The sequence below is a fragment of the Anoplopoma fimbria genome, chromosome 20 (genome assembly GCF_027596085.1).
Source record: "Anoplopoma fimbria isolate UVic2021 breed Golden Eagle Sablefish chromosome 20, Afim_UVic_2022, whole genome shotgun sequence".
NCBI lineage: Eukaryota > Metazoa > Chordata > Actinopteri > Perciformes > Anoplopomatidae > Anoplopoma > Anoplopoma fimbria.
Genome location: NC_072468.1, coordinates 14,290,946 through 14,435,124, shown reverse-complemented (window position 1 = coordinate 14,435,124; position 144,179 = coordinate 14,290,946). Strand labels below are relative to the sequence as shown.

General features: G+C 43.2%; 2 protein-coding genes and 1 long non-coding RNA gene across 3 annotated transcripts; all 3 read right to left on the bottom strand.

The window, feature by feature from the left end:
• Positions 1–19,797: 19,797 nt before the first annotated feature.
• LOC129110266 (uncharacterized) lies at positions 19,798–20,877 on the bottom strand. The gene is made up of 3 exons (XR_008532162.1): positions 20,684–20,877; positions 20,431–20,568; positions 19,798–19,908 (listed from the first exon to the last, which is right to left on the bottom strand). It is a non-coding gene; the product is annotated as an uncharacterized LOC129110266 (long non-coding RNA).
• Positions 20,878–64,083: 43,206 nt separating this feature from the next.
• Positions 64,084–129,420, bottom strand: tgfb2 (transforming growth factor, beta 2). Its single transcript, XM_054622457.1, has 7 exons — positions 129,063–129,420; positions 92,265–92,428; positions 68,866–68,998; positions 68,655–68,765; positions 66,594–66,804; positions 65,532–65,685; positions 64,084–65,454 (listed from the first exon to the last, which is right to left on the bottom strand). The coding sequence occupies exons 1-7, from the start codon at positions 129,406–129,408 to the stop codon at positions 65,296–65,298; spliced, it is 1,278 nt and encodes a 425-aa protein (XP_054478432.1). The 5' UTR covers positions 129,409–129,420; the 3' UTR covers positions 64,084–65,295.
• A 3,498-nt stretch (positions 129,421–132,918) lies between these two features.
• rrp15 (ribosomal RNA processing 15 homolog) lies at positions 132,919–138,055 on the bottom strand. The gene is made up of 5 exons (XM_054622458.1): positions 137,968–138,055; positions 134,415–134,707; positions 133,973–134,070; positions 133,698–133,887; positions 132,919–133,320 (listed from the first exon to the last, which is right to left on the bottom strand). Exons 1-5 carry the CDS (start codon positions 138,002–138,004, stop codon positions 133,195–133,197), a joined length of 744 nt encoding a protein of 247 aa, XP_054478433.1. The 5' UTR covers positions 138,005–138,055; the 3' UTR covers positions 132,919–133,194.
• Positions 138,056–144,179: the final 6,124 nt, after the last annotated feature.

Here is a 144,179-nt window from a genome sequence, read left to right as displayed (position 1 = left end):
TTTTTAAGGGCGCTATCGAGTTGACTTTTCACTCTGATGCATTAAAATCATATCAGGTAACGACATTTTGGACTTTTAATGTGTGTGCCAAGTGTGGTTGTGTTTCAAGCATTTTTAGACCTTTAAAAACACCTTGGTTTTCATGGCGAAGAATGCGTCGCCATGGTAACAGTGTTCCACGAAACAACAAACTTTTGGTAAATTTTAATCACTAAGGTCTTTAGATTGGACTGACCAAATTTGAAGTGGATCAAGTAAATTCCCTAGGAGGAGGAGTTAAAGTTTAGCGCCTGGAAATGGCAAAAAATACAAAATAAATTCATACAAAATTCGAAATGGCCGGGTTTAGAGCATGGTTCCAAGAGACTTTATTTTAAGTCTACATGTGATACATGTGCCTACCAAATTTTATACATCTTGGTGAAACATACTGCGGGGGCTGCTTCGTCGAAATTTTGTAGGGGGCGCTATCGAGCCGACCTGCCACTTTGATGCATTAAAACCATATCAGGTAACTAATTTATGGACTCTAAACGTGTGTGCCAAGTTTGGTTGTGTTTCGAGCATTTCTATTCCTCAAAAACATCTTCGATTTTCATGGCGAAGAATGCGTCGCCACGCCAACAGCGTTTCACGAAAAGTCAAATGCGTTGTGGGCTGACATTATGAACGTCTTACATTTGTGTGGAACAAATTTTAGGTGGATCTGGTTTACTTACTAATTGTGGCAAGACAAAGTATAGCAACATTAACTTTCTGTTACCAGGTGGTGCTATGAGTAACATTTTTACTGTAGATGTCTTCAGGCCCGGAGTCTCATCAAACATGTCAAAAATGGAAAAGATCTGACCTTGTGGAGTTGAGTTACATCAGTTATTTGTTCACGGCGAAGGATCGAAATTCGCCGAGCCGCCACGTCGCCGCCGTTTAACAAATTCTTAGAATCTTCACGATGAAGCATTATCAAGGTCTTAAGGCTTTTCTGACAACATTTCAGAGGGATCTGATTAATCTGTGAGGAGGAGGATGTAAGAGTACACAACATGTAACTTCCTGTTGCCACTAGGTGGCACTATTACTATGATTCTAAATTGTTATAAAGATGTCTTCAGGGTCAGGATGGCATGACATATTAGACATTTTTAGCATATTAGACAATGTACGGCCGAGTTATGACAACTTCCTGTTTCATGGTGAATGGTGTTTTTTTGACGCCACGAATACATAGTTCGATAACTTTTTGATCATTTGATAACTTTTGACTGCAAAGGTCTCAAGATCATACTGACCGAATTTGAAGTCAATCGGGTTAAATCTCTAGGAGGAGTTCGTTAAAGTATGTCACCTTGAAATGGTGTCCTAAAATTAAAAATGGCCGACATCCTGTTGGGGTTAGGGCATACATCTAAGTGGATTTTTTGTATGCCCCATCATGTTACATATACCTACCAAATTTCACGCAGCTAGCAGAAACACAGCGTCAAAGGGGGCGCTATCGAGCCAAGTGGTCCGAATTCAGCCCGACACCCCAAACAGCTTGCAATTTTCGCCGAATCAGATTGATTTGACTCTACGTTTATCCCAAGCACCTCTTTTCCCTGTTGAAAGACACCAAATACATTTGAAGAACAATAGGTCCTCCGCTCTGACTACGTCAGTGCTCGGGCCCTAATAATAATAGACATTTGAATAACAATAGGTCCTACGCTCTGACTACGTCAGTGCTCGGGTCCTAATAAGAAACATTTGAAGAACAATAGGTCCTACACTCTGACTACCTCAGTGCTCGGGCCCTAATAAGAAACATTTGAAGAACAATAGGTCCTACGCTCTGACTACGTCAGTGCTCGGGCCCTAATAATAACAATAAGAAACATTTGAAGAACAATAGGTCCTACGCTCTGACTGGGCCCTAATAAACATTAGAAGAACAATAGGTCCTACGCTCTGACTTCGTCAGTGCTCGGACTTCGTCAGTGCTCGGACTTCGTCAGTGCTCGGACTCTAATAAGAGGGGCATAAACATTTAACTACTACACCTAAAAAATATAAATATACATACAAAAGTATATAATTGAGCATAAAACACAATAACAATGAAATAGAGGTAATAGTGCAGATTGGAGGTAATACTGCAAAATAGAGGTAATATTGCAGTATGGCTGATTAAGTGTTCATCAGTATGAGGGCCTGTGAAAAGAAGCTGTTCTGGTGTCTGGTTGTTTTGACGTACAATTCTCTGTAGTGCCTACCGAAGGGGAGGAGTTAGAACTGGTTGTGTCCAGGGTGTGATGGGTCTGCAGTGATGTTTCCTACCCGTTTCCTGACTCTGGAGATGTGCAAGTTGTCGCGAGACTGGATGGACCTTGGTTGATCTAACACTGCAGAATTTTGATCTGACCCCCCCCCCCCCCCACTTCTCCAAACCTCATCTCTACAGAGGAGGTTTCAATACACTTTCGCAGAGACACTCCCAAACCCCCCCACTCCATAAAGGCACTCTACAGCCCTGAGAGGAACATTTCAAGGCAAGATACGAAGGAAATCTGAACCTATGCATAACCTTTTTTCCCCTCTCTGTTATCTGGCAACTGGCCATCTGGCTTTCACAGGTCACGCCATAAATTACAGGGTCAAGAGAACAGGAACCAACTGAGTATCTTACAATTATTCGCTCTGTATAACCCTGTATAAGTCTTTAGTGTATTCAATAACCCCTCTCAAGTTATTTCACATTTGATTTCAGGAAAATACATCTTTCTCCCGTATCTATGACATGGCAAACAGAGTTAAAACCATTTCATGATTTTCAAACCAGACTGATCATGTGACCATACTGCCATCCAGTGGTCAATTGGTGATAACGCATGTCAAAGTGACGGGATGTTGTGTCAGTGAAGGTGACAGTACATATTAACAATAGTTATAAAATGTTTACACGCTAGTAAGTCACGTGACCAACGCACATTTCTGATCCACATTATCTTTGTTAAAACCTGTGTATTAAGTGTATGTAACTGAAATTCCATTTCTGTAAACATACAAGTTGATGAGTGTATAAAGTTTATTAATCTCATATTGAAGAAAAGTATGTGGTCTATTTGTTTAAAATTAAATTAAGTTACTAAACAAGAGCACACCGACACTAGGAGACAAAGGAATCCGAAATCGTGGCAAAAGAACGTCGTAAATCAGGCCCCACCTTACGACTTGACACCTCTCTTGCTGGGATAAAAACTGGAAACTTTTCTTTGTCCTCTCTCTTATCGTTTTTCGTTCGTGTTGGGTATGTGTCTTATTAAGTGTCACGGAGCTACTTCTTTTGAGCATCTTATAATTATTCGTTTTAAGGAAGCCTTATTTTGTTTTAGTGTACGTCTGTTGACCTCGTGAGATATCAACTTTAATTATTATCGTTTAGGCCAAACGAGATTAGTTAAGTATATCAACGAGTAGCTTCAATTATAAAATTACTCAGAGCAATATCCCGCGCCGAACACCGCACCGGATCCCACACCTGCCTTGAAGCAAGACACAGAGAAAGCCCGGACACCGAGACCCACTTTCCAATTCACTTTGCCACCACAGTGGATAAAATTCAGAGACTCTTTGCCAGCTCACTGGGTGATTTTCCACAGACCGCTGAGAAACCAACACTCCTGCGAGCCCTTAAACCGGCATCCTCCGCTTCATCGACGGGGACAACTTCCGTTTGAAGGGACGTGAGCCGACTCAGAGGACCGCAGAAACAGCTGGTTGAACCCCTGCAAAGGCATCTGGACACCGCTGCTAAAAGTAGGAACTGACCTCTTCTTTATATGATCCAGGGTTGGTGTTGGATAAATTGCTCTGACTAATAATAATTTAGATTGACAGGGTAGAGTAGGGATAGGAGTCAGAGGAGCCCGCAACTTATCTTCACTATCTGATATGATATTGCCTGTTTTATTGGAAATTAATTCATTCGTGATTTGTATTTTTGTTTAATTATTAGTCTTGTCATAAGAGTCTTGGGGGGCTCCTCCTGAAGTCCAGTGTCATAGCCACAGTTTTGCTTGTTGTACCACACCAGAGGGCCGGCTGATCAACCTACGGCTGTAAGCAGACTCATCACTGTCCCTGATGAGGCCAATGACCGTTGTGTCGTCTGCAAACTTCAGGAGTTTAACAGTAGGGTCTCCTGAGGTGCAGTCGTTGGTGTAGATGGCGAAGAGCAGTGGGGAAAGCACACATCCCTGTGGGGCGCTGGTGCTGAAAGTCCGGATGCTGGTGATTTTTCCCAGCCTGGATTTGGCATATTACCGGGATAATGGTGTTGAACGTCGAACTGAAGTCCACAAACAGAAACTTGCATATCTGGGGAGTCAAGGTGTTGCAGCATGTGTTGCAGTCTATTGTTTACTGCGTCAACCACCGACCTGTTTGCCCGGAAGGCAAACGACAGGGGGTCCAGCAGGGGGCCTGTGATGTCCTTCCAATGGGTCTACACCAGTTTCTCAAACGATTTCATAACCAATCAATGGCAAATGGCTAATATTTTTTATTATTGGTATATTAGAAATTCCTGATCAAACACAATTGGATAATATTGGAGGACTTTACTCAACAGCCTGAAGGTCATGGCTAAATCCAAATGTCCAGACCTGAAATTGCAGACTCATTGACTTTATGGACAAGGGGACCTTCCCATTGATCTGACGGCCCATTATTCCAAAACCCAAGTAGTCCAAAACAAGTCAGAAAGTTTCCTGCTCTGAAAACTATAATCCCTGCAATAAAAATAAGCACATAGGTAAATATTATGCAGAAAGACTTCCTAGGACGTTCCCGATTTCTTTTTCTACTGGCATGACCCAGCACTTTGCCACCATTACTTGTTTCCTCAGTTGGTTGGGTTGGTTAGGTAAAGGCAGGAATGAGATTAGTTATGTTTAGGGTGAGAATATCAAGGTGAACAGACAAGTCACATAGTGTGTTTCCGTTGGCATGCTGGGGAAAAAATATTGCGACTGGAAAGGTCCAAAGTCATCATTTAGCATAATTGATTTTGATTTGATTTAAGCATATAGAAGACAAAATCTGCAATCTTCAATTCAATTCAATTAGATTTATTTTGTATAGCCCTTTACAATCTGTACACATCCTCTATCCCAGAACCCTCACATCAGCACAGGAAAAACTAATAAAGCCAAATCCTCTGGATCAAGAGTGGGTTTCTTAAGAAGAGGTTTAATTACAGCTAGTTTGAAGGCCTGTGGTACATGGCCCGTTAGTAAAGACAGATTGATAATTTCTAATAAAGAATTGCTAATTAAAGGTAAAACTTCCTTAAGCAGCCTAGTCGAAATCGGGTCTAAGAGACAGGTGGAAGGTTTAGACTTAGAAATAGTTAAAGTCAATTGTTGAAGGTCGATGGGTGAAAAGCCATCTAAATATATTTCAGGATGTACAGCTGTTCCTAAGGTTCCTGTATTTGAGGATCGATCGGTACTGGTTGAGGGCAGGAGATTAATTTTGTCTGTAATACTTAGAATCTTATCATTAAAGAAGTTCATGAAGTCACTACTACTGAGGTTTATAGGAATACACGGCTCAACAGAGCTGTGACTCTCTGACAGCCTGGCTACAGTGCTGAAGAGAACCCTGGGGTTGTTCTTATTTTTCTCTATTAATGCTGAATAATAGGCTGCTCTAGCATTACGGAGTGCCTTCTTATATATTTTAAGACTGTCTCGCCAGACTAACCGCGCTTCTTCCACATTGGTGGAACGCCATATCCTTTCAAGTTTTCGCGATGTTTGCTTTAATTCGCAGGTTTGAGGGTTATACCATGGAGCAAACCTCCTTTCTTTTATTAGCTTCTTTTTTAGAGGAGCTATAAAGTCTAGTGTCATTCGCAGTGAGCCTGCATCACTATCGACAAGATGGTCAAAATGAATCTCCTGCCCTCAACCAGTACCGATCGATCTTCAAATACAGTAACCTTAGAAACAGCTGTAGAACCTGAAATATATTTAGATGGCTTTTCTCCCATCGACATTCAACAATTGCATTGCAGTTATTACATTTTGTTTTTCCATGATAGACAAAATGTGATAATGATTATTGCTGCTGTTCATGTAAGAAGGTGTATGGACATCTCCTTGATAAGATACTGGACGAGCTGTGGTTATTGGCACTGTGCTCTGTCTTTTGAGATCTGGTGCCCCTGGTGGATATATATGGCATTAATTGGTTCCTTATGTCTTGTCCTTGAGGCTCCAAAATGTGAATCAGCATTTCCTATTGCTGGTTCTCCTTTTCAATTCCTTTCCATTGCTTGTGGTGCAAAAGTATCTGCATCAGTGTTGAGCGCTTCAATAGTTTTGAACCTGTTCTCAAAATATGATTCCATGCCGTTTGATCGCCGGGAAGCAGCTCTCCACACACCAGATCCAGAGGCTCTTAAAACGTTGACTTTGGCCATAGATGCAGCAATGTCTGCTTCAAGATGAAGTTGTTCTTTATGTTTTCTTATTTGTTTTTCCTGTTCCTCAAGAGCATGCTTTTCCTTAAGGAACCTTTGACGGGCAAGCAAAGCAGCCATTTCAGCTGCTTTGCTTTTCTTGTTCATCAGATGGTTTTAAAGGCATCAGAGATGTGTAAGGCAGTTGCAGTTTCAGATGACTGCATCAAAACATCAAATTGTGATTTCACGTGTCATGAGCTCCTTGAGAGATAGTATCTGGCCTTTTATTCTGTTCACTTACCTTTTACCTTTCTTCTGTATTGTCTCAATTTTGCTTGCCAGAGCCTTTTCAGCCAGAGTGCTTGTCCTTTTCTTTAAAATGTGCCAACCGTTGAACCAGTCCTTGATTCACTAATTTCAAACATACAAAGAAATGACCGTCACAGGAGAATGACTTTAAAGCCAGCAACCTCAGCAGTCATAGCATTCAAATGAAGGCACCATACTAACACCCAACACGCCCAGTCCACATCACAGAACAGTCGGGGCTCCTGGGCTCCAAACACAACACACGTTAACCCAAGCAGCGGCCAAACCACGCCGAACCGACAACAATATACAACTACGACACGTGGCAGTAACTGATTAAACTGCGTTCCAAACAACATTACATTACAGTCATTTAGCAGACGCTTTTATCCAAAGCGACTTACAATAAGTGTATTCAACATAGGTATTCAAGAGAACTACTAGCCACCAGAAGTCATAAGTACATCTCCTTTCTTAAACATGCATCTAAAAGCATAAACCACAGCAAAAGTATAGTGCAGAAGCAAATTACTACGAAAACAATAAGTGCAGCAAACTAATACAAATACAATAAGTGCAACAAACTGATACGAATGCAATAAGTGCTACGAGGAAGGCTCAGGGTAGTACTTCTTGAAGAGGTGAGTTTTCAGCCTGCGCCGAAAGATGGGCAGCGACTCTGCTGTTCTGACGTCAGTGGGGAGTTCATTCCACTTCTTCCATTCTTATTACTAGTCACATTACTATTACTATTACCTGTACCATTAAGCATTTTAGCTTTACTTCCACCCTGAAGCCCTTTTGCTTTCTCGTTCTGCAGGTTTCCATGAATCGTTGTGGTACCTGGACCGTAGTCGTGCCTCCTGCTGTGAGCCGACTGACACCCACTGCTACTTCGATTATTATTATTAGTCACATTACTATCCCTATTTTCATGGCTATAATTCTACTGTAATAATTGCTGCTGTTATTATAAGTAGTCTTATTATATGAATCATTTATGTCATATACATTGAATGTGTTGTATGTCTGTTATGCTGCTCATTCTGTACACATGACATCTATTGCATTCTGTCCATCCTGGGAGAAGGATCCCTCCTCTGTCGTTCTCCCATAGGTTTCTTCCTTTTTTCTCCCTGTTAAAGGGTTTTTTAGGGGAGTTTTTCCTGTGCCGATGTGAGGGAAGGACAGAGGATGTCGCATGTGCACAGATTGTAAAGCCCTCTGAGGCAAATTTGTAATTTGTGATTCTGGGCTATACAAAATAAACTGAATTGAATTGAATTGAATTCCACCACTGTGGGGCCAGGACAGAAAAAAAGCTGTGGGAAGCGTGAGGGCTCAACACGGCGATCACAATCCTCCGCGTCCAGCTCATCAACCACCAGAAGGACGTGGCTCCGTTGGTTACGTTGCACTGAGATGTTTTTTGCTGAGAAATGTAGGTGACTATCTGCAAGTAGGGGAGAATAACCTGCAGACGCGCTGGCTTTCAATGATTCAAAGATCCGGTAGCTGCATTTGGTAGTTTTATTCGCAGGAACAAACAAACAAGTGTGCTCCATAACACACATTCAAAAACGTTCAATATTTCCGTAACTGTGTACGAAGGCGATCAACAGCGATAAACAGTGTCAAAAGTGTCAAAACAACAGTAAATAGTGACAATTAGCGTCAATTAGCGGTCAGCAAAAAATAAGACTCCTCTCTCACCCCCTCTCCTTCCATTCACCAAACTAAACTAGTGAACAGCTGATATCCCCATTGCAATCCCCAACACCACGTGACTCATTACCGTAAGTGACCAAAAAAGGTGTACAAAATTGATATTCCTGGTTCCTGCACTCAGTATATGAGCCTCTGTCTGGAACTCTCCTTTTCACCCTGATGGCATCAAAGATCACGTTAGATACAATAAACAGCATTTCCGCAATAAGTGGTGACCTTAAGTTGCTCAAATTGTTTGATTTATAATCCATAGTTTTCTGAATCCTCAAGTGATACCTTGTTTAATGTTTCGATTTAAGTATTATATAATCCTCACTTTCTTATTTGATGACTACTGTTAGTGTGACTTATGAGTCACAAAGGGGGCAAATGTGGAGCTTTATTCAATCATGATAGACTAACACTATCCATTATATCTAAATGTTTAAGTATACCTAAATGTTTGAAACTTACATATATGACACCTGCATACTGAAATGAGTGTGAACATAGAGAGGTTTGAATGGTTTAACATATAATCTGTTTGATTTAGTAAATGACCAAAGGTTGGGTTTTTTTAAACGCACAGCTGTGCACCAAAGAGAATGCAGGCAGGAGAAGAAGAAAGCAGTCAGAAGCACAGCTGTTAGCATGCTGAGTCAGGGACTTTCCAACTTCCATTAGGAGAGATAGAGATGTTATGCCAGGAAGAGAGACACATGAAAAGGTTGTCATTCCCCAATCAGAGAAGGCAGAGAGATATTATGCGAGGACTGTAGGCATTAAAAAAGAAAGAGGGATGTTATTTAAGGAAAGGTGGTTGTGAAAAGGAAAAGCTTGGCACACCTGCAGATCAAAGGATACATGGGAGAGCTTCAACATCAAAAGGCAGTGACACTATATAAGACCATGTCCTGGACGGTACAAATCAGTTCACTCTCCGGAAAATCAACTTGGGCTCAATTCTTTGCTTGAAGAATAAACTCTATTGCATGGAACTCCATTGCTTTCTTTAAACATCATGAGGACTCAATAGGTATTTAGTATAGAATAAATAAAGAGATGGAGCAGTAATTCAGGCTTCATCAACTGACTCTCTTTTCATTATTTGTGGGAGAGTTGTCCACCTTTGACAGGAAATGGAAACTGCAGAAGCGTAGCAGAGCAGCCGCGGTCATCAGATTTTAGAGGAAAGTTCTGCTGCACTTATCTCACATGGCTGCATTTCAAACCATTTTGGGAAAGTTATTCAACTTAGTTAACAAACCTGGAAAGTATGGTATCTGAGGACAGGCCTTTCATGTTCCATTGGATTTCATGATCTTCAACATGTTAAATCCATCACTGCTATATTGAAAAGAAAGAATGAGAGAATAGAGTCACTTTTTCCATTCTCTCATTATGTTGACCTCAGCTTTGGTGAACTAGGCGTCCATACTGTAATGTAGAACAAATGAAGTGGAGCTGCTGGGTCTTAGGAGGGGAGGATGCAAATGTTTATATTTGAATTCAGAATTGGTTTATATATATATACATATAAATAAAAAGACTGAACCACTGATTGTCCAATTAGTAGACCACCCACTCTTCCTCTCAGGCACACTTTTAAAACACTGGAGATAATGTTGTATAATTCATATTGACATCTGTCCACACTGTTATCTAGTTTGACTGTAAAATGAATAAATGTGTCATGTTGCACCCAGTCAGTATTTATTAACTGTAGTAAAGGATTTCATTTTCATACTCAGGATGTTAAATGGACCAGGTTACTTTACGCTTCTGCATGCCTGAAATCAAATACGTTTTTCATTTCACCTGTTTAAAGAATTACATTACATTACATTACATTACAGTCATTTGGCAGACGCTTTTATCCAAAGCGACTTACAATAAGTGTATTCAACATAGGTATTCAAGAGAACTACTAGTCACCAGAAGTCATAAGTGCATCTCCTTTCTAAAACAAGCATCTAAAAGCATAAACCAGAGCAAAAGTATAGTGCAGAAGCAAATTACTACGAAGACAATAAGTGCAACAAACTAATACGAATACAATAAGTGCAAAGAACTGATACGAATGCAATAAGTGCAACAAACTAATACGAATACAATAAGTGCTACGAGGAAGGCTCAGGGTAGTACTTCTTCAAGAGGTGAGTTTTCAGCCTGCGCCGAAAGATGGGCAGCGACTCTGCTGTTCTGACGTCAGTGGGGAGTTCATTCCACCACTGTGGGGCCAGGACAGAAAAAGCTGTGACTGGGTCGATCGGCCGCAGGGACCTCTGAGCGACGGGGCAACCAATTGCCCCGAGGCAGCAGAGCGAAGTGGTCGGGCGGGGGTGTAGGGCTTGACCATGGCCTGGAGATAGGAAGGAGCTGTTCCTTTCACTGCCCTGTAGGCTAGCACCAGAGTCTTAAACTGGATGCGAGCTCTTACAGGGAGCCAGTGTAGAGAACGGATTAAATTTCATAATTTTTTCTGAAAGACAATATGTATATTTCTCTAACACCATAGGAGCCTTCTTACTCAATTTTCAAATTAGCATAACCGTCTTCAAAAATAAAGCTCTTTATCCATAGACTGACTTGAAATATAAATTGGGTACGTTGTGCAAAAAGTAGCGAAGCCACAAGATTCTGCAACCACTCATTAATAATAATTGCTTAATTTTGGGACAATTATTTGTCATTTGCAATTGTCACTAAAATGTAATTTAAAAGCTTACTTGTACCCAGCAGTTTTCATAATTTTAACTGCAAAACATTTATTCACAAATATGAATGGTGAGTTCAGAGAGAAGAGAAGACATTCTGCCATAAATCAAACAGCCAGTCAGAGCCGCAGCATTCGAGTGATCCAGAGATTTCTGTGAGAGCCTGGATTAAATCAGGACATTGTCTCTCCTCTTCTTTGATACCAGGATGGCAACTGAACAAATATGAGCTAAGGTCTGTGTGTGTCGGGTTTTAGGGGATAAAGACACATCTTGACTGATGCTCCACCAATGAACACACAGGAACCTGCGAAGGAGGGCTACAAATCTGTCATAAATTCTAAGACTACATAAACAGTATTTTCCAATGATCTGGTGGTATTTAGTTGTTAACCATGTATGGATCTGGATATGAGAGATGATCCAGATAAAGAAGTATAAATAGTGGGAGACAACAAAGTACCTGTGCTTTGGGGGCTTTTTGGCTTTTACATTTCAACTGAAGTCCAGTCTTGCTCATCCTAGTCTGTGTAATCTACTTAAAGTAAGTGACCTATCAGATAGGCTGTCAGTAGTAATGTATTTGGTATGAATTTGAATAACAAACCTTCTACTTGCTAAGGTTTAATTAATGGTATTCATTTGAATGTGATTTACTAATATTTGCTCAGATTGTTTGATTCTCTGCTCGTGTATTTGTGCTGAAATAACCACAACACTGGTGCCTCATTAGACAAGACCCACGGACACCCCAGGGGGTCCATGTGACACGGCCATGACGTCACCAAGGGCTTTACCAAGTAGAATAACTTCTAAGCCCCTCCCTCTTCCCATTCAAATCGACTTTTGCTTTCTTCTCCGCTGCCAAACGAGGACGTTATGGTCCCCTGTCATTGGTTGGATAAAGCTTGGCCGAGAAAGAAGAACACAACAATCGATATGTGAGGCAATCTCAAGTAAGAGTCTATTGTCTGTGCAGAGATAGGTAATTGTATGATATTTTTGTGGTCCATTTTTGAGGACCATCTTTGCCTTTGTTGAGTTGTATCCCCTCTTTCTTAACCAACTCACACACCTGTATAAACACACACCCATACGCTGTTATGCTCATTCATACACATGTGGTGTGTTAAGCGCGGCCTCCATTGTGTATCTCATTCCTCTTTAAATAATCACAGCCAGGTTGCCATTGTAGAGCCTGGCATGGCGTAACCACTAACATGACTAAGTCCGCCATTTTGCTATTTATCTTTTTCTCTCTCCTCTGCCATTGAGATTTCTTGCGTGGAGTAACCGCTCATGTGACTATGTCCGCCATCTTGCTCTCTCTTTCTCTCTCTTACCCCTCCTTCACCCACACCAACACTCCCCTTGCCACGTGCTTGTTTGTTGCTTAAAGGTTTAGTGTGCTTGTAATTAGGTTATAGACGTTTGTTGATTAACCATATTATCAATTTTTGATTGGTATGGTTAAGATAAATAAACCCTGTTATAGTTTTAAGCAGCAGTTTCTGAGATTATTTTGTGCATATGTGTTGTGATGATAACTGGTTGTTATAGTCAGTGCTCTATTTCAACCCTTCATTGTTCACTCTGCATGTGGAATAGAACTTTAACTATTGACATTTTGAGTGAACATCACTTTTGAGAATTTATCCACAGTTCGGTTATTGGTCCCTGATCCCAGGGTGTTGCCCCCTTATTATTAATCTATATTATTAATCCTATTGATATTAATAATTTCATTTTCATCAATAATTCATTTTTATAATTGCTTTTAACCAAAGTCGCTCCTGCCATAAATCAACACATGTGAACGGCACCTTTTTTTAAAATGTGCTAGCAGCAGCTATTATTTACAAACAAATTAACAGAGCACTGTGCAGTGGGCTGATGTTGACAAATGTTGGTCTGAAGTCACTACATTAGAGAACCGTATAACACAGTTTATGATGCTTCAAAACTGCTACTACTCCTGCTGTCTGTCCTCGTGTAAATATTCAAACGGTGTGGATTTAACAAGTCCTGCTTTGTGTAGCCTGATAAAGAGACTCAGAAAAGTGGAGACCAAATTATGCACACTAAAAAATGACATTGCTTTTATTTCAGATGGACACAACTGATATAATGTTTCAACCACAGATGGTATTCCTCAGGCCAAAGGAAAGAAGTGACCAAACCTGTATTTAATAGGTCATTATTGATGAAACATCACAACAATATCTCCTAATTAGCCTGAATGGGTCCTCTGATATGAGACATTTTCAGAGAGACAAGGGAATGATATGTCCACTTCTCTCATCGTATTGTCGTCAAGTCACTGGAGACACCGGATGTGATCTGTGTCTGTATGTGATGGGAACTGGGACTTAGGGGATCTATACTGGAATGATCAAAGTTTAAAGGACACTGCAACATCTTGACACTCTTTATGTTTACTTTTTGGAATAACAGACACTGACTATTATCATAATATGATTTCAAAGACAACAAGCAAATAAAGTGATTTACTTATTTTACAAACTCGTTTACATCTGGAAATGGTATTGTTTCACTTGACGGCTCTGAGGGGCAGATTGGAGGTAAAGCTGCATGGAATGGCGGCTGTTCCTCTGAAGGCCTCTGCATCTGGTTGGATGATTGTAGTTGGTTGAATCACACTCTTCCATCTCTCGCTCAGTGGCAGTTGATTCGGCTTTCTCTGATGTCTTCGTAACCTGGTCATCTTCTTCGGCGAGGTTCGGCTTGAACCATTCTTCCTCATCTTCATCTCTTTCAGCACGAGTATGAGTCGTCTCTTCACCCCCCTTTGCAGCAGCAGGGGCCGTTAGGGCATCTTTGCCAGTTTAAGAGTGTGTTGCTCTCAATAGTTGCTGGAATTAATCTTCAGCATGTTGGTGCATCGCAGGAGGGGCCATAGTTAGACCAGAGCCTCGAGGGAGAGATCTGGCGTGCAGGATTCAAAGTCAATCAATCATATTTGTAGTATTTCAGAAACCAGGAGGAGGAAGGCACTTCTTCTGGTTCTTGCATCTCATATCGGCCGGAGGTCCTCTCAGCCTGTGGAGAGGTCTCTGCTCATAGGGCCTTCGAGCCTGCAGAAGGGACAGAGCTGCGCTCAACATCATGTTTATTTGGTAGGGACAAAAACATATACATAGATAATTGAAAAACAATTATCCAATGCAGTGTATCATGTTAAGCCCTTCTAAGGCCTCTTTAGGGATGAACTACTGCTGATTAGCAGTAGCTCGGGCCTAGAAGGGCCTTTAAATTTTTTTATTAAAATCTGTTGGTGTGTGGACCCAAGAGCAGTACGACGAGGAGACAGATAAAGTTCTGGAGCTTTATTTGAAGCTGTGAACACAGCAGACAGACAGGCAGGATATGACTCACAGTGGGAAACAGGCAAGGGATCAGGCAGACGGAAACCAGAGGAAGCGGAGGCTAATCTCGTGGTCTGGGACAGAAGGCTGAGACGTTGACCGGGGCACAGGCAAGGCAGGGAAGTCCAGACAGGCAGGGTCGGCAACGGGAAATCAGTCCACAGGAAATTGCTGGAAAGTGCTCCGAGGCCGCAGAGTCAGAATCCTTGAAGGCTGAGGCAAGGCGGAGAGGCAGAACCCCTCTGGAGGGGGCGAACAGGAGGACAACCAAGGCGGAGAGGCAGAACCCCTCTGGAGGGGGCGAACAGGAGGACAACCAAGGCGGACAGGCAGAACCCCTCTGGAGGGGGCGAACAGGAGGACAACCAAGGCGAAGAGGCAGAACCCCTCTGGGGGGGGCGAACTGGAGGACGACCAGGCCTCTCTGGGGTTGGCCACGAAGACGACCAGGCCGACGGAGCCTCCCTGGGGGTCGGCCATGGGGACGACCAGGCCTCTCTGGAGGTCGGGCGAGGGTCTGTCGAGGCGGGCGGATCCCCTCTGGAGGTCGGGTGAGGGTCTCTCGAGGTGGGCGGATCCTCTCTGGAGGTCGGGCGAGGGTCTCTCGAGGCGGGCGGATCCTCTCTGGAGGTCGGGCGAGGGTCTCTCGAGGCGGGCGGATCCTCTCTGGAGGTCGGGCGAGAGGCTCTGGAGACTGGGACTCTGGAGACTGGGGCTCTGGAGACTGGGGCTCTGGAGACTGGGGCTCTCGAGATTGGGGCTCTCGAGATTGGGGCTCTGGCGGCAAGGTCTCTTGGACCTGGGGCTCTGGCGGCAAGGTGGGAACAGGAGCAGGGGGACACTGCAACCCAGCAGGAACAGGAGCAGGGGACGCTGCAACCCAGCGGGAACAGGAGCAGGGGGACGCTGCGACCCAGCGGGAACAGGAGCAGGGGGACGCTGCGACCCAGCGGAACCCGGGAAGGCTGCGGCCCAGCCGGGGGACCTGGGGAAGGCTGCGGCCCAGTCGGGACGGGACCCGGGGAAGGCTGCGGCCCAGCCGGGACAGCGCGGGTCAGGAGGTGCAGGAGTCGGCCGGAGCGCCGACAAGTCAAGAGGTGCAGGAGTCGGCCGGAGCGCCGACGAGTCAAGAGTCGGCAGGAACGCCGACAGAACAGGAATCGGCAGGGGCGCCGATGCGTCAGGGGTCAGCCTGGACAGGAGTCGGCTGGAACGCCGAAGGGTCAGAGGTCGGCCTGAACGCCGACTGGACAGGCGTCAGCTGGAAAGCCGGCGGGACAGGAGGTGCAGGCAGTCTGGAAAGCCGGCGAGACAGGCGCAGTCTGGAAAGCCGGCGAGACAGGCGCAGTCTGGAAAGCCGGCGAGACAGGCGCAGTCTGGAAAGCCGGCGAGACAGGCACAGTCAGGAAAAGGACAGGCGCAGTCTGGATATCCAGCGAGACAGGCACAGTCAGGAAAGCCGGCAAGACAAGCTTAGGGACAGGCTGAGCGAAGGTCTGCGAAATGGCTGTCGTGAGCTGCTGAACCTGGTTAAACAGGGCAGTCCAGGCCTGGTTGCTGCTCGCCAGGGCGTGACAAACATCAGCGGTGTTGGTGACAACCTTGGTCTCGCGTCTCTGGAGCGCCTCTTCAATGAACCCGAACCGGGCCTGTGACGAGGTGTCGAACGCTGGGTCCATGTCGTGGCCAGATCGTACTGTCACGGTTGGTGTGTGGACCCAAGAGCAGTACGACGAGGAGACAGATAAAGTTCTGGAGCTTTATTTGAAGCTGAGAACACAGCAGACAGACAGGCAGGATATGACTCACAGTGGGAAACAGGCAAGGGATCAGGCAATCGTGTCTGTACCTAGACTGGGGTCGTGCCTCCTGCTGTGGCCCTGCTGACACCCACTGCTACTACCATTATTATTATTATTAGTCACATTACTATTACTATTCCGTAATGTACCATTACGCATTTTGGCTTTGCTTCCAACCTGGAACCCTTTTTTGCTTTCTTTCCTCGCAAGTTTCCACGAATCGTTGTGGGACCTTGACCGTGCGCGTGCCTCCTGCTGTGACCCGGCTGACACCCACTGCTACTTCGATTGTTATTATTATTATTATTAGTCACATTACTAATACTATTCCCTATATCATTATTGAAATTCTACTATAGTCATTGCTGCGTTATTATAAGTAGTCTTAATTTTTTCCTTCGTTACTCTGCTTACTACTCTGATTATATGAATCATTTATGTCAATAACATTGAATGTGTTGTAACTCTGTTATGTTGTTCATTCTGTACACATGACATCTATTGCATTCTGTCCATCCTGGGAGAAGGATCCCTCCTCTGTCGCTCTCCCATAGGTTTCTTCCTTTTTCTCCCTGGTAAGGGTTTTTTTAGGGGAGTTTTTCCTGTGCCGATGTGAGGGTTCCGGGACAGAGGATGTCGCATGTGTACAGATTGTAAAGCCCTCTGAGGCAAATTTGTAATTTGTGATTTTGGGCTATACAAAATAGTCTGAATTGAATTGAATCATCATCACCACCACCACCAGTGTCTGGACTCCAAGGGGGGTTGTGCTTCGCTGATCTCAGCGTTGGGCCCCTCTAATATACGGCTTGGCCATGGAGTCCAATAGCCAAATACTTTGTATTATTCATTCTTATGCATGTGTAATACATTATTGTATACTTTATTGAAGTCTCTCCTGATTGAAATATATTATCAATTTTAACGGTTGATCTAACATGATATGATCAAAACGGACCTCTTTTCTCATTTCCTGGTTGAACACAATCTAGTCTAACTGGACCATATTCTCATTGCCTGGTATAATGTGTTTTATCCTGTCTCAGGTGACTCCTGCAATCTTTTCCCTGGTCGAACCCGACCCCAACTATCTGTGCTGTGGTCTAACATGACCACCATCTATCCTTTCCTGCAGTCTGTCGAGACCCCCGCCATTTATTCTGTGATCTGTTGCAATCCCACCATATTTTACTGTGGTCTATCCAGACCTGCTGTATCCTGTTGTGCAGTTATCCAGACCCCCATTTCCTGTTCTGTGGTCTATCCTCAAACTCAAGGAACTCAAGGACAATTATATCCGGCCCGCGAGAAAATATGTCTATCATAACTGGCCCGCCGGTAAATAGGAATATATCCATCCATTCATCCATTTTCCGTAACCTGCTTATCCAGTTAAGGGTCGCAGGGGTGCTGGAGCCTATCTCAGCTGTCAATGGGCGAAGGCAGGGTACACCCTGGATAGGTCGCCAGTCTGTCGCAGGGCTGACATATAGAGACAAACAACCACGGGCAATTTAGAGTCTTCAATGAACCTACGCTGCATGTCTTTGGACTGTGGGAGGAAGCCGGAGAACCCGGAGAGAACCCACGCTGACACGGGGAGAACCACAGAAGGTTGTCCAGCCCGGGAATTGAACCCCGGCCCCTCTTGCTGTGAGGCGACAGTGCTAACCACTACACCACCGTGCAGCCTGAATAGGAATATAGTTACATTTAAATAAGCCTCACAAATATATGGCTCAACAAAAAGTAGACTCTTAAAACAGGGGCTTTCACAGTTGATGGAAAAGGGAAAATACTTCATTACATATTGTGGATGAGCGCTGACATGACTGATACTGTACAGCTGTCAATCTTCATACGTGGAATGGACTCGAGTTAATGCGTTACAGAGGAACTTTTTGGAATTAAATCAATGCATGGCACAACCACGGGAAAATACATATTTGAGCAAGAATCTAAATGCGTGAGTGAAATGAAACTGCCATGAAATCAGAGGATCGGCGGTTCGATCCCTGGCTCCGGCAGTCCATGTCGATGTGTCCTTGGGCAAGACACTTAACCCCAAATTGCTCCCGCAGGCTGTTCCTGCGGTGTATGTATGTATGTGTATGAATGTTAGTTAGGGTCCTGATGTTCAGGTGGCACCTTGCATGGTAGCTCCTGTCATCAGTGTATGAATGGGTGTGAATGGGTGAATGATTAGTAATGTAAAAGCGCTTTGAGTGGTCGGAAGACTAGAAAAGCACTATACAAGTACAGTCCATTTACCATTTACCATTTACATGTTTGCATGCATTAATGCTCAAAACCCGCCTTGTTTTTTCTCATCCTGGCTGTCTTGCAGTGCCTCTTCGCACCCTCTCTGTGAAACGATCTGTTAGAGCGCTTGCTCCTCCCCCCAGACAGCCAAATCTGCCCTGATTGGTCAGCTAGCCCACTCTGTTGCGATTGGTCAACCGCGCAGCGCATATGCGGAAATGTCTTGCCCCTTACCACCAACAGAATTCAGCTCCCTGAGCCCCAAAACAGTGTTGTAGCTTTGATTATCGATATTAGCGGCATCTGTGCTGCCCTACCAGTATGAACGTGAGTCAGTTATTAATGTCAGGAGGAAGAAGCCGACCAAAACAACCGTCACAACCAGGGCTAGAGCAGGATGTTTCACAGTGGTGAGTTGTTAACAGTTTAATTACTGCACTATATAGCTAACGCTAGTATTAGGCTTTAGGCCTATGCTGTGCTGTAAAACACGAGTCCTTCTCTTTATCTAAGAAGCTAAGAATTACACTCACGTTGCCTCTAAATTTGCTACTAACACATGTTCCCTGTAAAATACCAATGTGTTTTATTAGTGACTTTGGTTATATTACTTAGAGCACAGCAGATTTAGAGATTACAGATTTGTGTTGTATACATTAAAAAACTAGTACTAGATAGTAACAACAGTACTATAAAATGTAGCTGCATTTAACAATCCCCTCCTGGCTGTTATTATGTTTGTAAACTGTAATATGATTTTTGCTTCCTGGATTAATATTTGTCCGATGCAGTGATGTTGCTTCCTGAGTCATTATTTGCTTTATTAGAGCTGACTATGGACGTTTGAGGCGTAGTATAGAAGAGGAGTAAGTTGTTTTTACATATAATGAAATCTGTGTAATCTACATCTGAACACAATTGTTTCATTATAACACAAGATCATAAGAACTAATGAAGAAATGAGAATTGTTTATTTTCCTCCAAATTACTATTTCTTATTAAATATAAAAAAATGCAAATAAAAAAGAAACATTTGTTGATACTGTATGGATAGTTTTTAGTTGCAATGGTATTGATGTGTGATCCTCTCCATACAGGCGATACCGGCCTCTCAACTACCGTGGCTTTGTCAGCTGGTGAGGCTCGCCATCCCGTCATGTGTTGTATTTCAGAAACACAGGGAATTTCCTGATCTGGCTGGTCGGAATGTTGGCTTCAGGCTGCTCCTTGACAGAAAAGGAGGCAGGCAACACTTTCTCCTTTGAGGGTCTCTCACACTGGGACGACAAACACGAGCCTCATCAGTTCATCCATGTACTCTGTAAAAACATAGCCTTTAAACAGTAATTTTATTGTTTTAAACTAAGTATGCTTCCTTATTTATATTTTAAAGGTATTTCACATTTTGTGTTCATTGTATTATGTTTGTTATAAAAAATAACATTATTTTACAATAATGTTATTGTATGTAGGGTCTGTTTTAACTGGATTTGCTATGCATTCACCCTTTGACTATGGGAACAAGACCTTATAGACAGCTGTTCCTGCAGATGTTGTTGCTTGCTCACGTTCCTCAATTTCATAATAATAAATGTAAAGGCACAACCTACAATAAAATAATGCAAAGTCAAAGGTTTACAAGAATGTATGCCCGAAATATGAAATTCTGGAGTTTTCATGAAACTGTAGTGCTCTGTATTCCCCATAGTCCACATAAGAGTATTTCACAAGTCTACAATGTTAGCAAGTGCTATATCTAAAAATGAAACACAAAAGCACATTAAATGTATAACATATACCTTAGCTTCTCAGGTGAGTATCCCTCAGAGTACCCGGACAGCTGAGTACCAACAGATACCATCCTTTGAGAAGTCTGTGTGCCCTCTGAGACTGTTTGTGGATGGTCTGTTGTCGGTACCGGGTCCTTCTGTGATGTACTCAAAAAGACAGAGACACATTTATTCATTAAAACTAATTTGCATCAGATGAAACGGTCAACATGTCAGGCACCTTGGAAGGACTCAGAAGCGGACATAGAAAATGAGGATTTACTTGATGGGGATCAGGCAGAGGCAAAACAGGATCAGGCAGAGGGAAAACAGTGGGAGGCCACAGTCCAAAAGTGGCAAAGGTCAGAGGTACAGGCAAGGGCTAAGGCAGAGGCTAAGGCAGAGAGCAGTCTGATGTCGAAATCCAAAAGGTCAGGTAGGGAGGCAGAGGTACAGGCAAGGGCTTGGCAAAAATCAGCGTTGTCTAGGGAAAAGAGCAAAAGTCACTGACAGGTCAACAAGGCTTGGAAAAATGGTGGGCTTTGGAACAATGCTGGAGAGCTTGGTGAGAACACAAGACAATCTGGCAGAGGCTTAAATAGGGATCCTGATTGGCTTGATAATGGAGGTGATTGTTTGCAGGTGATGACACAGGCAGGTCAGCTCTAGGAGGACACACCCCCATAAACCACCAGAGGGCAGGAGTACTGAGGTCAGGCTGTGACAGTACCCCTCCCCCTACGGACGCCTCCTGGCGTCCTATCCAAAGCACTGGGATTGTCATGGTGAAAATCCCTGATTAGGGAACGGTCCAGGATAAACCTGGCTGGAATCCAGCTCCTCACCTCTGGTCCGAAACCCTCCCAGTCAGCAAGGTACTGGAGACCCCTACCCCTGCGGCGGACCTTCAACAACTTCTTTACAGTGAAGGCCTCTCCACCAATGATGAATCTGGGAGGAGGAGGGGGCTTAGAGGGTGGGGAGAGAGAACTGTGCACAACAGGCTTGACTTGTGAAACATGAAAAGCAGGGTAGATGCGTCGCATGGTTAGGGGCAGGGAAAGTCTAACTGTGGAGGTATTGATGAGCTTCGATATTGGGAAAAGGCCCAACAAACCTGGGTGCCAGATTACGGGATAGGACCTTCAGGGGCAGATTCCTGGTGGAAAGCCAGACCTTCTGTCCCATACGGTGGCGGGGAGCTGCAGATCAATGTTTGTCAGCCCGTTTCTTGAAGTAGGCCACAGACTGCAACAGGCAGGCCCGAGCCCGCTTCTAAGTTCGCCGACACTGCCGAACAAACGCCTGGGCGGAGGGAACTGCCACTTCCTCCTCCTGAGCGGGGAACAGTGGGGGCTGGTAGCCTAGACAACACTGGAAAGGGGAAAGACCAGTAGACGTAGTGGGTAGAGAATTATGAGCATATTCAATCCAGGGAAGCATCTTACTCCAGGATGTGGCGCAGGAGGAGGTCATGCACCGGAGGGCCACTTCCAGCTCCTGGTTTGCCCTCTCCGTCTGGCCGTTCATCTGGGGGTGAAAACCAGAAGTCAGGCTGGCTGAAGCGCTAATGAGTTTGCAAATTGCCCTCCAGAACTGGGCGGAGAACTGTGGACCTCTGTCAGAGACGATGTCTTGGGGTAGACCATGAAGCTTAAAAACATGAGTGATGACTAATTCTGCTGTTTCCCTTGCTGTGGGCAACTTCTTTAATGGGACAAAGTGTACTGCTTTGGCGAATCTGTCGACAATGGTAAGGATGCAGGTGTTACCTTCAGACGCGGGCAGTCCAGTCACAAAGTCAAGGGCAATGTGGGACCAGGGGCGATGGGGAACAGGAAGAGGTCTTAGGAGGCCAGCCGGGGTCTGTTGCTGTTCTTGTTCCGAGCACACGTGTCACAGGCAGCCACAAAATGCTCCACCTCCTCCTTCATGGAAGGCCACCAGAAGGCCACATGCCAACTTGGAGCCATGTCCCCAGGTCAACACCTCTGGGCAAACAAACAAGCAGTTAGGTGGTCCATTACCAGGGACTGCCCTTGATTCTGGGCCTCCAGCACTTGAGATTCAATGTCCAAGAGCGCAGCCCCGACTAGGCTCTTGGTGGGCAGAATGGTCTCAGGGGATGATGGCTTCTCTTCTGTGGCACAGGGCTGTGCCTGTTTCTTGAAGTAGGCCACAGACTGCAACAGGCAGGCCCGAGCCCGCTTCTAAGTTCGCCGACACTGGCGAACAAACGCCTGGGCGGAGGGAACTGCCACTTCCTCCTCCTGAGCGGGGAACAGTGGGGGCTGGTAGCCTAGACAACACTGGAAAGGGGAAAGACCAGTAGACGTAGTGGGTAGAGAATTATGAGCATATTCAATCCAGGGAAGCATCTTACTCCAGGATGTGGCGCAGGAGGAGGTCATGCACCGGAGGGCCACTTCCAGCTCCTGGTTTGCCCTCTCCGTCTGGCCGTTCATCTGGGGGTGAAAACCAGAAGTCAGGCTGGCTGAAGCGCTAATGAGTTTGCAAATTGCCCTCCAGAACTGGGCGGAGAACTGTGGACCTCTGTCAGAGACGATGTCTTGGGGTAGACCATGAAGCTTAAAAACATGGCGAAACGTGGCGAAGACTCTGGAGAGGGCATCTGGCTTGATGTTCCTGGAACCTGGGCGGTAAGACAGAGAAATTGAAGCGTGAGAAGAACAGAGACCATTGAGCTTGCCGGGCATTAAGGCGTTTAGCTGTCTTAACGTATTCAAGGTTTCTGTGATCAGTCCAAACAATGAAGGGTAGAAACTTGACCCAGCTGTTCCCGGTCTCCTATGCTGTATAGGGCCACTTTAAATGCAATATATATATCCTACATCATGGAGGATTGCATTATGTGAGGACCATCTATAGCGCTACGCAACATATGTTGACATATATGAAAAATCTGCTTAGTTAGGGCAGGCACTGTATGACAGGTTACGATAACAACCAAGGAGAGACGTGTATATTGTGGCATCCCGCCCCTTAAACCTCGGCCCGGACGGGCCCGAGGGTTCGTGTTGGATGGCACATACCACCGCCATCCACCAGCCGGCGACAAAGAGCCGCCCCGAGGGCGGACTAATGAACGAGAGTGGAAACAGCCGGGGGGGAGAGGACAGGAACCGGAAGCCCCGATATAAGGAGCCGGCAGACAGCAACCATGGAGGAAGAGAGGAGAAGAAGAAGACGACAGCGAGAGAAGGACGACGAAGACGACAGCGAGAGACAACGACGAAGACGAGAGAAGAGCGAGAGAGAAGAGGAGAGGAAGAACCGGAGAAGAAGCAGAGGAGGAGAGACCGCGACCGGGAGAGGACCGCCGACCCGGCGCGCCAGTTAGAGGCTCACGGAGACCCTAACAGTAGTGTGGCTCGGTTATTGTGTTTGTGTAAAAACATTAAAGTACCGAGCAAGGCTGCACCTGACACGTGACTCCGGGATTTATTCCAGGATCCCGAACCATAGGGGAACGGGATCCCACATATGGTGGAGAACGCGGGCAACGGACGAAACCACTACGAACCCCGGTAAGAAAATACCCGACCGGAAATGCAGAAACCGGATGGAGCCGCGGCAGCGGCTGCGGCTGCGGCTACACAGCGGGAGACGGCGGAGAGCCTTGCCCTGCTCCGCGAAGCTGTGGTACGGCTCGCACAACACGCAGTACGGGACGCCCGACCGCCGCCCCGACCAGCCGACTCACCAAACTCGGACCCGACGATGATGTGGAGGCGTACCTCGAGACATTCGAGCGGACCGCCCAGAGGGAGAACTGGCCAGTGGAACAGTGGGCCCACATCGTGGCTCCCTTTCTCACCGGTCCGGCCCAGCAGGCGAGCCAAGACCTATCAGCGGAGGACGCCAGGCGGTACCCAGCCCTCAAACAGGCAATCTTGGCGTACTACGGCCATAACCTCGCGGCCCGCGCGCAACGGATCCATGACTGGCGTTTCGACGCCCGGGCGCGGTGCGGACCCAGATTGCACAACTCGGCCGGTTAGTGAAGAGATGGCTAACCTCCGGTGAAGGACCCAGCCCTATAGACAGGGTAATTATAGACCACTCCCTACGCCAGCTACCGCCGGATGCCTGCCGGGTACTGGCCCACCACCACCCCAACACCATAGATGACCTGGTCAGACAGCTGGAGAATTGGCAGGTGGCCCAGCGGCTGAGCAACCGGACCTACACCACCCCACGACCCGCCGAGACCCGCCGAGACCGACGGGGACCCACGACCGGGGCTCCCGCAGCTGCACCAGTCCCACCGCTCGTAATCCCGGAGAATCGCGAACGGAGACGCTGTTACGAGTGTGATCAGCCTGGCCATATAGCGCGCTACTGCCCGGGAAAGCAGGACGTGCCCATGCCGTCGGCCTACGCGGACTGGAGGGGGGACCGGCCCTGCATGCTGGCCACCTGCTGGACCCAGACGGCGCCCCAGAGCCCGACCATACCGGCAAGGGTGATGAACATAGACACACAGGCCATATTGGACACCGGCAGCGTGGTCACCCTCCTCCGCCCCGACCTGGCGGGAGGGAGGGAGGGGGAGCCCATGGACGTGGCCTGCGTGCATGGGGACACACGGACCTACCAGACATGCCATGTGGTAGTACGTACCCCACAAGGGGTGTTTACAGCACGGGCGGGGATTGTACCCCACCTCCCGGTCCCGCTCTTAATTGGGAGGGACTGCCCAATATTTAACCGGCTGTGGGACCCAACGCGAGAACTCCGGAACAAGAGGGAACCTCCCCGTCGGGGGGCGAGGAGAGCTCGGCAGGCGTACGGGGCCACACGGCGCCCGTCGTCCCTCAGGGAGTCAACGGCAGAGGACCAGGAGTCCGAGGGAGACGGACCCTCCCAACCCGGATCACCGGGACCCCAACCCGGCACCCCGGACACCCTCACAGCGTCCGAGCAACCCAACCCCCCGGAAGACCCGGAGAGCTCCCCCCTCACCGAGTTTTCTGATTTCCTTCCGGAGAAGGAGGTAGGCTCGGCCCGACCGGGACAGTTCGCCAGCGCCCAGCTCCAAGACGAGGCCCTGAAACACGCCTGGAGCCATGTGGTGGCCCACGACGGTCAGGCCCGGGACTCGGTGAGTCACACATTGCACCCACACTTTAGCACGAGGAGGGGGCTGCTATATAGAGTAGTGGAAGGAGAGGAGGGAGTAAGGGAACAATTGGTGGTTCCCCGGGCGTACGTGAGCAAGGTACTGTTTATGGCCCACACCCACCTCCTAGGAGCCCATTTGGGCATGGACAAAACCCGAGAGCGGGTCCTCGCGAGGTTTTATTGGCCAGGGGTAAAAAGGGACGTGGAGAGCCATTGTCAGGGGTGCCCCGAGTGTCAGAGGACAGCGCCTAGGGCCACAGTCAGAAGCCCCCTTATTCCCATGCCCATAATAGAGACCCCTTTCGAGCGGATAGCTATGGACATTGTGGGGCCCCTCCCCAAGACCAGCCGGGGTCATCGGTATATCCTGGTCCTGGTGGACTACGCCACCCGGTACCCCGAGGCCCTACCCCTGCGCGCAGCCACCGCGAAGGCGGTCGCCCGGGAGCTGATGCTCCTCTTTAGCCGGGTGGGGATAGCCAAGGAGGTGCTAACCGATCAAGGCTCATGCTTCATGTCCCGAGTCATGAAGGAATTACTCAGTTTCCTGCAAGTGAAGCAGCTCCGGACCTCCGTATACCACCCCCAGACCGATGGCTTGGTGGAACGCTTCAACAGGACATTAAAACAGATGCTGAAGAAAGCCATGGCGATAGATGGGAAGAACTGGGACCAGCTATTACCCCATGTGCTGTTCGCAGTCCGAGAGGTACCCCAGGCCTCCACCGGATTCTCACCGTTCGAGCTACTGTACGGACGGAGACCCCGCGGCATCTTGGACATCGCCAAGGAAGCATGGGAGAGCCAGCCGTCACCCCATCGCACCACCCTGGACCACGTAGAGCAGGTGAAGGACCGCATGGCCCGAGTGTGGCCCATCGTCCGAGAACACCTCCGGCAAGCCCAGCAGGTCCAAGCGAGGGTCTACAACCGGGGAGCCCAGCTGCGAACCCTCCATCCCGGGGAGCTGGTCCTGGTCCTGGTCCCCACGGCTGAGTGCAAATTCCTGGCCAAATGGCAGGGACCTTATGAGGTAGTGGAACGGGTGGGAGAGGTGAACTACCGGGTTAGACAACCGGGGAGGCGGAAGCCCACCCAGATATATCACATAAATATATTGAAACAGTGGCGAGGGGGAAGGGAACCCCCGGACCCTGGCCCCCTGGCGCTGGCGGCCCGACAGGAGATCCCGGAGGTTCCGGTGGGCGAGGACCTCAGCCCAGCCCAAAAACGAGACTTGGAGGACCTCGTCATGCAGCACCGGGACGTGTTGTCCGAACTTCCGGGGAGGACCACAGTCGCCCATCACGACATCCGGACGGCGCCGGGAGTGAAGGTGAGAGTTCCACCCTACAGGATCCCGGAGGCCCGGAGAGAGGCCATCCAGGCAGAAGTCCGCCGGATGCTACAGCTCGGGGTCATCGAGGAGTCGCGCAGTGCCTGGTCCAGCCCGGTGGTCCTCGTACCAAAGCCGGACGGATCGTACCGGTTCTGCAATGACTTCCGGAGGCTGAATGAGGTGTCCGAGTTTGACGCCTACCCCATGCCCCGGGTAGACGAACTGATAGAACGCCTGGGTCCAGCCCGGTATCTTTCGACCTTGGACCTAACCAAGGGATACTGGCAGGTACCGCTGACCAGGGCGGCCCGGGAGAAAACGGCGTTCTCAACTCCAGGGGGACTCTACCAGTACACCGTCCTCCCCTTTGGAGTACATGGAGCGCCGGCCACCTTCCAACGCATGATGGACCAGATCCTAAGGCCACACCAGGACTACGCGGCGGCCTATATAGACGACATCATAATCTATAGCCACAGCTGGGATGTCCACCTCCGCCAGCTGAGGGCGGTGCTAGGGGAGCTGCGGAAGGCAGGCCTCACGGCCAACCCGGCCAAGTGCAGGCTCGGACAGGAGGAGACGGCGTACCTGGGGTACCAGGTGGGACGGGGAATCATCCGACCCCAAGAGAGTAAGGTGGCCGCCATCAGGGACTGGCCCGAACCCCGCACCAAGAAACAGGTGAAGTCGTTTCTAGGGCTGGTGGGATACTACCAGCGATTTATACCCGGGTTCGCCACACTGACCAGCCCCTGAACGACCTGACCCGGAAGGCCCTGCCGGATCGGATCACCTGGTCCGAGGCGGCTGACCAGGCCTTCGGGACGCTCCGCGAAGCCTTATGCGCAGAACCGCTACTCATAACCCCTGATTTTGCTTCCCCTCTGTTAGTGCACACGGACGCCTCGGAGGTCGGGCTGGGGGGAGTCCTGTCCCAGGTCCGGGCAGGAGAGGAGCACCCCATCATGTACATCAGCCGGAGACTTCTGCCAAATGAGAGGAACTACTCGACGGTAGAAAAAGAGGCCCTCGCCATCAAATGGAGCCTCGACAAACTGAGATACTACCTCCTAGGGCGGGAGTTCACTCTGGTCACCGACCACGCGCCACTAAAATGGATGGCAGGCGCCAAAAATACGAACGCCCGAGTGACACGATGGTTCCTGGCCCTACAGGACTTCAGGTTTAAGGTGGACCACCGACCGGGCCGAGAGCACGCCAACGCCGACGCCCTGTCACGACGGGACGCTTGCCTGGGGGGCTTCCCCGGCTACCGGAGGCCTGAGCAAACGATGGGGGAGTGTGGCATCCCGCCCCTTAAACCTCGGCCCGGACGGGCCCGAGGGTTCGTGTTGGATGGCACATACCACCGCCATCCACCAGCCGGCGACAAAGAGCCGCCCCGAGGGCGGACTAATGAACGAGAGTGGAAACAGCCGGCGGGGGAGAGGACAGGAACCGGAAGCCCCGATATAAGGAGCCGGCAGACAGCAACCATGGAGGAAGAGAGGAGAAGAAGAAGACGACAGCGAGAGAGGACGACGAAGACGACAGCGAGAGACGACAGCGAGAAGACGAGAGAGAGCGAGAGAGAAGAGGAGAGGAAGAACCGGAGAAGAAGCAGAGGAGGAGAGACCGCGACCGGGAGAGGACCGCCGACCCGGCGCGCCAGTTAGAGGCTCACGGAGACCCTAACAGTAGTGTGACTCGGTTATTGTGTTTGTGTGAAACATTAAAATACCGAGCAAGGCTGCACCTGACACGTGACTCCGGGATTTATTCCAGGATCCCGAACCATAGGGGAACGGGATCCCACAATATGTCAAATGGGCATGTGTCATTAAAGTTCTTTCACTTTCAATTGAGTCCCAGTTTGAGCAGAACTGATGCCCCACTGTGTGTTTATTCCTCCATAATCATCTTCAGTCTAGTAGAGCATGCACATTAGAAGCACTGAACAAACCAACTCTGCTGACAACATAACCAGGGTTCAATACCCAGGATGTGCCAATTTGGGGAGTACATTTGATTAAAAGCGATGACTATTTGAATATTTGACAGGATTTGTGTTTTCAGTAGGGCCAGTAGGGTTGGGATTGAGTACTACAAACAATTCAGGAAGTCCAAAACTATTTCAATCAGGAGAGATCATTCAAATTAGGAAAAGATAATCGTTTATTATTGACAGATGATATGTGATGATAAAGTCTTGACAAATGCCGTTTCTCAATACCAAGTATGGTCAAGTATGGACTTGCAAACTTGCAAGTTCATACTTGGATAGTTCGACTCGGGAGTACAAACTCCCGAGGATGGGAAAGGACGCAGTACGGTCATTTTGCAATTGGAACAGCAGCGAACTTGATGACGTCACCAACGTCACGACGTCACCAACTCAGCTCGTCGGTCCCGCCTACTCCGGTTATCTTCAGTCATATATATTGACAATAAAACGAAATATGATATAAAACACAACCCTGCCTTTTTTCATTTTCATTTAGAAAATATTAAAATATTAATATGTATATGTTTTGTGTTACATCTGCAACCACAACCACAGAGACACCGGAGCCAGCGGCACATCTGGAGGAGCCTTGCCGAGATCAGGCTGCTGTCAGCGGGCTGCATGAGCACCACCGCCCGGTCTCCTCTCTGGTCCTCTCATATCTCCGACAAACGTCGGCGCTTTTTCAAACAGGCTCTATCTTGATAAATTGACCGCATATTTTAAGTCTTAACAACTACATTCTCGCTTAAAAAAATGTTAAAACTAAATTCCGTTACACAACAACAGCAGTATTTAGACAGTTATAACTGACAGTTGTGAGCCGTCTCCGCTACTGTCATCTCTTGTTTGCTGGTGAAATGCATTCTGGGATACTTGGCTGTCCAAAGTCCACACAAGTCTACTCCGATGCATCCTCGATATAATGGGCGGAGCGAGGACACATCCGGGTATCTGGACCGTACTTGGCTGAATGCGAACTTGTGTATTGGAACAGTACTTGGGCCGCGCTAGATGACGTTTCACAAGTTCACGAGGACACAAGTACAGAGAAGTTCACATATTGAGAAACGGCCAGAGTCTTTGGCGCTTGGACTCTAAGGGGAGATTTGTTATCAGGGGGTGTCGGCCCTGAGCAGCAGCAAGATAAATCCCCCCATGGAGTCCAGACACTGGTGGTGGCTGATGAGGCTGATAGAATGATGAGTTGATGAAGCTGATCAATTTGCGAAGATTGGCCGGAGATGGGGAGGTGGAGGGGCGCGTAGCAGCAGCATGAACATACTGAAGGTAGAGAGACAGTCATATTTAAAAGAGACAGCAGCAAGATGATAGGCTAACGATGTAATGATGTTGCTGTATTATTGGATAGAGACCGGCTGATCTAAACAGCTGATATCATGACTGACACCCCGATCAATGACAGCGAGGATATTATGAGTGAGCATGCGTGAGGAGAGAGTGACAGATGTATGAGAAATAAACCATGAGACTAAGCATACAGGAGTGTTGTCTTCCTGTCTGAACTTGCGCTAGAGCTTCATTTAGAAACACATTGCTGCTTTGGATCATTTAATAGGATTCCTAAACAAGAAAAATATTGTTCCCTGTTCTTGTTCCCTTTAAACATGTGCCTGAATATTTCCAAATATGCCCATGCTACATTGTTATTGTGTGTTTTTTGTGTATTGTGTATATAGAACATGTTTGGCTCTGGTATACACTTACTTGCTTCATAGAATTGTCCAACTGCTTTACTATTACTACTCCATCTTCTTTTTTATATTTTAAAGTCTGGAAATAATGAAAATTACCAGTGGCATTATGTTGATTTATTTACTGCTGTGATGAATCACATGGATCATTAGATCCTAATCTAACTCTGCTACCTTGCACCATATAAAGTGTGTGTCTACAGTACCTTAACTGTCACCCCTCTCTATGCTTGCCACACTTCAGGACCCTCTGCCCAGTCCCTAACTAAGCCAGCCCTGTGCCCCCCTCCTCCAGGTCGCTGGGTTTATCCCAGGGTTGGCTCGTGATACTGATGTACAGGGACAGTTGGGTTTCCTGGCTTTAAATCAAGGCCAGCACTCAGCCTGAGAGACAACGCTCCATTCAAAAGGAGTGTCCATTTCACAGGGGCGAGCTAGTAGTTATTCAATCCACTGCTGCCTCTCTCTCATGGCCCTGCCCGAACAACACACACACAAACACACTCAGGAAGCATTTTCATAAAAAAGGCACACAGCTCGAGATCAAGTAAAATAGAAGTTGGCTGAGCTACAAAGATATCATATGTAGCTTTTCATCTGTCACATTAAGATGACTATTAGTGTCCTCGAACAATAAACAGCATCTCCGTCGGCATCACTTAATACAGTGCAATACTCATCCCTGCAGTTCGACAAATATTCCATCCGCTCTGGCAGCGCACATTTATCTGCGTAATGATGCAGTCACCTCATTCAAGGCAAATTTTAATGCAAAAATACTTTCGGATTAACTGTCATTTGGCTTATGCCAGTGCTCTGCAATAATCAAGTCAACAATCAATCCAACTTGCTTCTGCTTAGATGGTCTAAAATGTGAGTCTCCGCTTGCACCTGTTTCCTTTTTATTCATGTATTACATCTGTTAATACATCAGTGACATTACAGTCAATTAAATTGAAAATCACATGTTAAATTCCACCATTCTTTTGGTTATTTGTTATTGGACCAATGTGCCTGATTGTCACTGGTTTTCAGATGGGGAATGAATGAAATAGAATTCTCAATTAAGTTCCTGAATTCAGTTCTTCTGGTTCCATGGTTCCAGGAGGTGTACTCCAGAAGGGCTGATGGATTCTCCAAGTGTGTGGAACTCTACTCAAGGGATGAACAGCACTCTCAAGGTTTTCCCTCATTTGGTGTTTTGATGATGGTGATGGAGAGTGCTTACTAACTGAGTGTGTGTGTCTGGTTGTGGGGGTATTTACATTCTGTAATGGACTCCTATTTAATAACCGTGCCCGCTGCTACTCCGTCAAGCTGAATATATATTATCTAGCCTTTGGAAAAACAAAAAAGCAATTATAGAGAGACGCAGACAGAAGGTCTACAATATGCATTTGAAGAATATATCTAGGATGTCAAACTGATTCAGCACTGAAAACGGGTTAAAAAAGATAAAGACAGAAGCTAAAGCCTATAGATTACAGTGTCAAAGTGAAGCCCCACATCACCTGGTAATCAAGACAGAAGAAAATGTTAGAAACAACACTGTTCCTGTAAAGCCGGGAAGGCTTTCAGAGTGATATTGCGGCATAAAAGGAGGGGATGCACTTGATAACTGTAGATGCAAGTGGCTAAATCAAGATGACAAGATTTTACTATGTACCCTCTTTGACCACTATGTGGTTTATAATAATAATGTGGCGCAGTCCGTATTTCTGCTGGTTGACACCACAGGAAATGAAGTAACTGCAGAAGTAGACTTACAGTAATTTGCCCAACAAAATATGAGATATTAAGTTCTTGTTATGTTTATAGAGACCTAAATAAACTTTTTTTAACAAAACTTTTCTTTGTTCAAGCTGATATTCATCTCTTGGCTTTTAGTTAGTTGTTTCTAAAATTTATTCTGCTGTTTCTCTGCTGTGCAACGGTAAAAACAGTAAGCAGAGACAAAGTGTCACATTCACTAATACATAGAAGTGGTCTTGCACACACAAAATTGTTCTTACCACAATAAATATATTAGGAATCAGAATCATTATAATTCGACAGGTGCGTGTCCGCTATTCACAATCAGCATACTACCATGCCCCTCTTTCTCTATGTAAGGAAATACGTTTGCCTAGAGAAAGCGGGGAAGTTGTTGTAAAAGAGAGAAAATTGGCCTCTAAATAATAAAAAAAAACAGCTACTGCAGAAATTGAGACAATAGTGTGTTTCACTAAACTTTCAATGTCAGTCGGATATGTTCAAAAAATTAGGGTGAAGTTAAGATATCCAGCAAAGACTTTCGCCCAGAGGTTCTGTTTTCATATGTGTATTAGTGCTTTGCAAAATAGTAAGGAGCTTCATTTATAAAGTTGAAATTTTAATTATAAATTGCCACCTTCAAATGTTGCGCTTCTTTTTTGCATGTCTAATAATTCTGTTAAGTCTCTATTTAGATAAAGATTAGGCTACACTTATATTAGAATTAGAATTATACTATTTGTAGTATAATATTACAGTGGTGGATGCCTTAACTCCAGAGTGTTGTTAATTCCAAAAGACAACATTTATTGATAAAAAATACATTTGATCATTTGTAAAATTAAATGCTGTCCTGCTTTCTGGCATGCTCGTGTTTTAACATTTCTAGCAGCAATCTAACAGCATCGTTAACTACATTTATATAACCACAGTAACATAATATCATATTTTTCTTTTTTGAAGGTCTTATGGCATCACAATAAAAAATAGATAGATATATATATATATATTCTAATAATGTGTCACAGTTCTGCTTCCATACAAAGGAGCTCAGTTGCCCTCAAAGACCCCCATCCAGGGGACTGCAATTCACAAGAGCATCCTTGAACAACTCATTGATATCCTTTCACATCCACCTAAACTGGCATACCCTGACTTTGAACTGCCCTTTGTTCACCACACGGATGCCTATCAACAGGGACTCGGTGCAGTCTTATACCAGCGACAGAGTGGAAAGATGAGTCATTGCATATGGCTCAAGAACCCTGACCCCTGCAGAAAAGAACTACAACCTCCACTCTGGGAAACTGGATTTCCTGGCTTTGAAGTGGGCAGTATGTGAAAGGTTCAGGGACTATTTGTTTTATGCACCACATTTCACAGTGTATACAGACAATAAGCCACAGACATATGTGATGAGCATGGCAAAACTGAACACAGCAAGCTACAGATGGGTTGGAGAGCTTGCCGACTTAAGATTCAATATTAAGTACAGACCAGGAAAAGTTCATGTGGATGCTGACACGCTCTCCCGCCTCCCACTGGACATTGACAGTTATGTTGAGAAGTGTATTAAAGAGCTCACCAGAGATGCCATCTGTGTTACTTGGGAGAGAAGTGAGGCCGCTAAGCAACGCAACATGGCTTATGTTGCCTCTCTTAACCTAGCACAAAGTTCAGAGTCACAGTGCCCCTGTATCAAGCAAAAGAAACCTGTAGTCCATGTCAGGGCACCAATGGGAAGCATCACGACCAGCGCCTTTGGAGTTGGTGTCTATAGACTACATGCATTTGGAGCAGAGTAGCAGAATATATTTTAGTAGTTGTAGACCACTTCACGAAATAAGTCAGGTAGAACAGCTACAGAGAAAATATTCAGTGACTTAATCCCTCGCTTTGGGTTCCCAGCCAGACTGCACCACAACCAAGGCCGTGAATTTGAAAATGCTCTGTTTAAGACCCTGCAGCAGCTGGCCAGGGTGTGTCACTCCAGGACAACCCCGTACCATCCACAGGGAAATCCCTGACCCGGACACTACTGAGAGGAGGGCCAGGAAAGCTTAGGTCCTACTGGGAACAAACAGTGTATATCATTAAAGAACAAATAAATGAGAACCCTATTTACAAAGTGTGTCCAGAGACAGGTGTCGGTAAGGTCCGTACTCTTCACAGGAATCTTCTCCACCTTGTAAATGACTTGCCTGTGAGTATGGCTAAACATTCAAAGGACAAACCACCAACTAAAGAAAGACAAAAGAATAAGAGCCTAGTTGAAAGGCATGGCACAAGAGAATCACCCCAAAGCAGTTTTCATTCATCAATTGTCACTTTTCCTGTGATCCATCCGACTCCAATGAGGATGTCCCCAGAACATAGTACTGGTTCAGAGTACCAAGGGCAGCTGAGTCACAAAGGCTAAATGTGACTCGGACCTATATGCCTCAGAGAGACCCAGTGATTTCTCCATCCGTAAATGAGCAGGCGGGGCCGGCTACACCAGCAAGAGAATCCAGACTAAATCCCAGGTTTGCAGCAGAGGAGCATGCAATGATGGAGCAAGAACAATCCAGTGAACAGGAATATGAGCAAATGAGGGAATGTGAAAACAAACAGGTTGCAGAGTATTACAATGAACAGAATGTGGAACATGGACAAGAACCAGCCAGATATGACGCCCACAATGACCGGCCTGCATCCCCTCAGTATGAATCAGTCAGAAGAACAGCACAAAATAAGAGACCGCCCCAGACATTGACATACAAGTCTCTTGGCCAGCCTTCCTTCCAGCCACAGGGCTCAGTCAACACTGTTGGACTGAGTCTTGTTGGACCCTATTCCCCAAAGATTGGCAGTTATGACTACGGGATACATTGATCTTGGAAGAAGGGGTAAGGGATAGGGATGAGAATTCAGGTGGCCTTCGACTGAGAACCACTTGCTGCCCCAGAAGCCGCCAAAGCCAATGGAGGGGGCTGTGTCTGTGAATAGCTGTCTGTCTTCTAGCTTGGTGATATGGTTGTCATAAAAGAAGGATATGCCATTCCAAGAGAAGAGGAACTGGTGTCACTGTTTTAGCTCCGTTTGCATGCCTTGTCGAGTGTGACGTTGTCGTGGATATTTGGAATGGAGGCCTGAACTGAAAGGAGGTGTGACAAGAAGGATCGACCTTACTGGATAATGCGGATGGCCTAGTTCAGGTGGCCTAGCAGCGAAAGGGTTTGAAGTTTGCTGCATTTTGAGCGTATTTGAGATGATTAATGTGATCCGATGGATTTTCTCGGTAGGTAGGGATACTTGGAGTGAAACGAAGATGCTGAGGATTTCCAAGGGAGTGCTAGGTGCCAAGGAAGTGCTTTGTTTTTTGTATTTATATTTGTTTAATTTTATTATTTTATATATATTTTTTCTGATGGTTTCCCTGAGATTTTTTCCAGCATTTTGAACAACAAATCAACATTAGTCAAAAATATGTCAACAAGGCACACTAACTAATATATTTGTGAATTTAACTTAACAAAAAAGAAAGAAACATTGCCCTCATTTAGCTTAACAGCTAGCGATGGCTTCCCTCTCTCCTTCTCTCTTTTGCTCATTGTGTCTCATGTTTAGCCATTCCTCTGCCTCCCTTACTGATAAAGGTACTTGTAATAAGTGTAGTTTATTTGCTAGGTTGGAGGCGAGGCTCAGTGAGTTAGAAGCACGGTTCCGCACCATTGAAGCTCAGTCGTTAGCTACTGTAGTTAGCCAGCCCACCCCCGTAGCCGGTGCGGGCCAACCAGACATAGCTTCTGCTAGCCGTCCCCCAGCAACCTCCGAGCAGCCAGGAGGCTGGGTGACTGTCCGAAGGAAGCATAACTCTATGTCGAAGCACACGGGTCACCACCAACCACTTCTGGTTTCTAACCAGTTCTCCCCACTCAGCGACACACCCGCTGACAAACCAACTCGGTTATCGGCAGCTCCATTCTGAGAAACGTGAAGTTAGCAAAGACAGGGACCACAGTTACTTGCATCCCCAGGGCCAGAGCGGGCGACATTGAGTCCCACTTAAAACTGCTGGCTTGGGGTAAACGTAAATACAGTAAGATTGATATTTACGTCGGCGGTAATGACACCCGATTACGTCGCTCAGCGGTCACTAAAGTTAATGTGGTATGTGACAGATGAACAACAGAAGGAGGTAAAACAAATGTTGGAGGAGTCAGGGGCTTTCGCTTATGATGACGGCGACATTGGCAACATCCCAAGTCTCCGCAAAGACAATGTCGGACTCCATAGTTTTCTCTGGCCCTCTCCCTAACCTGGTCAATGATGAAATGTATAGCCGCATGTCATCATTCCGCCGCTGGCTGTCGAGGTGGTGTCCAGCAAACAATGTGGACTTCGTAGACAATTGGGGAAAACCTGGTCTGATTAGGAGAGACGGTATTCATCCCACTTTGGATGGAGCGGATCTCATATCTAGAAATCTGACCCAGTTTATTAGTCGACCAAATCGATGACAACCCAGAGTTCAGACCAGGAAGCAGAGTTGTAGTCTTTCACACTTCTCTGCGTTTCCATTAGAGCAGTTACCCACCCAGTTACCCACCCAAAACCCTATAGAGACTGTGTCTGCCCCACAGCCACTCCAATTATTTAAATCAAAAGTCAACAGAAGAGGAGTTATACAAAATAACCTAATAAAAGTTAAGGCTACCAACGCAACAGTGCAACAAAACTGGATAATTAAATGTGGACTCTTAGATGACAGAGATTTTATATTTAAGTCTGTACTTGTAAATGTTTAATATCAGATAATCATATAGATTTATTTTGTCTTACTGAAACCTGGCTGTGTCATGAAGAATATGTTAGCCTAAATGAATCAACTCCTCCAAGTCATATTAATACTCATATTCCTCGAGGCACAGGCCGAGGAGGTGGAGTAGCAGCCATCTTTGACTCAAGCCTAATAATAAACCCTAAACATAAATTAAATCATCTGAAAGCGATGTTCTTAGTCTTTCAAACCCGACCTGGAAAGCATTACAGCCAACTCTATTTGTTATAGTGTACCGCCAGCAGGTCCGTATTCTGAATTCCTATCTGAATTTTCAGAGTTCTTATCAAGTTTAGGCCACAGAACAGATAAAGTTATTATTGTAGGGGATTTTAATATTCATGTGGATGTCAATAATGATAGCCTTAGTACTGCGTTTATTTAATTATTAGATTCGATTGGCTTCTGTCAGTGTGTAATGTGATGTCATGAGAGGGAGTGTCATCAATGGGAGATACATCCCCTCCCAGTGGTTGCAGCAGAGACTACAACCCATCATGGCATCTGGTTAACTGACTACAATTCCCAGTCAGCAGGGCAGCCGGGGCCAAGGCTGCTGCCCAGCTGAAAGGGAGCCGGCTGATTGCCCTGGAGAGGCTAGTGTGAGGGAAAAGGAGAAAATGTTTGAAAGGAGAACAAAGGAGAGGAGCGGACGAAAAGAAAGAGTTTTATGTTACGTTAAAGACAATGAACCAGAAGTTAATCTGAAGATACTTATGTTTGTTTTGTGTAGCGGCTTTCTGCTGGAATTAAGTTTACCTTTTGCTAAAGAATCTAAATACACTATTTTGAGTTAGAAACCACTGCTTGTCGTCTTGATTTGTGCACCCACGCCTCACAAGCCGATCCCGACCTCTCAAGACATCATAGTGGTGGAGAATGCCAAATACGGAGGGGTGGGTGAGAGCGAATGTCCATCAGTGATTTGACCATTCGCTTTGCACAATTGAGAACCAGTGAGAACGCAATGGAGGAAATGCTTAAGCTGCTGGCGCAAAGCACCCAGCTCCAGATGGAGGCTAACCGGGCTCTGGTGGAGGAGCAAAGAAAAGCCAACATGTTGAAGGAGGAGGAACTCAGGCTACAGAGGAGTCAGCTTCAAACAGCAGGGGTACCGAACCCCAACCCTGTACGCTGGGCCAGTGATTTTATCCCTAAAATGGGACCCACCGATGATCCAGAAGCCTATCTTCATGCGTTTGAAAATACGGCAACCAGAGAAAAATGGCCGAAGGACCAGTGGGTTGGTATCTCTGGTACCAACCCACTCTGGTGCTAGCCTACAGGGCAGTGAAAGGAACAGCTCCTTCCTATCTCCAGGCCTTGGTCAAGCCCTACACCCCCGCCCGACCACTTCGCTCTGCTGCCTCGGGGCAATTGGTTGCCCCGTCGCTCAGAGGTCCCTGCGGCCGATCCTCCCGGTCACAGCTTTTTTCTGTCCTGGCCCCTCAGTGGTGGAATGAACTCCCCACTGACGTCAGGACAGCAGAGTCGCTGCCCATCTTTCGGCGCAGGCTGAAAACTCACCTCTTCAAGAAGCACTACCCTGAGCCTTCCTCGTAGCACTTATTGCATTCGTATTAGTTGTTGCACTCACTGTATTCGTATCAGTTCGCTGCACTTATTGAATTCATATTCGTTTACTGCACTTATCCTATTCGTAGTAGTTTGTAGCATTTATTATATTCGTATTAGTCTGTTGCAATTATTGTTTTCGTAGTAATTTGCCTCTGCACTATACTTTTGCTCTGGTTTATGCTTTAAGATGCTTGTTTAAGAAAGGAGATGCACTTATGACTTCTGGTGACTAGTAGTTCTCTTGAATACCTATGTTGAATACACTTCCTGTAAGTCGCTTTGGATAAAAGCATCTGCTAAATGACTGTAATGTAATGTAATGTATCCTTGCCCTGTTCCTGTCTGATGAGTCACAGAAAGCTTTTCAAGACCTGGATAGCACAATAGCCAATGACTATGATGTCCTGAAAGAGGAAATGTTAAGTAGAATAGGACTTACTAAGTTTGGAATGGCCCAACGGTTCCACAATTGGGGCTTTAGGACCAACCCCCGGGCACCAAGCAGAAATGGCTTGAATGCAGTGGAAGCCATTGTTGTAGATCGACACTTACGGACACTGCCCTATGAGGCAAAGAGGGTTATTAGCCACAGTGCTCCAGTTATAGCCGTTGCCCTGGTCGAGGCCGTTGAACAGTACCAGGCCACTAATGAAATGCTCCGCATGGGGAAAATGGAGCAACCCAGGTCTCAAGGACGCCCAGCAAATCTACGTCCCCAGCCCCAAAGACCCACTCAAAGTAACACAACCCGGCAGATTAATATACAGGGACTTTATCAGACTGCGCAAGAGCAAAGAAAACGAATTCCGGAAAGGGATACTCGGAGATGCTACAGATGTGGGGAGCTGGGACATATCTCATGGCAATGCGATAAAGGGGACGAACTAATGCCGACAGCAGAGTCCGCTGGCAGCCAGCCTACACACCTCTATGCCTACTTGATGGAGGGTACAGAGCACCAAGCTTTTACGTGCCCTGTGAAGCTTAATAATCAGGATGTGGAAGCTTTGCTGACACGACCAGTTTCTTGTGTCCATGGTGATACACGCCAGTATCCTACTTGTACGGTGAAGCTAATCACAACGCAAGGCATGTGTGAAGTCAAGGCGGGGGTGCTAGATTCCCTGCCAGTCTCCCTTTTAATTGGAAGAGATTGTCCCCTGTTCCTCAGGCTCTGGAGAGAGATACAAGAGAGACGGTCTAGGTAGTCAGGACAGCCCAGAGGTAAGATTAAACTGAAATACAGACCAAAGAATGTGTCCAGGACTGGTTTAACACAAACCTCTTCTCCAGCGAATGCTTTTCTCGGCGCTGCAGAATCAGCCAGCGAGGTGGGCCCGGCCACGGAAGGTGAAGAGGAGGAGCCCCAAGGAAGCCACCAGCCATCATCAAGCGAGGATAGCAGACAGACACCTGCGGACGGACCGGCCCCACTTTCAGGCCAGTATGGTACTGCTCAACTCAATGACCCTACATTGATAAATGCTTTGCGAAATGTGAGAGTAATAGAAGGGGTGTACCAAGACCAGAGAAGCGTTTTAATTTACCCTCATTTTGCGGTGAAGAATGGTCTACTCTACCGAATGATACAAGTGCAAGAGGAGGTAACAGAGCAGTTGTTAGTGCCTAAATCCTTTCGCCCTACGGTGTTACAACTGGCCCATTCACACCTGCTTGGAGCACATCTAGGAGTGGAAAAGACTAAAGACAGGATTTTACAGCAGTTCTTTTGGCCAGGCATTCACAAGGAAGTCGAAAATTATTGCAGAAGTTGTCCAGAATGTCAGCTCATGGCCCCTCAGTCCTCATTTAGAAATCCCCTGATCCCCCTCCCCATTATTGAGGTCCCCTTTGAAAGGATTGGGTTGGATATTGTGGGGCCCCTACCCAAAAGTGCTCGGGGGCATTCTGGTCCTAGTGGACTATGCTACCCGGTATCCCGAGGCTATACCCCTCAGAAAGGCTACAGCCCAGCAGATCTCCAAAGAACTGTTCCTCCTATGCAGTAGAGTAGGACTTCCAAATGAGATATTGACAGATCAGGGGACCCCTTTTATGTCTCGTGTCACCAAAGGCCTGTGCTCCCTCCTAAAGATCAAGCACCTCAGAATGTCAGTATACCACCAACTGACGGACAAGTAGAGAGGTTCAACAAAACTCTCAAAATGATGCTAAGAAAGTAAATTGAAAGAGATGGGCGCAACTGGGACCAGCTCCTCCCCTACCTGCTGTTTGCAGTTAGGGAGGTTCCCCAAGCTTCTACAGGTTTCTCACCCTTTGAGCTCCTGTACTCTTACAAACCCAGGGGGATCCTGGACCTGGCAAAAGAATCCTGAGAAAAACAGCCTTGTCCTCACCGCACGGTTATTGAGCATGTGGAGGCCATGAAAGACAGAGTGAAGACATTTATCCTATCGTCAGAGAGCACATGGAAAAAGCTCAGAAAGAACAGCAAGCCTCCTACAACCGCCCTGCACAGCCCAGAGAGTTCAGGCCAGGAGACCGGGTCCTGGTACTGGTACCCACTGCTGAATGTAAGTTTTTAGCAACTTGGCAGGGGCCCTATGAAATTATTGAAAGAGTGGGAGAAGTGAACTACAGAGTAAAGCAACCAGGAAGGAAAAAAACCAGAACAGCTGTACCACGTGAACCTGTTGAAGAAATGGCACTCCGCAGAGGTCCTATTAAGCTGTTTACCCCCAAAAGACACAGGAGCACCACCAAGAGAGGTCATAAAGGTGGGCCCTGATCTGTCCCCCAGCAACGACAGGAGTGCATGGAGCTGGTGGACCATAACCAAGATGTGTTCTCAGCTAAGCCCGGCACCACGCACCTCGCTGTACATGAAATCCGCACCAAGCAGGGTAAAGTAGTGAATCAGCGTCCCTATAGAGTGCCAGAGGCCCATATCAGTCATTCCTCCTATCCTCTGTACTCCTTGCTGCTTTGTTTCAGCCAGCAGAGAAGTTTACAAGAACAGACTACATAAAGACAGCTTTTGTTTTAGCTTGTTTGTATAAAAAAAGCTTTTGGCCTATAGGTCATGCTTTGTGTGTTTGCGTGTGTGTCTATGTGTGAGTGTAGTTGGAGGAGCTCAGCCAAACAAAAAGAGCAGAGGAGATATGCTCTGCAGCGTAATAATAAATTACATAAACACATTGAAATATACTAATAACAAACACCAGTCACATCGGGGCTTCTTAACACTCTGGTCTGTAATAATTTAGCATTAGGGCACGTTTAATACTGAGTTTCCGTAGCCATCCCTACCTTAAGGTAATGCAAAATCAAGAACAGCTCTCTAGTGCGAGTGTTCAGCAAACACTCCCTATACACTCCCAATAATGCACGTTTGTATGTATATAATAAGTATTATTACAGAGCAGTGTTAGATTTACAGTAGCCTATAACTACAAACTGAATTTTTCAAAACAAAGGCAAATGACTAGAGTAAATGATGGACATGATAAGGTGATGTCATTCAAACAAGGCAAGACACAAGGCACATTTTTTTCTTAATAACCATAAACAAATACCCATAAATACAATCAACAGACCATGTTAAAAAAGTTTGTTACCTTGGTTCTTGGTTTATACCACCTCTGGCCAGTCTCTCGGCAGCTGTGTGCTGAGGGAACACAGGTGATCTTCAGTTGGGAATAATGAGTAGTCTGGTACTAAAGTGCTTTAGCAGCCTCACTGGTACACTGGCAGCTTTGCAGCAGCACAAGTATCCCTGCCTATACCACAATCTGGGAAAATACATAAATATGTTACTGTAGGAGCGCAGGGTTAAACAAAGTCAGCAAGCGTTTGTCTTTTGGCTGCACATCTCTGTGGCCGTTTAATCCACACTCTACAAACATATTACTCTGACCTCACATCACCTTTAACCCCACAATGACGCTGCGTCACCATGGTTAGCCTACTTCTCTTAAAGGGAACATGTCACACTTACCATGAGCAGCATCAGCGTTATCTCCCGGTGATTCCCATAACCAAACAGTTCACATTGACTTTACACCTGGTGAATAATGTCCTTGAGTCCATGACAAGTCCACTACATGCATACTGTAGTTGCTGCAAGTGCAGTCAAACACTAAAACTTATTTTAAACATACATTTTTGAACTTTTGTTATGGAGGAGATAACATAGGTATATTACAGTCAGTCAAGACAAATACAGTATTAACCAAAAAACTCCAGTCCATATAACGATTTCACTTTGTGATGTTTAAAGCTTAAATTGTAGCCAAATCATTGTTAATCTCAATTTACTTGTTAGCTGCCTGTTGGTGTAACGAACGCGGAGGAAGTGAATGGGCTGGCTGACTCAATGTGTGGAAGTGAGGAGCATGTATAATTTATGTGGTTGGAGTTGGTATTTGGTATTTGCTTGAGAGATCATTTTGTAAAAAAATAAAAATCTCTCAAACTTCAAAACCCAACATGTGTTTAAATCCTCCTCAGGTCATTAAAACCCCCCACATTCCCAGAAACAATATCAAGATCATGAAGTTATTGTCCTTTACAGTAGCTATAGCCCTGGTCACCACTAATGCCATTTACTTTAGGCTCCTTGTTTTACTTGTTGAGAAGCTAACAAACCAATCTTTACAATCAAGGCAAGCACACACACTCCAATATGTGCCCAGACCCCCCCCCCCCAAAAAAAGTACATAAACTCTGGGAAATTCCCAGCCATGTAATGGGACTATGTAGAACATAATACTTTGTGCAGGAATCTGACTGAGTCCTGAGCTACTACAGCCCAGATGTTTGAGCAGGCATCCAGGAACCCTGGCGAAGTAATTTGCTTTGGAAAGAGGGAAGTGTGTGTGTGTGTGTGTGTGTGTGTGTGTGTGTGTGTGTGTGTGTGTGTGTGTGTGTGTGTGTGTGTGTGTGTGTGTGTGTGTGTGTGTGTGTGTGTGTGTTGTGTGTGTAACTAAGAGAGAGAGAGAGTGAAGGGTTTCAACTGATATTATTTCCAAATGGCCGATACCCACGCCAATACTTGACAAATTTCAGATATTTGGACCAGTATCCAGCGTTTTCACAGCCAGCCTTTTCAAAAAGCATTCAACAACGTCATGAATTCAGAAACGCCCACAGAATTTTCTTTCTTGGTGGAGTGTAAATTAGAGGGGATATCGGCTCACACTCATATCAGTCTAGAAGAAGACCCAGCTGAGCAGAATGTAGCAGAGCAGTGCTGCAGTGTGTGTTGGTGAAGTAGAAGCATGTGAGCAGGAGAGACGGAAGCTTTGTGGAGTTTCCATTCAGTCATGTCGTATTCCCCAACACACTGTCTTTCCACAGCTCCTGTCACAAACATTGACTGCTGCTTCACACACTACACTCTCTGTCCTCTGCTAAGAACTACACTCCTACTGGAACTTCATCTCTGCGTCATTTGCTTCATATATCCCTCAAAGCTAGGGTTGGGTATCTTTAGAAACATTTTAGTTTTATTTGTTGAGATTGTTTTTTTTAAATAAATTGTTTTTTTTAAATAAACTGTATTTTTTGCAGGACTGTTATTATAGAGTCCGATCATTTCATTTGGCCTGAATTGCAAAGAGGAGTTATTTTAGGTTTTATAAAAAATAAAAAATAAATTAATTTCTACATTGAAAATGTTAAATGACAAGTGGAGCACTGCCAAGTATGGAAACTCTCCAAGTGTTATCATCAATACAGAAATGAATGAAATCGAATCTAATTTTGTTAAGAAGTGAACGGAACTCGGCTGTGTTTCATTGCTTATTAAAACAACTTTTCATGTGTAGGAGGAATATTGTCTTCTTTCTCCTTTCTAAAGTAACAGTCTTGCTCAGACAATGACCTTTGACTTCGTCCCAGTGGTTGCTGTGACCACACTTGCTTTAAAGTTTACAGACAGTTGATGTTTCAGGGTCCAGTATTCATTCCACAACTTTGGTCAAATGATAAAACCTAAGCCAGCCCCATTGGCTGAATGAAGAAGATGATAAGATATGGTTAAGAACTTACGAAAGCTAGCAAGTAGATCTCTGAGCTTAGATAATGTTGTTACATGCAAGTTGTTGGTATGTGTTGTAGAGTTGTATTTAATGAGCATGTACAACCTGCATGTTGCCATTCTATAAATGCTCACAGATTTATGTGCCTCATTCTCAGAAGTTACATTCTCAGTGTGGAATCAACTGTTATCCTGCTGTGGAGGAGTGTGTGTGTGTGTGTGTGTGTGTGTGTGTGTGTGTGTGTGTGTGTGTGCTCCACGTGCAGACACCCTGGCTGGCTCAGTTGAGTGTTGTTCAGTGCAGATCGGTGCAAACTAAGAGTTAAAAGCACACAGTGGTTGGCTGAGGATGTGCTGGCTGGCTCCCCATAATGACAATACCAGATCGCTATTATCAGAGGTAATAGTATGAGTGCCATAACATTATATTCATCCCTCCCTGTACACCTCAGTTCACCAGTGGGAATCTACAGCTCTATTTCAGTCCAGATTTACTTTTAATTATTCTTTGTTATTATCCTAAGTGGGATTTTACACGCAAAGCTCTAATGTTGCAGGCTCACTGAACCAACATGGAATAGTGGTTACTCAATCTGCATGTTCTCATCCCTGACCTCACTCACAGACACACACTACACACAAACATACTGCAAATTATATTCAGCCTCCAGCTAAACCTTTTTGCCAAGCCCACACCACATTCACATGGGCCTCCATGTTACACAATGGCTCACCATGGGAGAAAGGAAATCTAAACTTTATAGCAGACCCCACTGTACACTCAACAACTGCGATTCAATTCTCACAATCATAACTCACTTCAACAATAAATGGCAGCAAACATTATTGACCGAGCAGCAGTCAGTGATCGACGTTGGTATGGTATGTGTGTGTTTGTGGGTGTAGCACAAATATTCCTTTACTCCTTTTTCATCTTGTCTGTGAGTTTGAGACTGTTCCAGCAAAAACAACAGAATCAGTTCTTTCAGCAAGTGCCCCAAAATAAGATCCCTTTACACTGAAGTGACAGCCCCCCCTAGTGCCTGTAGTGCTAACTGTAGTGGATAGCTGGGTCAACAAAACATCAGACCTTAACACAGGAGACATCTTTTCATCTCCCCGTTTATTCTAAACATGAACACAATCTTTCCCTAAACTTAACTAAGAGTTTATTATTGTAACCATGACGATGAAGGGCCCCTAACTTTAAAGGGCAAATTCACCACCTATTATGTGGATGTCCAATTAGTGCTGTTGGTAAATGTTGAATTCAATTCTTCAGTCAGTGCTATTTTGACTGAGAAAGCTGATCCCTCCTGCTGCAGAGCTATGCCAGCTGTGCCTAGATGTACTAGGTTGCAGATGTACCAGAGCAGCAAGTTTGATCCCTTAAACAGGCTGAATTTCCAAGTCAGCCCAAAAACTGTCAAATCTACACCATAAAATGTAACGTTACACTGTACAGAATCCTCATCTTCAACATCAAGGACACTTGGACATGTGGAGCTGGGGATTGACAGACCAACCTTGTGATTAAAGAACATCCCGCTCTATATCCTAAACCAGCGTTCCAAAACCACAGACCGGACTGCACAGAAAAATAAATAACTTTTATTTTGAAAAAATGGATTCTCCCAATTACATCCGCCTGTGCCTCTTGACACATGTCAAGACGCTTGTCTCGGTCACATGATACATTACCTCAAAAATTAAGCCCACAAGCTAGCGAAAATGATCGGTCGTATCATTTTATTTCGTCGTGTTTATCCGCCACACCTTGAAGGCCGGTCCATGAAAATATTGTCTTACATGAAATCGGTCCATGGCGCAAAAAAGGTTGGGGACTGCAGTCCTAAACCACAGCCACAACTTAGTGCCTATCTTTATATTGTAAGGCACATACAGATGATTTCTAGCTGACAGGAAACGTTGTAGCTGGCAGTTACAAACAGTAAAAGACAAAAGCAATTTGACATTTAATTTGGAGAACTTGGTGGTAGAAGCACCAGGATAAGCACACATTTTTTCAACAACGTTGAAACCATAGACAATTCATAAATAACAGTTAGTAATTGTGACATCACCTATTAGATTGTGGACTGCAGAGTCCACAAACTAATAGGCGGCTTATTGAAGATTACGTCTTGATGGGCATTTTTGATATTTTGCAACCAGAAATGACAGAAAAGAGGGTGGAGCTAAGTACAACCAAAAGGTGAATAAGATCATTTTGGGTGATTCAAAAAAGATACAATTAACTTTCATGAACTGAAAACAAAATGTGGAAGGTTTAAAGTTCTAAGACAAAAACATGACAATCTCCAAGACAGCACAAAGCTGCTGTAGCAACCTGTCAATCACAAGGTAGCCCCGCCCTAAAGCATACCTTGCTCTATGGTCTATTTGACTCTAAATGGACCATCATTTACTAAATGAACATCATGCTGTATTGAAGAAGACTTGAAACTAGAGATTGAGACCATACACTTATGTTTACTATGTTTACTGAGGGAATAAATCAAGAGAGAAGTAGGGTCATTTTCTCATAGACTTCTATACAATCAGACTTCTTTATCAACCAGAGGAGTCGCCCACTGCTGGCCAGCAGAGAGAATGCAAGTTTCAAGCCCTTCATTTTTAAAACCTGATTTCAGACCAGATATACCTTTTTCTCAGTTTGAACCACCTCAAGCAAAGTTGCTTCTAATTGTGCCCTCCTGCATCTTTCCATTGAATTAATATGCAAAACACGGTCTCTCGACCTGTCCGTATTTATTATTTAATTAGTCGTGTCAGTATTCAATTTTGAACAGCTGCTGTTCTTTAATGATTGTGTATGGGGAAAAGTCTTTCTAAGCCCGTGTGAATCATGGGAACCTGCAACATCAAACGTAAAATCACCTCACAGCACAATGCTGAACCTAGGGGCTTGGGTGAGAGTTTTCATTCAAATGAAAATTCTCAAATTACTTAAAATCTATGCTTACAACATCTCATATCACAAACAACAACAAACAAAAACACGGACTGGACGACTTGCGCTAACTCTGAGCCCCAGCCCCCTGAACAGTCCGGACCAACTCTGTGTGAACGCTGAAGAAAAGGCTGGCACTGCATTTCTCCTCTGGCTTATCACGACTTTTGTAGTTATGTAATTTAACCACCAATAGCTGCTTTACTATTGCTAATGTAACGTACTGGTACTGTTACTCACACCCTGAGACTCACTTCCTATAACAAACCTGCTAGACTACGTAACATACACAGGTTACCCACAAAGCCACCTTTCTTGAAGGGCAAGGCTTGGCTGGTAATGATCTAGTACAACTACAAAAGATGTCACTGAGCCTGCCCAGCAGTATAACTACCAACAGAGACTGTAAAACTTTCTCTAGTACCCAGAATTCAGCTCCTGAACGGTTGTAAGCGAGGTCTGATTGTTGTTATCATTCGTAAAACCAGGGTTTTGGCACAACCCAAGTGTTTTACTTCATTTCAAACCTGCATTTCAAACATAGTAATATGTTAATACATAGCTATTTACGTCAGGCAGCATTCAAAACTGAACGAGCTAGCGAAGACACTGTCATACCAAGGCTATTAAACCTCACAAAGGTGTGTGGGGTGGCCCAAGAGGCAGCAGCAAACACATTGTAACACATTGTAACTTGGCCTACGAAGTGGCTACACCCCTAGTGGAATGTGCTCTCAGGCCCGCTGGGGGTACCTGTGCTGTTATGGAGTAAACCCAGATGATAGCCTCCAATATCCCGTTTGACAAATGCTCTTTAGACAAGGCTTTGCCTGCTGTCTGTGATACATAACATACAAACAATTGATAAGGGCGACGTAACGCCCTGGTGTGCGCCACATACATGGTGAAGGCGCATACTAGACACAAGGAATGTCACTTCTCATCCTTCTTTGACTGAAAAGGAGAAGGGCAAAAAGCCAAAAGTTGACCTGAATCCGGCTTGAAAAACCTTTTGCTGAAATGGCTGCCAAATTTCCCACCCCATTTGCTGAAACGATTCAGCACTAATAAGGCCGTTTAAGTAAAACAAATTTTAGTCCTACATCTTGGAGAGGCTCAAATGGGGCCATTGTCATTGCATTCAGGACTATAATGAAGTCCAAAGAAGGAGTTAGAGAGCAGTTAGGAGTTTGTAACTGATGCACACCCTACACCGAGTGGCCAAAACATGGCTGCCTGGTGGCTTCCTATCTATCCCAACATGACAAGCTGAGATGGCAGCCAAGTACACCTCGAGTGTAGAAGGTGAAAGACCCATTACCTGAAGCTTGGTAGACTGCTATTGCAGGGAAATGGGTCATCACGAGTAATATACTATTTGTAAAATTAGATTTCAGTGGTGGCTGTGTTGTTTCTGACTTGTGTGATCCAAACATTTCCAATAACACCAGAGCTTTTAAAAAAAAAATTGAGTCCATAAGTCAATTTTTTTCGAAAGAAATAGATTTCTCATTTCTAAAATTGTTGGTTTTAAAAATTGTTGGTCTAATGATATTTGTCTTCTTTTACAGGTGATGACCAAATCAAATATGACCACAAACATTCTAAGCTTCATTCGTAAACCTCAAATAAGCTTCGAAGTATAAAATATATTTTTATTATGGCAATAATTGATTTGGATGAAAGAAAGACAATTTCAGTGTTATTTAATATATTTGGCCAATGCATTTGCACAGATTAAAATGTTTTTTTTAATGCGGTTTTAATATGAGGTGAATTTAGTTAAAAGGTGTGCGTTTACATAAAGAAAGCTGGCCATATTTTCTTAATTTGTGTGTATGCATGGTTCTGGTGAATACGCAATTATTCTGAGATGGCGGCATTGTCTGTATGTCAGTACCTAATGTCTAGTTTTTGCGTTTTTATGCTAGATATTTTGTTTAAATTGAACCTGGGTGGGACTTTCAAGAACAACATTCTTGCATTTGCCAAGGTTGCATTTTAGTCTAGACAGGCAGATACGGAGACCTCTGAAAACAATGACGCAGACACACACATTTGCTGCTTGATTGGTTCTTATCAGTCATGACCTTCCCCGATAAGTCAAGCCACTATCACATGATTCTTTCCTGAAAGAAAACAAATGAGCCTCATCTTCCAGTGGTTAATTTCAACATGGATAGCCATAATTTAACTGACCTTTTTTATGCTAGCAGCTATTACACTGTTCAATTCTACAATTTATAATGCTACCAATGCCTACATGTGCAGGAGGCAAGCTACTATTCAAGCACTTTGAGTCACTTCCCGTGTCCAGCAGTGTTACCTTAGTCAGGTGATATGTGTTTTTAGGAGGGTAGTATGGACAGAAAACGCTACTTAATTGCTTGTCTTTACGTAAATATCTTCTGGATTTAAAACACTGTTTTAAAACAAATATGTAGTAGTGTGGATGTAGCCTGTGTTTCTCTTTGTCTGCAAATCTGACCACCTCCACTGCTCCACTTCATCAACTGAAGATTTACTTCCCTCAAGGGGAAAATTAAGGAGACCCTGTATCCTCAGAATCTAATGCTATTAAATTACTATTTTATCGTTTCAGAGGACTCTCACAAATTGCAAACCCAATCTTGGGTTTACAACCTCTGTGCAATGTTTACCCAATCCCTCAGATTTTAAAAGATCTTGATTTTATACACTTAAATGTAAAAATCTTGCTCCTAAAATGGATATGATCAAAATATTGGCAAATATTACTTTTCTATTGATGATCTATAGAATAGATCTGGAAGGTATAGAGTGGAGTTGCCATTTAAGTGGAATCCAAGCTCCTTAGCTTTGTAACTTTGTCAATTACTAAAGCTGAACGGTTTTGCAATCAAATTTAGGGTATCAAAGGACTCACATATCACTGTGGTTGGTAGCTGTAGACTCGTAAAATGCTTTCAAATCGATTTCAGATATTTTACATAAGTAAAATGACTCATCCCTTTGGGGTGACCTAATTTGGGACTGGCTTTCAGTCTGAGGTGACGCCTTAAACGTTGTGCAATTCATTAATGCACCAACAAAATCCTAAAGTACAAAATAAATCTAGCTTGATTGATTGAATGGTATCTAATACATCTCACAAATACACATCAACTGGCATATTTTGCAATCATTTCAATGATTATTGTGCAATTGCCTGTATCAGTAGTACAAAAATCCCCAAAGCAATTCCCAAAATGTATTTTCAAAAGCTTTGAAGAGCAAGCTTTCCTGCATGATTTGTACCACAGTGATCTTACTAGAGTAACTTCCAGATGCTGAATCGGCGAGGGAATATTTTCACACAAGTTTCATGTCTATCTCGAATTAAAATTTTCCCATCAAGAAGTTTAGGATCATTGGAAGGGGCCGATCAGAGTTATTTTGTCTTAAAAATAAATCTTCAACCCAAATTAGACTCTGCTGATTGGATTATGTTTAGTTAAGTTTACGAAATTCCAAATCAGAGTTTTATTTAAAGTCAGTTACCTTAACAACCCCTTAAATCCTGTGAATTAATTAAATCCTTGTCATTTAGGTATTTTGCTTCAAGCCTCCCTGGACCCATTCTGAATGGCTGAGATTAAATAAAAAATAAAAATGCCATAGCTAGTCACTTTAACAAACACTTACACAGGTTATGGCTTGACTGTTAAAATGTAAATACATCTGTCCCATTTTCTGCCAACACTTCAAATGATCCACCAATAGGTTTAATTTTAAACCTATTGCCACTGCTTAAATTTGTAAAGCTCAGAAAAACATTAATCACAAAAAACCTGCAGAACCAGATAATCTGGTGTCCGTGTGTCTTAAAGTGGGTTGCAGATAATAATAATAATAATAATAATAATAATAATAATAATAATAATAATAATAATAATAATAATAATAATAATAATAATCAATCCTTTATTAGTCCCACAATGGGGAAATTACAATTCTCTGCATTTAACCCATCCCGAAGGAGCAGTGGGCTGCTAAGATGCGCCCGGGGAGCAACTTGGGGTTAGGTGTCTTGGCATGTTGACTGGAGAGGGGTTCGAACCACCAACCTTGTGGTTACAAGCGCTCCACCTTGTGTGCCACAGCCGCCCCAGATGTTACTGTGCCCATTACTCATCTTCATTTGAGTCTTCTGTCCAACTCAATCCCTATAATCCGGAATGCTGCCTATGTTCTCCCTTTATTTAAAGAAGGAGACCCCTCAGAGTTGAATCACTACTAATCACTACCAATCTTCAAACTCTCAGTCCAAGCTGAGATCCTTGAATCGCAGGTACATTTCTAATTAAAAGAGTCTCTGCTTGATAATAACAATCGAAGTGATTATGAATCTAGTTTAAGAACTACCCACAATACAACTACTGCTGCTATGGTTGTTTTATGGTTCGGCAAAGAGGCAACAGGGGATGGACCCTAATGCAGACACACAAAGAGCAGAGGGATAATTCCCCCCTAAATCCAAAAGAAAGAAAAGTAGGGGAGGCAGGGGATTCCAAAATAAAACAGGAAACACTAAATCAAAACCAAAATCGTGACATGTTGTGACTAATGATCTCATTGGTGCCCTGGACAAAATACAGATTTGCGCTACCTAATTTGTGATTCTATCAGAGGCATTTGATTCAGTCGACCACAAATTGCTGCTGAACAAAGGAAATCTGGGTTTGGTCTGAAGGCTGTTAAATGATTCACAAGCTATTTTGTTGAGCAGACTCAGTGTCTCTATGCAGAGGGACATTGAATTTTCTTGAGATAAGTAAAAGTGTCCCCAAGGGTTCCGTTTCTCAATTTTTATAAATGATTTTTGGTAAGGACATTCAAGCAAATATACAATTATTTCTGATAATAATGTCCTTTATACGCATGCTCCCTCAATAGTGCAGGTTGTGCAAGTCATTACAAACTGCCAGTTTTTGGTCTTCTCAAAAGCTTGCTTACAGTGACATCATTGACCACTCTCAAACAACGGCATTTTTATATTTTCAATACTAGATAAACTACCAGCTTACCTCTGTACCCTTCTTTGTCTTAGCCAAGGTAGTTACCAGCTATGCGCCTCCAAGTTGTTTCTTTTTGACCTTTGTTGTGACAGATCTTTGGAAAATGTCTGGAAAATGATGAACCTTGGGAGGAATAATTTACAAAAATATTTAATATTAGAAATATCCATATCCATTGATGAACTCAAGGGCATCATTTTTTCAGCTTGTCTTCTATTTTATCGCGAACATGTTGTGTATGTTGGACTTTATTGTGTTGTGATTTTGTATGGCTGCTTCCTTGGCCAGGTTTCTCTTGTAATATAGATTTTGATCTAAATGGGAATTCCTGGTAAAATAAAGATAACATGTAAAAAATGCTCTGAGGCAGCTCTAAATTTGTTCGCAGAGGAAGAACGAACTAAATTACACATTGATGAATCCTGGATTTCTGCATAAAATCTATGCACGGTTTGAATTAGGCCCAATGTGAGATGTTCTGACAAACAGAGATAACTCATGCTGTGTTGTATTCTAATAGTTGTTAATATTTTCAATTACCGTATTTTCCGCACTATAGGGCACACTGGATTATAAGGCGCACTGTCAATGAATGGTCTATTTTCGATCTTTTTTCATATATAAGGCGCACCGGACTATAAGGCGCATTAAGCGAAACAAAACAGTCAGTCAGTCAAACTTCCTCCACTTCCGTACCATTGATTCATTAATGTTGAATTCTGCTCTATTCCCATGTTCTACTGCGTGTCTGATAGCCTTGAGTTTGAAGTCCGCGTCGTAAGCGTGTCTCTTGACAGGAGCCATGTTGGGGTCCTTATACACACACACTGTAATATTATGGTGAAGCACAGTATGTATTACTCCGCGACGCTCCTGACTACGGTAGCCGTAATGCTGCAAGCGGTGCGGCTTTGTAGTTTACCAAAGTCGTACTAAAACATTTTGACAGAGCGCCGTGTACCACACAAAATCGCTTCGAGGTCAGTAAGCACAACCAGAATTAATCCATATATAAAGCGCTCCGGATTATAAGGCGCACTGTCGTTTTTGGAGAAAATTAAAGGCTTTTAAGTGCGCCTTATAGTGCGGAAAATACGGTATACTAACACATCTGCTACACACAACCAACAGCACTGTCCAGAAAGAAGCTGAAGCTGCTGTCTGGCCATTTGTCTGATTTATTTGATGGTTGTGGTTTTTGCTATAGATAAATAAAGCTTAAACAGAGGGGAAAAAACAAAACTGATGCCGCAGTAGATTCTTACATGAATGTTTTTTTTTGTGAGTACTCGAATATTGAAATGACTAAATATCCCCATCCCTGCTATTACTCTTTCTTTCTTTATTAGGATTCCCATTAGCTCGAGCATAAGTATTGGCTCCTGCTCTGTGTTGCTGGCCCCCAACCCAAGCCCAGCTTCAACAGAAAGTTCAGGACTACCTTCTGCGCTAGCGCCCTGTCAGAATCTGCACCAACCTCTGTCACACGTTTCATAAATCAAGTTCATCTTATCTTCATAAGATTTATAAGAATGTCTTCTAGTTTGAACTAAATAACTTTTAACTAGTTTCTAACAAACCTTCCTCAAACCGAGGGAAATGCATTTTGATAGTGTATATGTTGGTGAAGGAGCCTGTTACCCATTAGAATTTTTCAATAGTTTGTGGACAACAATGGAGCTCGATCCTTATGGAATTAAATATTTATTCTATCTGCTTCTGTTAAAGTCCCTCTACAACTGTACATTTAAAATGCATTTTTCCATGAAAACATTGGCTGACAATAGATTCAATTCCACTTATTGTTCTTTGTAGAAGATTTAAACGTGCTGTGTGGAGTTTTCTTGTAAACAAATTTGTGTTCATGTTTAGTGATTCTCACCAAAACATACCTACTTGAGGCCTGACAGTGAAAAAATGTAGCCCACTGCTCCTCCGGGATGGGTTAAATGCAGAGAAATAATTTCCCCATTGTGGGACTAATAAAGGATTGATTATTATTATTATTATTATTATACCTACTTGAGGCCTGACAGTGAAAAAATGTATGCATTTATTTCCTCATACAACCTTTGTAAAGATGATTGTTTTGCAAATGGCATGCAATGCATTCTAAATCATTATAATGATTATTATTTAATTTTTATTTTTTACCTCGTCTGGCGGTCGTTTCACAGCCCGTCTCTGTTGGTTTTTGACAATAAATAAATGGCTGGTAACTGTCGATCTTGAATCCAACAGTTGTATAAATGGATGGAGTACTCTGTCAATTAGAAATATGTTTTGGGACATCACATCTAGGTTTCCACCCTTTAGACCATATTAGGATTTTCTGGCTACAGTACCTACCAATGCATGCTGACAAGTGTTTAACCCATAGTTTCCTTTTTTCTTCTCTTTTCCCTGAACCTTCCAGAGCACTTTATCTCCGAGTGTGTTGTGTTTAAGGCTCAATATTATAAAGTGAACTTAACTTAAACATCAGACAGACAGGCAGGCAGACTGGAGGGATTGAATGTCCCTGGCTCCAGGGCTGCCTTTCTGTCTCTTTTTCTAGTGATATCTCCAAGACGCCTGTCAAACTGTAGAGGAAGGCAGCAGAAACGAAAGAAAGAAGGGGAAAAACTCACTTTGTTCTGAGCTTGTGACCACACACACACACACCACACACACACACACACACACACACACACACACACACACACACACACACACACACACACACACACACACACACACACACACACACACACACACACACACACACACACCCCTCCCCCTTTTTAAGTGAAACACAAAGAGAGTTGCTAATCCAGAGCTCAAAAAGAGCTGGCCTTCCCATGTAATTACAGCCGAAATACAACACTCTGTCTTCTGGGCTATTACTGCCACCACATGACACAGAGGGGAGTTAGAAGTGGGGCGGGCAGGCACAGGGAACCAGAGTGAGATGGTATCAAGTTCAGTTAAATTGCTGTCAATGGAATGCCTTGGCTGCGAGCATCCAAACACACGAACACACATACTCTACGCGGTTAGACTGCAGAATGTCCTTTCTGTCAGTAGCCTAGCCCTTGCTGATGGGAGCCAGTGCATTGCTAGCTGCTGATGTCACAGTTTGAGTACCTCTCTCTGATTTTGTGTTATTGTGTGCCGCCAGCTGCAGCTGAGTAACCAAAATCTCCAAATCGCTTTTTTCCCCAGGGCCAGCACACCTTTTCACCCTGAAAATCTGTGCCGTCTTCTGCTGCAGATTTGCACTGCTTAGTGCCTGGCTGAGGACAGGAGCCATTCACAGGCTGTGTGCAACATTCAGCAGAACTTTACCTCCATCTCAATCCACAGTGTGGTGGTTATATGTGCAAGACAGATACTAAAGAAATGTTCCACCAGCCTCAGGAATCTGATTTGATTCAAGATTCAAGCCAAAGACAACCGGTTAGGCTCTATGATCAGTTCCAGTCCTTTTAACAACGCTCCAAAATGCAACTTTTTCCTAAGCTCAATTTGAAGGTTTTTCAGCCCTCCTGAGATTCATTAGGAATTTGTTTTTTTTGGAGGGCAAAAGGTGGGTGCAATAACAAACTCATGGAGGGTATCTTTACCCAGTGTTAGACACCTAACAACAAACCTACACTTTTGTGGAACAGCTACGCTACAAGCTGCTCAGAAAAAGCAGATTAGGACACCTTCAGTTATCAAGCTCCTCTTCAGGTTCCAGTTCAGTCTGGGGGGCAGACACACTCACCACTTTTAAGAGTAGGCTTAAGACTTTACTTTTTGATAGTGCTTATAGTTAGGGCTTGCTCAGGTTCGCCTTGGTCCATCCCCTAGATATGCTGCTATAGGCCTAGACTGCCGGGGGACTACCTAGGATACACTGAGCTCCTCTCTCCGCTTATCTCCCTCCATCTTTATGTATTCATGTCCTATTTATGCACATTACTGACTTTGCTTCTTCCCCATAGTCCTTGTGATTTCTCGCCTCGCAGGTTTCCATGAATTGTTGTGGTACCTGGACCATTGTCGTGCCTCCTGCTGTGACCCGGCTGACACCCACTGCTACTACCATTATTATTATTAGTCACATTATTATTACTATTCCCTTTATCATTATTATAATTCTACTATAGTCATTGCTGCTGTTATTATAAGTAGTCTTATTATTTTTCTTCGTCACTCTGCTTACTACTCTTATTATATGAATAATTTATGTCATATAAATTGAATGTGTTATGTTGTTCATTCTGTACACATGACATCTATTGCATTTCTGTCCATCCTGGGAGAAGGATCCCTCCTCTGTCGCTCTCCCATAGGTTTCTTCCTATTTCTCCCTGTTAAAGGTTTTTTTTAGGGGAGTTTTTCCTGTGCCGATGTGAGGGTTCCAGGACAGAGGATGTTGCATGTGTACAGATTGTAAAGCCCTCTGAGGCAAATTTGTAGTTTGTGATTCTGGGCTATATAAAATAAATTGAATTGAATTGAATTGAAATCAGATCTATCTGGTTACTTCCACACTTCCCTGGTAAATTACTGGCACTGACTTCATTTTAAGAGCTTCACCACATGTAGTTACCTAGTCACATACACTGACTCCTTAGCCCTATTACCCATTAAGGAAACATATACAAAAACGAAAGATTCTAAAACACAATTTGGCTCTCCTGTATATGTGGATTTTATACTATTAATGTGTAAATGCACTTGTATTTGTAAAGTTATTTTCACTCAGTGACTCAAAGCGCTTTACCACTACTGGTCATCATTCACCCATTCATACCCATTCATACACTGATGGCAGTACTATTATGATATATAATTGGTCGAGGTCCAGGTTACGACTTGGAGCCAGTGGTAGGCTCTCCTCACAGCCTTTATTTATCACTGGTCCATCATGTAGACCTAATCCCTCTGACAGAGCCTCATTCCAGAGCTAAAACAAACCTCCCACACTCTGCTAATGCTGCTATCACTCCATTTCTCTTCACTCTACCCAGCCATCTTTCCATACTGTCGGCATCATGGACTAATGAGGACGATTTAACTTCCTTTGTACCTGAAACACGTGGTTAGGCTCAGGATAGTGTTCTTGTTACTGGTAGTTAAAGACAAAAGTCATTTGGGAAATGAACTCCGATCAGCTGTAAGAAAGTCAGACATGCTTCACGCCCACCAACCGCCTGGACCTCCACACCCTTACGTTACACCTACTTCTTGCAATGGCACTAAAGGTGGGCGTTGGACTTGCATCTTGAAGTGTAGACTCATACTAGCTGCACTTCAGTCTCAAGCCAGGAACATGCAAGTCCTTTCTGATAAGGACACAGCAGGACCTACAGCGGGTAAAATAAGTATTGAATACGTCACCATTTTTCTCAGTAAATATATTTATAAAGGTGTTATTGACATGAAATTTTCACCAGATGTCGGTAACGACCCAAGTAATCCATACATACAAAGAAAACCAAACAAATAAGTTCAGAAATTAAGTTGTGTAATAAAATGGAATGACACAGGGAAAAAGTATTGAACACATAAAGAAAGGGAGGTGCAAAAAGGCATGGAAAGCCAAGACACCAGCTGAAATCTATCAGTAATTAGAAAGCAATCATGCCCCTTGTCAGTGCAAATTAATGTCAGCTGGTTCAGTCCAAACTGATGGCCTATAAAAAGGTGTCTCATTACCACCCATCACCCCAAAAACACCATACCAACAGTGAAGTTTGGAGGTGGGGACATCATGGTGTGGGGCTGTTTTTCAGCATACGGCACTGGCAAACTTCATATAATTGAAGGAAGGATAAAAATCTGCTGCCATCTACCAGGATGATGAAGATGAAATGAGGGTGGACATTTCAGCAAGACAATGATCCCAAACACACAGCCAAGGAAACTCTCAATTGATTTCAGAGAAAGAAAATAAAGCTGCTAGAATGGCCCAGCCTTCAACCTAACTTGAATCCAATAGAAAATATATGTGGAAAGAACTAAAGATCAGAGTTCATAGAAGAGGCCCACGGAACCTTCAAGATTTGAAGACTGTTTGTGTGGAAGAATGGGCCAAAATCACACCTGAGCAATGCATGCGACTTGTTTCTCCATACAGGAGGCGTCTTGAAGCTGTCATTACCAACAAAGGCTTTTGTACGAAGTATTGAATAAATTTCAGTAAGCATGTTCAATAGTTTTTCCCTGTCATTCCATTTTATTACACATGACTACGGGGGTTCCACAAGGTTCAGTTCTGGGCCCCCTTCTCTTCTCGCTCTACACAACATCTCTGGGTTCTGTTATTCGCTCGCATGACGTCTCTTACCATTGTTATGCCGATGACACCCAGCTGGTCTTGTCATTTCCCCCCGGTGACATTTGCTGCGTGCTTGGCTGACATCTCGAAGTGGATGGTGACACACCACCTGAAGCTCAACCTGGACAAAACCGAGCTACTGAGCTGCAGCTCGTCTGGTGTTCAATCGCCCCAAGTTCTCCCACACAACTTCCCTTCTCCATTCTCTACACTGGCTCCCTGTAAGAGCTTGCATCCAGTTTAAGACTCTGGTGCTAGCCTACAGGGCAGTGAAAGGAACAGCTCCTTCCTATCTCCAGGCCATGGTCAAGCCCTACACCCCCGCCCGACCACTTCGCTCTGCTGCCTCGGGGCGATTGGTTGTCCCGTCGCTTAGAGGTCCCTGCGGCCGATTGACCCGGACACAGCTTTTTTCTGTCCTGGCCCCACAGTGGTGGAATGAACTCCCCACTGACGTCAGGACAGCAGAGTCGCTGCCCATCTTTAGGCGCAGGCTAAAAACTCACCTCTTCAAGAAGCACTACCCTGAGCCTTCCTCGTAGCACTTATTGCATACATATTAGTTTGTTGCACTTATTGTATTCGTATCAGTTCGTTGCACTTATTGTATTTGTATTAGTTTGTTGCACTTATTGTATTCGTATCAGTTCGTTGCACTATACTTTTGCTCTGGTTTATGCTTTTAAATGCTTGTTTAAGAAAGGAGATGCACTTATGACTTCTGGTGACTAGTAGTTCTCTTGAATACCTATGTTGAATACACTTATTGTAAGTCGCTTTGGATAAAAGCATCTGCAAAATGACTGTAATGTAATGTAATGTAACTTAATTTCTGAACGTATTTATTTGGTTTTCTTTGTATGTATGGATTACTGGGGTTGTTACCGACATCTGGTAAACATGTCATGTCAATAGCACCTTCAGAAATATATTTACTGAGAAAAATGGTGACGTGTTCAATAGTTATTTTACCCACTGTATGTATGTCCTTTTGTTTATGCTGATCATTGTTCACTAGTGGTGTAACGGACCACTGTTGATCCTTGATCCGTACGGATCCCCCTCACGTTTCTTCACGCATGTGAACCACGGATAAATTACACAGTTTAAGGCTAACCACCACATTGTGAAATAAAGTTTTACTGACGATTGTGATCAGGACATAATTTATGCTTTTCTAGTCTCTGATCTCTGATAATGTTACACTGTAAACAACTTATTCGTGTTTAAATAAACAGGAGGAGGGCTAATAACATTAGCAGCAACGCTAACTGTTAACAAATGAATGTTCTGTTGAGTTACATTATGATGCGTTCAAGCTCTGTTCAGTGAATATCAGTATTTGGCAAAGGTATACTATATAATCTCGTAAAATGTAGTTTGAGTGAGAAACTCCAGTCGTTTGAAGGAGAATTAATATAAAATAGATATTATAGATGAATTCTGACCTGTTTACACTACCTAACACTAGCTCTAAGCAGATTATAAAACATCATTAAAACTGAAAAGATTTGTTTTTATTCATAAAAACACAATCTTTTACATCTATATCATTTGAATTGTGTGTTTTTATGAAGAAAAAAACCTATAAATTACTTTAAAAAGTAAGAGGGTAAGATTTTGACTTTTCAATCTCTAAAAGGATCTTTAAAAGTTATATTTGCTCCCTTTTTTCTTTTGTGCTGATCCAATCCGTGATTCTGATCCGAGATCCGATCCGAACCGTGAGTTTTTTGATCCGTTGCACCATTATTGTTCACATTATGTGTACCCACTGGAGGCCATACCGACATTATAAGTAACAGTTTTGCTGCATAATCCTTTTTGTTTTGTCTCTCAAAATAGTATCACCATTCATCCTTTGATAAAATATCATGTTATGAGCTAAATTGCATCACATAATGATGGAAACGAGCGTCTTCTTTGTCTTAGCAAGTGAAGAAGGGAATCAAATTCCCAGAGGGGACAGGAGGACACGCTGCAGCAGTCAGATTCAATATCAGAAAGAAACACACATAACACTGAATTCCCCTTGAAATTTAAATAATTTATTTACCACCACAACAACAATGTTAGCATAGTGGGTGACAATAACATCATCATTAAAACAACATCACATACACGTAAAAAATAACAGCTCTATTGTGACAAAGTTGATGCTTAGCTCTCTTTTTTGCTGCTAGTCAACAAGTCCACTGGCACTAAACAGCTGAAGGGGCTGTGGTCACCTGACCTACATCAACACTCCTCATTGGATAACAGGGGGAGTTCTGACGAACAACAAAACTAGGTACTTTAAAATAGTACAATTAAAACAGTGCAGTTTATTTTGATTTAAGAATAATGAATGACGGACAGTTGTCATTCAAGTGTGAGATAAGGTTTGTGTGTTGGTAGGAAGATGACACACTGATGACACATCAAAACGCTACTACAGTGGTGGCTGTTGATGGTTGGATACATTTTGTAATAATTCTGTGTCTATAAGTCATATTTACTCTTCATTAATACCTTCTATAATCTCCAACTAACCTCCAAACATACAGCGCCATCATCACTTAGCAGAAGTCTGTGGCAGACCGATTTGTGTCTGTGCTGAGTATCACATGTGACTTTTCTCTGTGTGGAAAGGCTCTTATTGTTCAACCGAAGTCACAGCTAAATTCAGCCAGTAAACATATATGAAGGACACCTCTGTTTATGGATTTAATGTAAACTATTCTAAATTGGACAGCAATAATCTGTGTGTTCATAAGATTAAAGGGATAATTCTGGTTTATTACAGTATGGGTCTAAAATTTGTAGTTCTTTTGGTTCCAACCTGGCGTTAAGTTTGCATGTTCTCCCTGCCTAGCCTTGTGTTTTTTCCCAAACTCAAAAGACATGCACGTCAGGTTAATTGGTGAAGAAATTGCCACAGGTTTGAATGAATGCATGAAAGGATGTCTGTTATATCTGTCAACTTGACCAAAAGTTTGAATGTGGGAAAATGTTCCAATATTCCATCTGTAATCACAGTTTCTGCATGCAACTGGTTGTACTGACTAATCTGTGCGTGAGCAGACTGGAGTGGATGGGCCAATCAAATACAGGACTGACCCAGGAGACAGGTGATCCTGCCCTGTGTCTAACCTAAGTCTTGCTGACTAATCTGGCAGGTTTTACAGAACACTCAACGGCCAACACACTGTGGGATCAGGGGGCTTGCTTTGAACTTGTTGGTTCTAACTCATATATTTCTTTCTAGCACTGGGAACACAGTGACATAACTACAACAAAGTGTGACGAGTCAAGGGGCAAACCAACACTTTATCCAAGTTATTCAAACCACTCTTTTTGGAGGTCAAACAAAGTGCGCACACCTGAAACATCACTTATTGCCTCACTGCACAGTAAAACTGTGTGCACACTACTACAGTAAGTACAGCAGGTCAAAGCTGAACTGTGTAAACTTCATACAATGTAATAGTACCTGTAATCAACAAAATAAACTAATGATGTCACTTCCTATAGCTGCTGGTTCACAAGCTTCTGCACCAAACTATATCCAAACATAAATGACTATCTGCTAATAGGAACCTTGCTATCACAATTCTAACCCTTCATGATTTTAGCAAAGCTAAACAATGATTTATCTGTCAACGTACAAAAACTAGAGTTCCCGAGAAAGACATTGAACTAGCATGGCTTTGTAACTGTTGGTGACTTTCTTATCCATTATATTCACCCACACTCTCTTCTAATGCCATCTTTATCTTTATCCAAGCGCAGGTCTAAGGACAGACAGTGTGTTTTGCTGCACACACTTTAAAGCCCCTTGAGACGAATTTGTGATATGGGACTTCAACTATAAAGCAAGAATTGTCTGTCTGTCTGTATGTATGTCCTTCGTAACTTGGTGGGTTGTCGAATTTGGGGCAAATTGGACACCGGACACGTTCAGTATTGATAAACTTTGAATAAACAAGCAAAATCAAACCAGAATGTATTTCACCGGTGTGACAGTGAGTAGGCTTCGATTTGGGTGTGTTTTCCTCGTGAGTAAGACTGTATTTCACCGGTGTAAGAGCTGATACTAAGTTATAACACCTATAACGTTATCGCTGAAAAATACCTCCACTAATTAAATATATGCTCTACTTTGTAACTGCAGTGGTTCTGTCACAACAAGCGACTAATATAGCCTATTTGGAAAAGACCTCCAACAAGTGTATTTCACCAATGTTTCTGACTGTGAGTAACAGCGACCTGGTTGAGTTTTTCAGGGGGGGAGTTAGTGATTTGGAGGCCCAAGGCAAACGCTGTCCCGCTTTACTTACCCTTTTTTTAACAGGGAATGTTGGTATTGGCAGTAGTTGAAGAAGGCTACTCATAATCATGGGGGGGGTGGGTGGTTAGTAAATGGTGGATAGGTGTCAGGGGTGGGGCTGTGTTATTTTCAGGACTTATGCCGTGTATAGACAATGCTCTTATACTTCCAGTGTTTGCCTTACGTTTGTGTCTCGGTGTGACAGTCATGTGAGGTGGTGAATGTTGACAGGGCCTTTTAGAATGCAAAATGGGTCATATCTGTCACTGTACATGTATCAATGTATGTGTGTATATGTGTGTGTCTGTGTGTATGCATGTATGTATTTATGTGTGTGTGTGTGATCACAATAATCAAATTTGCATGACTTTGATACCACTGCTTAATATTATTTTTCTTTTTGAGTAGCAGAACACATTCAATTTGCAGAAGTGTGTACTGGAATAGACAGGCAGCTCAAACAATAACCAGGGGTGTCTCCAAAGCAACTGGCACTGAAATCTTAAAGAGTTTAGAACTTTAATTTAATATAAGTACTTAGCAAATACACACTATTTCGACATAACTGTTTCTTAATGACCGTAAACATATTTTTAACTATGGTGTTATGGACAAGTCCGTGATTACTAAGCTAGTACTGTTTCAATAAAGTCAGATTCTTAAACTATTATGTGTTATTTTCAGGACTTATGCCGTGTATAGACAATGCTCTTATACTTCCAGTGTTTGCCTTACGTTTGTGTCTCGGTGTGACAGTCATGTGAGGTGGTGAATGTTGACAGGGCCTTTTAGAATGCAAAATGGGTCATATCTGTCACTGTACATGTATCAATGTATGTGTGTATATGTGTGTGTCTGTGTGTATGCATGTATGTATTTATGTGTGTGTGTGTGTGATCACAATAATCAAATTTGCATGACTTTGATACCACTGCTTAATATTATTTTTCTTTTTGAGTAGCAGAACACATTCAATTTGCAGAAGTGTGTACTGGAATAGACAGGCAGCTCAAACAATAACCAGGGGTGTCTCCAAAGCAACTGGCACTGAAATCTTAAAGAGTTTAGAACTTTAATTTAATATAAGTACTTAGCAAATACACACTATTTCGACATAACTGTTTCTTAATGACCGTAAACATATTTTTAACTATGGTGTTATGGACAAGTCCGTGATTACTAAGCTAGTACTGTTTCAATAAAGTCAGATTCTTAAACTATTATCTAGTGTCCAATAGTGCTACAGCGTGTTAAGGCACTTCACAGGATTCATCACACGGTGGCTGCTCGGCATCAACCAGTTTCTCATGAACAAGATCCCCTTCCATTTAATCTGGTTTATCAACTGTTTCCAGCAGCCGAACATGAAACTTTTCCACTTAGAGACAGTAGTGAACACCTTAAACCCTCTACTGCATAATTTCATGGTTTTCAGCTGCACTGTGTGGAAGTTTTGCTGCCTTTAGTTTGGTTTGCATGGCCACATTAGAACAATATGAAGTAATTAACACAGGGCAGGCCCTCCTCCAGAAGAAGGTTTAATGGTTATAAAAAGCTGCATGTTGACATTAGAAAGCTCCTGATGCTTGGCAATCCAGACATTACACACATCTGCAATGCAACACTGTAAGTATCGTACTCAGCATTGGTATCAAAGTCAAGTTCCTGGTATGAAAACACTGTCCCTGTATGTTGTGTATGCATTGAATTGCTCTGTACATACACTGCTCTAAGTATACCAGTGCATGTAAGACAAAGTACAGTTGTGGTTTGACTGTATGTATGCGCAAATCCACTATGACTGTGTGTGTGTGTGTGTGTGTGTGTGTGTGTGTGTGTGTGTGTGTGTGTGTGTGTGTTTGAAGGAGTAAGAGAGGGAGAGTGTGTTTGTGCTGGCTTGTAAGGGAGTCTAGCTGCACTTGCAGGATTTGACCTTCATGTTGGAGAGCTGCTCTATTTTGGGGGTCTTGCCGATGTAGTAGAGGATGGTGAGGGGCTCCAAGTCCTGTGAGACGCAGCAGGGCGATGCCGATGCTTCAGGGTTGATAGTGTTGTACAGGCCTAACACCTAAAACACAGCATTACAGCCACTCCATGAATAAATTAGGACTTTAAGAAAATATGACCCTGTCGCTCATACAGTACCTTGGAATGCTGGGTGTCTGCGCTCCACAGATAGGGACAGGCTCCGGCACAGAAGTTAGCCTCATAGCCCTTTGGCTCGTGGATCCACCTCCAGCCCAGGTCCTTCTTAAAATCGATGTAGAGTGACCGTAAGCAGCAGTTGTCCTGAACGTTTCTAAAAAAATAAAGGGGAGAGGTGAATCCTAGTGCAGTACTAACCCAGTTTCATGGGTCTTGGGTCTTGTTAATATGATACGGAAAATTTGCAGAAGTAAAACTGTTGGCACAAGCTAAAGTAGCCCATTTGCTCAGGATGAGGGAAAGGCTAGAGGTCGTAGGGAGAAAGGACATCTTATTAAATTACTTTCACTATCCATTTCCCCTCCATTGTTGTTGTTGTTCAGCACTTGTGGCCTACATGTGTTGGTCTTTGTGGTATTTGTCAAAAAAAATGCCAAACAAGCACCACTCAGTGCAGAGAAGCTGCTCCGGTCTGAAGCTGTACGCTTGCCGCTTGTCAAGTTCAGGTCAGGTAGTAGAGGTCAAAGCTGAAGATAGAGTGCTGCCACCTATATTGTGTTTTGCTTTTTCTGCTCATGCTTCTTGACCTGTCTGACCTTCTTCTGTTCCAATGAACTTAATAAGTGATGTTCATCTCTAACATGATGGAGGATCATTTGATTCCTGCAGCCTATAAAAGTTGTAATAAAGCCTGCCTCACTGTGCCTTAAAGAGCTGCTAACGCACAGAGGAACTTTATTACTATGGCTTTCCATGGAAAGCCTTATGCCCATAGATACAGATTGCGTCATTTTGTTCTGTCCATTCAATTGAAGTCAATTCAATGCAAATAACACTATCAATAAAACTCAAACTGCTACCATGAAGTAAAACTCATAATTACTGTCGCGGGACTTTGCTGTCCAAAGAGCTTATATACAAATGATGTGACATGGAAGTATTTGGCTGCTTATCACAAAATAAAAACATCTACTGACAGCTGAGAAAATTTAGGATTAACATGAAGAACTCAAAGTGGAGAGAATCTCTCTTTATGTGAGAGTGTCAATTCCAGATTAATACCTGGAGCAGTAGGCGGCGTCCAGCGCTCTCTTGGATCGACGGCTCATGTGCTGTGACTGTGACTGTGACTGTGATTGTGACTGTGACTGGGACTGGGACTCAAGCCGGTATGAAGGAAGCAGCATGAGGAGAAGGTGTGGAGCCCGAGTGCTGTGCCGCCGCTTCTTAAACACCTTCAGGTCAACTCCATGGACAAAGCTATCATCAATACCTGGAATCATAAAATGGATCAATAAGCTGCATTTAGTGCATGCAAGTACTAAGTCAATATATCAAACTATTCCTGCAACCCTCTCCCTACACCACACCCACGAATTATGGCAGGTTCCTTGCCCCACCATCATGTTTGGAGGGGACAGGTAGATCGATCCAAAAATGTTGATAATAAAGATCCTAAAACCCAGAAATGATTTAGCATTTTTATACTTCACGGTTCCCTCGTCTGGAAGTCAATGTGTTTTTTGTAAGTGTTTTTGGTTAGATGTTTGAAATAAGGTTTGTGGTCCACAGAAAGCCCTGCGACAGACTGGCGACCTGTCCAGGGTGCACCCTGCCTTCGCCCATTGACAGCTGAGATCGGCTCCAGCACCCCTGCGACCCTTAACTGGATAAGCAGGTTACGGAAAATGGATGGATGGATGGTCCACAGAAGCTAAAGAGCTTTTAAAGTTTTGTTCTACAATATAAAATATGTCAGTAAATACCCGTTTAATTTTGGAGGCATTTAAGTGTATCAAAAAAGGCGGCTGCTAACAAGTGGCTTAATGAGACTACTAAACTTCATAAGGTTACAAGGTTACAAAGTTTTTATTTGTCATTGTACGACAGTGTTGCACAAAGAACATTTTGATTGTAGTCCCAATTTGCTACATGCATAAGCTTGGTTTTACTGCCGTTGAGCAGAAGGTTGTTCTCTGAGCACCACTCTGAAGGTTGTAGATTTCCTCTCTATATGAAGTCTTGTTTGTAATCTGGCCGATGACCGTAGTGTTGTAGTATATCAAAAGGTGGTAGTGATGCTGTGATTAGATCAGGAATATTCCCCCTGGAGTCTAGACACTAGTGGTGGTGGTTACTGATTATCTGCAGGTTGTCAAGATAGAAGATAGATATAAGAAGATAGTTTTGGTCATTTTATCTTCAATCATCTTTTCTGCCCATTTCCGAAGCGAGTTCCTCAGGGCTCTGTCTGGACCAGTCCTGTTTACAATTTATATACACATTACATTAAGCAATTTTAACTCCCATCTTAACGCAGATATAAGTTCTTTATTTCTTACAGATTCTGTTCAAACAGCCACTCGATATCTACAGCTATCATTTTAACCTCCTTCAAAAGCACCTCCATGATTTGAAACTGTTCCTAAACTGAGCCAAAAAGAAATAATAGTTGTTTAAAATAAAAAGAAATATTGAATATGTAAGTTATGAAATTCGTACTGCTAAAAAACACCATAACAGAGCAAGAAATTTGCCTTTCTTTAAAATAATAAAAATAATCTTGCTTCCAATGATTTTCTAGAAAAAGCTGTTTACTCACTGGGGAATGTTGCCTGTCAAACTCTCAAACCTTTAGATGCAGTATACCAATCAGCCATAAGATTCATCACTGGAGCTAGCTATGGGACACTCTACTGCCAGCGATAACAATATACCTGCCTACTCTTTCAGTGAGAAGGGATCAGCAATAATACCAAACATTTGTACAGAGTTAGGAAGATCTTCTTTTTATTACTGTGCTCTACTTGAACACTTGACACTTGAAATATGCCTTAAAATAAAGTTTTAATTTACCATGAAGACCATTTAACTGGTTATGAAACAGACAAGATAGTATACTGATGCCTCTATATGACCTACGTAAGTAAAAGAGACCGTCAGCGAGAAGATCAGCTATTTCTTTATAGTTATTCTCAATGCTGGTCATCCAGCAGTGATGAGCATTATTCAGAGATAAGCCATCACATTGTTGGTATTGTTCTTTTCAGGGGATTTGTTGAAATTATTACCATGGAGAATAACACCAGACTTATTCTTGAACAATTTTCTGAATCAAACAACCTGCAAACCGTGCCTCCAGCTCCTCACTCTTGTTGGGAATAATGTAGTTATTTGATGGTACAAACGTGCAGCACGGGCAATGCAGGCTGATCTTGAATCCGCTGTTTCTGTCTGTGGAGAAACAGAGGTCACAACAAGGTGATGCAACAATGTAACATGTGCAATAAATAATGAGAAACGTCCTGCAGGGATGGGAGGAATATGCACTCACCTCTGTGGTTTAACCATTCATTCACTGCTTCTGTCACGTCAAAGGACAGCCACTCTCCCTCTGTTTGTGTTCGTACCACCTTGCTGTCTATATATCGTTGTGTTGGGGATGTCAGGTCTTTGTGTCCTAAAATCTGTGTACAAACAGATGCTCGAAAGGTCAAGGTTGTGCAGCCATTTATTAGAAATGATAAAAAACAAACAAAAAAACAACATTATTGATTCGCTTGAATAGGTGTGCATGCTGCCACACAGTCAGGGGGTCAAGATGTTTGTAATAATCTCAGTTCAATGCACCACATTCCTTTCCAAAAGATTCTCTGACCCTGACAACAAAATGGATAATCTGTAATTGCCTTTTAAAATGACCCATGCAGAGTGCTTCCTGTGGTTAGGGTTTGATTAGGGTTAGGCAATTTAACTATTTTGTTGAGGTTTGTATTCGTGGTCAAAACACACATAGTCAGTGCAACAATTTGCACCAATTGATCTAGTAGATGTTAAGATAAGTGACTACCTGTTGTTGGCGCTAGATGTAGAGTCAGAAGGATCTTTCTCTCAATGTCTGTACCACGTTTCATTGTTATCTCATAGTTGTGGAGATATGTCAGTCTCTTTGAAGTGTTTGACCAACACTTCAAAGAGACTGACATATCTGTCAACTTATTGCTACTGCAATGAATCACATCCAAATATCGGCTGCTGAGTGAAGTCTGGATAATTTTCTATGGTTTAGCAAATGCATTCACAGCAGTCAAAAACATAATACAGAATACATAAACATAGAATACACACAAGCAGTCACAGTAGCTTTGGAGGACAGTTGGTGGAGGTCAAGCAGCCTGCTCTTTTTTCCCTGATTGATTGGCCAAGTCTAGGAGGAGCAGTGGGAGTGTAACCAGATGCTGGACAGACCTCTGTTATTCTGTCCTCCAGAACCATGTGTTTATGTTGGCTCATCTCTGCCTAATGTGTAAAACACAATCCCTGCTGCTTTCATTGAGATCTCCTGTTAGGACTGGTGTGGGAAACCTGACAGAGAAGACACTGAAGCTCAGACACACACGGTATATAGAGAAAAGTAACCCTCGTTGTCCTTCAAAGACCTTTGTGCTTCTGCACAACTGTATGTTGTGGATTCTCATTTATCATACTTTTTCTTTTTATACATATTCTTATTAGAATATTTTAACAGAAGTAAAAAAAATCCACATCACACTGTTAAACCAAAAAATGTGCTCCAACATTACCTCACTCAGTAAGTCTTGATGTCAATAATAATAATAATAATAATAAATGTTATTTCTATAGCGCTTTAAAAGGTACTTAAAGGCACTTAACACAGTAAAAACAGAAACAATAAAAACAATAATAATATAATAATATAAATGAAGCAGATAAATTAGATTATAACAGTATAAAAACAACAACAAAAGCAATAACAAGCATTACATAACCATGCATCACAAGTTAAAAGCAGATTTAAATAGGACAGTTTTGAGTGCAGTTTTAAAAGAAGCGAGTAATGGAGAATGTGGAAGGTGTTTGATGTGGTGTTTCAAGGAGAGGGTTTGAACAAAAATGACAGCAAGTTACAAATGTGTGAGGAAGTGGGAACATTGGTGCCATCGATGCAGAGAGAGAGGTTGTTGTAGGATTTGTTTAGTGATTTGGGGCCGATGATGATGATTTCAGATATTTAGGTGTTGAGTTTGAGAAATTTGGCTTGAATCAAGATCTTTATCTCTCAGGCAGTTGGTGATGATGGAGTGGGTGATGGATTTGGTGAAGATGTAGAGCTGGGTGTCGTCAGCATAGCAGTGGAAATGGAGACCATGATGTTACCAAGGGGGAGAATGTAGAGGATGAAGAGGAGGGGACCGAGTACCAAACCTTTGGGGTTACCTTGAAAGACTTGGGCTGTTGTCAGAGTTGAATTTATTGCTGGAAGTGGCCAGTTGGATATAGATGGTCTCAATGTTTGCTTTGTAAAATGACAAGGAGTTTTATTTCTCAACTGGGAAGGAGTGGGAGGGATTGTCCATAGGTTTGAGAGGTTTTTTTAATGTGGAGAAGAGGACCTAAGGGTTGGTGGAACTGGGTCAAATGTGTGCAGAGTAGTAGGTAGAGCGTGCAGTATTGAGAGCAAGTTTGTATTGCTGTGTGCATTCCTTGTAAGCAAGGGTGTGCACTGTGAGGCCGGTTTTGTTGGAGAGTCGCTCTAGTTGTTGTTTCCTGACTTCATGGGACAGAGTTGATGAGAGAGGGATGCCTCCCTCTCCAGCTGCTGCGAGCACCGACCAGGGACCAGGGATTCTTGATGGGAAGGAGTGGAGCTGACCAGTGGGCGACTATTGCTCAGTTGTCCATGTCGATTTGTCCTTGAGCAAGACATTTAACCCCAAGTTGCTGCTGCAGGCTGTGCCAGCGGTGTATGAATGGGCACACATGTTAAATAGAGTCCTGATGGGCAGGTGGTACCTTGTATAGTAGCCCCTGCCATCAGTGTATGAATGGGTGTGAATGGAAAAATCCATCATCAATAGAGCTCACATTCCTTGATCACCATGGCTACAGTTAAAGAAAAGGTAGGCCTCCATTTTAATCCAGTGGAAGTAGAGATATTATTAATGCATGTAAGCTGTATATGGACTTTGCACATTTATCTTTAAAATAGAGCCAGAGTCAGAGGGTAAATACAGCGGGTAAAATAAGTATTGAACACGTCACCATTTTTCTCAGTAAATATATTTCTAAAGGTGCTATTGACATGAAATGTTCACCATATGTCGGAAACAACCCAAGTAATCCATCCATACAAAGAAAACCAAACAAATAAGTTCAGAAATGAAGTTATGTGTAATAAAATGGAATCACACAGGGAAAAAGTATTGAACACGCTTACTGAAATTTATTTAATACTTCGTACAAAAGCCTTTGTTGGTAATGACAGCTTCAAGACGCCTCCTGTATGGAGAAACTAGCCGCATGCATTGCTCAGGTGTGATTTTAGCCCATTCTTCCACACAAACAGTCTTCAAATCTTGAAGGTTCCGTGGGCCTCTTCTATGAACTCTGATCTTTAGTTCTTTCCACATATATTTTCTATTGGATTCAAGTCAGGTGATTGGCTGGGCCATTCTAGCAGCTTTATTTTCTTTCTCTGAAACCAATTGAGAGTTTCCTTGGCTGTGTGTTTGGGATCATTGTCTTGCTGAAATGTCCACCCTCGTTTCATTTTCATCATCCTGGTAGATGGCAGCAGATTTTTTATCAAGAATGTCTCCTGTGTCCTGTGTCCTTCCTTCAATTATATGAAGTTTGCCAATGCCGTATGCTGAAAAACAGCCCCACACCATGATGTTCCCACCTACAAACTTCACTGTTGGTATGGTGTTTTGGGGTGATGTGCAGTGCCATTTGAACTCCAAACATGGTGTGTATTATGGCATCCAAAGAGTTCAATTTTGGTCTCATCTGACCAGACTATATTCTCCCAGTATTTCACAGGCTTGTCTAAATGTTGTGCAGCAAACTTTAAACGAGCTTCAACATGCTTATTCTTCAGCAATGGAGTCTTGCGTGGTGAGCGTGCATACAGGCCACGGCGGTTGAGTGCATTACTTATTGTTTTCTTTGAAACAATTGTACCTGCTAATTCCAGGTCTTTCTGAAGCTCTCCACAAGTGGTCCTTGGCTCTTGGACAACTCTTCTGATAATTATTTTCAATCCTCTGTCAGAAATCTTGCGAGGAGCACCTGGTCGTGGCCGGTTTATGGTGAAATGATGTTCTTTCCACTTCCGGATTATGGCCCTAACAGTGCTCACTGGAACATTCAGAAGTTTAGAAATCCTTCTGTAACCAATGCCATCAGTATGTTTTGCAACAATAAGGTTGCGAAGGTCTTGAGAGAGCTCTTTGCTTTTACCCATCATGAGATGTTTCTTGTGTGACACCTTGGTAATGAGACACCTTTTTGTAGGCCATCAGTTGGAACTGAACCAGCTGATATTAATTTGCACTGACAAGGGGCAGGAATGCTTTCTAATTACTGATAGATTTCAGCTAGTGTCTTGGCTTTCAATGCCTTTTTGCATCTCCCTTTCTTCTTGTGTTCAATACTTTTCCCTGTGTCATTCCATTTTATTACACATAACTTCATTTCTGAACTTATTTGTTTGGTTTTCTTTGTATGTATGGATTACTTGGGTTGTTACCGACATCTGGTGAAAAGTTCATGTCAATAGCACCTTTATAAATATATTTACTGAGAAAAATGGTGACGTGTTCAATACTTATTTTACCCGCTGTATGTTACAAGTTAACACAATAGAAGTTTTATTCAGCATTGTCTATTCATTTATCATTTACAAAACTAGGGAGTGGGTGAATCTGATGTAAGGCTGTGGCCTACATTACATTTTAAATGTCTTTGTTCAGCTTTAATCTGACAGGTACAAAACACAGGGGCCAACTGAAGATAAAAAATATAGATTTAAAAATACATTGATCAATAAAGATAAGAGACATGATTGAACGCTCACAATCTGATCCAGTAACAGTGTGTTTGGTCATGTAAAGGTTAAAATACAGTGGATTTGAAATGTTAGACATCTATTTGGGTCTTGGCTCAACAGCATTCAGTAGCTTTATTTTAGCTACTTCAACAAATGTAATGTTCTTTAACACCATCACTGAAATACTGTTTGAACATGTTCACTGTACTATTAAAAAAAACAACGTTCTAACTACATTCTTCAACCTTACCACGATCCTGCTCACTCAGAAATATTAACATGTTATCTCCAATATTATAGGAATTATGTGTAATCTGTGAGAGCTGACATCAACTGTGTGCACAGATTACCAAGGTTATATATTTAGATAAATAATAACTTCCACTTGCAAAAAGGAGATGCAGAGGTTTTATTTTAAACCAAGGGTGACTTGACTCTGTGTAATATTTGAACGTAAGGGCAAAAAAAAAAACCTGTTCAAAGAAATGACTGACAACACATGAAAGCAGTAGCTTTAGATGTTCCTGAGTAATAATCTAACATCCAACCAGGATTTACCCAATGACCTACAGTCAGTGATACTAACAGACAGTAAACCTCCGCTAATTAATACACGGTGAGACGTTCTTTGACAGGGACTGAATGAGAATGTGAAACAGAGTGTCTGGCTCTGAAACAGGGAGGAGACAGAGAGAAACTCAGGGTTTGTTAAACAAAACTTGTGTAAGGTTCAGAGTTACTTTGTTAAAAGACCAAAAGTTTAAGTTGAACTGAAAACCCAGAGTTTCCTTCATCTCAGGATTAACTAACTCACAGTGTCCACTAAGCCTGCTTTTCTGAAACAGGGCCCACGCAACCAGATTATTGTTTGAAGACCGACATGAAAAAGGATCCTTTAAAATATCCTCGACTGTGAACTGGAAAAGATAGATCTGCAGTAAGAACTTCCTACTGGAACAAAGTGCAACAAAAGTTTGAGACATTTATTCCTCCAAGGGATAGTAAAGTCATGCTTACTGATGTTTGTAAAATCAGAAGCTGGTGATAAAAGGCATGACATCTTTAGAGGGCACATTAGATAGAAAAGTGATTCCTCATAGTAAACTCTTCCTGGATTGTATGAGAAGGGTTGCTTTTAGGCGTTGGTGTATGGAAGGAAGAAAATTATATGCAGTTCACCATTGAGTCTCAGGAGTCATTTTAATGTACAATGCATAGAAGAATCTACGGGATATTTATCACAGCAGCCTAAAACACCACAGAGGAAGAAATGTTTTAAACAGTTCTAAGAGGTGTTGCTATGTATAGACGTGAAGAAGTGTGTGTGATGAATGTGCACGTTATCGGGTCTCCCTCTTTGTACCGGCCCGTCCCTTTCTCCCTCACAGATTTACAGGCAAACATCTCTTTGTTTGGAGCTGTGTTTAGCCCAGCTGTCATCTCCACTCTGGATGGAAGCATAGCATGGGAACATGCTGCTGCAGATCACTCTGTTGGAAACAGTAACCCATTGACCCTTGTGAACAGGTGAATTCTTTTTCTATGTATGTGTTCACCTCTGGTGCTCATAGCGGTCTTATTGATGCATAGCCCATTCTAGAATCTACTGCCTGTACAGCACTAGAGTCAGGGCTTTTCCTTGGATTTCCCATTAATGAAGTTTGAGTTTCTGTAGGTGTAGAGGCTGTCTGGTTGGCAACCAGAGGAGTTGCCCCCCAATGGCCAGTAGATAGAATGCAGGTTTGAAACACCTCCGCATTGGCTTCACTTTTCAGAACCTGAGGTTGCTGCCTGTATCCAACACTGGCTTTTCAGAACAGCTGTATGCACTACTTAGTTTCATACCATGGCCTTAAAAACACGAAAACAATGGAGTCTCCTAACAAAGCATCAATAATCCAGCTTGAAAATGATTTATGAATATATATGAATGTGGGTGTTTACTGGCAATGGGCTTAAATTAAAATAAAAAAGAAACAGAGAGAGAGAGAGAGAGAGAGAGAGAGAGAGAGAGAGAGACCAGTGGTCCTAAAAACGGGACAGGAAGAGGTGGAATTTTGGGATGTATGTTGTTGTGAATCATAACAACTAGCTAGCTACCAACTGTCTAAATAGCTGCTGGCTACAAGCTGCTAACTGCCACTGTTACTAGACTTACAGAAAGAGAGAGAGAGACTTACAGACTCTTACATAAATTACAAATGAAACAGTTTTAAACGGAGATAAACCTTTTCAATTTTGAAAAAGATCATAGAAGACAAGAAAAAATTAAAAGTATCAGAGAAGCTAACTTGACTTATGAGGCAGATGAAGAGCAGGGAAGATATGCTAAAAGCTACGCTAAGCTAAATAAAAAAAGTTATATATCAAAGGTTTAAAGACACTAAACTCTAGAAGTTTCTAATGAGAAGAACTCTGTTGTGAAGTTTGCAGATGACACTCCCATCATTGCCATGATTACAATGACAACGAGTGACAACAATGAGACTTCCTATGGGGAGGAAATCTACAACCTTGCAGTAGTGCTCAGAGAACAATTCAATTCAATTCAATTCAATTCAATTCAATTCAATTCAATTCAATTCAATTCAATTCAATTCAATTCAATTCAATTCAATTCAATTCAATTCAATTCAATTCAATTCAATCCATCATCCATCCATCCATCTTCCGTAACCGCTTATCCAGTTAAGGGTCGCGGGGGTGCTGGAGCCGATCCCAGCTGTCAATGGGCGAAGGCAGGGTACACCCTGGACATGTCGCCAGTCTGTCACAGGGCAGACATATATAGACAGACAACCACTCACGCTCACATTCACACCTACGGGCAATTTCAGAGTCATCAATTAACCTAACCTGCATGTCTTTGGACTGTGGGAGGAAGCCGGAGAACCCGGAGAGAACCCACGCTGACACAGGGAGAACATGCAAACTCCACACAGAAGGTTGTCTGGCCCGGGAATTGAACCCGGGCCCCTCTTGCTGTGAGGCGACAGTGCTTACCACTACACCACCGTGCAGCCCAATTCAATTCAATTCAATTCAATTCAATTCAATTCAGTTTATTTTGTATAGCCCAAAATCACAAATGACAAATTTGCCTCAGAGGGCTTTACAATCTGTACACATGCGACATCCACTGTCCCGGAACCCTCACATCGGCACAGGAAAAAATCCCCTAAAAAAACCTTTAACAGAGAGAAAAAAGGAAGAAACCTATGAGAGAGCGACAGAGGAGGGATCCTTCTCCCAGGATGGACAGAATGCAATAGATGTCATGTGAACAGAATGAACCACATAACAGAGTTACAACATTCAATGTATAGTACATTATATAACAATCTACTGCTTAACGTAATTAAAAATAAGAAGCTGGTTGTTGATGTTAGAAAAAGGAAGGTGAAGACACACACCCCTGTCTACTACATCAATGGAGGTCAGGTGGAGTAAGTTAACAGCTTTAAATTCTTAGGAGTCAGCATAACAAACAACCTGACATGGTCCTCACACATCTCCATCCTGGTGAAGAAAGCTCATAAACAGCTGTTTTTCATAAGGAAATTTAAAAGGCAAAATACACATGCCAAGTTCTTATTAACTTTTGCAGAGGAGCAGTAGAAAAGCATCCTGACTGGAAACTGGTATGGGATGTGTACGGCACAGGACAGGAGGGCTCTAAACGGGTGATTAAAACTGCCCAGAACATCATGAGTACCCATCTACTGAGCCTCAGTGATATTAATGAGAAGAGTAGCCTGCAAAGAACTAAAAGGATATTGAAGGACTAACCCACCCAGCGACAAACCGTCCACCCTGCTGCTCTCTTGAAAGAGATACAGAAGTATCAGCTGCCGTAACACCAACCTTCAGAGCAGTTTCTTTCCTCTGGCTGTGAGACTACTCAACTCATCCTCCACCCTCCATATATAATATCATTTTTTTGTTTTTCTTGTGTAACCAAAATTAGACAACAATCTGCATTTCGTTGTGCCACTATGTTTTGCAATAACAAATAATAACTTTGTATCCTTACAAAGTCTTCCTCTCACTCAAGGGAAGATGTAATCACATTACTATTACTATTCCTTTTATCATTATTGATCTATGCCTAAGGCCTCGTAAAACATCTGAAGCAGAAAAAATAACCAGTGGTGCTGACATTATTATTAGGGCCCGAGCACCGACGAAGTCGGAGCTTAGGACCTATCCTTCTTCTAATGTTTATTATTATTATTATTATTATTTGCCGTCTTCCAATGTTCCAGCCTCCACACAGCCAGCCAGCAGCTGTCACCACCCCAGAGACCCAGCCCACTCCTCTCCAGCAGTTACCACCCTTCACCACCTTGTCTACAATGCAGCCACCCCAGGACCAGAGCAGCACCAGCACGTCAGAGAACCACCCCTGCCATATTCACCAGCCCTCACCCTGCACCACATCCTGCTAGTCCGGCCAAACACCACGCCCAGCACACAGGGTAGAGAAGCTACGCTGATGCAGTGACACCAACCAGCGATGGCTGTAGACCTGGGAGAGATCAATCACCTGCTCACTCTGATACTATGTATCAGACTGATGAGCTAGGTGATACTTTTAAGTGTCATGAAAACTATTCTTATATACCAAATAAGTGCAAATTTGTTGATTAAATCAATAAATTGGGTATAAAAATAATTAAAGAAAGAATAAATGAATAGGCTATTAGTCCGCTTAAGTAGTGTATAAGAGAGGACACCCTACCTCTCATTCAATACTGTAGGTTTATCTCTTCTTTTAAACTGTTTATTGTATTAACCAATAGCAAGAATAAGGGATTTTACTGTTTTCATGTGGAACATTCAGGGTCTTTTTCACTGTTGAGATGTAAGAGTGAATCCCCTGAATTCAGAGAAAAAAACAAATACACTGACATTATGTTATACACTGACAACGTAATAATTAAGATGGTGTAGATCAGGCTCTCCACTCACTGTCCCCCTAACTACAAACAAGCCATTCTGTCATCAATCAAACGTTTGAAACTTAAGGGTACCTGAATACACGCACTGTCAACTAACATTCACTTGATCTACCTGCTGGAGTGCACCTGGCTCCTCCTGTCTGTACACCTGTCCACCACCCTGTCCTGATTGTTCCCTCTCACCTTCTCAGTATCATTCTGGTTTTGTACTTCCCTTTTCTTTCAGCTACTTTATCAGCTGCTTTATGAACCATTCTGCTCAGTACAGTTTTTACCTGGCATTGATCTAATAAGATGTCCCTCTCTATCACATCTGAAAGATTTTATGTTGTCTGATGTAGCAAAAAACATAATCAAAGTCGTTGCCGAGATTAGGGTTAGGGTCCAGTTGCCATCCTAACTCTTTCATTTCCTGTCGTTCTCCAGTCCCCACAAACCTACATAAACAGATTGTCTTTTCAGAGACGTCATCTGTTCTCAGTTTACCACCAACTGGCAAAAAAAGGACAACTACATGGCCATTATTCTTAATCAAACCCTTCGTTTCAGTGGTAATGTTTTTTATCGATACTATATCCACTTTTCCTCGGAAGCTCATGCCCATCTGCAGCAGTTCAACGAGGGCACATACTGGGGCACGTTCAAAAAGGAGATGTATTGCCACATTTTCGCCATATGCGCAGCTATTTAATGCTCCTTAGGCAGTAGCTAAGCCAAAAACTAGCCCAAAATAGAGCTTCAACTTTCTCTCGCCTATCGCTAGCATCCCTTCACGCACACACACCTCCGAAGTCCATATCGTCAGCCCCATCAGTTACATTTCCCATAAAAAATGGTATAGATAAAAAGGGCAGACGCTTATTCCATCAAGGTGGTTGTGCCATTTGCTGTAACTGTAATGATACCGGTTGCAACATGTCCCAGTGCAGCTTCATCCACATCTGCTCTTTCTGTGGAGGAGGCCACTCCTTCCAAGCGTGTTCTCACAACCCTACTTCGTCTAACCTAGGTAAGCACCTTTACACGGCCATTAGCATTCCAGCCTCAACAGCAGCAGATTACATCATTTTCGAATGCAAAAATCTTTAGTGAGCTGTAGACGAACCTGATTCCGTCGACCAGTTGCCCTGGCAGTACCATAACCAGCATAAACATCTTGATTCCAAGTGAAAACTTCTCCCTTTACTACGCCAGCATTAATCATGCTATCTCCCTCACCAAACTCCATGGAAAAGGGTCATGGCTCTTGAAAGTGGACATCACCTGCGCGTTTAAAGTTCTCCTTATGCACCCTAACTTGTCGCGCTTCTTCAACATCCACTGGCATATTACCTTTGGCTGCAAAAGCAGTCCTTAACTCTTTGGCACTCTGTTAGAAGCCCTCTGCCATCTCCTGTCTAATAACCATTTGTTTCAGAATCTAATTTCTTTCTGGGTTCACTACCAACCAAAAAGCTCAACTGCATCAGCCCTCCGATCTCTAGTTTCCTCCACACTACACGTTGAATAAAACATTAACTTCTCTCCCTTCTGAGCCACTGATACATCGCCCTATGCATCATTCCCAAAGGGTGAGCCTTTGTTTCCCACCTGCTAGCAATAGCTCCACCCGTTTCATCTCTCTTGGACTCCACCTCATTGGACAGTCTAAGCCGCTCATAACTCCGTCTCTGGCGTCTCCTGCCAACTGGAACCGGATCACCTTTTTCTATGACGATAATCTGACCCAACCACACAATTTACATTTGTACACGGTAGCTGTAGGTTTTGTGGACGCTGTCGGTTCTGTGGGTTTCTACAACGGAAGATGGTTTTCAACAGAATGGCCCCTGGACATTGAAAGCGGCTGCCAAGTAACTTCCTCTGCACTCTACGAAATCTACCCCATCATAGCCGCAGCTATTCTGTGCGTCCACGAATGGTCATGCAAGTCCATAATCATTTATATTTTCATGTTTCAGATAAGTGCTCTTACAACCCAAGCCCATAGACATTAAAAAATTAGTGCCTAGCTATCTGAAGCGCTGCAGCTCTTTCTCCAACAGATCGTTGGTCTAAAACGGGGCGACACTGGAGATGCATAGGACAGGTTGCTGTGTCCCACACGGTCTCCCATGGCCAGGAAAACCACCTCTACAGGGTCAGATGGGTCAGGCTCAACCCAAAGACTTACAAAACTTACAATAAACACAGTTTAAACCAGCCCAACTTAACACCAGCATGCAGTGCATAAAGAGAGAGAGAGAGAAAGAGAGAGAGACATACAGAGAGAAAGAGAGAGGGACACAGAGAGAGAGAGAGAGAGAGAGAGAGAGAGACAAGGACATAGAGAGAATTTGAATTTTAAACAGACCCTTATTTTTTGGTTGTTTAAATTTACAAAAAGGTTTGCTGAAATAGAGAGAGAGAGAGAGAGAGAGAGAGAGAGAGAGAGAGAGAGAGAGAGAGAGATCATACACAAGATGAGCTCCTGAAAATCTAACTCTGGAAGTCAGCTTTCGGATGAAAAGATGACACAGTAGAAACCAATAACATGCAAATAGTATCATATAGAGACTGAAAAAAGAAGACAAATAGCAGGTATAGAGACTGAAAAAAGAAGACAAATAGCAAAACACATCTAACGAGGCTCTCAAGCACCTGAAAAACCTGAAAGACAGCAAGGAGCAACAGCATCAACACTGCTAGCCTGACAAAGCCTGCTTGGCACAGCCTGCAGCAGCAACTTGGGGTTAAATGTCTTGCTTAAGGACAAATCGACATGGACTAGTGGAGCCGGGGATCGAACTGCCGATCCTCTGATGAAGGACGATCCTGCTCTACAACTGAGCAATAGTCGCCCACTGGTCAGCTCCACTCCATCTCATCAAGAATCCCTGGTCCCTGGTCGGTGCTCGCAGCAGCTGGAGAGGGAGGCATCCCTCTCTCATCAACTCTGTCCCATGAAGTCAGGAAACAACAACTAGAGCGACTCTCCAACAAAATCGGTCTCACAGTGCACACCCTTGCTAACGAGGAATACACACAGCAATACAAACATGTTCTCAATACTGCACACTCTACCTACTACTCTGCACACATTCGACCCAGTTCCACCAACCCTTCGGTCCTCTTCTCCACATTAAAAAAACCTCTCAAACCTATGGACAATCCCTCCCACTCCTTCCCAGTTGAGAAATAAAACTCCTTCTTGTCATTTTACAAAGCAAACATTGAGACCATCTACATCCAACTGGCCACTTCCAGCAATAAATGAAACTCTGACAACAGCCCAAGTCTTTCAAGGTAACCCCAAAGGTTTGGTACTCGGTCCCCCCCTCTTCATCCTCTACATTCTCCCCCTTGGTAACATCATGGTCTCCACTTCCACTGCTATGCTGACAACACCCAGCTCTACATCTTCACCAAATCCATCACCCCCACCACCCACTCCATCATCACCAACTGCCTGAGAGATATAAAGATCTGGATTCAAGCCAAATTTCTCAAACTCAACACCTAAATATCTGAAATCCTCATCATCGGCCCCAAATCACTAAACAAATCCTACAACAACCTCTCTCTCTGCATCGATGGCACCAATGTTCCCACTTCCACACACATTTGTAACCTTGGTGTCATTTTTGATCAAACCCTCTCCTTGAAACACCACATCAAACACCTTCCACATACTCCATTACTCGCTTCTTTTAAAACTGCACTCAAAACTGTCCTATTTAAATCTGCTTTTAACTTGTGATGCATGGTTATGTAATGCTTGTTATTGCTTTTGTTGTTGTTTTTATACTGTTATCTAATTTATCTGCTTCGTTTATATTATTATTGCTTTTATTGTTTCTGTTTTTACCATGCCTTTAGTGCCTTTAAGAACCTTTTAAAGCACTATAGAAATAAAATGTATTATTATTATCATAATTGTTCCGACCACTCAAAATGCTTTTACACTACATGTCATCATTCACCCATTCATACACTGATGGCAGGGGCTACCATTGCAAGGTGCCACCTGCTAACAAACACACATATATATCGCAAGAACAGCCTGCAGGAGCAATTTTGGGGTTAAGTGTCTTGCCCAAGGACACATCGACATGGACTGCCGGAGCCGGGGATCGAACCGCCAATCCTCTGATCAGAGCCCTTAGAGAACCCTGCGAACTGTAGCAGTGCTTGAGCCAAGAAAAACCACAAGGAGGCAACTTTTTTTTTTCTAATACGGAAGAACTGTTTGCTGACTAAATATTGTTCAACAACAAAAAAACAAAAAAAACAATGTCCTCTTTCATACCGGCAACATCAGCAGATGGAAGCAGGTCCTCTGTAATAACTACACACACATTACCAAAGAAGGCATTAGGCGTTAGGACGAAAGCCTCGACTCAGACAACCCTCTTCTCACTGTTACCTACTATACTAAAAAAGGTACAGTTCTATTCAGGGAAATGAGGCAAACCCCAAAAGTAGAGCGCTTGTCCCGTAACCACAAGGTTGGTGGTTCAAACCCCTCTACAGCCAACATGCCGAGGTGTCCTTGAGCGAGACACCTAACCCCCAGTTGCTCCCTGGGCGCTTCTTAGCAGCCCACTGCTCCTCCGGCATGGGTTAAATGCAGAGAATTGTAATTTCCCCATTGTGGGGAATAAAGGCTTAATTATTATTATTATTATTATTATTATTATTATTATTAACTCCTTTGAGGAACTTTTCCCCAAGACGAAGGCAGAGGTTGAGAGAGACTGACCCAGTATCAGCAGGAGCACTTTAGGAGGAGACACAACATCAGATCAGGATGAAAAGACTAACATAGTGGTCCCAGAAGTGAAAGTGAAATAAGACATACAATAAACACATTCAATAATCCATACTACCCAAATAAGGAATTAACAGAGCAACACAAGACTGGAAATGGAATGGACAAGACGTTAACATTATACTCCAAAAACCTGCATTAAATGCCAGCTTCTCCAACCTTTGCATTAAATGCAAAGCTTGGAGGAACAGAAAAAAATCTCACATGTCCAACATAATCCAACACTTCAACATGAATACTTTGAAACTCTTAAACAGTACAAACACACCATAAAACAAAATAAATTCCACCATACCAACCAAACGCCTCAGGAGATTGAAAACGCAGTAGAGGTCAGTTCTGGGACATGTTGAACAGTTTAGAAAAATCAAAGCCACAACAATTAACAATACAAGATTGAGTTATCTGGGAAAACTACTTCAAAGACATCTACAAAAGTATCCCACGTGAAGATCAGAATATAAATCAAATTGATATTAAAACAAAGTTAGACAACATTAAATCAGCCATCAAGAATGACCAAAATCCATTAGATTATCCAATTACGCAAAAAGATTTAACAGACAAACTCCAAACTCTTAAAATATGGAAATAAATCAAACACAAATAACTACAGAGGGATCTGAGTTGACAGCAACCTTGGGAAAATATTCTGTAGTATCTCAAATTCCAGGATATTGGCGTTTATTCAAGAAAAAAACACACTTAGTAAATGTCAAATTGGCTTTCTTCCAAATTACAGAAACTCCAATCATATATTCACTTTAAACACTTTAATTAAGAAACATGTTCACCAAAAAAAGGGAAGGAAAATATTGACTTGTCTTATCAATTTAGAAAATAACTTTTTTGGCTTTTCTTCAAAATCCTCCAAAGCTGAATAGTTGTTAACATTTATGACCTTATCAAAAATATGTATCGTGACAAACAGTGTGCTGTGAAAATGAACAATCAAAGAACAAAGTGTTTTGCTGAAGGACGCAGTGTAAGGATGCTGTTTGAGTACGACATTATTCAACCTTTATATAAATGAACTAGCAGAGCAGCTGGAGAGTTCAGCAGCTCCAGGCCTCACACTCTTAGACACAGAGATTAGATACCTTCTAGGTGCAGAAGACCTCACTCATTCTGTTGTCCCTTAACCAGAGATGGGCTTCAAAATCAACTGAACATCCTGGAACAATACTGTCTGAACTTGGCCTTGGAGGTAAATTTGAAGAAAACCCAAATCATGATCTTTCAAAATAAAGTCTTGGGTAGTCCTCAAGTGACATAATGCATAATATTTAGGTTGAGCTACTCAGGGTGTTTTTGTCTTTTTAGAAGTCATTAAAAGATTGTGGTCTCTGAAGCCAGAGAGCAGTATTTGAACTGCTAATTAACAAACTGATGTGTCCCCAAGTTTTCTGCATTGATCACTAGTGATTTGTTAGAAAATCTGATATTAAGTCTGATATTTTCCATTTGTCATTTATTTTGTAAACTATAACTTTGAACTTTTGATTCTTACAACAAAATCCTATATTCAAAACTTGACTTAAGTAAAAATATGCAATCAGCTAAATAAAGCTTAAGTAGTGAAAGTAAAAGTATTGATTGTTCAATATAATGTTCCTTGTCAGTGTTTAACACTGGACTACTCAACTCTCCTCAGAATGAGCCAGGGCCGTGCAGGTCACTACAGGTGCGTGTTGTTCTGATTTGACACACCACCCATATTGTCAATCAGGGCAGTTGTGAGCACGCCCATTTGTTTAGTGTGTGACTTGATCTGTGTCAAGCCTGGTAGTAGCGGTAACACTTTTAGAGACTAAACTGGCTTCACGACGGTTTGTGTCTAACAGCACTAGAAGTAGGGGTGCTGTTTGAGCTGTGTTTGATTTGAACTGTTTTCTGCTCAGTTGGTGAAGTTTTTGTTTTTATTGAGTTTCCTTTAGATAGATTAGTGTAGCCCTTGTTATTAGAGCCCTCTTATGGTTATTTTAATTTATTTGCATTAAACAGCATATACCGGCCCTTCCTTTGTCTTTGCAGTTGTTTGAACTTAAAGGGGCCCTATATATATATATAGGTTAGATCCCTTTACCGCAGATGGAGGATTGTGTCTACAACTTGGGCACCGCCCAGTATGTGAGCTAGTCAAACCTGCTCAAGGGCTATTGGCAGGTACCATACTCCAAAATGTCTGCAATTGTAAAGTCTGATAACTCCTTGCAATACACTCTTATGGCTTTTTGGCATGTGCGATAGCCCGGCAACTTATCAAAGATTGGTGGACACTATTTTGACTGGGATGAGTATCTGGAATGCATATTTGGATGATCTGATTGTAAGTAAGTAAGTAAATAAGATATTATTTATATAGCACCTTTTAAAACGAAGTTACAAAGTGCTGTACAGGATGCAGATCCACAAAAAGGATACGGAAAAATAATACAGAGAAATAAACAGCGTACAAATACAGTTAAATGCAGAAGAATAAGATAAAATAAAATAAGGTAAAATACAATTACAGCCCCCTTACAAGGAAAGCAAGACGGTAGAAATGGGTTTTGAGAAGTTTTTTAAAACCATTTACAGACTCAGCTGATCTAACAGAGGGAGGGAGACTGTTCCAGAGGGACGGGGCCCTGATGGCAAAAGCACAGTCTCCCTTTGATTTGCGAAGGGAGCGGGGTATCACTAAGAGACCTTGGCACTATCTACATGTCTGAGGATTTTACACAGAAGACCAATTTGTTTATAAATGCGGAAGGCCAACGCTTGTGATATAAGCTTTTTGGACGTGACTGTCACAAATATTTCACTAATAAAAGCACTATCTACATCTGAGGATTTTACACAGAAGACCAATTTGTTTATAAATGCTTAGGAAAGTGGTCTTACAAATCTACATTTGAGTACATATTTTGCAGCCAAATCAAACTGTGTCAACCCTTGTTTTTTATAAAGATGCTAATTAGTGCAAAAGTTCAGAAATGTATAAGGCAATGAAGGGGAGTATGAGACCATGTAAGGCCTTGTATGTGATAAGTAGTAGCAGTGCTGCATTAATAATAACGCGAATAAATTTACATCATGAAAACACTTGTAACATGTAACTCCTTACCACCAACTCCATTGAATGAACACTGTCTCTAATTCAGACTGCACACTGACAATCTTTACTCATATACAGTAGTTAAAGTGTCGAAGACATGCACAGTCCTCCTGCTGGGGACTGAGGGAACATTTAGTCCAGTGGCAACTTTTCAAACACTTCAGTATTACACTGAACAAACGCTTTACAAAAGGCAACAGGTCAAAACTGGCAGTAAAACTGAAAAGCATCTACAAGGCTATGACATTTTAAATACTAAATAGATAGAATAATAATTAAAGAGAAACTTTAGGTGGCATTAGTAGGAGTATTTAAATGTAGTTCCACCTTGGTTATATGCCAGTGTAGCTGTTAAACTGCATACAACTGGAACAAACTGCCAGAAGATCTAAGATGTGAACCAAATAAAGTTTTTTTTTAAATTTGTGTTAGAAAACCTGTGCCTATGATTAAGCTTGTTTTTACAATGTATTTATTATATGTTATGTAACCTGCATTTTGTTTATTACTTGTCTTTACTTATATTACGTGTTTAATTGCTATTTTATTTTATTTGTACCAACTTTTTTAATTCGTGTAAAGCAAACTAAACTTACCCTGTGTACTAAATGTGCTATACAGTCCCTGACAAAAGTCTTGTCACTTATCCATTTTGTAGAAACAACAGCTTATAACCTGACTTTTAATTTATCCATTGGTTTTAGAAATGGCTCATATGAAAGCTAAAACCCTCCCAAATTATGTTTAATATACTAAAATAAATTTGCTTCACTGAAGAAAGATTGATCATTTAATGAACACAGAAAGGTCAGATTTTGGCAAGACAAAAGTTTTGTCGCCTACAGAGAGTAATGTGAAAATTGAACAAATAATTTACTTCAAATACAAAAATATGTTGCATAACATCAGTGAATTAAGTAGTGGTGCTGTGAGAGCCATATTTAATATCTTGTATGACTTCCATGAGCTTGAAGGACTGCATCCATGCGGTTCGACAATGATTCATACAATTTATTGATGAAGTCATCAGGAATAGCAAAGAAAGCAGTCTTACATGCCTCCCAGAGTTCATCAAGATTCTTTGGTTTCGTCTTCCATGCTTCCTCTTTCATTCTACCCCAGACATGCTCAATGATGTTCATGTCTGGTGACTGGGCTGGCCAGTCCTGGAGCACCTTGATCTTCTTCGCCTTGAGGAACTTTGATGTAGAGATGGAAGTATGCGATGGAGCACCATCCTGCTGCAAAATTTGACCCCTTGTATGGTTGGGAATGTAAGAGGTAGCTAATACTTCTTGATATTTTAGGCTATTGATATTGCCTTCCACCCTGCAAATCTCTCGCACACCCCCATACTGGATGTAACCCCAGACCATGATTTTTCCGCCACCAAACTTAACTGTTTTCTGGGTGAATCTCGGATCCATGCGGGCTCCAGTAGGTCTCCTGCAATATTTGCGGCGGCTGTGATGTAATTCAACCGAAGATTCATCTGAGAAATCCACCTTCTGCCACTTTTCCAGCGTCCATCCTTTTAGCAGGCTATGGGCCTTGGCAAATGCCACACGTTTTTTTAATTGCCTTTTGTTTAGTGCTGGTTTCTGGGCACTGATTCGACCATGGAGGCCATTTCGAGACAGAATTCTACAAACTGTCCTGGTTGACACGGGGACTTGAGGTGACCAGGCCTGGTGGAGCTCTGCTGCAGTGGAAAAGGGGCTGGCCTTGGATTTTCGAGCCAACAAACGGTCCTCCCGAGCAGTTGTCTTGCGGGGTCTGCCGGACCTGGGCTTGTCAAAAACATCTCCAGTCTCTTCAAATCTTTTTCTTATTCTTTGTACTTGACGCTGAGACACATTGAAGGTGTCAGCCACCTCAGCAGTGGATCTGGTCTTCAGCCTCTTGATAATCAACGCTTTGGTCTCAGGGTGAATCTTAGGCATGTTGTCAGAGGTCAAGTTGCAGTTGATGTGAAGGTCTGGTGTGCTGGGGTTCTTTTTATACACACCCACTAATTGATTGATCAATTATTGATCACAGGTGAGGCTGTAATCTAGGATTGGGTGCATCATATGACAAGGCGACAAGACTTTTGTCTTTGCAAAAACTGACTCAGTGGGCTTTACCAAGCTGTGAACGTTAGAATGCTTTTCAGCAGTTTCGTTTGGCACCAAAACATTATTTCAAAAGCTGTTGGGATTGAAATTAGCCATTTCTTGTAAAAAAAAAATTGATTACAAATATATTTGAGGGGCACTTAAGGTCAACTTGTACCCAAGCGACAAGACTTTTGTCAGGGACTGTAGAAATTAACTTGCTACTACTATAATATAAGCGTCAATTGTTTTGTCCCGTCCTGCTTTTGTGTCTTAAGACTTCTTAAATGCAACGGGGGCTCAAGTTTTTTTTCCTCGTCCCGGTGAACAACAAAATTCAATTCAGCCAGGAAAATATTGTAATTTAGCTGTTCTTCTATCAAGAATGTTGCTTCCATTCACATCCCCTACAATGATGGAGCAACGCAGACACACAGACCGTCAACTCTTTCTCCTTTGTTCTTGCAGCTGACCGGAACCTACAGCTGCCACAAACGTGCTAAAAAGACAAAGCAAGTGTCTGTGAAAAGTCAATAAGCACCAGCCACAAAACATATCAAACCCAGAGTCATTCTCTTTAATTGGTTTTAAACTTTCATAAGGGTCCCTTATTAGAAAGAGACATCTAGATATTTTTTTAGCACAGTTGCTCCACCTTTTAAATGAGGATTCATTTATTTGTTACCTCTAAACTAGATTACTGCAATTCGTTATTATCATGTTGCTCTAATAAGTATCTTAAATCTCTCCAGTTTATCCAGAATGCTGCAGCACATGTTCTAACAAAAACTAAGAAAATAGATCATATTAGTCCTGAATAAGCTTCTCTGCACTGGCTCCCTTTTAAATCAAGAATAGAATTTAAAATTCTTCTACTCACCTACAAAGCTCTAACTGGCCAGGTACCGTCTTATCTAAAGGAATTTATGGTTCTATATTACCCAACTAGAGAGCTGCGCTCAATCAATGCAGGGTTACTTGTGGTTCCTAGAGTATATAAAAGTAGGATGGGAGCCAGAGGGCTCCTCTTCTGTGGAACCAGCTTCCAGTTTCAGTCCGGGGGGCAGACACACTCACCACTTTTAAGAGCAGGCTTAAGACCTTCCTTTTTGTTAGCGCTTATAGTTAGTGCTGGCTCAGGTTCGCCTCGGTCCAGCCCCTAGATATGCTGCTATAGGCCTAGCCTGTCAAGGGACTATTTAGGATACACTGAGCTCCTCGCTCCTCTTCTCTCCCTCCATCTTTATGTATTAATTTCCTATTCATACACATTACTGACTTTGCTTCTTCCCCGGAGTCCTTGTGCTTTCTCGCCTCCTCGCAGGTTTCCATGAATCGTGGCTGTACCTGGACTGTGGTCGTGCCTCCTGCTGTGGCCCTGCTGACACCCACTGCTACTACCACTATTATTATAACTCACATTTCTACTACTATTCCCTGTACCATTACGCTTATTGGCTTTGCTTCTACCCTGAAGCCCTTTTGCTTTTTCGCCTCGCAGGTTTTCATGAATTGTCGTGGTACCTGGACCGTGGTCGTGCCTCCTGCCATGACCCGGCTGACACCCACTGCTACTACCATTATTATTATTAGTCACATTACTATTACTATTCCCTATATCATTATTTTAATACTACTATATTCATTGCTGCTGTTATTATAAGTTGTCTTCATTTTTTCCTTTGTTACTCTGCTTACTACTCTTATTATATGAATAATTTATGTCATATACATTGAATGTGTTGTAACTCTGTTATGTTGTTCATTCTGTACACATGACATCTATTGCATTTATGTCCATTCTGGGAGAAGGATCCCTCCTCTGTCGCTCTCCCATAGGTTTCTTTCTTTTTTCTCCTTGTTAAAGGGGTTTTTAGGGGAGTTTTTCCTGTGCCGATGTGAGGGTTCCGGGACAGAGGATGTCGCATGTGTACAGATTGTAAAGCCCTCTGAGGCAAATTTATAATTTGTGATTTTGGGCTATACAAAATAAATTGAATTGAATTGAATTGAATGATTCCACTAAGAGAGTTCCATCTGAGTCTTGGACGTGCTCACTGTCAGTCACCTTACATTGTCTATGTAGAAAATCAAATGGGACTTTAATTTCTGCACCTATATCTGAAATATATCCTCCTACATTGCAAGCCATAACAGAAAACTGCTAATGTAACAGCTAAAATTGTAACTGTAATTGTACCCTTTTTATTTAGAAGTAGAGTTCAGTTTAATTAGAAAAAATTAAAGGGGTCATTTGAATGAATTTTAGGTTTGTGTTTTATTTTGCTAGTCTACTACCCCTCTCTAATTCTACCGACGCTTTCCCACGTCATCAGAACGTTTTCCCCTCCAATTACAGAGGTTATGCACATGCGTTTTGTAGCGTTGTGAGTGCTAATCCGCTTACCCCTTTTTCACAAATTAACATTTTTATCCAGTTCAAGCCACATTTAAGATACACTTTTTCTGATCCTGGTTGTTTTAAACCATATGTTTGTCAGCCATCACGTACTAGACCCTTTCAGTTCAACATTCCCCAGAACTGCACTTAAAACTCAGCTATTTAAATCTGTTTTCAAGCTGTGATGCTAGTTATGTATGTTTTTCTTGTTTTGTTTTGTTTATTACTGTTATAATGTCATTTCTCTGCTTTGTTTACATTGTTATTTATTTTATTGTGTCTGTCTTTACCATGTAACGTACCTTTGAGTACCTTTTAAAGCCCTATAAAAATAAAATGTATCAATATTATTACTAGAAAATGTGTACATGCTTTAATGTTCAGAAAACCCAGAATTTTGTCATATCCATTGCTGTAGCACCTTGACTCCCCCTCTGTCTGAAATGTGTCATTTTACCACTTGTCACTTTAAGGCCCCCTTCTGAAAAGCACTTGCTCTGATTGGTCAGTGTTTTCTGGAATTCAGCCAGGAAAACACTGTTTACAAGTTTAGCTACAGCTAGACTAACAAAGATGTTGCTTTAAACCACCTCTAAGTCAAGAACTTCACAACCGCACTCCAGAAATCTGAAATCTATTGTCAAAAAAGATGACGTTCCCCCTGACCTTATCCTCAGGTAAATACTTATTTTTAAGTCTCTGTCACATCATGTAAGGTTAATTTACAAACTCTTTTAACTGGAAGCATGAACTCTGATTTTGATATTATCTGTACAGGTAATCTCAGATTGCAGATATGCAGAATCTATTGGCAAAGGGACGAGATGTTGGTATCTGAAACATTCTGGTTTCGGTTTTAGTCACAGTAATACTGACCAATCAACTTTGATTGGGCTTTGGTTGCATGCAGGTAAACAGTCCATGTTGAAAGCAGAAGAGGTGGAACTTATTGGCTGGATTCAAACTTGAAACCCACCAGATAACATCAGTCCAGGATTTCGCTTTTTATTAGTTAAAAATAAGGTTGTAAATTGGTTAGTTATTAAACAATCCATTTCTAGATGTCATCCCTCCATTCTCCATCTGAAGTTGCTTATTGCTGGCTACACTTGGAACCATTGAAATATTGGTTGTTGACATTTTCACATGATACATTTTTTCTTGTCAAACAATAGCCAGATTTATGCTTTAAAATGTTTGTCAAAACTTCAGATTATTATCAAATCATTTCTTTGTTGCTCCTTCTAAATATCTAAAATTTGGGCCATGACCTCTCCAAATTGTGTTAAAGAAATGGCTTATGTTGCTTAACAGCCTATAAATTAGAAAAAAAAATCACAAAAGCACAATATTGCAAAAATGTAAAAACAACATTGTGCAAAGTTGTCTATTGATTTAGTTATGACATTAAAGTAAAAATCCTTCCTAGCATGGATAAATCCCAAAAGTAACTCTTGGATCATTGGAGATCCATGGGAGCTCCTCATATCAGACCAGTGGAACATGTGTGTACCTGATAGAGTTCGATGCGCTGCTCAGACACTCGGGCCCCATGGTTTTGAAGACGGAAGATCCGAAGCTCAGCCTTTACCAGGTTGGAGGCGTTCTTTTCCATGAAAGACACATCAAACGTCAGCCGCCTAAAGTATGGGTTGAAGTGTGTAGAAGAAATGACATCTACAAAAGAGGAGAGAGAATGACTGATTTAGGACATGTGTGTGGATGTATCCATTGGTACCTCCCATGCTAGCTTGTTGTAAACGAGGCCAAATAACTATCAAAATTTAGGAAAAAGGTAGGCAAGGTAATGACTGGCACAGCCATATTAACAGGCTTGCCTTGACATCAAATTTTTATATAAATATATATGGGTTCTATGGGTACGCCTGCATCTCCCGTTGACAGGTAGGCACACTAAAGACTTTCTTTAAATTTGAATATCATCACTACCAATATAAATATAATTAAAGCTGCAAGCAGCAATGATCGGGCCCTCGCACTCTGTGCACATTTGGGGCACTGGTGGGACGCCGGCTGACGCAGTCCCTAATGTCTGCGACCTTCAGACACCACGCCTACAAGGTAAAGGGGCTTTGTAGTAGGGGGGCAAGGATGACCCACATCAATAATTTGTAATTGTCCGCTGAGAAGAAAGATGTCTTTCTGTACCACAATCGGTTAATGTGTTATGATAGGGGGCGGAGCTAATCATCATCAATGAAACAGGGACTCTCCTGTGGAATGGTATGTCACACAAGATAAAACGTCAACAATTTATTTATTCTGAATGGGGCGGGCCTAGATGACAGGGGGCGGGGAAACTTCACACCAATGAAACACAAACTGTCTGCTGAGTGGAATGATTTCTCCCAGTGTTTACGACTGCAGCGGAAGTCCACCAAGACAATATAAATCTAAGTGTCAATGAGAAGATCTAAACCTAACAGCTTCCTTCAGGAACTGTTCTCATGACCTATAAGGGCACTAAGTGCTTTTATCCCCTGTGCCTGGACTATCTGAAGATAAGACTTGGGGTAACTCTTTGGGTGACCCCATGTTTTATGATCCCACCTTTCTGGGTTTTATGAGCATTCACATTCCTGAGGACAAAGAAGGGCATCCAATTGTAATAAACAAGTTAAAGAAACCTTTACTTGATATTTTAGTTCTGGTCATAGTAAGTTCTTATATCTTATAATCTGTATTAAAACATCTGAGTTTATAAAGTTATGGATAGTTAACTTCATGATAGCTAACTCTGTCTGCAATTCTCTTAGTTTCCTGCCATATAACCTTATCTCAACCCCAGCACAGGACAACAGAGGGGGGGAGAGATGTTTCCCCCCCTGCCTCGTTCTTGTGTCTCACACAGGACATTGATGAGTGCTGAAATGTTAATATTAATGTTATCCATTCATTTATTAGCGCAGCTCTGTCCATCTGCAGGCTGGAAGGCCACTGTGAGCAGGGACCTCTCCACAGGCTGAGAGGACCTCCAGCCGGCCTAAGAAGCAACTACCTGAAGAAGTGCCTTCCTCCACCTGGTTTCTGAAATACTACAAATATGATTGATTGAATTTGAATCCTGCACATCAGATCTCCCTCGTGGTTCTGCCGGTTCTGCCTCTTCTCTGGTATTCCGTTCCTGGTCTAACTACGGCCCTCCTGTGTCGTCTAATGTGCCATGCAGCTCCGACCTGCGATGTACCAACATGCTGAAGATTAATTCCAGCAACTATTGAGAGCAACCGACTCCTAAACTGGCCAAGAAGCCCTAATGACCCCTGCTGCTACAAAGAGGGGTGAAGAGACGACTCATCCTCGTGCCGAGAGGGATGAAGACGAGGAAGAACGGTTCAAGTCGAACCTCGCCGAAGAAGACGACCAGGTTACGAAGACATCAGAGAAAGCCGAATCAACTGCCACCGAGCGAGAGATGGAAGAGTGTGATTCAACGAACTACAATCATCCAACCAGATGCAGAGGCCTTCAGAGGAACAGCCGCCATTCCATGCAGCTTTACCTCCAATCTGCCCATCAGAGCCGTCAGGTGACACCATTTCCAGATGTAAACGAGTTTGATGTTCCTAGACCAAGTAAATTTAAGTCATGTTATAAAATAACCTTAGAAATAAATATCTTGGACCAAAAGATCAAAATTTGATTTAACTTAAACTAATACAAAGATGCTTCACAATCTTCCCTGGTGCTTCTCAAACTCTCAGCTGCTGAACGGTGCCTAAATCATTTGAACTACAATAATGTAATGTAAAACGTCAATCGACGAAGTTGATTAATCAGTCAATGATATAAGTCACTCATTCTACCTGGTCACATTCAATCCTTTTCATTAGTTGTGGTTCATAATTCTGTTTACTCTTCATTTTATTCGTTATTCTTTCCCTTTATTCTGTTTATTTTATGTTTAGTAGTTTAGTACTTTTGTTTGTCTAATAAATATTTCATTTATAAAGAACTTGATCATTTGATTTGTGTGTGTGTGTGTGTGTGTGTGTGTGGGGGGGGGGGTAATCCTCACCATAGAAACAGGGAGTCTCTGCTGACTGGAATGATATGTCACATAAGATAATACAAGTAACGGTCAATTTGTTCTGAAAGGGGGCGGGGCTAAGTGGTAGGGGATGGGGAAACCCAAGCCATTAAACACAAGGCCGTTTCTCAATAAGTGAACTTCTCTGTACTTGTGTCCTCCTGAACTTGTGAAACGTCATCTAGCGCGGCCCAAGTACTGTTCCAATACACAAGTTCGCATTCAGCCAAGTACGGTCCAAATACCCGGAAGTGTCCTTGCTCCGCCCATTATATCGGGGATGCATCGGAGGAGACTTGTGTGGACTTTGGACAGCCAAGTATCCCAGAATGCATTTCACCAGCAAACAAGAGACGACAGTGGCGGAGACGGCTCACAACTGTCAGTTATCATTGTCTAAATACTGCTGTTGTTGTGTAACGGAATTTAGTTTTAACATTTTTTTAAGCGAGAATGTAGTTGTTAAGACTTAAAATATGCGGTCAATTTATCAAGATAGAGCCTGTTTGAAAACAGCGCCGACGTTTGTCGGAGATATGAGAGGACCAGAGAGGAGACCGGGCGGTGATGCTCATGTAGCCCGTTGACAGCAGCCTTATCTCGGCAAGGCCTCTCCAGATGTGCCGCTGGCTCCGGTGTCTCTGTGGTTGTGGTTGCAGATGTAACACAAAATATATACATATTAATATTTTAATATTTTCTAAATGAAAACGAAAAAAGGCAGGGTTGTGTTTTATATCATATTTCGTTTTATTGTCAATATATATGACTGAAGATAACCGGAGTAGGCGGGACCGACGAGCTGAGTTGGTGACGTCGTGACGTTGGTGACGTCATCAAGTTCGCTGCTGTTCCAATTGCAAAATGACCGTACTGCGTCCTCCCATCCTCGGGAGTTTGTACTCCCGAGTCGAACTATCCAAGTCTGAACTTGCAAGTTTGCAAGTCCACACTTGACCATACTTGGTATTGAGAAACGGCCAAAGTCTCTGCTGAGTGGAATGATACAACACACAAATGTCTGTGTCAAACAGTTCCTGTGTGACAAAAGGGGCGGGGCCAATGTGTAGGGGCAGGACTATGAGTCAATATGGTCTTGATATTCCTACAGGCATCAGACTTTTAAAAGCCAGGTATTCCTACAGGCATCAGACTTTTAAAAGCCAGGTCAGTTGAACCCTGGCACCCACAGCCACATGCACTCCCTCTGTTTGACAGCAGCCACGCACAGTAGCAGCAGTACAATCCCCCTCATGTACTACTGAAAACCATGTGTGTGGAAGTGACGTACGCTTACACAGGACCAGGGTGACACGCGCAGCACTGACAGCCACACGTGTTGCCATGTCTGACAAATGTTGCTGAACACACACAATGTACAGCAAAATTACTGGAAACCATGTGTGCGGTGGAGTGTTTGACAGAGTCCCACAGCACGATGAATTAGGAGGCCCGGAGGTCTTGAATTGATGGTTGTAACGTAAGGCAGAAGCCCAGGATAGCAAGACACTGTGGTTTGTTTAGGGAGAGTATACAACCACAGCAACCAGCCAGACACATGGACTGGGACCAGCTGACAGAGGCCAACAAAGAGAAAGAAGAGAGTTTTTTAAGCTCAGTTTCTTTAAATATGGACAGTTTTGGCTACTTCTTTGATAATAGTCTCTGAATAACAACCATTATGGCAATATAAATAAGTATTAAGAGACAGAGACAGTAGCCAATGGACATAGCAAAAGAGAGACATTTTCTTTCATACCTTTCCCTATATTGCTTTCAGACGCTGTTTCAAACTGAAGAATTTTTTTCCCCCATAGAATAAAATAGAAGACAACGTCAGACAACTGACCACAAGAATGGAAAACTGTTCAGTTGAGAAAAACATTAAAATTACACAACACATGAAGGCAACCCTGACAATGTGAATACTCCCATGTCATAAAACTAAAAAGAAGATGTAGTCGACTAACTGCAGAATAATTCCTACGTACATTGTATTCAGATGCATCCTGTACCTTCCAGAGTTTAGCTTCTCAAATCTGGTGAACAGAGGATGATACTATGTATTGATATGGTTTGAAAGAACACTTTCAATGAGAGATTTATAGCATACTATCTTGGAAAAATTCACAGTGAAACAAAGTTGACTATCTTAGAATAGTCCTAGGTACTTAAAGTTTTCTACAATTAGGGCTGTAACTCATACTAATATCTGAACCTCTTTATTTAACAAAAATATCTATATTCAGAACACAGAAGTTGTTAGAAATCATGCAGACAGCCTAATTTTCTGTTTTCTGTATAGTGAAAAATGAGTCTAGATAAATGCTGATATTAATGGTTTAGAATAACTGAGGTCATCTTACAAAAATACAAGTCACAAATGCATATTGCATGATTTTTCTTTAAAAGCTGAGGAATGAGTCTTAATGTGACACTATTGACTTAACTAGCTAGCTCGCATGTATAGTAGATTAATGCAGTGAAAAGTTGACCCCATGACACACTTTGAATGAGAGCCCCCTCATCTGCATAACATAGTACAAATGCAAAAAGAAATGTAAAAAGAAATGAATACAGAGTTTGGGGAAATCAATCGGGGTAAAAATGCAAAAGATAAAAAATGCCAGATAAATAAGTAAATGTGGTTTTAATTTAATGAAAATAAATAAATAAAAGGGAGAAACAAATAGAAGAGTGGTAAATACAGGAATTAATACAAAGGTAAATAGATAAAGAAACAAATGGAAACTGGAATATAAATTGATTAATGCCTACATTTATTTCCTATTTTGTACATTTAATGGCCTATACATTTATTTATCAAGTCATTTCATTTTTATTACTTTTCTTTTGGCAGATTCCATCCACCGAAGTCCAATGTCTGGATATTAAGATAAAAACTATCTATACCACTGTTTTTAGCCTAATGCTCTTCATGCCATGCTGTGATGGATGAGCTGACAGTAATCAACAAAATGTCTGTTGATTCTGATGATTATGAGATGAGATTTAAAGTTCTCTTTTATTGAAGTGGATTAATGGCCATTTCTCCTCGATGGACATTAGAAAGAGTAGGTTACGGTGCTTCCAGCAGTGTGCGTATGTTGAAATGCAAACTGTGTAATTTAGGTGACAGGTTAACTTAGAGGGGCATGAACGTATCACATGCACCTCACCTACATGTAATACGATGATGCTGCAGTCCATCTGAATGGCTAACATGAGAGCAGACTTGTATCACCCTGGTAACAGTGAAGGCCAAAGCATATGATTCAACTAATTTATTTTGTCACTGTGTGTCATTTACTTGTTGGCGAGCTCTGAGGAATCCTTTTGCTCTGCTTGGTGATAAAATGTTACATCTTTTGTGGATTTGAGGTATACATGTAAGTGACTAGACAGAAACCCACTGCAGCAGAAGAATGAAGCCTCACTGTCTGTTTCAACTTCTGACTGTTTGTACAGCCAGCTCTCAAGATTATCGCAGCCACGTGTGAAATATCTCATATGCTGCCGTCTTTCAACATGTCTGCCTCTGAAGAGTCTATCTCCCTTCATGTCTTTCCTGATGGGGTTTCCATTTATTATCAGGCACTATGGTTTACTCCAGTATTGCCCAACAACTCCAGCAGGGTCTATGTCTACGAGGTATCTTCTTTGTTAGCGGTTTTCATCAACACATTCATGAATCTCCTGGTTCTGCTCAGAGTAACAGCAATGTACAAACCTGGCAACTCCGCTATGAGGACAGTTTCTTTTATTGGGATGCTGCACCACCTTTGCTCAAACCAGGAGTTGTTACATTTGGAGCAAACCCAAATCTTCCAAAGACCAAGAAGCATTTCTCTAGCCAATTTCCCTGAGCAAACCTAGCAAATCCTGTTCAGAGTCATGGGAGACTGGAGACTATCCGTACACACATTTTGGCCAGAGGACCGGTCCTGGTCTATCCCAGAGGAACAGAGGAAGGTGGATGGTGGACTTTACACCCAAGGTAGTGGTCGGGGGTATGCAAAAAATTACTATCACGGTGTTTTAAAAAATTTGCTCGTTTCACGGAAACCACAGTGTATCTTTTTGGCATGACTGTGCCTTTTATGTAGGTTTATGGTAGCTTATTCATTAATTCATTATCCGTAACCGCTTATAATAATAATAATAATCAATCCTTTATTAGTCCCACAATGGGGAAATTATTTCTCTGCATTTAACCCATCCCGGAGGAGCAGTGGGCTGCAATGAAGCGCCCGGGGAGCAACTTGGGGTTAGGTGTCTCGCTCAAGGACACCTCGGCATGTTGCCGGTAGAGGGGTTTGAACCACCAACCTTGTGGTTACGGGACAAGCGCTCTACCTCATGTGCCACAGCCGCCCCAAATCCTGTTAAGGGTCGCGGGGGGGCTGGAGCCGATCTCAGCTGTCATTGGGTGAAGGAAGGGTTCACCTGGACAGGTCCCCAGTCTATCACAGGACTGACATACAGAGACAGACAACCATTCACACTCACATGCACACCTACGGGCAATTTAGAGTCCTAAGCTGCATGTCTTTGGACTGTGGGAGGAAGCGGAGAACCCTGAGAGAACCCACGCTGACACGGGGGAGAACATGAAAACTCCACACGGAAGGCCGTCTAGCCCAGGGCAATAATTACTATAGGGTTTGCCCGGCCCCACAAAATTATACAATATACTAAGAAATCAGAATGTAACAATTCTTATCGTGCAGACTGCAATATTTAAACACAATAACTTTAAAATAAATAAGTTAGATATGTCAAGAATTCAATTCAATGTGGCTTCATGGGTATGAACGTTTTTAAAATTACAATGTTCCCAAAGTATCAATATAGAAAAAAGGACACAATAGTATGCAGCGCATTAAGATACCATTGCAATTGTTATATTACATATATGCAGCTTTCTTTTCAAAAGCAATTATTTTAGGATAGTTGTATAAGCACTATAAACTGACCACTGGTCTGTAGTAGAAAATTGGGCGTCGGAGTTGTTGGTATAATGTCAGGATAGCAGATTGGCTGAAGTATTTTTGCCCCGTCAAGACATGACGGTACCTCTAATCCAGTGTTTTAATCATGGATCTGACGTCCTTCTCGGCTGTCGGTAGCAGGGCCATGTCCTTCTTGGTGCATTGTTGTTGCGTACGTACTGTCACTGCACCGCTTCCTTTTCCTGTCATGTGCAGTGTCTCATGCAAATGTCTCTTCAATCAATGTCTGACCTTTGACCTCGCTGTTTCATTGGCGCTACTGACGGCCTCAAGTCCGACGACCACAATCTCACTCTCTGTCTTCCAACACTTTCTGTGCTGAGGTGATGGATGAGGCTAATGTTAGCACTACTGGAAACAACAGTGGCTACAAAAACACAGCTCCTCTCTAGGACACAAGTTCTTCTAGAGAATCTCTGGTTTCTCCTCCTTCATCCTCCATCTATCTGTTCTGTTCTTCAATGTGTTGTAGTGACTGAGCCTCTCCAAGCTGTTAACAGACTGTTATGCTTCTAACTGTCAGCTATAATTTTACCCAGCATGCCGTTCGACATTGTAGATTTGTAAGTGTAAACTTATTATCAAATGTTGTCTTACAAAGGTCTAACCATGAGTGAAAAGGGTGTGCAGTTAATACGGTCCCCTCTCAATGCAACCGAAGGGTTCTCGGCTGTAGCGCTCTTTATGGCCACAAACTGTACGGGCAGCGCTGCTCTATGATAAGCATGTGACCTGAATGAACTCTAAAGCAAAGCTTTGATCAAACAAGCACACATAAACATGTTTAATGGCTGCTACTCACTGGCCAACATTGAACAGTATGCAGTGTGAGTAGCTGAGGCAGATGAACATGACCAACAATGCTCTGTCTTGTTTCGGAGAAAGTCACACTTCCAGCTCTGGAGGACCGGCTGAAGGCGAACTGTTTACTTAAACTGCTCGGAGCCCCATGAATGAGTCCGCTGTGCTTTAACACAACACTGGATTCATTGAGCAGAGGCCACGCTGATGGCAGACACACACTCAACATCCACGAGCCCTGATGGACATTCACTAATAGAGCTCAGTACTCGGGTTGGACTGATATCTGGTTTCTTCAAGGCTGATCCCAATATTTGATACTCAATACAAAAATTATCACTCTGCACTGAAAGACTGACTGAATGTAATAAGTTGGCAGCTCCTTCAAGTAGAACGAGACAGATAATCTATGTAGTCTGACAAAAGTATTGAAATAACACAGGCGTGAATATACTAACTAGGTCTACTGAATGATCAGGTAGGAACCTCTACCACATTGGCGCTGCACTGCACTGATCTCACAGCAGGGCCTGACAGCCTCAGTGTGCCTCAGGCAAACAGTGTGTTGTTGTCCAACGTGTCATCCACCCACTAACGCCTTAAGTGTTTCCACCGGTTCACTCTAGGGTGATAAGCCTGCCGTCATAGCCTCCCCCCATAGCATCGCAGTGCCTCTCCAAGAACTCTGTGTCGCTGTGGGCTCCACGTAATGAATTGCACACATGGGGATAACAGAGCACACTTTCAGGAAGTCCACTGGAGAAGCATTCATGGAGTTGTCCTCGTGGTTCACACAAAAAGCAACAGAAGTAGCCTAGAGTAAAGCTTGTGAGGAGTTCAAACCTTGCTCACTTTCACACCTCCACACACCTGAACATTCACTGCGTTAGGTGGCTGGAATTGTCATAGATCATCTGCTTTGGAAAGGTACAAAAACTGTCATTGCAATTCTCCATTTTCCTTTTTACCGAGGGTGAGTTCAGATGGATATCAGTCTCGTGGTGTGTTTTAAGTACGGAGCAGAGTGTGGAAACATTTTGTGGTTTGAGAGGGAATAACATGCTGGAACCATTTCTTGACGAACAACACTCCTGCAGTATTTTTGTCACAGTGAAGTTACCAGGTTGGTTGTCATGGACCAAAACGAGAAGTGTCTAGAGAGCAGCAACAAACGAAAAACAACAGCAGTGAGCTTTAGAGGTGTTCTTGGTGTGTTTTTGAACTTTGGACAGAGCTAGGCTAGCTGTTTCCATTTGCTTCCAGTCTTTATGCTAAGCTAGGCTAACCATGTGCTGAGTCTGGCTCTGTACTAATAGACTAATAGAGTTTGGGATCACCTCATTCCACTCTTGTAAAGGAGTGTTGAAGTATCATTGTTAAATCTTTACCACTTGACATATATGAACATATTAACAGTCATATGATATCTTAGGGAAAAAAATTCTCATATTTGGTGCGTTTTTGTTTGTGGTGGTTCATGATTACCTATTACACCACATACTTTTTTGTAGGTATAGCTACGAACGCTGGATGGGAGCAGCCTGCATATATGCACAGATAATGCTCAGTAAACACATTTAAATACTCACAGACAGTGCAGTAAGTGGACTGCCAGTTGAAATACAGTTATTATTCTAGTAAAAGGAGATCTGCAGGAAAATTCCAGAGGTTGACAGTATGGGCCGTTAGCAAATCACTGCTGGACTGCCTGCAGGCAGCGGTATACAGCAGAGTCAGCCCACATTACCACTTTTTTCTCCAAATTGACATGAAAAGGATCCACCACAACTGGCGCCGCTGTGGTCTGTCTCTGAGTGTGTTTGTGTGTGCGGCATTGCTCCATCACATTGACGGGACTAAGACAGGAGCGGGGCCAGTGATGTCACATCACCACACATGCGTACACGCACAGTAACATGGACGCTACTCTTTCATGCAGTTCCTCCCACAGAGAGAAAAGCTGATGTCACATGAGAGCTGTCACACACAGCCAACACAGGGACCCCAATTCCTGTAATCAGTTACTTCATTAATCTTCACTCCCATTACCTCAAATACCAACAGCAAAGCTCTAAATCATGCTATGTTAACACAGGTAAAGAAGTACACAGTCTATGGGTGATTGTCCTCTGTTGGTCATCCTCTGATTTAAAGGAGAGGAAGCAATGATTCAAGTTAGTATAGCACAAATTGTTGTTTTTTCTCCTGATTTCCTGCAGCGTTTCCCTTGTTTGAACCTAAACCCCGATAACTTTTTTTTTGGTTACATGTGTCTAGGATGGACCTCTTCATCTCTGACCACCAGTGTATTTTATTTGTACCCAGTTGCAGTCTGCACCAAACACTCGGTTTCGGGTAGTTGCTGAACATACGGCTGATGAACTCTGTTTACTTTTTAACAAAAAAATCCCAACTTCACTTTTTATTCAGATATAAACAACCTGGTAGGGAAATTAAATCAAATTTGCGGAACTACAACGGACACTGTAGCCCCACTTACAACTAAAACAAGAAAAATTGTCACATCTCTCCCATGAGTCAATGAGGACATTCGTAACCTCAAAAGGGCTTGCAGGAGGACAGAACGGAAATGGAAGACAAGCAAACTCCAGGTCTACTACCTACAAATGAAAGATCAACTTATCATCTACAATCAAAAAGTAAAAGAGGCAAGAGACCAATATTTCTCTGAGATAATAACCACCAATCAGCACAATTCCAAATTTTTATTTTCAACTATTAATCAGCTTGTCAAACCTCCCACTTTGAGTCCTTCAGCTTCCTCTGCTGCTGACTGTGAGAAATTTCTATCCTTCTTTCTCAACAAAATTCACCAAATTCGAGCAAACATCGCCATTCCAGCTTCTCCCGTGTTTCTTCCTTGTCCATGTCTGCATTTGCTAGACAGGGTATCTGCAGGCTTAAAGCAACATTTAAGACTTTTTAAGACTTTTTTTAAGGCCACTTTGATCAAATTTAAGACCTTACATTCACGGAATAGCAAAAAGTATGTGACCACATTGCAAATAGTTTTGTCACATTTATTGAAACTGAAAGTGCTGAAAAATAACAAACATCAAGATCACTGCTCTGTAGGCAGAACAGGCACTTTGTAACTGCTGATGTAAACTGACTTTTCAAACAAATGAAAGTGCTTGTTGTATTTGACAAAAACAAACATTACAGTATTAACAAGATCTGTCTTTGTTGACATCGGCGACAAGGAGTTTAATGATGTAAGGGGCCAAACCAAATTTTGTGACATAGGCTGATTTGTCTTTACCACACGTAAAGTTTTTAGCGATTTCAGAGTCGGGAAACATAGCTCGGAAAATGTCCCCGACTCCTTCATTGGCGTTGTAGGACTGGTGTTTTGTTACGCTGTGCAGACACCACAGTACCTCTGCCTGAAGAGTAGCGGTTGACCCGAAGGTTGCTCTGAGGTCTTTTACTGTAACTGGTGTTGCCGTCGCTGCTGGTGTCGGAGATGGAGCTGAAGTCTGTGGTACTGATGAGACGGAGCAGAACTGAGAAATGACAGGTGTCTGTTCGCAGGTTTTCGCAGCTGCTTTGTGCTTCTCACTGTGCATATGCAATTCCACAGCTTTAATTCCCATTGAGCCGAGTTTAAAGAGCTTCCTGCACAGTGTACAACAAGGCCTCATAGTTACAGCCTTGAACCGGTCTTAACCATGTCGCAATTGAGCATTATCCATCCAGCTAACTTTAAATTTACACTTCCCCATGTCTGCCGTTCTGCTAGCTACTGGCCTTCAAGCTGCTAATGTGCATACCGGAAACTAGCCCCTGCCCCCTCGGCACAACTGAATGATTGTTGGTGGTTTCGCTTATTCTGATCTCCGTTATGCTAAAATGCAAAACACTAATTACAAATTTGCTTAATTCTAACCAAAGATTTCCAAACAAAATAAAACAATCTTGTTTATTGTGTCTGTGGCATTTTTAAGACCTTTGAACGACGGATTTAAGGATTAATTGGTCTTCATTTTGGACAATGAAATTTAAGACTATTTAAGACTTTTTAAGGATCCTGTAGACACCTTTCAGCCAGTTGATATGGAAACTTTGACCGACACTGTGTATATCAAAAATACCTTGAACCGGATAATTAGGACAAAATATATAACCATCAGTTAGCTGATTTAATAGTTTCCTCTGGTGCTTTAAACAATTCTATGGTTACTTAAAAATATCCTGATTGTATTAATACAGATATGTTCATGATTGGGATATGAAGATCCATATAACATAAACACATTAGTTCTAATAACACCTTCATGGTGAATGTTAACACAACCAGTTAGAGGTAGATTCCCCCTAAACTAAACTCATACGAACACTAACTTATCGTCTCATTATTTTGCAAACAAATTTATATTTCTATCTGATCTACAAAATATAGCAAAGCCCTTTTCTTAAAAATAGTTCAGATTCTTTTACTATAACAGGACTGGATATCATTCCAGCAAAACTGTTCAGAGAAGTCCATCCATCCATCCATCCATTTCCTTCCGCTTATCCGGGGCCGGGTCAGCAAGCTAAGGAGGGTCCTCCAGACGTCCTTCTCCCCAGCAACACTTTCCAGCTCCTCCTGGGGAACCCCCGAGGCGTTCCCAGGCCAGACGAGATATATAATCTCTCCAGCGTGTTCTGGGTCTACCCCGGGGCCTCTTACCAGTTGGACGTGCCTGGAAAACCTCTAAAGGGAGGCGTCCAGGAGGCATCCTGATCAGATGCCCGAGCCACCTCAGCTGGCCCCTTTCGATGCGAAGGAGCAGCGGCTCTACTTCGAGCTCCCTCCGGATGTCTGAGCTCCTCACCCTATCTCTAAGGCTGAGCCCAGCCACCCTACGAAGGAAGCTCATTTCAGCCGCTTGTATTCGCAATCTCATTCTTTCGGTCACTACCCAAAGCTCATGACCATAGGTGAGGGTTGGAACGTAGATGGACTGGTAAATCGAGAGCTTTGCCTTACGGCTCAGCTCCTTCTTCACCAAAACGGTCCGGTACAACGCCCGCATCACTGCTGACGCTGCACCGAACCGCCTGTCCATCTCCCGCTCCATTTTACCCTCACTCGTGAATAAGATCCCGAGATACTTGAACTCCCTCACTTGGGGCAGTGACTCACTCCTAACCCAGAGGGTGCAATCCACCGTTTTCCGGAAGAGAACCATGGCCTCAGACTTGGAGGTACTGACTCTCATCCCGACCGCTTCACACTCGGCTGTGAACCGCCCCAGTACGTGCTGAAGGTCACGTTCTGAAGAAGCCAACAGAACCACATCATCTGCAAAAAGCAGGGATGCGATTCTGAGGTCACCAAACCGGAAACTCTCCTCCCCCCGGCTGCGCCTTGAAATCCTGTCCATGAAAATCACAAACAGGATTGGTGACAATGGGCAGCCCTGGCGGAGGCCAACACGCACTGGGAACAAGCTCGACTTTGTGCCGAGTATCCGGACACAGCTCTCACTTTGGTCATACAAGGACCGAATGGCTCGTAGTAACGAACCAGGTACCCCATATTCCCGCAGTACCCCCCACAGGACTCCCCGAGGGACACGGTCGAAGGCCTTCTCCAAGTCCACAAAACACATGTAGACTGGATGAGCAAACTCCCATGCACCCTCCAACAGACCTGCAAGGGTAAAGAGGTCCGCCCATCCACGTCCAGGACGGAATCCGCATTGCTCCTCCTGAATCCGAGGTTCGACAATCGGACGGAGCCTCCTTTCCAGCACCCTGGAGTAAACTTTCCCGGGGAGGCTGAGCAGTGTGATACCCCTATAATTGGAGCACACTCTCCGGTCCCCCTTTTGAAAATGGGAACCACCACCCCGGTCTGCCACTCCACAGGCACTGTACCCGACTTCCACGCGACAGTGAAGAGACGTGTCAACCAAGACAGCCCAACAATGTCCAGAGCCTTTAGCATCTCCGGTCGAATCTCATCCACTCCTGGCGCTTTGCCGCTGAAGAGCTTTTTAACTACCTCAACGACCTCCGCCAGGTATATGGACGAGTCTTCCCCTGAGTCTTCAGACTCTGCCTCTTCCACAGAGGACGTGTTGGTCGGGTTCAGGAGTTCCTCAAAGTGTTCTTTCCACCGCTCGACAATATCCCCAGTCCGGGTCTGCAGTTCTCCCCCTGCTGAGCACAGCCTGAGAAAAGCCCTGTTTCCCCTTTCTGAGTCGTCTCACGGTTTGCCAGAAGTTCCTTGAGGCCATTCGAAAGTCCTTCTCCATGGCCTCGCCGAACTCCTCCCACACCCGGGTTTTTGCCTCAGCAACCGCCGCAGCTGCAGCCCTTCTGGCCAACCGGTACCTGCCTGCTGATTCAGGAGACCCCTCGGCCAACCAAGCCCGAAAGGCCTCCTTCTTCATCTTGACGGCCTCCTTCACCACTGGTGTCCACCAGCGGGTTCTCGGATTGCCGCCACGACAGGCACCGATTGCCTTCCGACCACAACTCCTAGCAGCAGCTTCCACAATGGAGGATTTGAACATGGCCCACTCGGATTCCATGTCCCCAGCCTCCCCCGGGATGCACGAGAAATTATTCCAGAGGTGGGAGTTGAAGACCTTGCGGACAGGATCCTCAGCCAGACGTTCCCAGTTCACCCTCACTACACGTTTTGGGTTTACCGGGTCTGTCCGGCAGCCTCCCCCGCCACCTGATCCGACTCACCACCAGGTGGTGATCAGTTGACAGCTCTGCTCCTCTCTTCACCCGAGTGTCCAAGACATACGGCCGCAGGTCTGATGACACAACTACAAAGTCGATCATAGACCTTTGGCCTAGGGTGTTCTGGTACCAAGTACACTTATGAACCTCCCTATGCTCAAACATGGTGTTTGTTATGGACAGTCCATGACTAGCACAGAAGTCCAACAACAAAGCACCACTCGGGTTCAGATCGGGCAGGCCGTTCCTCCCAATCACACCCCTCCAGGTTTCTCCATCTTTACCCACGTGAGCGTTGAAGTCTCCCAGAAGAACTATGGAGTCCCCAGTCGGCGCCCTTTCCAGAACACCACCCAAGGACTCCAAGAAGGCTGCGTACTCTGAACTGCCGTTTGGTGCATAGGCACAAACGACAGTCAGAGACTTTCCCCCTGCGATTCCCAGTCGCAGAGAGGCGACCCTCTCGTTCTCCGGGGAGAACTCCAGAACAGCGGCGCTCAGCCGGGGCTTGTGAGTATCCCCACACCCGCCCGGCGCCTCTCACCCTGGGCAACTCCGGAAAAGGAAAAAGTCCCCTCTCCAGGAGTTTGGTTCCAGAACCGGTGCTATGCGTGGAGGTGAGCCCAACTATATCTAGTTGGTAGCGTTCCACCTCCCGCACCAGCTCCGGTTCCTTCCCCGCCAGAGAGGTGACATTGTGTGTGACACACGTCCCTAGAGCTAGTCTGTGATGCCGGGGGTCAGCACGCCCAGGTTCCCGCCCCAGCCTGCCGCCCAGCTCACATTGCACCCGACCCCAATGCCTATCCCTGCGGGTGGTGGGCCCACAGGGTGGCGGCATGATGTAGCTTTTTTGGGCTGGGCCCGGCCGGGCCCCATGTGCCAAGGCCTGGCCACCAGACGCTCGCCGGCGAGCTCCCCTACCGGGTCTGGCTCCAGGAGGGTGCCCCGGTTTCCCTATTCCGGGCGAGGCGCCACAACCTCGCATTGTCCGATTCATTGGGGTTTTGTGAATCGCTCTTAGTCTGACCCCTCCCCCGAGACCACTTTGCCTTGGGAGACCCTACCAGGAGCTATTGCCCCCGACAACACAGCTCTCAGGATCACTGGGGCACACAAACCCCTCCACCACGATAAGGTGGCGATTCATTGGAGGAGTGTTCAGAGAAGCCTATTGTTCAGAGAAGTGTCGGGGGAAATAGGCCCTACTCTTCTCCAAATTTGAAACAGTTCCCTTTGCTCTGGATGTGTCCCAGAATATTTTAAAATAGCCTGTTTTCAGCCGCTGCTAAAAAGGACCTGGCCTTGATCCATCAGTTAAATTTTATTTTAGACCAATCTCAAAATTGTCCTTCATTTCAAAAAATCTTGAAAAACTGGTTTTAGGACAACTTCTGGAAACAATACATACCAACAGCATTTTAAAAAAAAAAAAAAATCAGGATTTCGCAAGCTAAACAGTACCGAAACTGCTCTTCTAAGGGTTACAAATGACTTAATAATGGCTGCAGACTTTCAACACCATCGATCACGCAACGCTATTAAAAAGACTGAAGGATCTTGGCATCTGGCATTTCTGGAACAGCTTTGGAGTGTTTTGCCTCCTATTTGTCAAAGAGAAAATGGTATGTCTCAATTGATTCATTCATCTCATCTACTGCACAGACAACATGTGGCATACCTCAAGGATCTATTCTCGGACCACTTCTTTTCTCTCTGTATATGCTTCCATTAGGGCACATTATTCATTGGCCCTGAGCACCTCCGTAATCAAGTCCAGCCACTGCTTGGTCCCCTTACCTCAAATATTAAAGGCAAGTGCTAAAACCCTGGGTGTTATTTTTGACAGTGAGCAAAGCTTTGGACATAAGACAAAAATATTGGTACAATCATGTTTTTACCAACTCAGGAATATCTCTAAGATCAGACAAATGTTATCTTTTAGCAATACAGAGAAAACCATTCATGCTTTTATTTCCTCACGACTGGACTATTGTAATGCCTTGTTTACCTGCCTCAGTGCCCGAGATGTAGCGAAACTTCAGACTGTACAGAACTGTGCAGCCAGACTGCTGACAAAGACCAAACGCTCTTCTCACATCACCCCAGTTTTAGCCTCCCTGCACTGGTTACCAATCTCCTTTAGAATCCATTTGAAAATGTTACTCATTACTTACAAGGCTTTGCATGGCCAGGCGCCAGATTACATCAGTGAACTTTTAACTCCCTATTGTCTAAAAAGGCCTCTCAGATCCACAGGGTTAGGCCTGCTAGCTGTTCCAGAGTCCAGGTTAAAGACTAAGGGTGATCGAGCGTTTGCTGTACTAGCACTTTAGCTCTGGAACGGTCTTCCAATTAACATTCGTTCTGCTGACACTGTTTCCGCTTTTAAATCCTGTCTTAAGACACATTTTTACTGACTTGTCTATTTTTCCTGACAATTAATTTTTTTAAATATAGCTCTGTTGTGTAACCACTTGATTTTAAGTTTATTTAGTAGTTTCACCTGTCCTACCTTATATGCTTCTAAATGATTAATCTGTAAATGTATTTTATACGGTCTTTTAATTGTGTGCTTTTATTTTTATGTTTTTATTTCTTAATATTTTGTACTTTTATTGACTTGCTGCCTATGGAAAGCACGTTGTGCTCCTAGCCTGAAAAGTGCCATACAAATAAAATTATTATTATTATTATTATTATTATTATTATTATTATCTAGGATCCATTTACACAGTCAGTAGACAGAAATCCCCCATGTGCAGTTTAAAAAGTGCAGCGGAAGCAAACGGGGGCCCATCATTTTCCTATCAATTGATAAACTAGTGCCAACACCTGTGTTACCAATTACTTGGGGTATAAATCACTAAAAGGACAATAGCTGATCCACCTGAAAGGTCACCTTCAGTGAGCCTGAGCCAGAGTTGTTGCTAACTTCCGGGCTCCCAGATTATATTTGGGCCAATGTGCTCTTTAACTCTCCACACGGACTGTTTACCAGCATGCAACCAAAGCCTGCTCCAACTTGATTGGTCGATACAACTCAGACCACAAACGAAAACCAGAAAGCTTCAGATACCAAAATCTAGTCTCAGTGCTACAGGTTCTTCATATGAATGCATATTTATAATTATCTGTGGCGCAGCTGAGCCAGGTGGAATCCAGGGGTGGTGCGCTTGAAGGTGTGTTTGTAGAATAGAGGTGTTTAATCCACCTTCACCAGTCAACATTATCAGTTTCCCTTTCAGCATTTGGTTTCTATCTGAAATGTTGCCAAATAGACTCTTTTGCTTTTTGGGCACAAACGTATTCGGTGTAAGTCCAAAATCCTTGTAACACCGTGTAACACGGACTACTGTGAAAAGCCTTCCTCTGAGTAAAAAAAAAACCTGTGTGAGGATCCATCAATGCAGACTTCCTTCCTGGGGGGGAGCGCTGAGAATGCTGTACTTGGCTGCTCTCCTCCTCCTCCTCCTCCCCTGGCTCTATGACTGGTGGCTTTGTCAGCAGAAACCACTGGCTTCATGGTTCTCTTCGCTCTGCAATGACAGAGTTAGCACCACTCTGAGTGCCGGACTTCTGGCTAATCTGTCATGACGACATCTTTTCCATAGGAAATGCAATGCAAAAACGGCATTAGGCTGCACAAAACCTATGATTAGAGTGGTCATTCTTAAATATTATCTAACTGGGGTAATTTCTAGAAAATAGAATTACATTTTATCAAACTATTCATCATAGACTGCTACAGGCCAGTGTAACTGAGTTTGGACCTGGTGGTCTGAACAGACTGAGGTCAGTCATAGGAGGGCTAGTAAGAGAAGGAATACTTATCCAGTTAGGGATCAGGCAAAGGGTCAGAAGTCAGGCAGCCAGATGTGAAGGCTGGAACGCTAAGTAGTAAGCACATTACAAGATCTGGCAGAGAATGAATGGAAATGGGCAGATATTATATGTCTATATATATAGCAAGGCAAATGGGGAAGTTGGGAAACGTGTGCAGGGGGGTGTGGGAGATCAGGTGAAGCATAATGGCTGGAACAAATTGGTTACTGCAGGGCAGGAAGGACATACTGTAGTTCAGTTGCTGCTGCTCATGGTCAGAAACAACGCTGGAAAAAATTCTGCTTCAGGAAAAAAAACGACAGGGCAGATTTTACTGTGAGGTAAGACCCCCAAAGCACTTAAAACATATGCAACTCAGCTGTATACAGGGATGACTATTATGATTGTATCGATACTGCTACTCTCATCAATACTCCTTATGGATTCAGTTCTTATCAGTACTCTTATCAGTTCTTTTTCAAAACTAAATAATTGCTTTTTTTAAATAATAATAATAATAATAATTAAACAAAAGGAATACATTCAGAACAGAATTTGGAAATTACTAAACATAACTTCAATTCAATTCAATTCAATTCAATTGAACTAAACATAACTAAACACACTTATCAGTGTCTCCAGCACTGCCACTCACAAACTATCTGATGGTCCAGAGAGATTATGGCCGTAAGTGTGACTCCATCACCAGAGCTATTGGCAACCCAAACTCAGGTGGAGCAACATCCTCACCATGCTAAGCAACAGACCTTCACCATGGCCGTACCCACCATTGAGGTCACCAGATTAAAGACCTCTGTATATTATTCGAGTTGCACTTCATAAAAGTTGTGAAATAATTGACTAAAAATGACTAGTCAAAGATATTGTAGGCCTACATATCCAAGGTTACTGCGAGTTTCTGTGTTTGATTGTGTTACTGTGTTAATGTCTGTGTGTGCGTGTGTGTGTGTGTGTGTGTGCGTGCGTGCGTGCGTGCGTGGAAACGTAATGAAGTGGATAATTTTGGCGTTGCTACAGAATCTTCACTCAACACGGTGTTTCTTTGGTTATGTCAACACCTTGAGAAATAAGAGAATGAGAATGAAGGTTGAAGAGGTTTTACTTTCAATGTGAGGTTAAAAAAAGTGTCTGGTCTAAACATGTATAGCGCTTTTCTAGTCTTCCGACCACTCAAAGCGCTTTTACACTACATATCATCATTCACCCATTCACACCCATTCATACACTGATGGCAAGGGCTACTCAGGTGCCACCTGCCATCAGGACTCTAACTAACATTCATACACATTCATAGACCACAGGAACAATTTTGGGTTAAGTGGACGACCCTGCTCTCCACTGAGCCACAGTCGCCCCCATATATTATAACATGGTGATGGACCTCTGGCATGTTTCCATACTGTTGTCTGATAAAAGCCTCAAAATTGATCTGAATGAATTATTTCAGCCAGTTCTGGATATGCTCTATTTGCCTCAAGGTCATAACTGGAGTCATTGTTGATTGAGCAGGTTTGAAGCGCAGGTCAGGCCTCCTGACCTCAGCTGAGCTGTGCATGTGCCAGTTACAAGCCGCAGCTGACCAAACTCTGGTCAGTCCACACTGAGCCAGACTTAATGGTTTCTGATGATTATTCAGCTGCAGCTGGATTAGAGTTAACAGGGCAACTTTACACACTGTCAGTGAGTTGGAGGTTGCAAAATGAAAGGGTCATTATAGGCTTGGCCGGGGCTGAGCAGGACACCTGCAGTGGTTAAACATGTGACCTGGAGGACGGGAAAAAACGGTTTGAGCTAGAACTGTTTCATTTGATGTCGGTTTGTGAGGATTCAGGCCGCCTCAAAACTCCACTTCAGCTCAGGCTTTTTACCAATTTCTTATTTCAGTTTCCAAACCTCTGTTCTCTCTCATGACTTGAACAGGTGGCAGCCATATTATTCAGCTCTGTCCATGAGCGGAACAATAACAGATTCAAAGTGTGGGAATACATAAATGAAAACATTTGCTGTGAAATAATTACGCTGTGATCCCAAGCTGTTAGGAATTCAGCTGTGACTGCATTTCCAGATGTACTGGCATGAAAAAATCCACATGTGCATGTGTCTCTTCAGCACTGGCACTCCCATCACCATCATCAACTCTTTCTCCTCACACACATATGGAGATATTATTAGATCTTTTGTGTCATATTTTAAACATTTCAGTTACCATGTAGACCATTACTGCAAACTTGTAATTTTGATAAAACATAACTTTAAGTTGTATAGGTTTTATGAGGAGATATTTCTGTGTACAAATTCCCCGGAACTCAGATTTATTACCGGATGCAACTGTTTACTACTTCAGAATCACTTTTACCATTTGAGAATGGAAACAGGGACTACCTATTGGTCTGCAGGGATGAAATACTGGGACTGACTTAAAGGAAAACTATTTGACCTACTTTTTAATATTTCTCGCTTCTATAAGTCCTGCACAGGAGAAGAATAGGAAAGAAGAGAGTAAGTAAGTTCATGAGAGTGAAAAAACACATACAAATGAGGACAGAATAAAAAGGTGTTCAAAAAATGTTTTGTCTGTTAACCTAATTTACACTTTTCATTTTAAGTGTCTCATCTCAAAATTTCCCTTTTAAGTGTTTCTATGTGAATGTTGATTTCAGAATAATAACACTGACTTGAAGGCTGAGGGTGGGATTGGACAGATGCTCTTAATTTGGTGGAGGAGCTCTGTAGTTCAGAACATTAGTCTATATAACTATACATCTCATAGTATACCTGGGAATTTTATTATGAAACATAGAAGCGCATTAGCAGTAATGCCAAGATTATACAGAAGATATATGCAACAGAACATTGTGGGTCAACTGCTTCATTTTTGATTTGAATTTACACCCAGTGCACCAAGCCGTGTGTTTTAAGTTATAACACTAACTTATAACAACACGGAGCAGCAGCTTTTAATAAAGCAATGTCATTCTCTTAATTTTTGTCTTTTTTTCTCACAAAATAATCAAAAAGAACCAATAAGCAGTATTGATAAGGAACTGAACCGATAAGCAGTATCGATAGTAGTACTAGCATCGATAAAATCCAACGATACCCATCCCTACTCTACTCTAATCTTATTCACTAGTGAGAAATCCTACTATTACAACACCTATGTTACGAGTCCGTGTGAGTCCGGACACCTATTGCAAAAATGCCTGTTTTAAGCATTCAACTGTTTAAGCCAGACTTGGATCATACTGTGTGAGTTTGTAAACAGATTTTGATATAGTTCTGCTTTTTTTAGAACCTGGATCCAATTTAACAGTATTTATCAAGGATTCACTCCATTTCAGGATTCTCCGTTCACCATGAAGGCGTGCAAGAAAACCAAACTTATCTTCCGGAATTCAAGTAGCGTTCAAGTGAGTATCGTGGCGGTGTAAATATCACAAGAACCATGCAATGGAGATGCTCAGGATCCTGCAGAGTGCTTCGGATAAGCAGAATTTCTTTGGTCTCCTCTTGCACCAGAGCGACAGACGAAGTCTGATTGGTCCTTCCCATCAGGGTGGATGGGTAGGACTTTGAAGGTGCAGTGACGTCTACCTGAGGTGACCAGGCTCCTTGACCTGCAAGGCAGATGAGGGATGTAGGGTGATCGATTGTTGTTTACTGCATGTGGTAGTCCGGGCTGGGAACTAGGCTATAGATGCTTGGGACAGCGGAGCCCTGGGGTGATGAGAGGTCTATGGTAACGTTAACTGGGGTATTGAGACACTTACACGGGCTGTGCTTGGTTGGTTTGTGGGGACAGGTTGGTCTGCCGTGGGCCCCTTCACAAAAGGAGCAGGATTGGAGGAATCAGCAGCTAAAAGGTGTAGCATCCTAGGTTCTCTACGTTATCGTGGACCATTCTATTCCCCTGGTAAAGGATCAGTCTACCTTTCCCATCTACACCATTTACTAGGAGCTGAGAAAAAAGGCAGGGGGGCTGCGAAGTTGTGTGTGGTGGCCAGTTGGGATGGCGCGCCACAAGCTCGCAATTCAGGGAAGAGCTAGCTGCGAAAACCCAACAATGTAGTTTGGGGTCTAGTGTTCAACAGTATTTCCCATGATTGAACTGCTAGAGGCGACCAGCGGCTTCAGATGCAAGTATAGCATGGTATGTATAAAAGAGCTGCCGCCAAACCGGATCGATTAATTAATTGAGCGAGATCGATGTAGTTGTCGGCGAGATTCTGTTCCTTGAGCGTGTGACACGGGATGATCGGCCTGATGCGATTGGCTGCGCTGGAGGTAATGTTGTGGCTGAGGTGAAACTACAGTCCCTGACAAAAGTCTTGTCGCTTGGGTACAAGTTGACCTTAAGTGCCCCTCAAATATATTTGTAATCAATTTTTTTTTTTTTACAAGAAATGGCTAATTTCAATCCCAACAGCTTTTGAAATAATGTTTTGGTGCCAAACGAAACTGCTGAAAAGCATTCTAACGTTCACAGCTTGGTAAAGCCCACTGAGTCAGTTTTTGCAAAGACAAAAGTCTTGTCGCCTTGTCATATGATGCACCCAATCCTAGATTACAGCCTCACCTGTGATCAATAATTGATCAATCAATTAGTGGGTGTGTATAAAAAGAACCCCAGCACACCAGACCTTCACATCAACTGCAACTTGACCTCTGACAACATGCCTAAGATTCACCCTGAGACCAAAGCGTTGATTATCAAGAGGCTGAAGACCAGATCCACTGCTGAGGTGGCTGACACCTTCAATGTGTCTCAGCGTCAAGTACAAAGAATAAGAAAAAGATTTGAAGAGATTGGAGATGTTTTTGACAAGCCCAGGTCCGGCAGACCCCGCAAGACAACTGCTCGGGAGGACCGTTTGTTGGCTCGAAAATCCAAGGCCAGCCCCTTTTCCACTGCAGCAGAGCTCCACCAGGCCTGGTCACCTCAAGTCCCCGTGTCAACCAGGACAGTTTGTAGAATTCTGTCTCGAAATGGCCTCCATGGTCGAATCAGTGCCCAGAAACCAGCACTAAACAAAAGGCAATTAAAAAACGTGTGGCATTTGCCAAGGCCCATAGCCTGCTAAAAGGATGGACGCTGGAAAAGTGGCAGAAGGTGGATTTCTCAGATGAATCTTCGGTTGAATTACATCACAGCCGCCGCAAATATTGCAGGAGACCTACTGGAGCCCGCATGGATCCGAGATTCACCCAGAAAACAGTTAAGTTTGGTGGCGGAAAAATCATGGTCTGGGGTTACATCCAGTATGGGGGTGTGCGAGAGATTTGCAGGGTGGAAGGCAATATCAATAGCCTAAAATATCAAGAAGTATTAGCTACCTCTTACATTCCCAACCATACAAGGGGTCAAATTTTGCAGCAGGATGGTGCTCCATCGCATACTTCCATCTCTACATCAAAGTTCCTCAAGGCGAAGAAGATCAAGGTGCTCCAGGACTGGCCAGCCCAGTCACCAGACATGAACATCATTGAGCATGTCTGGGGTAGAATGAAAGAGGAAGCATGGAAGACGAAACCAAAGAATCTTGATGAACTCTGGGAGGCATGTAAGACTGCTTTCTTTGCTATTCCTGATGACTTCATCAATAAATTGTATGAATCATTGTCGAACCGCATGGATGCAGTCCTTCAAGCTCATGGAAGTCATACAAGATATTAAATATGGATCTCACAGCACCACTACTTAATTCACTGATGTTATGCAACATATTTTTGTATTTGAAGTAAATTATTTGTTCAATTTTCACATTACTCTCTGTAGGCGACAAAACTTTTGTCTTGCCAAAATCTGACCTTTCTGTGTTCATTAAATGATCAATCTTTCTTCAGTGAAGCAAATTTATTTTAGTATATTAAACATAATTTGGGAGGGTTTTAGCTTTCATATGAGCCATTTCTAAAACCAATGGATAAATTAAAAGTCAGGTTATAAGCTGTTGTTTCTACAAAATGGATAAGTGACAAGACTTTTGTCAGGGACTGTAGTAGGTGAAGGAAAATAAGTCGGGACAACGCTAGAACTGGCTGCTGGCAAAGGTGTGGATAAAAAAGAGAAGCATTTAAAGTGGGATGGATAATGTTGGGTGGGGTTAGGGGTGGAGGAAGGGAGGGGAGGGTGAAAAGCATAAACAAGAATACACGACAGGTTTTAGCCAATGACTACACTGTGGATCCCTGTTGTTAGAGCGGTCTGTGCAGATGAGGTAGCCGGTGTCGAGTCGGGAGGAACATAGTTGGCCGAGGTGGGTGGGACAAGAAAGGCAGAAGCAATAGAACAGGAAAGGATGCTGGGATGGAGGGATGAATGTGCATGGGTTGATAGTGGAAAATAAATTGCGATGTTAGATGTGGGAGCCTGAACAGGGCGGGATACTGCCTGATGTCAGTTGCTGGGCTTCTCCGGCCCTGGGACGAATCATGACGTTGCAGCTGACGTGCTGCGGGGAACCCAGAGCGAGAGTAACGATGTGCTTTGAGTCCGTGAACAGTGAAAGGTATTGCTTTTTATCCGACTTATGGAAAGTGATGTTGCACTGGATAATTGCGTTCTTCAGCCGGGAGACTGCCCACTTGGAAATGTGGGAAATGTAGAGACTGTCAGAGCGCCGGCATGCTGGAAGTGGATCGCGGTGGTTCCGCCCGTCGTTCCGTTTAGGTTATTTGCTTGTCTGTTGCACGTTATGTTGAAGCTGAGTCAAAGAGGATGTCGATGTGTTAGTCATGCTTTAATACTTTGTGTGGAGGAAATGAAATTTTCAGGGCGTGGTCCTTATTCCCAAACTAAGTTATAAAAGTCAATTTAACAGCTTGGAGAGGCTCAGTCACTACAACACATTGAAGAACAGAACAGAGAGATGGTCTGTTGTTTCCAGTAGCGCTAACATTAGCCTCGTCCGTCACCTCAGCACAGAACGTGTTGGAAGACAGAGAGTGAGATTGTGGTCGTCGGACTTGAGGCCTCAGTAGCGCCAATGAAACAGCGAGGTCAAAGGTCAGACATTGATTGAAGAGACATTTGCATGAGACACTGCACATGACAGGAAAAGGAAGCGGTGCAGTGACAGTACGTACGCAACAACAATGCACCAAGAAGGACATGGCCCTGCTACCGACAGCCGAGAAGGACGTGAGATCCATGATTAAAACACTGGATTAGAGGTACCGTCATGTCTTGACGGGGCAAAAATACTTCAGCCAATCTGCTATCCCGACATTATACCAACAACTCCGACGCCCAATTTTCTACAACAGACCAGTGGTCAGTTTATAGTGCTTATACAACTATCCTAAAATAATTGCTTTTGAAAAGAAAGCTGTATATATATGTAATATAACAATTGTAATGGTATCTTAATGCGTTGATATTCATAGTAATAATATTGTGTCCTTTTTTTATATTGATACTTTGGGAACATTGTATTTTCTTCACATATCTAACTTATTTATTTTAAAGTTCTTTTAAATATTGCAGTCTGCACGATAAGAATTGTTACATTCTGATTTCTTAGTATATTGTAAATTTTGTTAGGCCGGGCAAACCCTATAGTAATTATAGCCTTCAGTTTATACATGATGAGATTAAAAGCCTTTTATTCTATTTAATCCTGGCGGTAAAACAAGCAAGAAAAGGCCCAATCATGCAAAAATAACTACTGTGATATACCTTGAAATCCCCAGATATTGAAAAACACTGTGATAGTGATTTTTGGACATACCGCCTAGCACTACTACTAGGTATCTGATTCTAATTCTGTTTTCTGAACCCTGTGTGACATCCCAAACTCAGATTTTTGCCTGTTCCCATCCTGGTTGGTTTGACTGCTTCTCTGGTTTTTGACATTTTTGGATTTGGACTTAACCTGTATGTTTGTTTTGAGTTGTGCTTGTGTGTCAGCAGCATGGGACAGTGAGTGGTGGAGCTAGAGCAGTGTTAGTGTATTCCCCCATGTTGTTTAGCAGCTGGTTTATTGTCTCAATACTCTCCTCCATAGAAGTTTCCCCTCATGTTTTCACGTTGTAGCAGCTAACTTTTTACTTTTATATGTAACATGTGACCCTGTTGCTAAGCAACCATGACAACAGATTAGGTTTCTTCTCAGAAACAGAGTGATGCTAAAAGTGTAAAGGAATTAGACTGCATTGCAGTGGTATATGGGTATTATATCACCGCTGTGAACCAATCAGATTGCTTGATTCTAGCTCCCCGTTTTACAAATAGCAATTACATTCTCATGCACACGCACACGCACACACACACACACACACACACACACACGGCTTAGACAGTTAGACTCTTTCTTAAGTCTTGTCTACTTATTAATACTTTCAGCTATAAAATAATTCCCATTTTTCATACATTATTGGTATTATTCAACTTTAATTGGCAGCATCTAGTTTATTGTCAGGTTTTCAACATCCAGCGTTCAGATCACAATTTCTTCAGAAATGGCCTGCTTTACTACGTGATTGTTATTCTCTTTCAGTGTCTTTTTAGGAGAATTACAAAAAAATGTATGTACTTTTTAATCTGAATTACATTCAAAGAAGATGGAAGTACTTTTTCCATAAATAGTATCTGCAGATATTCCCCTCGGCCCATCCACTGCCAATCAATGAAGATTTTCTCTGTTCTGGATGTTGGCAGCTGGACAATAAGAGGACAGTGTTTTTGAGAGATTTTAGTAAGAGTATTAAGCTGAAACTAACGAAGGGACTGTCAAAGTTAGGCCCTAAGGCAGCACTGAGAGCAGGAGAAATATGATATTAGGTAAATGTTTTCACAGTTGAAGGACAAAGAATCCCTTGCAGAGACTGTGAATCAGTTTGGTTCAGCTTAAGGATGTGATTTAAGGAAAACTGAGAGAGTAATGAAGCAGAGGAAGAGGAATGAAAGAATGATAAACAGTGCAGCAGATAGTAGCAGAGGGCTACAGACACCCAGCAGCCAAGAGGAAATGAAGGACACGGCAAGGGGACGGGGGACAGGAAGAGGGACAGGAGGAGAGACAGGAGGAGGGACAGGAGGAGGGACAGCAGGAGGGACAGGAGGAGTCGGCATGGAGAGAAAAAAGAAGAGCCTGAGAACGAGACGAGAGGCCGAGAGCGAGAGGGGAAAAGAGAAGATCTCCAGAGAGGGAATGTGAGCAGACTCCTCAGCCCAGACGCTCACCTGCCAACAGTCAATTGAAAACAACTCCGCACATAATCCCTGGGAACTAAAAATACCCAGCGCTTTGAAGGCCTCTCAGCCTCCACAGGCCCAACTAACAGCACATCTATGCTCCCTCTGCTCTGTGAGGGATTATTCAGGCAAGAGTTAAACAGCGGCAATGGTAGAGATACAGTTACATCTGCCCTGTGCACAACGAAGACATTAATGTTACTGCTCTGATCATCTGCACCAACACACAACCTTTTTTCAATATCCTGTATAAACATTATATATATATATATATATATATATATATATATATATATATATATATATATATATATATTATATACTGATAAGATTACTTTACATCTCATGTGACAGGTATTCCATCACATTTGGAACTCAAACGTACACAATAGGGTTAAAGGACACAGGCTTTTTCACTGGACGTCCACTGTCCAGCAGCTCAACCAAATTATGAAAGTCAGCTACAAGAGACGAAGCCAGTGTCTGGGACTTTGCCGGTTCCACCTCAGGCTCTGCAGGACCACTTTCCTGTAGAAGTTTCTTTTCCACTCGGCCATCCCACCAAGCACGACACAGGATGGCTCACTTCCACTGTTGCTGTATAGCGGCAGGGCAGACACACACACACACACACACACACACACACAAACTGTGGTGGGTGGTAGCAGGGCAGACAAACATTGCGTCATCACTCAGTGAACGACACACACCTCGGTGACCTGAGCTCCAGGCGGCTCGGCTCCGCCAACCTGTTGCATAACTCCCAGCTGAAGAGTCCAGCATGAGAGGCTGTTCAGAATATCATCTTACACAGGACTTGTGCCGCTGCTGTAAACAATAGAGAACTGGAGGAGAACTCTCACCCTCTCTCTCCCTTCTGTTACGCAACGCTGCTGGCCACGGCGGCTGAGCGCTGCAGAAGCCAGCGACGTCCAGCTCTTGCGTAAGTGAGCAGAGAGCGGGCTCTCAACAACAACAACAACCTGCGGGGAGGTCCGTCTCTCAGCCTCCTCTCAGCTGACTGACACCTCAGTCATCACAGCTGAACGCTGGCACTTACCAGAAAAGAAAAAGGTCGGTTAGTGACCGTCTGTTTACGGCAACGCAGCATAACAGCAAGACCGCATGAAAACCACAATCCATCACGGTGACAAACTCCCACTGTGAGAAAAGTAGTGGTGAAAGTGTCTCAGTGTCTCTGTTCCTTTAAGTCCAGACTAAAGAGCACTTTCTGAATTTGGACACTGTGCTTGTTTGTTTGCATATGTATTTGATATGTAAATCTATGTATTCTTGTGTGAAGCACTCTGAACAGCTTTGGTATGATGTGGTGCCAGTGGAGTGAACGATAGAGTAAACCTTCCTTCCTTCCTTCCAGCCCTCTTCTAGTCTTCTGATCACTCACTACATGTTATCATTCACCAATTCATACAGCCATAAATGGGGCTACCATGCAAGGTGCCACCTACCCACCAGCCTACAGGAGCGATTTGGGGTTCAGTGTCTTGCTCAAGGAAACATTGACAGGGACAAGCTGAGCCAGGGATGGAACCCATGATCCTCTGATTTAGGGATGAATCCCTCTACCACCGAGACACAGTCCATCCATCCATCTGCTTCCGGCAGACTGTATTTCAAAGACAAGTTTCTATTGTGTGAATAAACACAAAGTCAAACTTAACAATAATGAACACATTTCCAAAGAGCGATAGGACTTCAGAATGACAGTAGACAACCTCAGTGTCCCTGAGAAACGTTCTGCTTCCACAGAGCCATTTGTCTTCAGAATAGTAGCAGACCACCTCAGACTGTCACTCATTCACACTGCTGAAATGTCTCATACCGGTTGTGCCTCCTCTAAATTCAGATGAGTGTACTAGGATGATCACGCTGGTATGAGCATACGCACCAAGCCGTTAAATCAAACAGTTATCTTACAATATTAAATCGTACATCGCAGTATAGTCTAAAAATATTGAGACTCACTGCAGTACTCACTTTCAGGCACATGCCATAAACTCTCTCTCTCCACATGAATGGAGCCACTCCTTTCAGTCATTCAGCTTCCTATTACAAAAAGTGACACATCCTTCCTGCAGACTCTTTAAAGGCCTGATTAGAGGCAGATCTGGAACTTGAGCCAAACAACACTTTCTGTCCTGCACCCCTCGGCAATTTACGTACCACAGGAATGTCTCTCCATACTGCTGGTACCTGGACTGTTAAAAAGCGGGTTCAAAGTGTCTTGTTTCGCAAATTGTTACCTGATGGGGAGCTAATTACTGCCTTTGAATTCAGTTCACTAAATAAAAGCAAAGAGCAACATGTGGTTTGTAAATAAGCAGTAAACCGTTGGCTCACTGTGTTCACTACCTGTAACTTTCTTTGAATGCTGTTTGATTCAGGATATTCACGGCCGTGGGCACTCCGTGTCACCCACCGATGCAACGTGTGTGTGTGTGTGTGTGTTTCCAGGGCACTTCCAAAGAAAACAGCAGTGTAAATCAGATGCAAGCTATCATTACAGACAAACATGGCTGAGAAAAAGCAGGTTTTCTCGGGGAAACAGTGGGAGTGTGTTCTGCCATGCTGAGCAGTCTGTCTGCCTTCATCAGGACAGTTCACAGTTACACTTCTGATCTGTGCACAACACAGGAACAACACAACACTCAGCTCTGAAATCAACCTCTCAGTGTGTGTGAGAGTGTGTGTGTGTGTGATAAAGACAACAGTATCTGCTGTAGTATGAAGCAGACTTTGAGCAAAACATGCCGCACAACAAAAGCTGCACAAAACCAAAGACTTCATGTCACTGTGGATGAGGGAGTTGGCAGTACTTAATCATATTTTCATATCAATCTGTTAATAAGCAGCTAATGCTATGTGTAGGTTAATAAAAAAACAGTATGTGAGAGATGTTTACTTCCAGTGTGTTGCACTCGTTGAGGTGCTCTACAAATGACCAACGACAGAGCAGAGTGCAGAGGCAACAGGCTGTAGACATTTCTGTCGACATCTCGCAGCAGGTAGCCGGAAAGAAACACAGAAGAAGCTTTGCAAAAACTGTTTGTGCATTTCAGTGTGACAGAAGGGAAGATCTGTATTTATTCGGCCTTCATGAACAATACAGGAAAAAAGCTGACAATCAAGAAGGGGTTGGGTACATGAAACCTTTTTCCTCCTCTTTGACCATAGTTTGCTTTTAGATAATGTCATGGACGGCTGTCATGTCATTGGTTGTGCAGTGAACTGAACAAATTTTGAGCAAATTTTAAGAAACTGTGAAGTTGCAGTGTCTGTCCAAAATGTCATCACTTAATCATTTAATTTTATAATATAATAGCATATTCATTTTTGAGTAATGGCCCAAAACGTGTATTTCCTTGAGTCAAAGTGGATCCCTCAACCCTGAAGCCCTGTGCTGATCAGCTGTCTCTGGTGTTTACAGACAATTCACCACCTCACTGGAGGCATGCAACCTACCAGCCTCCCTCAAGGACTCCACCATCCTCACCATCATCCCCGTCCCCCAAAGAAACAAGGATCACAGGCCCGTGGACCTGACCAACATGGCCCTCCACTTCAACATCAAGCATCTGTACTCCTTTAGGAACCTCAGCAGGATCCTGATTGTGGACCTCAGTTCTGCCTTCAACACCATCATCCCGTCTCTGCTGCAGGACAAGCTCTCCCAGCTGCACCCGGATCACAGCCTCCCTGTCTGACAGGAAGCAGCATGTGAAGCTGAGGAAACGCGTTTCTGACTATCGGACCATCAGCCCGGACACAAACTTTTTGAGTCAACAAGGCCCCGGGTCTCCACTGACTCTCAGACCCCCTGAACAATTATATACACATCCCTGTACAACTCTACAGTTCAAAAACAGTCTTCTTTGATGTATTCATATTCTATTGTACATTGTTATATTTTTCATTATTATGCACCTATTGCCAAATTTCCTGTAAGTGCAAACACACTTGGCAATAAACTATTTATGGCATTCTTGAGACATCGCTTTCACGAGAATGGAGCGGACGGACTGAGGGGCACTAAAAACAAGACTGTTCCAGCAGTTATCCACATCATCTACACTGGGACCAGTATCAAATGGTGTTCAATCCAAACTGTGTTCAATGGATTCCATGGATTAGGTAAATAAAAACATTTGATTCAAGTCAGTGAAAGATGGTGGTCATGCTTCAATAATACAATTGGTATGAGATGGATTGTGAATCATCGTCGCTGATAGACTAGACCTTCCTTCCTTCCTTCCAGCACGCTTCTAGTTATGATCACTCACTACATGTTATCATTCACCAATTCATACAGCCATAAATGGGGCTACCATGCAAGGTGCCACCTACCCACCAGCCTACAGGAGCGATTTGGGGTTAAGTGTCTTGCTCAAGGAAACATTGACAGGGACAAGCTGAGCCAGGGATGGAACCCATGATCCTCTGATTTAGGGATGAATCCCTCTACCACCGAGACACAGTCCATCCATCCATCTGCTTCCGGCAGACTGTATTTCAAAGACAAGTTTCTATTGTGTGAATAAACACAAAGTCAAACTTAACAATAATGAACACATTTCCAAAGAGCGATAGGACTTCAGAATGACAGTAGACAACCTCAGTGTCCCTGAGAAACGTTCTGCTTCCACAGAGCCATTTGTCTTCAGAATAGTAGCAGACCACCTCAGACTGTCACTCATTCACACTGCTGAAATGTCTCATACCGGTTGTGCCTCCTCTAAATTCAGATGAGTGTACTAGGATGATTACGCAATGCAAACATTCATACAACTGCCAGTACGACCTTCACATCCTTACTTTATGCTGCACTATATAAAATGAACATCAGTACTTCCTGCTTTTTTACTGTTTAGCAGTTCAGTATAAACATATTCAATAATCCCCACATGATACACTGCAGATAGCGATAGATATGAACCTTGTTAGTAGGAAATTGGCTTACAAACCATGAACAAAAAAAACCTCAGCTGTCTCAGTCTGACTAGTACATGACACAACATGGTTGTTGTCTTTCCTATTATACAAAAATAGACAGTGAAATCCTTCCATCCTTTTGAATGTGAATATAAAAGAAAGAAGTCCCTTGTGCAGACATCCCGTCAGAGCAGAATCAGCAGTGGGATGGGGGGTTGTCAGCATGTTCACAGTCTGCTGTGGAGGAAGCTGGAACTCTATAGCACTCCAGAGACATACGGGGAGCTCCACTCAGCTCCACTCTGATCCATCACAGCTCCACACTGCTCCATCACAGCTCCACTCTGCTCTACTCTACTCTGCTCTGCTCCACTCTGCTCTACTCTGCTCTACTCCACTCTGCTCCATCACAGCCTCACAAACAGGGAGGCTCTGTGTCAGCCGGCCAGCACCATGAGAGCGTTCACAGCTGAGGCTCCCAGCTATCAACTGATACACTTGTAAATACTAGCAGTACTGCTTTCTGTCTAGGATTCCCTGCAAAGCACCACATTTTAAACTGAAATTGAAAAGTTTGAAGTGTAAATATCTGAAAAATGTGCATGTTTTGGAAGAGTGAGATAAGTGTTAAAACTTTGTGGCAACTGCAGGTTTTTACTTTGAGCAACCCCCAAAAGGAAAAAACACCAAAAATGAAAAGCTGATATTGAAGCAAAGGGGTTCAGTGCGATGAAAACAAGATGTGGCAAGAAAACCCATTGATAGGACTGGTTTAACATGTTGGAAATACACGTATTCATCAGCAGAGATTGAGATGTGAAGATTTGTATGAAGACTGAAAGCTGTTTCAGTCTCTGGGATTTCTCAACTGGCAGGTTTCCATGAATCGTGTTGAAATTTGTATTTATTTATTACTCTTTTGTTTATATTTGTTCATGTTTATTACTCTATTGTTTATATGTGATTATAGTTATTACCTTATTGTTTATGTGTTTGTATTTATTATGTGATTATAGTTATTACCTTATTGTTTATTTTTATTATGTGATTGTAGTTATTATTTTATTGTTTATTTTTGTTTGTATTTATTATGTGATTTTAGTTATTACCTTATTGTTTATGTGTGTTTGTATTTATTATATGATTATAGTTATTATGTTATTGTTTATGTGTGTTTGTATTTATTATGCTATTATAGTTATTACCTTATTGTTTCTGTGTGTTTGTATGGGTTAGGGTTAGTCAAACTGGTGGACAATGTAGTGTGATTGTTCAGAAAGAACCAGATGTCGAAAGAGGTGATTTAGTACTTCACTTCATTAAAGTTGTGGACTCACAACATTTGATTAAAACATGATTGGTCAAAATATCTTGACTTATACTCAGCCTTAGTATTGGTCAAGTCTCGAAAATACATTTCCCATGATGTAATCTATACCATTTCTCATCAGACCCTCCCTGCCTGGTAAATACCAATGTTTTTCTAAGTCCACACCCCCAGTTCCTGTGATCAATTTCCAAACAGACCTTAAAAGTTATTAGCCACCAACTTAGCTTCTCTTCTGCTGGAACTTTCCATGCAGGCAGGCAGGCTATACACTAAAAGCCCCATAGCTAACTGGCTTTAAATAAACCGCTGTGAGGCCTGGCAGAGTGTCTCCAACCCCCTCACCCCCCTTCACCCCTCGCCTTCCTCGTTCCGCTGCCCAGCCCGTCTGTGAGGCTTTCAGGCCCATGTGCCCCACATTGCTGCCTCGGAGGATTTCCTGGCACCTAACCAAACAAGGCTGATACTAAATAAATAGAGCCTATCAGCTTAGGGGCTCACTGCTTGATCTCCCTGCTGTCAGCATCAGCCTCCAGATGTGAGGACCTGGCCAGTGTCACCAGTTCATATGAATGGGAATCTTTCCTCCCTGCGTGTTGACGCAGTATTATTTATACTCTGTAAATGCTTTGCTGACTGCACTTGGCATCGGGCCACATCTATTCATATTCAAGGTATTTACACAAGAGGCAGAGCCAAGGATAACATTTAATGCAAAATACACCTCAGGGCATACAAAATGTCCTGCTAATTTATTTTTGCTTCAGCTCATGTGCTCACATTTCTGATGGAATGGGAAAGCCATATTGGGGTTAATAGCTCTCTTATTTTGTTTCTACAGCCATGCCTATATTCTGATGTCTCTTTGATCTGCTGAAGGGGAAATTCATCTTCTCCACATGGGAGGTCAAAGGTCAGGGTCAGCTACAGAACAGCAGAGAAGAAAACCAAGGCCTTCTGCTTGAAGGGTTATAACTCAAACTTGGCTTCCTCTGCAAACTGCATGCTGTCTCCAGGAGGCAACCTCTGGTTCTGAAACTTGCATTCTCTCTACTGTCCATCAGGGGCGACTCCTCTGGTTGTATAGAAGTCTATGAGAAAATGACTCTACTTCTCTCTTGATTTATTCCCTCAGTAAACATTGTAAACATGAGTCTATGGTCTCAATCTCTAGTTTTAAGTCTTCTTCAATACAGCATGATGTTCATTTAGTAAATGATGGTCCATTTAGAGTCAAATAGACCATAAGCAGGGTATGCTTTAGGGTGGGGCTACCTTGTGATTGACAGGTCTCTCTACCTGAGCCAAAACAGTTTATCTATGTCACTCCTCCTCAGTCCAAATATGGTCACTTCTGCTCACTGGTTGCTCAAATCCAAGATGCGACAGCCAAAACGCTGTCGAGGCTTCAAGACTGCTGTCACCAAACCACTGGGTGACGTCACAACGACTACCTCCAGTTCTGTCATAGAGACTATGGTTGTGTATTATAGATGTAACTACTGGTTTTAGCAGATCAACACACCTCGTACACACCACCGGTCCTTTATTTACATCTCATCCTTCAAGGTGTCAGCGTGCATTTTAGTTCAGTTGCTGGGAATGTTGGATATCAGTTAGCTGGGCATGGTTGTCAGCGCCTCCATGCGCTCGTGTCATTTCATAAAAGGGTTCTCTGCTAATTTTACACGTAAAAAAAAAATAGTGCGAGAATTAAGACTTTTAAACGGAGAGGGAGAAGGTCTGAAGTTACAGTGAAAGAGTGAATCCTACACAGCTACTCTGCTCACACGATACACCATGGTGACCATAATGCCTACGTTAAGCTCAAGCCGGATCCTACACAACTATACAAGACAAGACGGGAGAATCCTGGACTGAAAAAAGAGAGCTGGGTGAGTGTGGATGTCTAAGACTGAATGACTCCCATGACCACACAAGGGAGCCATTCTTCATTGAGTTTAAGGTGTCTAACTCTGTGCTTGTCATGACGCAAGGACCAGAACCACATTTAGAGACGCACCAGTATTTTCAGAACCATTACTCTGGGTGATCCACAGACACTTTCAGTAAGTAGAAAGTAGTTCCAGTGAGTGGGTCGGAGGCAGACAGTTACTAACGACATGAGTGAACTAGAGGGGAACAGACAGAAATTAATGTGTATTTGGGGTCCACTCCCACCCTACAGCCGACCCCCTTGGTCCTCGGCTATCTGGATGCAGACATTCTACTGTAACAGCCCCCGCAGTGACGTCAGAGAGTTAGAGGAGGACATGCTGGTGTCTCTGCACTCATCCACAAGAGTCGTCCAAAACAATCACAAACACGTGACCACGAGTGAGGTGTTTAAACTTCTCACTCAAGGAACATCAGGGGGATCACATGCACGCACGCACACACGCACAGACACAGACGCTTACTCTCTGCCGGGTAGAAGGGCTGCATGTCGACCTTGTGCACCTCCTTTGCGTAGTACTCCTCCTCGCTCCGCTGCCGCTCGCACGTCGCCGCGCGCTCGTTGGCCTTCTCCTGCAGCAGGTCGCGTGTGCTGTTGTAAATAGCCACGATGTCCCGAGACACCTCCTCGGGCTCGGGGTAGTCCTCTGGGGGGCTGGTGAGCTTCAGCTTGCTCAGGATCTGCCCTCGGATGGCCTCGATGCGCTTCTTCTTGAACTGGTCCATGTCCAGCGTGCTGCACGTGGACAGACTGAGCGCCACGGCGGCTAGATCCAGAGTGAGGAGCAGACTGACGACACACAGGTTCATCTTCTCCTCCGACGGCTGCCAATGCCAAAGAAAAAAAAAAACACCTAGGAAAATATTCAGCGAAGCGATTTAAACACCGCCAGGCAGACTCATTTCTGAGCCAAAACTAATTTACGACCACGAGCCAAGTGGCCCGCTATTTGTAAACCGTGTGGTTCAAATAACCCCAGTTTCAGGAAAGTGTACCTTAAAATCCATTCAACTAACTGGACAGAAGGAGAAGCCGTTCCTAACGCTGGTGGTGTCGGTGCGGCAGAGCGTTTGCAGGGCGGGACGTGCGGCCATCAGACGGCCGCGAGAGGTCCGGATGGAAACAGGAGAGCTGACGACAGCGGGACCGAGCTCACCTCCATCGCGTTTACTCTCCACGGAGTTGGCAACGATAATCCGAACTCAAACGCGGTCCCGAAGTTCATCTGAGACGTAACGTGGGGGAAGTTTCTTCTGACGCGCTGAAATAAAAATAAAAATTAAAAAAAATCCAAATAAAGTTGTGATTGCACGATGTGAGAGTCCACCTTCAGAAGTAGCTCACAAACAGCTCGGAGTTTGGCTTCGGTTCCACTGCATAGCGCTTTTACGCGTCTCCCTCAACCAATCTAGTTGGGGGACGGCTCGTTCCAAGCGGACAGCGGCGGCCGCTTTGTAGGATATTATTACAGGTCTAAAGTTCCACGTGTTACCCCCACCCCCCCACCCACCCCCGGTCTGTAGTCTTCACTGTCGAGAAAAGGGGACCCTTGAAATCCACGTTATGAGACGGTTTGTTGTAAATAGGAGCGTTCACTGTGCCCATTGGGACAGCGCTGCAGCGGCTAATGGCCCGTCGGCCCCTGCAGGCGCAGGGTCCTAAAGCCGGCCCACGCCTGATCTCTGTCGAGTTCCTCACTGCGTCACACAGTTCCATTAGACACAAGTTCCATTCTTCGACTGGGGTTCGAACCCCGCTGCGCTCCGCACTGCACAATGTCACATGTGTTTGTTGTGTACAGTCTGAGCTGCTGTAGCTCAGTAATGCTGACAGACCGTGGTTTCATCACATGTGTGCTCTGTTTGAATAGTGCACTTTCAGTATACTGTCACTGCATATGTGCTAGTGAGTTCACTTTATTGCCATTACAACAAAGGACACAGGATGACAGTGAAACCATGATCTAAATAGAAGTGTAAGAGTGATGTCACTACCATAGACATGACATAGCCTCTGTGATGTCACTACCATAGACTGTACAAACATGACGTAGCCTCTGTGATGTCACTACCATAGACTGTATAAACATGACGTAGCCTCTGTGAGGTCACTACCATAGACTGTATAAACATGACGTAGCCTCTGTGAGGTCACTACCATAGACTGTATAAACATGACGTAGCCTCTGTGAGGTCACTACCATAGACTGTATAAACATGACGTAGCCTCTGTGATGTCACTACCATAGACTGTATAAACATGACGTAGCCTCTGTGAGGTCACTACCATAGACTGTATAAACATGACGTAGCCTCTGTGATGTCACTACCATAGACTGTATAAACATGACGTAGCCTCTGTGATGTCACTACCATAGACAGAGCCTCTGTGATGTCACTACCAAACTGTATAAACATGACGTAGCCTCTGTGAGGTCACTACCATAGACTGTATAAACATGACGTAGCCTCTGTGAGGTCACTACCATAGACTGTATAAACATACGAGCCTCTGTGATGTCAAACTGTATAAACATAGCCTCTGTGATGTCACTACCATAGACTGTATAAACATGACGTAGCCTCTGTGACGTCAGAGGATTCTGAAGAGCAAAAGGGGTGTATAAAGTGGGACTGTTCCAACTATCCTCATTTTGGCGGGGAGGACAAAGGCGAACTCCCGGCCAATGAGGTGGACATGTAGGGGAGGAAATGAGGTGGCTGAGGACAAAACTCTTTTTTGGACCATCCTGGACCATCCTTTTGAAAAAGATTGGAGATAATACCGACCCACAATTCCTTGTGGCAGCAACAGTTTACGCTACAAACTCGGCCGTCCATGAAAACAAATGTTATGCCTTTCTTAAACAGATTTAACAATCATTTTCATACAGTTATATACTAACAGGATTCATGATAAATATGAGTGGACAGTGACAACCGTTTCATATAATCGTTTTCATATTAATTTACTTACAATCGATATGGCAAACTGTCAATAACCAAATTCTCATAGACAACAAATATTATCAACATGAATAAATAATAAAAAGGAGTAGGAAGAAATAAAGACACATACCAATACTCCATAACCCAAACATTGATATTGATATTGCTCGAGTGAATTGTCCGTTTCAAAAAGTGTGGTCTACTGTGAGCAGTGTTGGTACTTAAGGGACGTAGTTTAGTTATAGTGGAGACAGATTCTCTGAGCACCACGGTTGTCTCTTCCTCAATCCTTATGAACTCTCCTTCACATCTTTCCTTGACCTCATGACGTTTGCTCAGTTGTCATGGAGCTGTATATGTTCCTCCATTACACATGATATTGTATATAAAATGAATAATGGGGTTCATAGGAGTCGCATCAATCAAATTGTCTGATGAAGTGATTGAGTAGCTGCGCAGATCTGCAGAACGGTGAGCCAGTCAGCACACACATTCTGTGAGGAGTCCACATCACTCCACTAGTTGTTGTTCGTCATCAGTCATGATAACACGAACCCAGCTGGGAGCCGTAGGCCTGTTACAGAACCGAGCCAGCTGGCCAACACTGGCACTGATACACAAAGGCCAATGGTCATGTCCTTTTAAATAAAAATAAAAAGGCTGAGCTGGCTGCGTAGCTTTGACATTAGATGTGAGAGTCACAGTCTAAAGCTTCAGTCCGTGCTGGTGTTTGAGCAGACAGACAGTCAACAGGGCCCGGATAAAAGGCAGCATACCTCAGTGTTGCCATGTGTGGTGCAGACGGGCTGACGCGCCGTCCCCCTACTACGCCCATAACGCCCCGCACAAACAATTCCAGGGCTTTTGCCACCAGGGAGGGACACAGGAAGCACTGCAGTAAAACTGGAGAGACACTGCCGGACACAACAGCTGCTCACTTTAAAGCAGCACGTCTGCTGATGTTCCAGATCTTTCCTTGTGTCATTGAATCCCAGAGACAAGCCACAGATGAATAAGTTGTGTGTGTCCACAGGCTGATATGTCTCATCTTCTGTCCATCTGTTTGTGACCCATCTCCAGGCTGTGTTCAGCACATTTAACTCATTAGGTTTGAAGGCCTGAAGGGGGGAAAATTATAAAGTAATGAAATATAAACATACTTCCTTTTAACCAGTTCACAGGGTTGGTTGGAACAGCTGCTTGAAAGGGTCAAGTCGAACTTAACACCACACCAACATGCTTTATGTTCATTCAAGGAGTCAAGGGTTGCTGGAACTCTTCCCCCTCTCTATTCTGACCATGAACACATCCCACCTGACACTAAACTGTAAGGGCCTCATGGACAGAGACACCACAGAGACCTTACGCCTTTCAGCAATTGGTTGTTTATTTAAAACATTCCTATTTACAGAGTATACAATGATATGAAAATTGTATGATTAAGGAGCTCCTCCAAGTTCCACCAGGTCCAACATCTCTGTCATCCTGTTTTCACATGGTTTGTCTCACAGAGTGGAAAAGGGGTAGGGCTTGCTACTGGATTGAAGCAGTCCCACACTTCCTGAGGTCCAGCTGTTCTCTTCAGGTTAGGGTTTCTGTTCCCTAGAATGTCCCTGAAGGCCTCACAACCTGCTGTACACAGTCCCTTCAGTCAGTTTTGACAGTGTCATCCTCCTCTCTGTCACTGTCTTTGTCCCAGTCTTTCATGGTGGCTCCCATCATGAAGTCATCTGAGAGGACACTCCAGGAGGACTGCTGCGCTGCTGCTGCCACCTACACACAGAGAGAGAGAGAGAGCTTAGGATTCAGCTCTGCTCATGTCTCATGCTTTCATGAGACAACAGTGACACCTTGAGGCGACTCAGTGAAATCACAGCTTGTTAGACAAAGTGATGAAGAGTATCGACCCATTCTGCAAAATCCAACAGCAGTGTATTTGTTTGTTTTCCCTCTCACTGGTTTGGTGTACATGCATGACGAGTCAAAGAGCACATCTGTCTCTTCAGCCTCTGCAGCAGCTGGGAAACATGCCCAACATCTGGCCTGAGATCAGTGGACTTTCCCTCATAGAACGTTAATAGATGGATGGTGTACTCCTTCTGTAGTGAAAAGGGGACATCAACATGTGAAAAGAACATCATTGAACTTACAGTAGTGTCTTCAGTCCTGCTGTTGGCTCCGCTGCCTCCCTCTGTCCTTCTCAGCACATCGATGAAGTCTTTCTTAGAGACGGACGAAAGAAACTTGGCCTTCTTCCTCTCTGATCCACCAACTTCTTTTACCTTGTTATCGATGGTTTTCTGGTGTTTCCTCACAGCGTTGAACAGCTGCACCACCCCTCTGAACATAAAACACACACTGGGATCAGAATTGAAGCTTGTTGTTGAGAATGTTGAGCAAAGCCTCACAGAATAAAAGTTGACACCTGGTAGCAATTCTTTGCAGAGCTCTTTCAGTGTCGCGGTTCTTCACTACGTCAGGTTTCTCTCTGCACATCATCTCCCAAGCTCGCTTCTTGTCAACCTGATGGACACAGACACAAAATAAAATGTTCAAGCTGGCAATAGGCCGAGGTGGAATGGCTGAAAAATACCAAATCTGTTGACGTATGTGAAGTACACGGATCACATTCATTTCTATGGAAAGCAAGAGAGCCGGCCGCACCTTTCACGATGGATACTACATTTGCAAAATCACGACCCAACTTCAACTTCATGCAATTTAGGTCAGTCCATCGCAGGGCAACATGCTCTCAAAACTCTGGACAGGCCTAATTTGCATAAAGTTGAAGATGGGTTGTGGTTATGCAAATGTAGTTACAGCAAATGGTCAGTCAACTGTTCGTGACTTCTCACTGGGCCCGTTACCTGTTTCTTTCTCTCCAGCTGCTCCTGTCTCTCCCTCTCCTTCATCTTGTCCAGCTCTTTGTTCTTCACCAGGATGCTGGTTCTGCTCTCAGGGGTTTTCTTACCAAGGATCTTCGCCATGGCCTCAGCCCACCCGGCATTGGCATTATCAACCTCTCCCTCCTCATCATTACTCCCTCCTTCACCATCTCCGTCACCACCATCGCTCGCTCCATCATCTGATTCGTCGTTGCTCCCTCCTTCAGAATCCCTCTGGTCACCGTCTTCCTCAAACTGAGGCTTTCCATCATCTCCTGAGTCCCAAAAACAAATACCAATGATTACGGCTGCTGCTACCCTCTCTCACTCCACTGAACTTATATAACTTATAGTACACCAAAGTTATGAGATCAGGAATGGATAAAACAAATATACTATGGAAACCCAAATCTGTACAATATTCTGTTTTCACAAAAAGCTTCAGAATTTGACTGCTATTTTGAATAACTAGCCAATATTTGTTCATTTCACTAGTCTCATTAGGAAACCAATTGTCTAAATGTTTCTATGGATAAGCTGCTTTTGAAGAGTGACACTTTACAATTCAATTCAATTCAGTTTATTTCATATAGCCCAGAATCACAAATTAGCCTCAGAGGGCTTTACAATCTGTACACATGCGACATCCTCTGTCCCGGGACCCTCATATCGGCACAGGAAAAACTGTGCCGACAAAAAGGCACAGGAAACTCAAAATGGTCCATCATGTGGCTAAATAGGAGCTAATTATGTCTGTTGTTTTGCCATCCATTCTTAGAAATGCCCCAAAATGCTGTTGACTGTTCCACGTAGTTTCTTAATTTCCTACTTTTAAGCCCATTTTGTTCCGTTTCTCTCAGAGGGAGCAGCTGCAGACAGGGAATCCTTCTCAACCTGAGCCTCAACCGGGCAGCACTATGACACTGGAACATTTACAGGAGCTTCACCACTGAGCTTTGATGAAAAGTGTATTTGAAGTGACAGACAGACAGTTGGCGGAGAGAAAACAGAGCAGTAGAGGGCTGAATGCAGGAAGAGGTTCTTAGGTTCTCCTTATGTGGAGCTCGACTATGGGGAGTTGGTTTCTAATTCATAGTGAGACAGCAGCGCTGCCTATAGTCACCTACATGTTCCTCTCTGCTGCACAGAGAGTGCCATGAGGAGCTTGATGAGTCATGTTTGGGGTTTCATTGATTTTGGATCATTGGTACTCTAGTATACAGTTTATGGCCAGGAGGTTCGTCTGTCCTTTAAGGCCCTGCGCTCACTTCCTTCGTAAGCTGTAGAAGGTGAAAATCAACTGGTTTCTCCTCATTCGCATGGAGTTCAACTCGGAACGGGGAGCAATTTTGGGGTAGTTAGGTGTCTTACTCAAGGACACCTCGGCATGTTGACTGTAGAGGGGTTCGAACCACCAACCTTGTGGTTGCGGGACATGCGCTCTACCTTGTGTGCCATTGGGTAGACATAGCAACCTACAATGAGAGTCAACATTGATTTTATTTTTTTTATCTAGCGTTAATCAGGACCGTCTCGGTCTGTTCGATGGCAAGAAAAATAATAAAAATGGCTGATGATTTGAGGTTGTAATTTGATGTTCTTCTGAATGTTAATGCTTTATACAGTATGTATAAAGCACTGTATACTACATCTACACACAGATGCATCTAAATCAAATGGTATGTGGTATGCGTCTAAACCAGTCAGCTCCTATGGCCTGCTGTCTTGAAGTAGTGGAATCAGACTACTAAATTTTGAACAGCTTCAGCCTCCATGTTGAACTGTAAACACCCATTCAGAATATCCCTGGGATAGAAATTCAATTCACACTCATTTTGCAAAGAAAGGAGGACGGGATGATGATTTTTTTTTATTATTAGTCACATTTCTTTTACTAGCATAACTATTGTACTATATCCACTGCTGCATTTCTTGGTAATAATTTTTCTATTATTAATACTGCTATTACTACTGTCATTATGATTATTCATTGACTATGTTGTAGATCTATTAAGTTGTTTATTCTGGTCACATGACATCTATCACACTTCTGTCCATCCTGAGAGGATGGAAGGATCATCGTCTGTTGCTCTCTGAGGTTTCTTCCTTTGTTCTGTTAAAGGCATATTATTGGGGAAATTTTCTTTATCCGCAGAACAAAGTATGATGCTAATTTGGGATTTTTGGCTCTACAAATAAAATGGAATTGAACATTTGAATTGAACTGATTATTGTTATGTAGTCATATGTGTAAATATGAGCATGATATCTGAAAAGAGCTGTGGTGTCCGTGCGTTTGTTTTTCTTGCTAGAATTTGGCTGTGGCCTTTTACATTTGATTTTATAGTTTGCCTTTGTGAAAATAAAGAGAGAAGCATCACTGAAAGTTTAATTGTTTGCCGTGTCCACCATCTCAAGATGAGGAATGTACTAAAAGTGTGTCAGTCGTGTTCTGCGATGTCAGAATCGTATCGTTATGCATGGCAAACTAGTTATTTTTTTTGGTAACTTAAAACATTTTATAAGAGTCTTGAAAGGAGTTCTGTGCAAGTTACTGTTACGATAACATGAGAGCAGTATGGACACATTCGCCACATTCATGTTACTGCAGGGCAATTTCTTGTTATTGAATTTTTCTAATTTGATTGTCTGGCTCAGAAGAAGGAATGATGGCCGCCAACAAGTTATATTTACATTTTATTTGCTCTCAAGTCAGTTTCACTCCGCCGGGGTAGCAGTGAAAGAATTAGGTTAAGATATCGTCATACACACCATAAGAATACATCTGCAACACATTCATTTAACAGAACACACACGTTATTACAGTCAAATCTACTAGGGTCCAGATGAGGCAGTGATATTATAAATATCGTGTGTACACGTCAGAAGGGAACTTCTCACAGACAGATTTATTACCCTGGTCTATTGATGGAGTTGCTAACCACCGTCTTAGGACCGCTTTACGCGCTCATAGTTGTGAGGGTTGGTTCAACCAGACGATACTGTGAGTGTTCAGCTCGCCTCTAAGTACAGGGCCTTGGTTAGTCAACAATAGATCCTGAAAGACCACTCGCACGAGATAGCCGTCTCACGCACGCGAATATCACCAGTTAATGATGCACAGCTGCGTTCTCGGTCAGTAGAGCAGCACTGGGGAATGTATTTATTCAGTGGACTACATTTACCATCAGCCCTGTTTGGACGTCAACATAAAAGGTGGCGGATTTTCCATTTAACGTAACCTTACATCCTCCCGTGTCATGTAAGTACTCACCCTACAGTGGTGTATTTCTTTAGAGTACTCCAAACTAGTTGAGCACTCCAGCTTTAGCTGCGTTAAAGCCAGGTAAAGTAACTGACTACCAGGAACAGGGCTAGTGCTAAGCTAGCTACGGAGCATATTAACGGCTAACACCAAATAAAGTAAGGTTTGCTAGCTAGAAAACATATAATGGGGAGATTGCAAATAGGTGGCCACCACTTTTGTCCAGTTTTACAGAGGTAACGACCGTGAATTGGGTAAAAGAAAACTCACCAGAAGACATCACATGTGTTTTCATCAGAGCTGCCATTATGGAGTTACACTGAAACCTCTCCGTAGAGTCCGACCACAAGAGGTTCCGGCACTACTTCTTCTTCGGTTTAATGGCGGGTGGCAACCAGCGTTAAGAAGCATTACCGCCCCCCTCTACGGTGGAGCGTGGAACAGAGTTATCTTTTCCTTCTCCAAACAAACATACAAAAGAAACACTGAACACTAAATTCTATTGACTAGTTAAGTTTCTTTTAGACATTGGAAAGGCTTCCCTAACCTGATGTCAAACATTTTAGACTCAGTTCTTCCACTCCACCTCTCTGATTTCCCCCTTTATGCTTCTCGTTTGTTTCAACACTCGTTGACGTGGTTATTGTTTAATGACATACTCCACTGATTCCTCTACTTGACGATGTTCATATGATCTCGAGGAATGTTTACTTATTAAGTGCTGTGTGTCTGATATGTCATACTCTCAGCCTTGCCTATGTTCTCCTCACGTGACACGTGGCAGAGCGCTCTCGGTCGAGCTAATTGAGTGGCGTGCTAACTAGTGCGTGTCCACTCAGTGTTTGCTAGATTTACATCGTACCGTGTCATTGAAGAGAATGTTTCTGCTCCCCTCTCATTGTAGAGTTATACACTGTCCAACCAGCTTTCACACAGTGTCCTCGCTCAGGCTAACCTGGTAGGACGCTAATACTTAAAAGTCCATATTGATATCGTGTACATTGACTTTTGTAACATTACTGCCCTCACAGTTAGCAGAGTAGTCTCACTCAGGCTAACTGGTGGGTAGTTAATAAATACAGCGACTGCTAAATACAGCAGTGGCTCTGGCTGCTGGAGGGGCCCGACCCGCTGCTGACTGGCTGCATAGAACTGGTCAGAAGGACTATTCTGAATGCCAGAGCACCATCTACCTGTCTTCAGTACAAGAACAGATGGAGGTTGTTTTCTGACTGGTGTGCGGTTCAGAACAAGGACCCAGTACAGTGCCCTGTGCCTGCCATATTTGAGTTGCTGCAGTCCCTCCTAGAAAGGGGCCAGTCTCCCTCTACTCTGAGGGTATACTTGGCTGCTATTTCATGGCAGATGCTAGGGTCGACAATAACACAATGGGGAGCCACAGGCTGGTGTCCCTCTTCCTAAAAGGGGCTCTGTGGTTTCGTCCCAGAACACCCTGAAGGCTCCTGCATGGGACCTACCCCTGGTACTGGACAACCTATGCTTGCCTCCCTTTGAACCCTTGGCACGGCCAGAGCTGAGGTGGCTTTTTTCCCAAAATATCCTTTCTCCTTGACATCGCTTCGGCAAAGCGGGCGACGAACGACATGCCCTGTCGGTGAGTGATCCATGTCTGACGTGGAAATAAGATGGTTCAGGTGTCACTTCGTGGGGTATCACAGCGCTTATTCCAAAGGTGCTGATGCATGATGTGAACACAGAGTCCACCTTCTCTCATCGCACCGGAGGCCTGCTCTCTGTCCTGCTGTCCGCCCATCAAGTGCAGCTTGATCCGGGATGAACGATGGAGCCAGGTCTCTGTGTGGATGTGGTCTCAACAGTCACAGACCTCCCACTGCTTTCAACCATCTTATTTTTCAAACATCAGACAGCCAGGAGCATGCTGGGTAATGGAGAATAGCCTTAGGTCCTAGCTAGGTTAGCTTAGCTTTCATCTCGGCTCTCCTCCCTCTCCTCTCTGGGGCAGTTTGGTGGTGTTTGGTCTGGCTGGTTGGACGGCCGTAGCAACGGTAATGAATCTATACAGTGGGGCAAAAAAGTATTTAGTCAGCCACCAATTGTGCAAGTTCTCCCACTTAAAAAGTTGAGAGAGGCCTGTAATTTTCATCATAGGTATACCTAAACTATGAGAGAAAAAATGAGAAAATCACATTGTCTGATTTTTAAAGAATATATTTGCAAATTATGGTGGAAAATAAGTATTTGGTCAATAACAAAAGTTCATCTCAATACTTTGTTATATACCCTTTGTTGGCAATGACAGAGGTCAAACGTTTTCTGTAAGTCTTCACAAGCTTTTCACACACTGTTGCTGGTATTTTGGCCCATTCCTCCATGCAGATCTCCTCTAGAGCAGTGATGTTTTGGGGCTGTCGCTGGGCAACACGGACTTTCAACTCCCTCCACAGATTTTCTATGGGGTTGAGATCTGGAGACTGGCTAGGCCACTCCAGGACCTTGAAATGCTTCTTACGAAGCCACTCCTTCGTTGCCCGGGCGGTGTGTTTGGGATCATTGTCATGCTGAAAGACCCAGCCACGTTTCATCTTCAATGCCCTTGCTGATGGAAGGAGGTTTTCACTCAAAATCTCACGATACATGGCCCCATTCATTCTTTCCTTTACACGGATCAGTCGTCCTGGTCCCCTTGCAGAAAAACAGCCCCAAAGCATGATGTTTCCACCCCCATGCTTCACAGTAGGTATGGTGTTCTTTGGATGCAACTCGGCATTCTTTCTCCTCCAAACACGACGAGTTGAGTTTTTACCAAAAAGTTCTATTTTGGTTTCATCTGACCATATGACATTCTCCCAATCCTCTTCTGGATCATCCAAATGCTCTCTAGCAAACTTCAGACGAGCCTGGACATGTACTGGCTTAAGCAGTGGGACACGTCTGGCACTGCAGGATTTGAGTCCCTGGCGGCGTAGTGTGTTACTGATGGTAGCCTTTGTTACTTTGGTCCCAGCTCTCTGCAGGTCATTCACTAGGTCCCCCGTGTGGTTCTGGGATTTTTGTTCACCGTTCTTGTGATCATTTTGGCCCCACGGGGTGAGATCTTGCGTGGAGCCCCAGATCGAGGAGATTATCAGTGGTCTTGTATGTCTTCCATTTTCTAATAATTGCTCCCACAGTTGATTTCTTCACACCAAGCTGCTTACCTATTGCAGATTCAGTCTTCCCAGCCTGGTGCAGGTCTACAATTTTGTTTCTGGTGTCCTTTGACAGCTCTTTGGTCTTGGCCATAGTGGAGTTTGGAGTGTGACTGTTTGAGGTTGTGGACAGGTGTCTTTTATACTGATAACAAGTTCAAACAGGTGCCATTAATACAGGTAACGAGTGGAGGACAGAGGAGCCTCTTAAAGAAGAAGTTACAGGTCTGTGAGAGCCAGAAATCTTGCTTGTTTGTAGGTGACCAAATACTTATTTTACCGAGGAATTTACCAATTAATTCATTAAAAATCCTACAATGTGATTTCCTGGATTCTTTCCCCCCATTCTGTCTCTCATAGTTGAAGTGTACCTATGATGAAAATTACAGGCGTCTCTCATCTTTTTAAGTGGGAGAACTTGCACAATTGGTGGCTGACTAAATACTTTTTTGCCCCACTGTATATATTTTTATCAGAGTTTAATATATCTCAATAAAAAATATCCTGCCTACTTTGAGATGTTAATGATTGCAATGCCATTACGGTAGAGCACATGTCTGAACAAGAATGATCTTTTTTCATTAGTAACTTTTCGGTCCACTGTGATGCATTTACTGTTGCCATCATCTCAAGCATGTGTATGGATAAATGATCTGATGTTCTTCCTTTAACAGGGACTGATAAAAGCAAACAATGTGTTCCCTGTAGGGATCCTAGGATCAATAAGTGTATACTGGGACAGTATAATCATTTTCTTTTTTTTCTTTTTGTTTAGGCCTTCTTACGGTATGCATAGTCTATTTATCACAATATCATCCACTGTCTCAACCCAAGCTATGTTCTGCCTCCTTACACTTCCAGTAATGGAGAAAACAGACCACTGCTCCTTTTTTTTTCTGGTTTTAAAACAGAAAAATAAAAAACGGAGCAGTTTATAGTTTCTCTGATTAAGACTTTTGAGAAAGTGGGTAGAATATAATTAGTTCTATAATTGCCTCCTTGACCTGGTGCTACAGTCTTCAAATTTGGCGTGATGATCGCTGTTTTCAGAGGTTTATCAGGTGTTATATAGGTTTGTTTTGAATTGGTTGATGATTTTACCCACTTCCTTTTGGTCACTTCTTGAAATGGAAAGACACTCATGAAAATGGCTCAAAATGTACAGCAAACTTCTCCACTGATTGAGCGATGTATTTAATAAATTAATTTGCAGTATTTCTGTACAGTCAGGGATGATCACTCCGTTTACCTCTTTACAGCTCTGCTATTGATTTTGTTGACTGGACTTAAGTTTAGTAACATTGTATGTTTAGGTGTTTCCAGAGAGAGATGCTATTCCCTTTCTATTCCATAATTATTGTGTAAAGTATGTAGTTTTCGCCTCACGCAGTTCCCTTACTACCATATTTGTCAGACCCTTTAAGATAAGGAGATCCCTATCGATTTTGGTGTGCAGTGACTTTTTCAGTGCAAGATCTCTTTTGTTCAGTAACTGGTGGATGTCATTATTCAGCCAGGGTCAAGATACTCTTATTCGCTTACATTTAAAAACTTGTATATATTTCTCAATTAGTTCTGTTGTAGTGTTGCAATAGTTGTAAAACATTATTTGGGATAATATTACTTAGTTTTCTGACAATCAGGGTTATGTTATGTTCAGAAAGGCCCATTATTAAACTATATATCCTTTCAAATCAATCAATGAATCAATCATGGTATTGCTCATTCGAGTGGTTCTTTTTGGACCCTTTACAGTCAGTTGAAAATTATGTGTTCACAATAAAATGTCCAACTTTTTTTCCAACTTTTTTTCAATCCAGTTTATATTTTGGTCTCCAAAAGACAAATCTAGATCAAAAATTTCAAAGTTCAAGCAATGTATCCAATCAATGATAAAATGGGATAACAAGTCAATGTTGAAATTCAATACTACATTTAAAGCTCAGCTTTCTAAAAATGAATCTAGTTTGCTTTTGCTATACTTTCATTCCTCTCAGGACTACTTTAGGTCCTGTATCACCTTTGCTTGTTATACAGTCCAGAAAAAATCTAACCTGTGTTGTTTAATGCTGATCAAATACCTTTTTCACAGGGTGGCTTTCCACTAGCTGAGCACATCATCTGCTCTGGTGGCTTAGGTCTTCTGAGACTGTAGTTGTTCAAACTCAACAGACAGTTCCTGTCTCTAAGGTTGAAAATCGAACAGAGTCAATCATGAAAAACGTCCAGTGCAAGCAGTCCGTACGGGCCCAGCAGTGAGTGGGTCCCTCCAGACAATCCATGTGCAGCCCTCAGGTGCCCTGCTCCAGCCGAGCTGGCTGTTGGCAAGGGACACCGCTCCAGCGAGATGGAAAATTAAATGAAGTTGAGATTTGAAGTCATTGCTTTCACAATCCTGTCATATATATATATATATGTAAACAAACAAATACATATTATACCTTAATGGTTTGCAGATCCTTTCTGTAATTTTCTCTGTAGACTTTCACTGCCTGACCCACAGAATGAAATTAAAATGTCCCAGAGCAACAACCTGTTGATCGAAGATTAACACAATGGTTGGGCTTTGTTGACCTGGTGATGTCATGGATCAGGTGACCGTAACCAATAGCTACTGTAAGCATTAAGTCCATGGGCGGAGTTCAGGGCTCAAGGGTCCTATAAAGCTAAATTAAATGACTCAGCCACCATTTTGAGTGAGGATTTCCTTCATAACAGAAGGAAATGAGGAGAGGAGTGAAATAACTGTGGCATCCCAAATAAAATTCTGCTGAAAAAAATAAATGTGGAATAATAAAGTCAAATTCTGAAATAAATAAAACATTTGTCCTTTGAAACACATCACATTTACAATTTAATATAATATTGACTATTATTATTTAATCATCAATGTTTGCATGTATTCATATATGTTTGCCTCATTTATTAATTTCAAGATTTATTACATAGCCCTATATTTATTTATTTCATAGGCATATGTATTTATTTATTCATGTATGTATTTATTAATTAAACATTGATTGAAATGGCATTCCAGATAAACCCTACACACGAGGCGGCTCAAACTCGTTTATATTGACTCATTTATATTTACATTTACTTATATCTATCTATTGCCTCGTTTATATTTTCTGGATATATTTCAAAGCCATACTTATTTTTCTTTACAGAAGGATACCAGTTTTAACTAGATTGCCACCTCATGGACATATGGGTGCAGAAATACACCCATAGATGAAAGTTATTAAAATATTGTACAAAAAAACCCCCAAAACATTTAGATTTAAAAAAAAATTCTATTTACATGCATAT

What these genes read in the sequence shown, in the direction of transcription:
- rrp15 (XM_054622458.1), bottom strand. Translation starts at nt 138,004, where the DNA reads ATGGCAGCTCTGATGAAAACACATGTGATGTCTTCTG. An exon ending in AACACATGTGATGTCTTCTG is followed by an intron (nt 134,708 to 137,967) that starts GTGAGTTTTCTT and finishes TTTGGGACTCAG; the next exon opens with GAGATGATGGAAAGCCTCAG. An exon ending in GCAGGACTGAAGACACTACT is followed by an intron (nt 133,321 to 133,697) that starts GTAAGTTCAATG and finishes CTCTGTGTGTAG; the next exon opens with GTGGCAGCAGCAGCGCAGCA.
- tgfb2 (XM_054622457.1), bottom strand. Translation starts at nt 129,408, where the DNA reads ATGAACCTGTGTGTCGTCAGTCTGCTCCTCACTCTGGATCTAGCCGCC. An exon ending in AGCGCATCGAACTCTATCAG is followed by an intron (nt 68,999 to 92,264) that starts GTACACACATGT and finishes GTTTGTACACAG; the next exon opens with ATTTTAGGACACAAAGACCT. An exon ending in GCTGGAGGCACGGTTTGCAG is followed by an intron (nt 66,805 to 68,654) that starts GTTGTTTGATTC and finishes TTATGATTCCAG; the next exon opens with GTATTGATGATAGCTTTGTC.